General features: G+C 36.9%; 7 protein-coding genes and 1 non-coding gene across 17 annotated transcripts; 3 read left to right on the forward strand and 5 right to left on the reverse strand.

Moving 5' to 3' along the window:
* Positions 1–6,086: 6,086 nt before the first annotated feature.
* On the forward strand, positions 6,087–8,389 carry stx11a (syntaxin 11a). Of its 2 annotated transcripts, none has more exons than XM_048191046.1 (2): positions 6,087–6,243; positions 7,090–8,389. In XM_048191046.1, exon 2 carries the CDS (start codon positions 7,095–7,097, stop codon positions 7,974–7,976), a length of 882 nt encoding a protein of 293 aa, XP_048047003.1. In that variant the 5' UTR covers positions 6,087–6,243; positions 7,090–7,094; the 3' UTR covers positions 7,977–8,389. The 2 variants fall into 2 exon arrangements, with proteins under 2 accessions (XP_048047003.1, XP_048047004.1); XM_048191047.1 differs by having other exon boundaries at positions 6,091–6,243; positions 7,095–8,389.
* A 3,093-nt stretch (positions 8,390–11,482) lies between these two features.
* On the reverse strand, positions 11,483–11,565 carry trnal-uaa. The gene has a single exon. It is a non-coding gene; the product is annotated as a tRNA-Leu (tRNA).
* A 6,644-nt stretch (positions 11,566–18,209) lies between these two features.
* LOC125268670 (utrophin-like) lies at positions 18,210–59,004 on the forward strand. 9 transcript variants are annotated; one of them, XM_048191049.1, is made up of 16 exons: positions 18,253–18,408; positions 22,820–23,067; positions 28,385–28,463; positions 29,223–29,283; positions 29,838–29,899; positions 30,090–30,164; positions 30,868–31,069; positions 32,718–32,803; positions 34,061–34,218; positions 37,110–37,276; positions 45,454–45,565; positions 47,978–48,114; positions 52,946–52,984; positions 53,686–53,757; positions 55,719–55,842; positions 57,685–59,004. In XM_048191049.1, exons 1-16 carry the CDS (start codon positions 18,267–18,269, stop codon positions 57,688–57,690), a joined length of 1,770 nt encoding a protein of 589 aa, XP_048047006.1. In that variant the 5' UTR covers positions 18,253–18,266; the 3' UTR covers positions 57,691–59,004. The 9 variants fall into 9 exon arrangements, 5 of the variants coding, with proteins under 5 accessions (XP_048047008.1, XP_048047009.1, XP_048047006.1 ...); XM_048191053.1 differs by lacking the exon at positions 18,253–18,408 and adding an exon at positions 22,402–22,541; XM_048191051.1 differs by lacking the exon at positions 37,110–37,276 and having other exon boundaries at positions 18,220–18,408; positions 47,964–48,114.
* Positions 59,005–59,673: 669 nt separating this feature from the next.
* Positions 59,674–66,460, reverse strand: fbxo30a (F-box protein 30a). The gene is made up of 3 exons (XM_048191048.1): positions 66,282–66,460; positions 61,972–64,036; positions 59,674–61,873 (listed from the first exon to the last, which is right to left on the reverse strand). The coding sequence occupies exons 2-3, from the start codon at positions 63,988–63,990 to the stop codon at positions 61,670–61,672; spliced, it is 2,223 nt and encodes a 740-aa protein (XP_048047005.1). The 5' UTR covers positions 63,991–64,036; positions 66,282–66,460; the 3' UTR covers positions 59,674–61,669.
* A 1,344-nt stretch (positions 66,461–67,804) lies between these two features.
* Positions 67,805–75,697, reverse strand: si:dkeyp-110a12.4 (pancreatic secretory granule membrane major glycoprotein GP2). The gene is made up of 9 exons (XM_048191056.1): positions 74,974–75,697; positions 74,632–74,720; positions 74,430–74,534; positions 70,663–70,823; positions 70,230–70,365; positions 69,839–69,933; positions 69,189–69,354; positions 68,197–68,308; positions 67,805–68,115 (listed from the first exon to the last, which is right to left on the reverse strand). The coding sequence occupies exons 1-9, from the start codon at positions 75,047–75,049 to the stop codon at positions 67,943–67,945; spliced, it is 1,113 nt and encodes a 370-aa protein (XP_048047013.1). The 5' UTR covers positions 75,050–75,697; the 3' UTR covers positions 67,805–67,942.
* A 132-nt stretch (positions 75,698–75,829) lies between these two features.
* Positions 75,830–95,880, reverse strand: shprh (SNF2 histone linker PHD RING helicase). Its single transcript, XM_048191055.1, has 30 exons — positions 95,730–95,880; positions 94,604–95,197; positions 94,359–94,488; positions 93,480–93,698; positions 93,298–93,376; positions 93,005–93,155; positions 91,239–91,335; positions 89,870–90,126; positions 88,830–89,456; positions 87,875–88,126; positions 87,659–87,737; positions 86,323–86,486; positions 85,976–86,232; positions 85,753–85,874; positions 85,566–85,654; positions 85,376–85,468; positions 85,170–85,277; positions 84,935–85,077; positions 84,655–84,828; positions 82,637–82,699; positions 81,782–82,007; positions 81,556–81,693; positions 81,362–81,463; positions 80,010–80,081; positions 79,737–79,925; positions 79,547–79,639; positions 79,373–79,459; positions 78,378–78,556; positions 78,110–78,190; positions 75,830–76,831 (listed from the first exon to the last, which is right to left on the reverse strand). Exons 2-30 carry the CDS (start codon positions 95,186–95,188, stop codon positions 76,735–76,737), a joined length of 4,953 nt encoding a protein of 1,650 aa, XP_048047012.1. The 5' UTR covers positions 95,189–95,197; positions 95,730–95,880; the 3' UTR covers positions 75,830–76,734.
* Positions 95,881–97,232: 1,352 nt separating this feature from the next.
* Positions 97,233–103,577, reverse strand: tmem54a (transmembrane protein 54a). The gene is given in 8 exon segments (XM_048191058.1): positions 97,233–97,776; positions 98,029–98,120; positions 98,123–98,162; positions 100,490–100,681; positions 100,827–100,886; positions 101,109–101,305; positions 102,968–103,068; positions 103,377–103,577. Coding segments are annotated over 7 exon segments (756 nt in total). The 5' UTR covers positions 103,014–103,068; positions 103,377–103,577; the 3' UTR covers positions 97,233–97,647.
* A 182-nt stretch (positions 103,578–103,759) lies between these two features.
* On the forward strand, positions 103,760–106,895 carry zpcx (zona pellucida protein C). Its single transcript, XM_048191057.1, is given in 7 exon segments — positions 103,760–104,155; positions 104,229–104,400; positions 104,474–104,570; positions 104,656–104,701; positions 104,704–104,740; positions 104,859–104,941; positions 105,861–106,895. Coding segments are annotated over 7 exon segments (1,650 nt in total). The 5' UTR covers positions 103,760–103,875; the 3' UTR covers positions 106,796–106,895.
* The last annotated feature ends 2,242 nt before the right edge of the window (positions 106,896–109,137 follow it).

Raw genomic sequence — 109,137 nt, forward strand, 5'->3', positions numbered from 1 at the left:
AAAAATGAAAATTATCCCATGATTTACTCATGCCATCAAGCCATCCTAGGTGTATATGACTATCTTCTTTCAGACGAACACAATCAGAGTTAAATTAAAATATATCCTGGCTATTGCAAGCTTTGTAATGGGAGTGAAGGGGGCGTGAGATTTTGAAGCCCAAATAAATGCATCCATCCATCATAAAAAATAATCCATACAGCTCCAGGGGGTTAATAAAGGCCTTCTGAAGTGAAGTGAAGGGTTTTTGTAAGAAAAATATCCATATTTAAAACTTTATAAACAATAATAACTAGCAGACGTCCGTACGCATCGTTTTACTGTGAAAGAGTAACCTCTGACCTGACGTATGACATATGAAGAACACGGAAGCGCAGAGGACACTGGTCAAAAAGTCTAAAACAATCACTTTTAAAGAGAAATGTCAGAGGATTTTGAGATAAGAGAAGAGGAGCTTGAGTTTGTTGCACAGCCCTATTCGTTTAAACCGCGAGAGGCGTCTAAACTTACAATACTTCTACATCCTGCGTCGCGTCAGAGGTTACTCTTTTGCCGTAAATTGATGTGTATGGTCGTCTGCTGGAAGCTAGATATTATAGATAATGAAGTTTTAAATATGGATATTTTTCTTACAAAAAAAAATGCATAATTTCGCTTCAGAAGGCCTTTATTAACCCCCCTGGAGCCGTATACATTACATCTATGATGGATTGATGTGCTTTTTTGGGCTTCAAAATCTCGCACCCCCTTCACTACCATTATCAAGTTTGGAAGAGCAGGATATTTTTTAATATAACTCCGATTGTGTTTGTCTGAAAGAAGATAGTCATATACACCTAGGATGGCTTGAGGGTGAGTAAATCATGGGGTAATTTTCATTTTTTGGGTGAACTATCCCTTTAACATATTCTTTAAAAAAAAAAAAAAATCTTGTTAGAGTATATGTGTCATTGTTCATTTGAATAGACTAATCAGATTGCTGTTATTAAGAAATAACAACAAATTATCTTTGTTTTTGTTCCTTTATAAATGAAATGGACAGTAACAGCAACAGGCAATTATTGAGCCAAGAAAGATGTCTAAACACATGACAAACATGAACGTTAATTCAATCAAAGGCCCTGAAACACTGGAGCTGCTGTGGAGATTCTCATACTGAGTTAACAGGATCAGTTAATTTGAGTCACAGTCTGGCTAACCAAAACCAGCTGATGTTTTCCTCAGGCATTACACAGTTTAAAAGACCCTGGACAGGATGAAATGATGCATGTGAATACACTACAGGCGTGCATATCTCTCTCATCACGAGAGTTTGTCTGTCTGTTCATGCAACCTTGTTTTGCATCCAGTTTTGTTGTCAGTGTCCCCAATCACAGATTTAACATGTCATGTTCAAAAGCCAGACATTATATTTGCATTAGTAAAGGGAACCTGAGGACAACAAATGCAAATTACCCAGTTTGCAGGATGTTTGATTTCATAATTGCATGTTGTGGTTCCTTCCTCTGTAATGGTAAGTGAATTACTTGTCATTTAATGCAAACTTACAGAAGGGCTGAGAGCCAGAGGACCTTTAAGAAAAGGATGCATATGTATTTTATATTTTTTTAATGTGACCGATGCTGCGACCTAAAGGACTGTTTGAGGTACTACATGAACAGGAAATCAGTTGATGAATTAATATCTATAACTAAAATAAACCAAAATGGTAAAAGCAGTGCTTCCTAAGAGGAGTGCATGTTGCGTGTTATATACACAGTGTATAATGTTTGTCAGATAAACACTTATGTGGTGCCGTCTAAACTGGTTTTCATGGTCAGATCAGTTAGAAATACACAATGTAACAACTGTCATTTAAATTTCAAGCAAAATGCAAGTAAAAGCAGAATTAAAATTGTGGTTTGTTCAAAAGTTGATCAGTTAATATACAAGTGTAAATTGATGATTAGAATTGGAACATGCAAATATGATCTGCCTAATTAACTTTTTCTAATATGCTCAAATCTTAGACTGATAATGTGCCATTTCTTGCATATCTGATTAACTAACAATTGTAATTAAAACTAGATCCCCACATTTTAAAAAACTGTGTTTGCTGGTTATGAATAACTCTTAAATTACAATCATTGCATGACCTTTGCAGATAGGTCATGAACTCTATTTCTTGTCCTTTTTTCCTAAAGTGATTTAATATCCTGTAATGGGGGGGAAAAATGACATTCTGACCTTATAATTCATTTTAGAAACACTCTGTCTCTGTGTTTGCACAGCATATCATTGTTTACTATAGCAGTGACAGGTGGAACTTCAGGCAAAAGGGTGTAATTCAATTAGATGCATAAACAAATTGAGCATACAGTGAAAGTACAATAACAGAGTTATGTAACCTAAGCAGTTTAATATCATATATAGTGCACAAAACCGGTGATTCATATTAGGTGAAATTCCATTTTGAATAATGCAGCGCTATCTGAAAACGCACCCACAACATCAAGCTTCGAGAGACTCTCTATCAGTGTGATGAAATAATAAAAATAATAATGAAATAATAAAAATGCATAAATAAAAAGTGTACTTATTTTATTTTTTAACTTATTTTGGGAGATTGAAATTATGTAGCATAAACTGGCATTCCTGTAGTGTTTTAAGTTAAAAGTTAGCCAAGATTTTTTTGGATCATGGCTGTAGTAATGAGAGGAACTTATTTTTGCGATTATTTGTCAATCCTGACAGAGGGTTGAAGCTTGAGTCGAGTTGCATACTTTAAAGTGACAAAAAAGTCAGAATTTTAATATGGGTGTGTTTACTTGTATCATATCAGAAAAGAATCTCAATGAGAACCAACATATCTCTGCACTCTAATACCGGTGTACAGAGAGCTTAATAAATATTCTGACAAGGTCATCTGACTGCACTTGAGGTAACCATATTTGAATTACAACGTTTCTATGCATGTTTTTAATTAATGTCAGTAGTTGCCTCATGTGATGTCTCACTGTTGCATATAATCAGTTTGATATGCATGCTATCAATTCCAAACATCAACAGCAAAATTGTAATCAAAAAATTATCATATTACCAGGCAAATCTATTATTGCATATCAAGTATGCAGCACAAGCGCAAAGTAAAGACCTGGGACTGCCTATTACAGAAACTTCTTACAATAATTCTTGATTTAAGTTATTTTTCCTGAAAGTACAAATACCATGGTTACATGTTGTACTTGGTGAAATCACGTTCACCCTAAAGGAATAGATGCTTAATAGCCTACAGGCCCTGATGGACAAAGGTTTAAATGTAAATTTGGACGTAATTACTCGGAAAAATGTTCATCAACCACAAAGAAAAATACAAATCACTGCAATAAAACAATAAAAACGCTAACACAGTACTGACACAAATTTGACGAAGCAAAACAACAGTTCAAGATAGAATGCAACAGCACCGTTCAGGAAGTAAAAACTCATTCAATTTCTGTAAAATTGTAGCCTAAGACAGACCTACAGTGAGCTCTGAGGTTAATTGATGGTGTATGCTTCTGTGTAGATTTTTTTGTAAACATAACAGAGTGCCTCAGGGATGACGCATTTTTGTAGGCAAAACCCGGAAACGAGTTAGCATTTTAGGACTTCCGGTTCCAACGCCGTAAAGCGTTTTTGCTAATTCGCCTGAAATAAGGTCTGTGGTTAACAAAGCCTCCAAATACTTTCACGTTTTGATCTATGACATAAAACACACCAGTTATAACCCACTTGTGATTTTTTAAACTTTTACTGTGTCTTAAAATCGGCGGTTGCTAACAAATTGCTAAAAGGGACTACTTCCTTTGGCGTGGACTTTAGACGTCATCATTAAAAACGGGACATTTGGACAGCATTTCTCATGAAAAAGTGGATAAGTATTCATAACAGCACAGATCATAATCAGCGAGTATGTTTATAAAAAAAGCTGTTTTCTAAATAAAGTTTGAGGAAGCTTGGTGGTGACGACGTTGATCCGCGACCATGGTGTGCTGTAGTCTGTTTATAGCCTACTGTTAGCCTTTTATATCTGACGACTTTATTTAGGCTTCAAAATCTATAAATGTTGTGTTAACTTGTAAAGATTATCTTGATAGACAAAACGTGTAAGTGTCATAACCCTTTGTTAAACACAGAGCTTATTTTCTGCAATTTTCCAAAAGTCTATGGGAATAGTGCATAGGCTTTCAACCGAGGGAACCCGTGCGCCACTAACTTCCGGGTTGGCCTACAAAAACACGTCATCCGTAGCAGCACTACCCAGAGGATTTCGTCTATCGCTACTGTCTGTTACCATTGAACCTTGTTGCACTTTTTACAATGTTTCAGTGTAAAATCGACTAAGTTTAAATTTGACAGGATAAAACTTGACAACATTTAAATTACATTTTCATACAAGGGCAATAAGGGCATAAATAAACACAAAAACAAATAAATAATGAACACATTGATTATGCCGCAATCAGTTTTGGCCTTACTGAATGTGAGAACAGCGTACTTGATATGGCATTGGTAGCACAGCTACATAACTGCTGTAAATGACAAATCATTTTTAGGCCTACACAACCGTAATGCAAGCACAAAGTTTCAGCAAAACGCAAAAAATCCCTGAGACCCTGAGAGTAAAGAAGGAACCATGGTACAAAGAGGAAACCCACACTGATCTGGGGTGCGTTTCCCGAAGCCAACTATGGTCGTAAGTTCTTGGTCTGCCTAGATTTAAACAGCTAATGCTCAAACAAGTGTTCACAAAAACATAAAGCTCAACACCCACATAAGCAAAGATTTCAAACTTCAGTGACCGCTTCAGGAAGAAATGGGTTACAAGGTTCTGAGAATCATTCATTATTCAAGCTCTGCTGCCATCGTGCGGTGAGTGTCTGGATCAAAAGAGCCAAATCCCTTTAAATGTACTAAGATTACAGAGATAAATATCTGATTGCAAAAACACATTATGTAAAATATTTATCCTGCATATGCAGACGCCATTAGTTGGGCTATCATGTTGTGAAGACAATATTTTTACTGTTTCACTTCTGCTTTTGCACTCACATGATTACTGACTCATCTGGCTTACTATTTGTTCTAGAAGTAGTTTCAGAAGAAATATAAGCCAATCAATTGTCAGAACACCTTACCTCGCTTTTAAGAGCATGAACACATTTTTTATTCTGCTAGATGTAATTGCATATAATTTCTGATTTTCATAATTGCTAACAATTTACAAAGAATTTACTTTGGAAGTGGCTTGTATTTTGACCAGTATCTCTAAAATCCCCTCTCATCCAAACAGAATGGGAGGTGTGATTTAGTTATGATTTAACCAGGCCTATGGATTCTCTCTAAAAGGGACAATTGTTATAGGCCCACCCATAAATTGCCTAACCTCATAAGCCTACCTCAGAGGACCGGTTTGGGTATCTTGTTTCCAGAGAAACCGTCAAAATATTAAGAATGAATGGGTAGACTATATAAAGAAATTCATTAAACAGTTTGTCTTATTCAGTAGGTTGTCAGTCAAGGTATAAGACAAGAACAAAGCAGCATTAAATGACAGAATTGTAGGGCTACTGTTTAAAATAATAAGATTTTATTGATAAGTTAGGCTCCAGCACTGACACAATTGTAAATGGATTGTTTTTGTCAAGAGCCCTTTGGTAAAAATAGAAGTGATCGATTTTGCACTAGGGAATCAGTCAATGGATTTGTAAGTGAACACTGAAAACATAAAAAAATGTTGATAAGGGATTTAAAACATCCATGTGGTAATGGGAGGAATGTGTGGCATTTTAGGGTTTAAAAAGTGTCAGTGAAGACAAATGAAAGGGTAAAGCACTGCAGTAAAGCAAATGACATCTGCCATGTTGCACCACATTAACCTAAGAATTGAATGAAAATAGTGACATAAGAAATGAGAGAAATAAGAGAATTGTAAATAAATTATGATGAGCTTTTACCAAATACCAAACGTTACTACAGTGAAACTCTACAGTAGGATATGGTAAATATATATAAGGGAATTCTTTATTTTAAACTTGAGTAAACAAGTAAATTTTCGTGTTTCGACTTGTCGGAAACTCCCACCAGTCAGTCAGGCAGGCAGGCTGGCTTTCGACTGCAACGTTATTTCCTGCAGCAATGTGACATGAGGCGATGCGCGTTAGGAAACGTTAAAAGCTCGTGTTTATAGCGTTTGAATTGAACGAAAGGACATGAAATAAGGTAACGTGACAGTTTATATATCATTTAAACTTATTTCAATTTGATTTAAACAAAAAAAAGTTGTTTAGCGGAATGTCAAATCAAGCGTTTAATCTGAATTAAACAAGTAACCTAAATTGAGTCTATTGTCCTTCTGTTGTTTCTAACTACTATTTTTTTGGTTATTTTTAAGAGATCTTGCTTAGATTTTTTTGAGGAATTCAAAATGAAGATGCTTAGATATTTATCAACTGAATTAAGAGACTGAACAATATAGTGGACAGTCAATACTTATTTTTTGTCTGCACTTCCCTATTAAGTTTTATATACATTGATATATTTCATTAGTGCACAATGTTGATTTTACATCCGGGAATAGACTGGATGGTCTCAGATAAGACTATTGTTCTGTTCACATGTGTATCTATTGCTTGGAGTTTAAGTTCATAATGAGACAATAACGAGTTTACTTCAGGATTTTAGATTTAAGCACTTAAGTCACTTATTTGCTCTTATTGTCTCATAGTGCTCAACAGAAGACTAAAGGGAAGTCCCCACCCTTTTTTATTCTCTAACCTATATGGGGTGGGAAATTTGCAGCCTCATGGTTGCCACTGCGGTGACTAACTATATGACAGACACTTCTGGTCTTATAAATAGTTTAACTTTATGATAAATTGTTGCCTCTGTACTAAAACCATTTACGAGAGGCCAAAACACACACTTTCATGCTTGTGTTGTGAACAGTGTCTGATTTTCATACGGGACAATGAAGTACTCATACATGTTTGTAGAGTCAAAGCTTGTCGTGTGGGTCATGAAGTCTAAGAATCTGAATTTCCCTCTGATTTAATGTGTATTTCCCAGGAAAGATGAGAGACAGGCTGGCTGAACTGGGAGGTGTTGCCACCAAAGCCCAAAGAGAGGAAGAGCAAGTGGATAGCGGAGAAGATGTGGACAGTGGTGAATTTGAACAGCATGCGGTGGTGTTCGAGGGCGAGGACATCATGGAGGACACCTTCAGAGAAGCCCAATCCATCCAGAAAGAAATCGCCCTACTCAGGATGGATGTGAAGAGACTGGGTAAACAGAACACACGTTTTCTCACCTCTGTGAGACGCATTAGCAGCATCAAACGTGACTCGAACACGATTGCACGCAGCATCAAAACGAAAGGTGAGAACCTGTATGCTCGGATAAAGAAGCTAGATGCGCTTTGTAAAGAGTTAGAAGAGAAACACGGAGCCCATTCAGCTTTGGTGCGCATGATACACGGCCAGTTCGTCTCTATAACAGGTTCTTTTCATGAGGCTATGAATGAATACAACAACGCCGAAATGGCACAGAGGGACAACTGCAAGACTCGTATCCAAAGGCAAGCAGAGATCATGGGTAAAGAAGTGAGCGGAGATCAAGTCGAAGAAATGATCGAGACCGGCAAGTGGAACGTTTTTTCCGATGATTTGCTCACAGATGGGCGAACCGCTCGCTCAGCACTCACTGAGATCGAGAATCGCCACAAGGAGCTTTTAGAGTTGGAAAGTCGCATCCGAGACATCCACGATCTGTTTTTCCAGTTGGCTTTGCTGGTGGAGGAACAAGGGCCCATGGTGGACAACATTGAGGCAAATGTATATGCCACCCAAGACTTTGTAGCCAAAGCTACAACTCAGATAAAGAAGGCTGTCAAATACAAGAAGCAAAACCCTTGTCGGCAGCTCTTCTGTTGCTGTTTTCCATGTTGCAATAAATGATCTTAAAGCCTTCCAAATTCACATAATCCATAGCGTATTAAACGAACAACAGTGTTTCATTCTAGTGTTAACCATGTCATGTGATTTACTTTGTAGAGAACAACCCATGCCCAGTGCCTGTTTGATGGTTGTCATTGCAAAAAACTGTGTTTTCTTGTAAACCACAGGAGCTGCATTGCAATTGAGCTAAAGTGATACTGCAGTCTCACTGCTAACCTTCTGTGAGTGTCACAGGACATTCATTTGATGTGTAAAAGATATTAAAAAGGAAACCGCAAGTGTTTTACGCCCATGTACAGTGCAAGCAAACACAGAAACATGTTTTATTGATATATCTACTGCTTTATTTTAAGGTACATTTGTGTGTGTGTGATTTGTTGTATTAATTTAATAAATATTATTTTATCTTTGAATGCCTTTGTTATGTTTGTTTGATCACCATATAGAGTTTATCATTAGAACATTTATGCAATACATATTGCATCAGTGTAGGTTTCCCAAGTATGAAACTCACTTCTGCAATGTGACTTGCAAAAGGCATTGTGTAAAAGTGTTAAGTCCAGCAATTCCATTCATTTTAACAAACACTGAGAAGAATCAAATCCATATGTTCTCTCTTTAGATTGTTGCATTTGCATCTGAATCAGTTTGAGAAATCTGTCAGCTTCTTTTTGAGAAATGAAGCTCTAGCGCAAGTTCTGCCGGGAAGACTCAAATGTTAGGTCACTTATTAATTCAGATCTAACCAATCATTTTCTGACACTTTTAAAAGATCGGTACTTACACATGTCTGAGTTTGCAGATGCTGACGCCAACCTTTACCTCCATCTTCCCCACCACCACCAGGATGGTCCCTGTCCATACTTCCTGGGGGTCGGCTACGGCCCTGCCTTCATCTTCAGGCAGGAAACGCTCAGGATGTGAGCTACGGGCGGTGCCTAAGCCAAAGAACCTTATCTTGTGATATTTTACTTGCTGATTGGTATTAAATATCATTTTATGTTTCGTTATCTTGCCTCCTGAGTCTTTCTGGTAGAACCATGTTTACTTTCAATGTAGCCTCACAGTGCATCCATTTAAAACTCTTGTGAATCCACCAGGAGTGGGGTTAAAACCCACAAGGCCTTAACCACTCAGCCATCCTGCTCACTGTAGAGTTCAAGAGAGCTCAAACTGAGGAAATGGATTCTGTTGTTTCTGTGTTGACCACATACCCACAGAGCAGCTTTCTTTTTAAAAAGAAAATGCATCACATTAAACTAGGTAGTATGACGTGTTTCAGTTTTGATTGTAGTTGTGTATTTGAGGTAACAAGTTGTGAATTTTGCTGTAATGAGGCCTACAGACAATCTGATGTTGTAATTCACTTTTTAACTGCAGTTGGCAATGCATGAATGTATTGGCATTTATGAATGCCTTTGTAATGTCTTTCTCAGCAAGCACGCACTTGAATTGTCTGTCATACTCAAAGCGTTTTAGGACTGTTATGAGTTTAAAGGTTAGTTTTGTGCACATTTCTGTTAATCAAGAGCAGGCAACACATACTGCTACTCTAAATAGTTTTCTAATAATAAAGTAAATAGAAAGGAATATTTATTTATATTTGAAGTCACATTTTCCCCATCAGGTTTAAGTGTTCTTAAAAACACTGTGCTGCCATGTTACACCGTTAGATGTCAGTATTGAACTTTTTAGGTCTCAACTGAGTCTCGTGTCTGTTAAATGAAGTTCAGTTACTGGAGTAAATTAATACAATGTATATTGACTATAAGCAGCTGAATAAATTATTAGGTGTAGGATATGGTAATAAACTATTTGTGTGTATTTAATTGAACATTATGTAGTTGCTTTCTATAGCTAATAAAACACTTTAGACCAGCCGCGGCTCGTCTGTCAGGGCAGCCCCACCAAAATATTAATCAAAAACATAGACCCAAATAAACCGAATCAATAATAAATTGTAAATGTGTTCAGCATTCTGCAACAAATATTCTTCGGGGTTACTAGACTATTTTAAGTTGTAAAGTGAGCAGGATATAGGCTATTAAAATTTAACGTATGGCAGGTGTGCGCAGAGGGTGCCTGAGTCCTTCCCAGCTCTACAGCGCCCCATAATTTTCAAATATAAATCTGTGGTGTAAAATGGAACTGCAGCCTTTGTTGGGGCAGATTTCAGACCGCCCTTATTTTCACGTTACTTGCGTCCCAGTTCAGAGGCTGCATCCTTCGAATGACGCGGGCTTCAAAGGCCACGAAGATCAGAACGTGCTGGTTAAGTGCTGGTCCTAAACTGGTCCATGCTTCAAAACATATCTAACCAGCATATGCTGTTTTTTTGTTTTTTTTCAACAGGGTAGCCTACAGAAAATTATTCTTGTCGTCTAGCAACTGTGACAGCTGCCGTTGATGAGTGACAGTAACGTTTGTAACGTTTGACTTTATTCTAAAGTTATATTAAACTGTCTGAAAACAAAGCAGGGTTCACAAACTGTGATATGTTCACCATGGTCCATTTCTGCATAATAAAGAGTATAAACTATATATAATCATGTCTTAGTAAGATATAAGTCAACATTTTAACCGATTTAAAGTTTTTTTTTTAATTATTTTTACTTTTGTATCATTAAGTAAGTTTAAGTAATATTTAAGTTGAAATCCACTACTTCTGGGGCAGGCAAGGCCGCAAAGGATCCGTCTGTTGTTGACACATTTGGAGGCCACATTTGAAGGAGCTTTCAAATTGGGACCGCCTTCGAAATGCTGCGGTAATGCAATCGACCTTTGAATCCGGCCTTCGAAGGATGCAGCCTCTGAATTGGGACGCAGCTCTAGTTAAGTGATGTCACTTTGTAAAGAAACTACACGCCTATCATGCGCATGACGTCACCTTTTTTTACAAATTCACCTTTTTTGTAGTTTACACTGAGATGACAGCGATGTACTAAAAACAGAGCCGTTTTCTTTGCATTATTGTGTGTACAGACAATAAAGTTGTAAAAAATGATCCCTGAAAGCAACTAAAAACTTTGTGTTACGCATACCAGGCACTCCAGTAGTTGGCGATGTCACTTTGTAAAGAAAAGCTATGTTGTTGTGTAAATGCCGCCTTAAAATGATGAAGAAAATTGAAGTCAATGAAGAGAAAATCTCTATAATTTAGGGGCCTGAAAATGTAAACTTTTGAAAACAGGTTTCAAAGTGCAAGTTTTTTTATTACATGTTCAGTCTATAGGCATGTAGCATTTCTTTACAAAGTGACCGCCAACTACTGGCCTGGCATGCATAATACAGCGTTTTAAGTAATTTTTGCAGATCCATGTGAATGGGGGTCATTTTGACAACTCTGTATGCGAAAACAAAAGTTTTTTTTTTTTAATACATTGTTGTTGTATAGACATACCCTTAGTCTGCTTGTTGGTTTCAGGACCACTTCTCAGAAACTTGTATACTGACAGAAACATGCACCTATAAACATCAAAGTAGCCCAATTAAAGGTATAACACCTCTACCAGGAGTGGGGTTCGAACCCACGTGGGCATTTGCCCATTGGATCTTAAGTCCAACGCCTTAACCACTCGGCCATCCTGGTCACAGAACAATTTGTTCACTGCTTTATTTTGTGATGTCTGTATCTGGGGTGACAGTTTTGGGGCTTTTTGGTAATTCTGACAAAAAATTACACATTTATAAAGCCTTAACAGAACAATGCTATTGCAAATTAAATCTAATAATGAATATACAGGTGAAAAATATTGAGTAAGGAACATTAAGCAAAAATCAAACTCTCTTGCAGAACAGTTGTGTGGGGTTAAACTGATAAAGTTCCTATAAATGTATTAATCACCTAAATGCGTTATTGATTTACCAGGTACTTAAGAGCTACTTCGTCATACCACATTTACCCCCAAAGTACAATTAATATATTAGATTTAATGATTTGGAGATTATATTAGGAGTTCAAACGCACAAAAATCTTACGGTCAATTCAGTCATCTTTTAGAATTTTTTTTTTAGTGTGGTTCTATATAGAACACTAGAGTTCTTGAATCAATTTTAAAGAACCCCTTATGCCAAAGAGACGTGTCTTAAATGATTATTATTTCAATTTTATCACCAGAAAAAAAATGAAATAACCCATTAAACATGAAAGAATTAAGTTTCATGTTTAATGGGTTATTTCAATTTTTCTGGTGATAAAGTATGTTTATGAGCTATTTAATTCATTAACATTACAAATTTATTAAAACTAAATCCATAAAATGATCCCATGTTGGGGATGGTTCTATATACAACCTTTTCTTCTAAGATTGTCCAGTTCAGATTTATTTAATACAACTGTTGATTGTGTACTCTCCAATAGTGAAATATGCCTGTAATTCATAATCATAACTACAGAAGCCAAGACATTTTTCTAGGTCACTTTATCAAATTGACTTTGATCATGTGACTCTTTGTACAGACAGTCAGATGTTATTGCTTCGAGTGAAGCTCAAGATGAATCATTCTCATTCTGTATAAGGAGACAAATCAAATATGACATTCTGAAATGTATTTAATATAATTTACAATGAAAAAATATTTCATTTTGATTGTATAAGACTGTATCATGCAGTCTTGTAGTGTACATACTGTGTGCTCTCTCTCTTTCTCTCTGCCACTCACTCAGACTCTGGTTCTCTCGCTCAGCATCATCTCATCCACAGAGGGTGTTTTTGCTGACAAGGAAACAAGCTTTTGCACCGTAGCTCAACTTTCAATTTTCATGGTTCTGAATCACTCCTCTCTTCATTGTTCAGTATCCCTTTGAAGATTAAAGTACAAGCCTGAAGACAGGACATCTCTTGGGTCGGATCTTTGTGCTAGCTTTGTTTGCTGCTTTGGAGAGCCAATTTCTCTACTTCACACTTGCAAATGACCTTTTAAGTTGCTGGACATGCTGTAGGAGTATTTGGATGCACTTTCAAAGCCTAGATGATGTGCTAATTGTGCAAACATTAGGAGTGGCAATCCTTTAGGATGAGAATCTTACACAAGCCCAGCAGTCTGAAGATAATGGCTATGGTGAGATCTTCACTGCAGAAAGTGATGCTTTTTCTACAGCACTTCCAAAGAATGGCTGTCACGTCACCAGGTTATCAGAAACTCTGCAAGGTAAAAGAGCATTTTGTGTGAAATTACTTTGTTTAGACTGGAGTTGCATTTTATTCAGATATATTTGTGATGTGTATTTGGGGGCGCAGATTTTCAGTGATGTTTTGGGAGGTTCGTTTTTTAAAAGCTTTTTAAAAACACAGGTCATTACCAGGTGTGGGGTTCGAACCCATAAGGACAATGTCTTAACCACTCGGTCATCCGGGTGGCAAATGACCTCAAATTGAGGAAATAGATTTTGTTGTTTCTTTGTTTCTAATGACCACATCTGCCTACAGAGCACCTTTCTTTTTAATTAAAATGCATCACTTTAAACTAGGTTGTATGACTCTCAATTTTGATTGTAGTTTATTTGAGGTAAAAAGTTTTACTTTTGTGTCTTGAAGCTTTTTGATAGTTCTGAAAAATGCATTTATAAGCACATTCTTAAAGTTTAAACAGTACAACAACACTACAAATGAAATGTAATGATGCGTATACTTTTGAAACCTTTGAGTTATATGCAGGTGCTTTTGGTATAAAGTGACACAAATTACAGTTTAAGAATCCTATCAATGTATTAACTAAGAGTAAGTTTACACGACAACAATGTATTAGAAATGGAAAAGTTTTTCTTTTGCATTTTTCGAGTACAGACGACAATGTTGTCAAAACAATCCCTGTTCACACGGATCCTTGAAAACGACTAAAAACACTGTGTGTTATGCATGCCAAGTCGGTGATGTCACTTTGTAAAGAAACACTTAAATATCGCCTATAGACTGAACATGTAATACACATGAGTGGGAAATCACTGTTTTCACAAATTTACACAAAGATAATAACAGTATCGTTTTCAAAATCGTGCACTTTGAAACCCATTATCAAAAGTTTGCTTTTTAGGCCCCCAAAACGCCATTGTCGTGTAAACGAATGGCCAAAAACATCAAAAGTTTTCCATTTTTATTTGAAAACGGTGTTGTGTAAACTTCCAATAAGGGCATGAAAACACAAACTTTCGAAAACAGGTTTAAAGTACAAGTTTTTGAAAAGAAAAAAAACCTTTATCATTTCTGTGTAAACTACAAAAAAGAGAATTTATGAAAACTGTGACGTCATTACGCATACAGTTTTATGAAAACTGTATGCGTAGTACATGTTCAGTCTAGTGTTTCTTTACAAAGTGACATCTCCAACTACTGGCCTGGCAGCATAATATAGCATTTTTAGTCGTTCTCGCAGAACCGTGTGAACGGGCTCATTTTTACAACGCTGTCGTCTGTATGCAAAACTTTTCAAAAATGTAAAGAAAAAAGTTCTCGCTTTTAGTACATCAATGTCATGTAAATGTACCCTAAGCTTTTTATTGATTTACTAAACAAAGTTTACTTTGTCATTTGCTTATCTACCAAAGTGGAACATTACTGTAATGTTTAAAGTTATGAAGTTCTACCAGGAGTGGGGTTTGAACCCACGAGGACATTTTGTCCATTGGATCTTAAGTCCAACGCCTTAACCACTCAGCCATCCTGGTCACAACTAAAGTTCTGATATTTCTCAACAAGATGCAAGGCCACAGTTTGGATTGTATCTACGAGATGCCAGAAATATTAATGCACTGACATTTATGAACTTCTTGATGTCTTAAAACAATATGCCAATCTCTGATTTTCCAAAAACAAACACAGTTTCACTGCTTTTCTGAAAGATATTCTAAGCCTAGTTTCGCCTAGTTTTTTTGCTTGAAACACTAATATTAAAAGATAAAAAGAGCAATAAAAGTATGCAATATTTTTAGGCATTTTTCCTTATGTATTTCACACATGCAAAGACCCTTATCAATTACATTTGCCTACTCAGATGCACTTTGATCCAGTAGGCCCTCACTGCAGAACACTCGAGATCCAGGGGGTGGAGACGGGTAGGTTAAGGGATATGTAAGTGGGAGGAGTTGGATCCAGATCCAGGGGGTGGAGACGGGTAGGTTAAGGGATATGTAAGTGGGAGGAGTTGGATCCAGATCCAGGGGGTAGAGACGGGTAGGTTTAGATCCAGGGGGCAGAGACGGGTAAAGCGGGAGGAGTTGGATCTAGATCAAAAACTGCAGCTGGCACCAAGAACATTAATGCATTGACATTTAAAAACCTCTTCTTAATGTCTTCCTCACCACAAGTGTGCAATCTGGGAATTCTCAGATTAAAATCAAGCAAATTTACTGCTTATATCAAAGATGGCAAGTTTCACAATTCTTTTGATATACTTAGTAAGGGCCATATTAGATTTATAAGGCTCTAAAAGGCACTTTCAACAATTTACTTGCACAAACACTTTAATTGAGACTTACAGTCATTCGCCTGGACCGACGGAAGAATAGAGGCTGCACATTGATCAGCAAACATAAAGAAGCTTAACCGTACTTGCTCGACGAGCGAGAATTAACCTCATTGGTTTGAGCTTCTGTTTACCATATCTGATGTGTGCGTTGATGAATATTTATGTGAATAAAAGCCTAAACTAAATCTGTTCATCATATAAAGCAACCGTGTCTCTTCAAAAATTTGGAATAAACCACTCGATTCATATGGATTAGTTTTACAATGTCTTTATATGAACTTTTTCAAGCGACAAAGTGGTAGTTGTATGGACTGTCAGTGGAGGGACAGAAATCTCTCAGATTTCATTAAAAGATCTTCATTTGTGTTTCAAAGATGAACGAAAGTCTTAAGGGTTTTGTAATGATATGAGGGTAAGTAAATGATGACAGAATTTTCATTTTTGGGTGAACTAACCCTTTAATGCTGGTATAGAGTGTTTGGATTATTAATAAAGCCTGTTTTGTTTTTGAATCATTCGTATTAAACTGTACGACTTAGCTAAGTAAACGTTTCAATTAAATTGCAATTTACATCATTTTTTTTAAGTTCTATTAACTTAATTTTGGCATTTGTTAACTTAAATTTGAGGCAAATTTTTAGTGTTTACAGTGTTTTTATCCACGTAGGCCACAGTATGTCATACGGTATTTGAGTTTATTGTAAAAGACTATGCTTTGTTCCATGCTCAGACAGTGTGATTAGAGCAGGCTGCTGACATTGCTCAGTTTCACATTCTTCATTTGCTGTGTCATTGTTGGCCTATACATATAAATAATTAGGTGAATGCTCCAATGTGAAAATGTTGATGATTTAGTTATGTTAAACTGTTGAATTGCAGTGTATCCAGCAGCCCACACTTCTGAATAATTAATTTTTTTACACCTGTGCAAATTTGTACTACAACCTCATTATAATGCGTGCAATGAAGATTGTGATAATTTTTTAAACATCTCTGGCAGTAATAATGATGGCAAATGTCATTTTGTTTAGTCTTTTCCAGCTCTACTTATTAGGAGAATACATAACGCTATTGGCACTTTAATGGCTTCCAGCATAATAAGCTAAGATTGTCTGTTATGTCTCTGTTTGATGTCTTTCTTTGGTTGTACATCATCCCTGCAGCCCTAAACTAGAGAGCTACATTTCCTCTGATATAAACCAACCAGTCATTATATGTCTGTGGAGGCTTTAAGGTGACTGCCACCATAAATGAAAGTTTTAGAGGTAGGAATTACTGCTGAAGGCAGGTGAGATGTCTGCTGTTTGAGGTAATACTTTATTTTTCAAGTGTTCTGTCAACCACAGATGTTTTGGATAAACTGATTGCTTGTCGCTTATTTTCCAGATTTTGTTTTCCTGCATTAGTCTCATTAAACAGCTATTGAAGCAGTGCTATTTCTGCTTCACTTTAATTCTATTTATAGGGGACAGAACAAGGAGAAGATCACTTAATCAGAGTCCATTGAGGTTTGTTTGAATTGGTGCAATGTTAGCTTCTGCATGCTGTCTCCTCAGGACATCCAAACAGATGTTGATACCCAGACTGATCTTTCTAAAAGGGCTTTGAGAGGTCAGATCCCAAATACCAAGGCGCAAGAGCTTGATAAGTTCAGAGATGTGGACAACATTCATATAGCCTCCAGAAGGTCTGTGCAATATATCCAGCAATGTAAACAAACAGATTTCTCGAAAATAGAACATAATGTCCTGAACTTTCTTTTAAATTGTCATGTGCTCACAGAGAGTGTTTGGAGGCCGGTGCGGAGAAGTGGACCGGACTTATAGCCATCCTTGAAGAGCTTTGGCTTTGGGTAAAGCTGAAAGATGAGGAGCTGACACGGCAAAGGCCGGTGGGAGAGGATGTACATACTTTACTGCAGCAGCAAGTCTCGCTGTGTGCATGTTCACAGGTTAAACCAAATAAAACAGACGCTTGAAGGCATTTCTGATTGTAAGGACCATTAAATTTCAGTAGGAGGAGAATTAAATATTTACAGTCCATTATAAGTGATGTTGTATTCTTTTTTATACTTATGTTTTATAATTTACCACTTTGTACCAGCACCTCCTACCCACATTCACTGATTACGCTGCCTTCTTAAACAGGCGTCTTGCAGTCCTTAGATATTATAGATGTCACTAGTTTAATCAAAAAGATACAATACAAAATAATTAGACCTCTTGATTACTTTTCCCCTCAAGCATAAGCTGTGAAATGATTTGATTGTTATTGCACTGCTGAATTATTGATGTCCTAGATGTACAGCACTATTTTATCATTGCAGTTTATTGCATTTACTGCATTAAAACATTGCATTATTTACATCAGTTGCAATAAGACTGTCTTCACAAACAGACCTCAGATAAATTTGGCTGTAAACAACATTAAGAAGTATTCTTTTAAATGTAATGGTGATTGAGTTAATCAGTATTTTACTGAAAAAAACAACAACAAAAGTCAGTCCTGCACCTCATTTCTCATTTTTATCTCATTATTATAGTCGGTGGCTCATTATTACATGTGATTTGGTGATATTATCTTGCTTTATCAGTAAAAACCACACCGAATTAATCAAAAGTTTTCCTTCTGATATCGACCACAACCTGGTTCAACGATTTTGTTCCTCGATTTGTCACTTTCAGCTAAGCTAATGTTTGGGTTTATGCATTGTTTTCTGATTGCTTTTCGAGTAATTATATCTCCAATTTCACCGCCTCTAATGTGTCTGGAATGAGATGTAATGAATGTCTACTTTAGTTTAAATGTCACATCTCTGCATCTTTAATGTGCTGTTCAACACAGGCCTTGCACAAAGAGTTGATTGGACAGAGGCAGGATGTAGACGGCACTCTGAATCAAGTGTGTCTATCTCTGGCTGTCCAACCTGCGACAATGGAGGTCCAGAGCAGTACAGAGACGGCTGCAGGTGAGAGACTGTTTTTGAATGTTTTTCATCCTCCCAGAGGAACACTTTATTTATTTTTTTTGAGGTTTTTCTTTTATAGCACAGAAGTTCTTAGTTATGTATCATATCAACTTACACATTATTGTGGATAAAAGAGCTAAGATCATTTGGTCTTGGGAAAATTTTATAAGAAATGCCATATAGAAGAGTTCAAATTGAAATCTTTTGATTGCAGGGCATTGTTGAGATCCTCTCTGAAACTCTGGAGGGGGTAGATGTGAAATTTATGGGGGTATGGGGGTTTCAGAAACACTGAAATACAGTGTAACTAGTGGCTGTAATGAAGCGTACGATGGAAACAGAGAGAAAAATAGTCTTTAATTTAATCCGCAAAAGAAAACTGAGGCGATCACAGGAGAAATGTACACAACCTTGCTCAATTTAGGGTACGTTTACACGACAGCGATGTACTAAAAATGGAAATGTTTTTTCTTTGTACAGATGACAACGTTATCAAAACTGTCCCCTTTCACACGGATCTGCGAAAATGATTAAAAACTCTATATAACACATGACAGACAATTCGTTGACGATGTCACTTTGTAGAGATTACACGCCTGCGCATACACATTCTTATACAGAGCACTCTCGCCAAACGCACATGGCTATCCACCTTATTTTTATAGTTTACTGCACTTTGATAGGATATTCTTCTCATTATTTCCCTATAGCGGCTAATAAATCGGAAGTCTTGCACATTCACAGAAATACCTTAAAGGAACACTCCACTTTTTTTGAAAATAGGCTCATTTTCCAACTCTCCTAGAGTTAAACAGTTGAGTTTTACCACTTTCGAATCCATTCAGCCGATCTCCGGGTCTGGCGGTACCACTTTTAGCATAGCTTAGCATAGTTCATTGAATCTGATTAGACTGTTAGCATCTCACTCAAAAATGACCAAAGAGTTTCTATATTTTTCCTATTTAAAACTTGACTCTTCTGTAGTTACATCGTGTATTATGACCGACGGAAAATGAAAAGTTGCTATTTTCTAGGCCGATATGGCTAGGAACTATACTCTCATGCCGGCGTAACAATCAAGGAACTTTGCTGCCGTACCATGGGTGCAGCAGGTGCAATGATATTACGCAGTTCCTGTGACCCCCTGCTTGCACAGGGAGCGTGCCTTGCAACCATGGAGACATTTGTGAGAGACGCTGCGTAATATCATTGTGCCTGCTGCACCCATGGTACGGCAGCAAAGTTCCTTGATTGTTACGCCAGAATGAGAATATAGTTCCTAGCCATATCGGCCAAGAAAATCGCAACTTTTCATTTTCCGTTTGTCTGAGTACACGATGTAACTACAGAAGAGTCAAGTTTTAAATAGGAAAAATATCGAAACTCTTTGGTTATTTATGAGCGCAATGCTAACGGTCTAATCAGATTCAATGAACTATGCTAAGCTATGCTAAAAGTGGTACCGCCAGACCCGGAGATCGGCTGAATGGATTAGAAAACGGTAAAACTCAACTGTTTAACTCTAGGGGAGTTGGAAAATGAGCCTATTTTCAAAAAAAGTGGAGTGTTCCTTTAATTCCGTGTTGACAAATAAGGTAAACACGTAATACGCATGTGCATGCAGTCACCGTTTTCACAGATTCACGCTTTTTCAGTTTACACAGAGATGACAACGGTATCGTTTTCAAAAACTTGCACTTTGAAACCAATTTTCAAAAGTTCACGTTTTCAGGCCACCAAATCGCTGCTGTGTAAATGAACGGCCAAAACGCATAAAAAGTTTTTCATTTTTAGTTGAGAACAGTGTTGTGTAAACAGCCCTTAGGCTTAGACGATACCGGACAAAGTAACAGAATGAAGCTTGTGGCATAAATACAATGGGAACATAATCAAACGGAACAGTCCTAGGTGTGAGAGACTAGTTAAAGGTGCAGTATGTAAGAATTCTGTCCGCTAGAGGTTGCTAGAGGCCTATTGAAAACAAAGGCGTAGCTTGATGATGCCAAGTTTGAGCGCGGAATCTTGGGACATGTGGTCTTCACTTCAACAGACAGTGCAAAAGAATAGGGATAGGACACGGGAAGAAATCATGTTCATGGATGCGATTATTAACGTTACTGTAGTTTGAAGCAGTGCAGGACTGAGTGTTGTGGGAGCTGAACAAGGCCACTGGAGCGATTGTGCAACACACGCCTCACGAGCAGAGAAACTTTTATTATGCCACAGTCGCCGGCGCCGCTTCCGCATTTTCGTTCATGAGTATGAGGTAACGCAGCTCTGTTTATCATATTAGATACATTTGAGTGTATTGAAAATGATGTTATAATGTTACTCTGTGCATTCGCTCGGCGGCTGCTGTGAGACACTGTTGCACACTGCAGTAAGATAGATCGATTTTAGAATATCATATTAAATATTGGATGGCTTGTGTTGATAAATGGCATGCAATTAATTTTACACTGTATTGTATGATGGAGAAAACTCTGTATTATTGTTACTAAAAATAAAGCTGCATCTGATTATGCTATGTTAGCTACTTGATAAAATAGTGTTTTTCTCTGAGGCATGATAAAGCATGGTACTCACAAAAAAAGTTAAGAAAATTTGATTTATTTTAAACAATAAGACTAAACGTGTTGAGCTATATAACAACAAGTAGTTTTCTGTCTATAAATGTATCAAAATAGTTGTTCCCTTGTCTATTAAAATGTGTAATATATTAAAGCGTCTTTGGCGTTTCCATGGTTTCTGCAAAATAAAAACGGAAACCAAGGGTAACGCAGGTATGAAGCAATTGACAGGCGACTCCTCACACGTCCCGGAGGTTTGGTTAAAATTGCAGTTTTCTCATGATTTACAAATAGTTGGAAACATTTGGGATATTGTAAGTACTCAACTGAACAAAAATGTATTCTTCAACAAATGTATTCTTCAACAAATGTAGACTTCAACAAAAAATGTATTTACTCACATTGCTGTGTGCAAAGCCATTACTCCAGTCTTCAGTGTCACATGATCCTTCAGAAAGCATTCTAATATGCTGATATTCTGCTTAAGAAACATGTCTTATTGTTATCTATGTATCACCCATACTGTTAACTACACTTTATTGCAGTGATAGATTTCACCTAGCAGTCTTGTCTTGTCCTCAATTGTCTGTTTCTATTAAAGATGCCACAAAGTGTCAAATTTTATGTGTATTGTCTTTCTGATGTAAATGGTCGTCTCCTGGATTCAAACACTAATGTTTTATCACACTTTTCATTTCTGGAGGTCATAGTTTTAGTCTATAGCGTCGTTGCTGCTTGATTTATGTGTCTCTGTAATGGCTCAGTGGAGACAATAAACCTTATAGGACACAAAGTGAAAAGTGAGAGAGTGCTGAAGGGTACGGATGTAAATCTGATCACAAAGGAAAGATTAGATTCCTCAGTAATAACACACGGTATATTCAGGTCCACAGTAATATGGTTAAGACTAATCTTTGTGTCTTATGAACTACTAAAATGTTCAGTCCAGGAAAACCCTATATGCCTCTGACATGGTTAACAAATAAATATGAGCAGGTACTCCTTCTTACGAAAATTACTAGTACATTAACTACTTAAGGGGGCAATATTGCCAAATAATTTAACTAACTTATGAATTATATAATTTATAATATAATCAGAACTATTGTTTTCTAACATAAATCAATAAACAATTCCAGTTAGTATAATCTTGAACATTTATATAATAAAGACATAATAAACTAAATTGTCGAAATAAAGTTGAAATGCCACATTGGGATTCGAATAGGTGCATTTCTTTGGTATATGTTCGTTTACAAGAACCGTTTTAACGAACCGAATTTATGGAAAGAATCAAATTTTCCAAAGCAGAGAGAGGAGCGATTAGGACAAACCGATTCTTTTAGACTGAATCAGACTTTCGAAAGCTATATATGAGATGACTAGTTGGGACGAATAAGTATCACGACTAGACTGAATCAGACCTTCCAAAGCTATTTAAAGAGAGAGAATCATTTAGAATGAATTGGACTTTCAAAAGCTTCATAAGAGAGAGAACCGTTTAGGACGAACCGATTCACTGCAATGAATCGAAATTTCCGAAGCCAAAAGAAATAACGCTTGGTTAGTTTACCCCAGGTTGCAGTTACATACTATACAAATGTGACATGAAAACAATGATTAGTTTGAGGCGTAGCTTGAATGAACTTAAGAGGCTGGAGAGTGTCACATAATAAAAAAGCGCCACATTCATATAGCTATCATGTTATGCAGAAACTCTTTATCCACAGACCTCAAAACTTTGTTATTGTTACTGTGGAAGAAATAATCGCTTTAAATGATGATTATAGAACATCACGTTTGAAGTCATTTGACTGAAAACTGCTTTTAACTTCCAACAGAGACAGCCCAGGAAGAGAAGATCCGTCAGCTGGCTCAAGCGGTTCAGGATCAGGCCTTTGAGGTTCAGCAGCACTGGGAACGGTTCAGTGCTCAGGCCGCCAGCTGGCAGCACCAGGTTGACTGGGCTCTGGGGAAACTTCAGGACCTCCAGGATGCCATGAACCAACTGGAGCTCGGTCTGCTTGAGATGGAGAATGAGAACTGGCATTCTGAGGAACGCAGCATGGTCAGCTGTGTGCTGGAGAACGTGAGTTCAAATAGATACATTACAGTAATAATGTACAATAAGGCCCAATAAATGCAATAAATAAAATAACTAACAATGAGCAATTCATTTGTTACAGTATTTATTAATCTTTGTTGACGTTACTAATAAAATACTATTCAAAGATCATATCCATTAAATATCATTAACAGATAAAACTGTTGATTATAATAATGTATTAGTAAATGCTGAAAGTAATATTAACTAAGATTAATAAATGCTTAAGAATTATTTATGTTAACTAGTTAGTTCTAAAACAGTAGCATGTACGTTTTCTATTCCAGGTTTCAGAATTGTTTCAAAATGTTCTCAAAATTATTTTAAATTCAGCCTATAAAATTCTAGATTAAATTTGTTTTAAACACATGAAAAACAGTGGTGATTTATATTATTGACCAGCTTGATGGTTTATTTACCATAATGTAAAATTATCACATTTTGGTATGAGCCAGAATTTGCATTATCTTTCTTATCAGTCTCTATTAAAAACTCTTCTTATAAACTCTGTTATTAATTTATTATATAAATTAATAACAGAGTTTTATTATATATGATTTTTTTATGATTTAATATTCAAGGTGTCTTTTATTTAGGATTGAAATCAGTCTATGGTATGTGTCAATTAGAGATATTATTATCAGTGTTTATTGAGAGAAGAGGGAAAATTTACTCTACAACAGATGTCACTGTGTTCACTCTCTGGTCTTCAGTTTATTCCAGTTTGACCTCCATAGCTTCAGAACTCTATTATACACTCAGATATGTCACAGGTAGCTCATCCCTCATGTCTCATATTTCATGTGATGACCAAATATGAAATATTTGTTGTAAGGTTAGCCTTGAATGGGATAAGGCAGAAATTAGACAGAGATTTGACTGCTCAAGGACATTTCAATAAATAATGAAGCAAGACCTCTCATGTGAGTAAATGTATCTGTTTGATGAAACTATTCTGCCAAGGAAGATTAGGTAGAGGTATTGGGTATGCACAAGGCCATCAGACCACAACAAGATGGACTTATATTGGTCAAATGCTGAGATGTGCAGTAATGAGCACAACACTGTCTAAAATACAATGCTTTAAAGAGGACCAATTATGCTTTTTTACATTTTCTTTAAAGTGTGTAATGTTGCTGTTTAAAGGTGCCCTAGAATCAGAATTTGAATTTACCTCGGCATAGTTGAATAACAAGAGTTCAGTACATGGAAAAGATATACATTGAGTTTCAAACCCCATTGTTTCCTCCTTTTTATGTAAATCTCATTTGTTTAAAAGACTTCCGGAAAACACTCGGATCTCAACATAACACCGACTGTTACGTAACAGTCGGGATCATATGTATGACCCCAATATTTGCATAATGCCAGCCCATTCGACGCATTAGACAAGGAAAGGCAGTATTAACTGCTGAATCTGTGCATAGACAAGGTAAGCAAGCAAGAACAACAGCGAAAAATGGCAGATGGAGCAATAATAACTGACATGATCCATGATATCATGATATTTTTAGTGATATTTGTAAATTGTCTTTCTAAATGTTTCATTAGCATGTTGCTAATATACTGTTATGAGCATGTTGCTAATATACTGTTATGCTATATATATGTTATCTGTTACTGTAATGAGGTTAAAGTTACCATCGTTTCTTACTGTATTCACGGAGACGAGAGTCGTTGCTATTTTCATTTTTAAACACGTGCAGTCTGTATAATGCATAAACACAACTTCATTCTTTATAAATCTCTCCAACAGTGTGTAATGTTAGCTTTAGCCACAGAGCATAGCCTCAAACTCACACAGAATCAAACGTAACCATCTAAATAAATACCTTACTCACATAATTCGAAGCATGCATACAGCATGCATGACGAACATCTTGTAAAGATCCATTTGAGGGTTATATTAGCTGTGTGAACTTTGTTTATGCGATGTATATATAGTCGAGAGCTCGTGGGGCAGAGGGAGCACATCTCTTAAAGGGGCCGTGCTGAAAAAATCAGTGCATAGTTAATGATGCCCCAAAATAGGCAGTTAAAAAAATGTATTTAAAAAAATCTATGGGGTATTTTGAGCTGAAACTTCACAGACACATTCAGGGGACACCTTAGACTTATATTACATTTTGTAAAAAAACAATCTAGGGCACCTTTAAAGGGTTAGTTTACCCATAAATGTAAATTATGTCATTTATTACTCACCCTCATGTCGTTCTACACCTGTAAGACCTTTGTTCGTCTTCGGAACACAAATTAAGATTTTTTTGATGAAGTCCGATGGCTCAGTGAGGCCTCTACAGATACCCAGAAATGTACTAAAACATATTTAAAACAGTTCATGTGAGTACAGTGGATAAACCTTAATATTATAAAGCGATGAGAATACTTTTTGTGCACCAAAAAAACAAAACAACGATTTTTCAACAATATATAGTGATGGCTGATTTCAAAACACTGCTTCGAAGCTTTACGAATCTTTTGTTTCGAATCAGTGATTCAGAGCGCCAAAGACACGTGATTTCAGTAAACGTAATCGTTACGTCGTGTTTCGAAATTTCAATAGTTCACGTGACTTTGGCAGTTTGATACGCGCTCCGAACCACTAATTCGTGAGTAATAAATTACAGAATTTTCTTTTTTGTGTGAACAAACCCTTTAAGCATGTAAATGGTCTGCAAAGTTACTAAGCACAAAGTCACTCCAAAGGGAGTCATTCTCTGCTGTTTCTGATCTCCCTGAAACACCTTGATTGCAGATTTATATTGTAGAGTTTTCTTCCAGGAACGAACATGTTTCAACGTCTGTTATGGTTAACGTCGGTTATGGTAAGGGATGAGAGTCTCATTTCCCAAACACGCTCAATCACTACACTGATCCGGCCGACCAATTAGAAATCAAAGGCAGCTGACTTAACGAAACAGAGAGCACTTTGGTGATGACAAATTGAATATTTAATTACTACAATACTAACTTCTCACTAGAAATGTCATCAAAAGTAGGGAAAGTTGGTCAAAATTTTACACAAAAACTGACCACCAACCTAAAATTTTAGATGCCATCTTTATTTTTTAGCTGAACAGTCAGGGAGTGGAACATGCAGGATTGTGGGATATCAAAGATTGATCAAAAATCAATCAGATGAAGGCATCTTAGGAGACAGAATGTGGCACAGTCATTGGATTTGGACATGCCTTGTTACCTTCCTACTTCCTTTATTCTGCCTGCGGAGGCAGCATTTTTCAGTTTTCGACGCAGCCATCGGGCCCTATAATACACCCGGCGCAATGCGACGCAAGGCGCAGGGCAAGTGTGTTTGCTAGTTTGCGTCCGGCGCCGTTCGCGTTTTCCCGTTCAGCGCCACGTCCTTAAATTAGTAAATGCATTTGCGCCAGTTGTGCGCCCATGGGCGTGCTGGTCTAAAAAAAGAGGTGTGTTCAGGCGCATTGACCGCGCATTGCTATTTTAAGGAGCTGAAAATAGACTGCGCCATAGACCAACTCAAACCTGGTCTAAAGTCTAAAGTCAATGGCGCAATATTTTTTTGTTAGAGCGCGTTGGTAGAAACTGCACCTCTGGGCGCGTCCACAGTGCGCGTTGACTTTGCTTATTACACACAGGGATGCGCATCACACAAACATGCCAAATATTAAAAACAAAAGGATTACAGTGTAAAAGAATATTATTGTGTAGGCTACATAAATATAAAAATGTAATGATGAATAGTCATTGCGTGTATTAGAATTAGGCTACCTATTTTCAATTCAGCCTATTACTACTTATAATGATGAACAAAATTGGCTAATTAATTGAACAATCGTGCCAATACACACACATATATATTAACTGACTTTAACTTCGCGCACGAGCAGATCGGTTTCTTCGCTTGAAAAGCGTTCAGCTTTTCCACCAACAAATTCCGCCATGTAAATAGCAATCCGCAATGGCGCGAGCGCATCTCGCTCTTAAAGGGAATGGGAGATGACACTCTGATTGGTTTATTGAACTTTACGCCCATTACTCGTTAAGAGAATAGGGACAATCCATTTCAAAAATGCGCCCCGGCGCACGGACCGTTTTTCCGTCGTTAAAATAGCAAAAGTGGATTTGGACACGCCCTGAGTGCACCTGCGCCGTGCGCTTTACACTTTGCGTTTAGATCGTTAAAATAGGGCCCATCGTGTTACTGACAGACTGAGAATAGAGGTGCTGCAACAATGAAAAAAATGTGAAAAATATTGTGTTTTTTGAACATTCTAGCATGAAAACCAATTCTAATATTACTCCAAAAACAAAATCAAGTCTTTGTAAAAGGCATAAAATGGTCTCTTTAAGCTGTATGGATCCATTGTCATGCTAAATTTAAATAAATGCACTCACGTGAGACGTCTGGTTTTATCTCAGTCATTTGCACATTGAAAATTTTAGATTATTTTAGACTTCAGGTATAGAATACATAATACCCATATAATAGTTATAAAGATGCCAGTCCCTCAATGACCTGTTCATAAGATGCATTCAAACCCCAGCACTGACCTTGAAGAATCGATCATTTTTAATCTCGCATTAGGATCACTCAGACCACACGGAGTCCAGTTTGTTTTTGCTCCTTTATCCCGCGGCTTGACGAGTGTGTGACTGTCATGTTGTTTTGAGGATCCTGTGGGCAGAAATATTGACCTTCCATATCGACCTGGGCAGCTGGAGAACATAGATAATTAATCTAACCTTGTTTCATCAATGCCCCCCCATCAAACCACAGTCAGGCAGCTGCAAGCTAACTCATTTTTGGAGCTCAAACAACTATATTTGTCACCCCAAGTGAGTATCTTGGGATTTCATGTAATAGTTATATTAGTGTAACTGAAAGAGTTGCGCCGTTTGTGCTTTTGGGATGTGGCACTGTGGCATCACACAAGATGAAAAGGGCACTCATTATATTTTGGCAGAGATGTGTCTCCACAGGCTCTTGAAGACAGGCATGTTGGATAATGAGCGTCTGGTCATTTCAGAAGTGAAGTACCAGAGACTTCTTTCTCATATTCCCTGAACAATGTCTTTATTTTTCTCCAGCCTACCCCCTGCTTAGTCTTCTCTTTGGATGAAAAAGTCTTTAAAGCCCTGTAATTTCCCTCTGATCTGAGCTACCATTGTGTCTCGTTGGGGAGGTCTATTCTATCAGTGCATTATGGTCTGGTAGCACAGTTAGATGTTAGGCATCATTTTTTATCTTGCCATCTGTTGTAGTCATAATCTTTCAATCTTGATTGTTTGAGAACATTTTTCTTTTTCAAAATCTTGTCAGGGGACTATAGGTAATTTGCACCGGCAGTTGCAATGCTCTCATACGGATAAGAGACATTTGTCCCACGACTTCTTGTCTGGTAAGTTGGGTGGAATGTTTTTTTAAACATTTTTCAGCATTCCCATAATCATGGAAAACAGTTTGAAATTGTGCGAATTAATAAAAAGTCATTTCTAAAGTGAATATACTGTACACTACAAATTAAAAAGTTTGGGGTCAGACTTAAGAAAGAATTTTACAGTGTCAAAGCTGTTCTTTTGAACTTTCTATTCATCAAAGAATCCTGAAAAAAAATACATATCACAGTTTCCACAAAACAAAATTAAGCAGCACAACTGTTTTCAACATTGATGATAATAAGAAATGTTTCTTGAGCATCAAATCAGCATAAGAATGATTTCTGAAGGATCCTTTGACACTGAAGACTGTAGTAATGATGCTGAAAATTCAGCTTTGCATAACAGGAAAAGTTATATAAAAATTGTGATAAAATGTCACAATATTACTGCTTTTACTGTATTTTTGGTCAAAATAAAAGCATGTCTTGATGAACGTAAGAGATTCTTTCAAAAACATCTTACTGAACTCAAACATTCGAATGGTAGTGTACAATTGTTTAGTTATGCTCAACTCTTGCTCTTGTGAAACACAATCCCTATAAATATTTAAAAAAAAATATAAAGTCAACTTGAACCATCTGATCAAGCCATAAATTAGTCAAAAAGTGGGGAAACCCCAATTTGTATCAAATAATTTTTTTCTTTTTCCCCATTATATAATAAAAACTGCTTTGCTTGAAAGTTATTCAAGTGTCATGACTTTCTGTCTCTTCAACCAGTTTCCGTTCAGTTCCCATGGCAGAGAGCTGTTTTTCATAATGGCGTCCCTTATTATATCAAGTGAGTTTTGATTCATACATTCTCATTTCCACTATGGCACTTAATATGATTTCCCATGTGTTCAATTTTGCATCAGAATAAAGTTATTTCACAAATTTAAATCTAATTGCACAGTCACTCTTACTAAAATGTATTACAATAACCATAGGTCTCCCAAATACTTGCACCATTCAAAGGTTTGGGTTTGGTAAGGTTTTTTTAAAGATGTTTTTGAAAGAAGTCTCTTTGTTATTGCAGTTTAAAATATTGGTTTTCTTTTTGAATTTATTTTAAAATGTAATTTGTTCCTGTGATGGCAAAGCTGAATTTTCAGCATCATTACTCCAGTTTTCAGTGTCACATGATCCTTCAGAAATCATTAGTATAAAAAAAAAATCTTACTGACCCAAAACTTTTGAATGATAGTAATTCCACACAGTATTCATTAACAAATGAATGTTTAAATTAGTGTGATCTTCAAATAAGTGGGAGAAACATTCCAAATCTTTTCATGCTTTGATTTGACAGAATCCAAATCAGGGAATTGATGTTGATGATTATTAATTATGTTTCAGTCATGAGCAGCAGACCACCTCATGGGATCATCCAAAGATGACACAACTATTTCAGTCAATGGGTCTGTCTTTTTACCTGTCAATCAGTGTCAAGTGTTCTGTCAATCTCTCTGTGCAGTTCACTACTTTATATAAACGTTCAGTATTCAGATTTCTCATAGATAGTGTTTTGCTCAGGATTTGTTTGAAAATAAAGCATATCTAGAACTTTCTTTATTCCTAATTCACCCTAATGTTTTCCACTCTGTGCAGCTGATCTGAGTCGAGTGCGTTTCTCCGCTTACCGCACAGCTATGAAGAGCCGCCGGCTACAGAAGGCCCTCTGCTGTGAGTGATACCTTATCATTTGTCTTATACTTCTTACTTGACTAACAAAGTTATGGTACTTCTGCGGGGGATTTTGTACCATTGCAATATCATATTTTTTTTGACATTTATCATTGCTTGGCAAATTACTGTCCGTGTGAACTCCCCTCTTCACCGCTCACTTGAAATGACTAGAGGAAATACAAAGGAAATAAACAATACTGCATAAAACAAAGACCATTTTAAACATGAAATCTTGAGCTCTCTCTGCTAATTTTGTCAGGCACTTTTGGGACATTTATGGTACACTAACTATGAGTCTTTGATCTTCGAAATTGCAGTAGGAATTTTGAAAGCATTGGAGCCAGCAAGCAACTTGCTGATAACATTAGCACAGTACAAGCTGTGCGGAAATAGCCTGCAGTCAGGTTAGTTGGATGGTGTTTTTGGTTACAGACAGCAGCCGCTTTTTTCTTTATATCTTTGGATGTGGGTAATGTTGAGAAAGGGTAGTTGTTGAAACGTATAATTGGTTGCAAATCAGATGAATGCCGATAAGAAATATAATTTTTTGCTGCCTTTTCACTAGGGAATTTTCATTACACGCCAATGGATGAGTTACGCTCTGGTGACTTTCATTAAAATGCACTGAATGGAATTCATTGTGGAGCCAGAAATGAGTGGAGATGAAATCGTACATATGAATACCGTCTGTCTGTTTCAGTGGACCTTTTGGAGCTCAGCAGAGCCCAGAGCGTCTTTGATCAACACAAACTCACGCATAATGAGCAGCTACTGGAGATACCATGCATCATAAACTGTCTCTGCACAATCTACCATGAACTTCAGCAGGTGCATCCGGATCTGGTTAACATCCCTCTGTGTGTGGATCTGTGTCTCAACTGGCTTCTAAAAGTCTATGACAGGTCTGTATGGGTCTTATCTTCAATACAATGGTCCTAAACGTATTTAGTTACACTTAAGATGTATGAATGTTGCATTAAATAACAAAATATATGGCATTTCACAAGTTCACACTTACAAATAATTCAGGTAAATAAATTGGTAAACGTATTTGGCGTGCTGTCCGGGGAGAGGGCTCCGAACTCGGTAATCGTTTTTTTTTTGGTTTATTTGGTTTGATAAAACAGTAGATAAACGGTTTAAAATAAGGGTTAAAAAAGTGATACTTTGCAGTTGTGTCCATAGTCCTGAAAAAAAAGCTTTCCTTTTGGTTTAATATTTTTATCTAAGAGTGCAATATTTATAATTTTGTTTAAGTCTGACTAAATTGACCGAATACATTTTAGTGCCACTGTAAATATTCTCATAAAAATAAAATAATCTCATGACCTCTAAACTATTGCAGACAATCTCCTCTGTAATGGTGGCTCTCATACATATTTGATGTAATGTTTTATGTTAATTTCATCTGCTGTCCTACAGCAATGTTTCTATTTTTGTCAAGAAGACAAGCTGACACAAAACTGTTTAGTAAAGACAACCATTGCTTATTATTCACTAAGATATTTACCGGACATAGAAGATAATGGGCCCTATTTTAACTATCTAAGCGCATGATCTGAAGTGCATGGCGCAGATGTACTTAGGGCTTGTCCGAATCCACTTTTGCTAGTTTAACGACAGAAAAAATGGTTGGTGCGCCAGGCGGATGGTCCAAAAGGGTTGTACCTAGTCTCTTAATGAGTCATGGGTGTGTTTTGGGTGTAACGTGCAAAAAAAACCAATCAGAGTGTCATCTCCCATTCCCTTTAAAAGCCAGGTAGGCTTGCACCATGGCGAATTGTTATTTACATGGTGGAATATAGATACCTCAACCTGACAAGTCAGTTTAAATACATGTGCGTATTGCCACAATTGGTCAAATAATTAGCCAATTTCATTTATCATTACTGCAAATAGGTCATTCTGATACATGGAATGAATATCCATTATGACATATAGGCATTTTTATCTTGATGTACACAATAACAATCTTTTACATTGTAATCCTTTTATTTTTAATAATTGGTATGTTTTTGTGAGAGGTTTTGTCAGAGTGTACTTGTACCCGCCTGTGCCATTGACTTTAGACCATGCTTTTCTTGGTCAATGGCACAGTCATTTTCAATTGCCTCAAAATAGCAACACGACAACAATGCACCTGAACACACCTCGTTTTCAGACCAGCATGCCCATGGGCGAACAGATGGGCGTGAGTGCATTTGCTATTTAAACAATATGGGCGCTGGAAGTGAAAATTATTACTGCATCAGGCTGAAACTACCAAAAAACACTTGCATTGCGCCTGCCGTCGCATTGCGCCGCGTGTATGATAGGGCCCAATAAGTGCGTTAATATCTGTAGCACATCAATGCAACTCTAGCCAGAATTGTGCTGTTAAAACTAAGAGCAGTGTTTTGATTGGCCCACTGAACCACAATTTTTTTTTTACAAATAATTTTTACAAATAGTAAAGTAACTGGGGTATAAGTATTTTAATATCAGAAACATAAAAAAATCACCATTGAGATCGACCATTAACCTCTCACTGTCTCTGTTTCCTTTTAATAGCGGAAGAAGCGGAAAAGTTCAAGTATTGTCCATGAAGATAGGCTTGTTTTCTCTTTCAAAAGGACCCATAAAGGACAAGTACAAATGCAAGTATTTTTATATTAAATATGTGGCATAAAGATATTTGATTCCTTTTTGTTAATTCTCAATTTATAAAGATAAATTAAAGGTGCCGTAGAACGTCCTTTTAAAAGATGTAATATAAGTCTAAGGTGTCCCCTGAATGTGTCTGTGAAGTTTCAGCTCAAAATACCTCATAGATTTTTTTTTATTAATTTTTTTAACTGCCTATTTTGGGGCATCATAAAATATGAGCTGATTTAGGCTGCGGCCCCTTTAAATGCTCACGCTCCCCGCCCATGGAGCTTGCACTTGCCTTTAACAGCATAAACAAAGTTCACACAGCTAATATAACCCTCAAAATGGATCTTTACAAAGTGTTCATCATGCAGCATGTCTAATCGCGTAAGTATAGTATTTATTTGGATGTTTACATTTGATTCTGAATGAGTTTGATAGTGCTCCGTGGCTAAAGCTAACATTACACACTGTTGGAGAGATTTATAAAGAATGAAGTTGTGTTTATGAATTATACAGACTGCAAGTGTATAAAAAATAATGACAGTCTTGTCTCCGTGAATACAGTAAGAAACAATGGTAACTTTAACCACATTTAACAGTACATTAGCAACATGCTAATGAAACATTTAGAAAGACAATTTACAAATATCACTAAAAATATCATGATATCATGGATCATGTCAGTTATTATCGCTCCATCTGCCATTTTTCGCTATTGTTCTTGCTTGCTTACCTAGTCTGATGATTCAGCTGTGCACAGATCTAGAAGTTAATACTGCCTGCCCTTGTGTAATGCCTTGAACATGAGCTGGCATATGCAAATATTGGGGGCGTACACCCCGACTGTTACGTAACAGTCGGTGTTATGTTGAGATTCGCCTGTTCTTCTGAGGTCTTTTAAACAAATGAGATTTATAGAAGAAGGAGGAAACAACGGTGTTTGAGACTCACTGTATGTCATTTCCATGTACTCTTGTTATTTAACTATGCCAAGATAAATTCAATTTTTAATTCTAGGGCACCTTTAAGTTATTTGTGAGACTCTGGCTACTTTCCTACATTTTAAAATGTGTGCACAATTTCACTGCAAACTTTGAGTCTTTAAAAGTCTCTGGGAATGGATTTGGAATGCAACACTGTCCTTGCTGTGATCCTCACAAGGACATTTATAAATTGGATCTTAAGTCTAAAATCTTCCCCACTCACTCTCCCAGTCTGATAATGTGATGTTCTTTGAGTTTTGCTCCTGCTGTTCTCCAAAGATCTGTTCGCTCAGGTGGCCAGCGCTGCAGGGCTCTGTAACCAGAGGCAGCTGGCTTTACTGCTACACAACGGCATCCAAATCCCACATCAGTTCGGGGAGGCGGCCGCGTTCGGAGGGAGTAACATGGAGCCTAGTGTCCGTAGCTGCTTTCAATATGTAAGTTAACACTGTAAGTTAATCTCTCTTCAAATCAGTTGTTTAGACAGCAATGAGATTAAATCAAGGTGAAATGGAGACTTGTGTGTCAGATTTTATCCTGAGAACCAATGTTACATTAGTCAGTTATTCATATACTATCATAGTTTTATTAAAGTGTTCCTATTATGCTGTTTTAAAGGTTCCTAATTTCCTTAATTTCGAGGTCTCTTACAATAGGTTTACATGCATCCAAAAAAAAAAAAAACACTTTAATTTTCTCTTTTTCTAATTTTTAATGACCTCTTTTCTCAGTGTTTGAAACGGTTTAATAAAGGATTCAGTCTCTCTAAACTAGGGATGTGCGACAAATTTCATAAACGTTTAAATGGATATTTTGCAACCGACTAGATGTCCAAACCATGATTCTCATGTATGAAAAGTATCTGTACACATGATGGGCGGCAAAATCACAAGAAAAGCTTGACGTGTACTGACAGCTATACATTATTTAAGCATACTCTCTTTGTTAGGATGTTAATATAGCAACTGTTCAACTGTAAAGTAAGTTTCATTCACAATGTTTCTCCTAATCCGATACAAAATTTTGTACTGTCCCTCATAACCGGTAATATAACAAGCCCATAAGCAAGCTTAATTGCTTATACTAGTTTGGCATGACATAGAAGAAAATGGAAATGTTTTGTGTAGACTGTCAAAATCCCTCACCTTGCTCATCTTCCGAGTGGACATTTCTCTGCCACAAGTGCCACAGAGAAAACCAACACATGCAAAATCTGAGGTAAACTGAAATGATTTTGTTTTCTGATCCAGATTTTCAAAACAATGTATTAATTTTAAAACGTAACATTAACATGACTGTAATTTTAAACATAGCCTTTGTAAAAATATAAAGCAAAACATGTGAACGACTAGTATTTGCAAGACGACTAGCAGCAGGAGTATCGTTTAATCAAATAGTAGTCGAATAGTCTCGCACATCCCTACTCTAAACACCTCCTTTCTGAGAGCCTGCTCTGCTCTGATTGGTTAGATGGTCTGTTGTGATTGGTCGACCGCTTACAGCACGTGTCGGAAATGAAACGCCTGTTACATAACTTCAGCTCCGGATGCTTCCTAAACACTTGTTACACAGTAATACAAACAGTAACAATGGTGTCTGTTTTACCGTATCAATGCAATAAAGACCATATGGGCTGGCATTATGTGTTACAGTTTCAAACCTTTGTTGGTTTGTGCAGGAAGTATAGACGAATTACTGTCGACTCATTTCAGGCTGTTCAGAATCATTTTTTTTTTCTTTTGGAAAACTATAACTCATTCTGTTATGCACTTTAATTTTTAAAACTTCTCAGACCTTTTACAGTTATATTACACTACACAAAAGATAATACCCGAAAAAACACAATAGGGGCACTTTAATATTTTGAATTAGCTTTTATTTTTTGTTTTTAGTTTAATTTTTGCTTTTGTAATATTTATTATTTTATTTAATTATCAATATTTTGAATTCATTTATTTTTATTTCAGTTTTAGTTTTGGATATGTTTTAGTTTTTAGTTATTTCCAGAAGTTATTTCAATAATTTAATTTCTTATTTTCTTTTAGAAGTTTTTCATCTAATATTTGTATTTTATTTTATTTCAGTTTTGTCAATTATGAATTTTTTTTTTTAATAGATTTAGTTAATAAAAAAAGAATTTTTGAGGAGATATCAACAATGTTTCAAACTCAGATTTGCCAAAACACCAAAGTCTGCTCTTGAAAATCAGAGATCTCAAAATGAACTCAAATATTTCTCATCAAATTCTTCTAAGACCAAATGATCTACATTCAGCCGCATTTGTTTTAGACTTAAATGGGTTGCCTGTAACCAGTGAATTAGTGTTAAGGAAGCAGATAAACAAACATATTTTCAGTACAAATCTGTGAGAAACATCTGAGAAATTTGATGTTCCTCTGGATGATGTCCATCATTTGGTCAAATTTGTTCTGTTGAACCTCATTACATAACCATAAAAAAAAACTTTATTTACTGAGGAAGTGAAACAACATACACATACATTAATAAATGACAATCTTTAACAAAAAGGTTAACTGACATGTAAATCAAATCAAAAGATGATACATAATTCAGGTGTGTGAGACATTATATATTCCTAAAGGGAGCTGCTGAACGGATGCTCAGACTTGTTTATGTGGGGATAGGGGCTCATCATTACACATCAGTGAGTTTTGACATATAAATAAATGATGAGCTCAGTTATAAGAGTGGCAGACCTGCCAGGGGATTTACATCGCCACTTTCCGACGGTTAGCGGTTCGTATGACAGCTGATGCACAATCTACCAAGAGATATTTAAATGAAATCCACTTGATTTGTGTGCATGCATTCCCATAATATCACAAGATGGAGTGCTTTTATGATGTGAACCACATCCGCCGGCATAATGGAGTATTTATAAATCCATTCAGCTCTCCTGAAAGTCGCCCTGGACGGAGCCTCCAATACTTTACTGTTTTACTTGGGTCACAGTGGAGCTCTTTTCATTTAATGTTGCATGTAATGAAAGACTGCCTTGATAGCCCTGCCTTAACTGGCCTGCTGTAATTGATTCATAACAGTAGTAGCAGTTTTAATGCCATGGGGGAGACACAAATGACCACAATTGGCCCCATTTGCTTCACTTCAAAATTACTAATGGATCCCTTGCCCTCGGGCTAATAAGGTTGTGATGGGATATTATAGTTTTTGGGTTGTAGATGAATACACTTCTGAAATGATAAATAGACCATCAGAGTGCTTTTAGACTCAGACAGCTCCATTATAGTGTGTCATGCAGTGCACTTCAGTAATGAATGAGGGGTTTGTCTGTGCTGGCGGGTTTCAGGTGGGCCGTGATGATGTCATTGAGCTGCAACAGTTTGTGGACTGGATGCATTTGGAGCCACAGTCCATGGTGTGGTTGCCTGTACTTCATAGAGTCGTCTCTGCAGAAACGGCCAAACACCAGGCCAGATGTAACATCTGTAAAGAGTGTCCCATGGTGGGCTTCAGGTAAAACAAAAGTGAATAATGGTGAAATTTATGTCACTGCTGTGGACAAAATTGGGCTGGAAATTCTTAAAATTCAAGTTTCTTTTTCTTATTCAGCAAAGGAGGTGCATAACCTTTAGACAGTATTGTTTGTCCACATTAGGAGGTCAAACTAAATATTATTTTAGCTATATTAGATATTAAATTATATATATATATATATATATATATATATATATATATATATATATATATATATATATATATATATATATATATATATATATATATATATATATATATATATATATATATATTTATTTTTTGAGATTTTAGATTTTTGTAATATCTTTATGGAATTTGAACAAAAAAATACAGTTTAAAACCCAGATATTTGTGATTTTATTATTTTTAGCATTAAACATTAAAGGGTTAGTTCACCCAAAATGAAAATTCTGTCATTAATTCACTTACCCTCATGTTGTTCAACACCTGTAAGAACCTTTGTTCATCTTCGGAACACAAATTAAGATATTTTTGATAAAATCCCATGGCTCAGTGAGGCCTGCATTGCCAGCAACATAATTAACACTTTCAGTGCCCATAAATTTACTAAAGATGTATTTAAAACAGTTCATGTGACTACAGTAGTTCAACCTTAATGTTATGAAGTGACGAGAATACTTTTTGTGCGCCAAAAAAACTAAATAAGGACTTTATTTAACAATATCTAGTGATGGGCGATTTCAAATCCCTTCTACATGAAGCTTCGAAGCTTAATGAATCTTGTTTCGAATCAGTGGTTCGGAGCGTGTATCAAACTGCCAAAGTCATGTGATTTAAGTAAACAAGGCTTATGTAATGTAAAATGTAAAGTAATGTAAAATAATAAGTAATGGTTCACAAGTGTTGGCGCAGCCATTTGCGAGAATGATAACCTATAACTTGAATAAATTATACAGAGGAAAAAAAACACACACACCACTCGGTTTTCCTATCGAAACAGGACCTTTTTTTATTTTGCATATATCCATTTATGGATAACAGGTCACATATACGTGATCAGTATGAGGGCACACCCATTACAAACGTTAACAACCCCACTTGCTCTCATACTGTACAATACTGTTTGCAACAACAAACATAACATGAACACAGTCCTGTACCTCTTCCATGCTAAATCCACATGCCAAACATGAACCTCTTGAATTCCTCCAACTCAAAGTTTTGTCACTGGTTTAGTCATAACATCAGCCACCATTTCTTCTGTGGAGCAATATTCATTTGTCACTTTGCCATCACTGAGTGCTGATCAAATGAAATGATGCCTCAACATGTTTGCATCCTTGTCGACACACTGGGTTCTTTCTTTATTTCTCTTTTTTTCTGTTTGCTGTACACACAGTGATCAGCTGAATTCTGCATGAAATCATTCTCACTGAGGTAGTCATTTAACATTTTGTTCCAGTTTTAAAACATACAGTGACTTGTTTAGCTTACAAACAAATTTTTCACCTATGTCTGACTTCATTTCAAATCCTTCTGGCTGTTCCATATAGATCTCTCAGTCAATTGGAACATGCAAATAAGCAGTTTTCACATCCATCTGACTGGAGGTCAAGATCATATTGTGCTGGCATTTGCATCAAGGCACGTACTGAAGTGATATTTGCTGTTGGGAAGAAAGTCTCTTTGTAATCTACACCCATCACTTGACTATATACTTTAGCGACATCTCTGGCCTTGTATGTCTGAGTCTCTTCTCATTATTTTTGATTGCATAGACCCATCTACCCCCCACTGCATATTAACCTTCTGGTAGCGTAGTTATGTGTCATTTTCCTTAAGGGACCTATTTCCTCTTTCATGGCCTTAGCCCACATCTGTGACTCACTTGAACTCATAGCTTCCCTGAATGACTGTGGTACATCACACATTCAGTAACAGTAGTCAACATTGATTAGAATCTGGTCATCACACTCAACATCAGGGGCCGTATTCACAAAACATCTTCAGGCTAAAAGTAGCTCCTAACTTGCCGATTTAGGAGAAACTCTTAAAAATAATGGGCGTGTCAGTCCTAATTTTAGGAGTCCTAAGTTTTTGCTCTAAGAGTATTTCACAAAGCATTTTAGCACTAAAAGTAGCTCCTAAATCTGTGAAACGTTAGGAGTGGTCAAGAGGACTGCTAAATCACTAAGACCAAATCACAAACAGTCCTAATCCACCCAAAGACACTGTACACCATTGAGGCAATAGCGATAGAGCCTTAGTTGCTGAACTTTTTCTTCATAAATGCAGTACATTTTTATTTATAGATTTGAATCTACGATGAGATGCCAAAAAAAAAAAAATATTAAAAAAAAAAATATTGTCTGATTATCTGTGGCAATGGTTTTCATGAGTTCACACTTACAAATGATTGAATAGAGTAAAAATATATATATATAATAATATAATATAATTTGTCGCTTGAATTCTGCATTCTCTTGAGATGAAGACATCTAAGAGGTGGACAATTAACTGTATATGCTAGTTTAATTAGTGACACTTAGCCTACATTTTAAAACCTTTATGGCAACAATATGGCAACATTTTATTTTGACTATGGCAACATTTTTATTAAAAAATATTTATTTGAATAATGCAACATTTGTATTTTAAAACCTTTATTTTAATTTGGAAACATGACACCTGTCACGAATCCAGTCAGTTCCGGACTCCATTTCCCATCATCCTCCCTGCCAGTCACATGCACACTCCACACTAATCACCACACCCAGCTGTAGCTCATTACCTGGACTATAGAGGGTATGCACGTGATGTCACCATCGACCGTTACAACTGCGCTCACGCCCACTGAGTGGCAAAAGACTGAGCGGCAGCATTGGTTTTCAGCGCGAATGTCGCGAAAAACACACAAAACACATCCAAAACGGGAAAGAGCTTTGTGTCTGACTGTACAAATAGCTTTGACACAAACCCTGAGGCATATATTTAAAAACTGCAGAAAGCAACAGGGAAAAAAGCAAATGGATCACTGCAATTCACAAAAAACAGCTAGACTCCAGCAGAGAAACATGGATTTGCAGTTATCATTTTGTGTCAAATTGTTGGATTTTGAGGTAAAATCATACCGTATATATTGTATTGTTATATATTATGTTGACAACTCATCAATTAAATATTTTCCATCTTATATTCTGCATAATTGTGTGTTTTTCAATAAACAACACGGACAAAAACTATACTATAAAACTATATATGTTTTAGGGCTGGACAATATGACGAAATAACATTGATATAAGTGATTACGCGGATTTAAACCTACCTATATTGTAGTAATATAAAATATTCACAGGCAGATTTGCTTTATGTGTCTCCCTGCCGTCGAAATCAGGCTCATATAAATGTCGGGAAACACGATTCCTGGCTGCATGTTAATGTACATTGATTAGGTTCACTTGACAAATTGTAAGGAACACATTCAGTTCCAACCTTTAGTGTAATTCGTTAGTTTTACTCGCGTTTTCGCAGTTTCCCCTGTTAAATCCAGTCACGCAGGAGGTTCTTTTGCCACTCAGTCCAACTGAGGGAGCGCGCTTTCGGCGGGAAAGTGACGTCGATGCATACCCTCTATTTAGGACGCACACACACACCACCTCATTGCGAGGTCTTGTTAACAGTTGTTACATTTCTGAGTGTTTATTATCCTGTGTTCCTGCCTGTTACCCGTTATCGACCCGTTGCTGCCTGTCTTGACCCTTGCCTTGTCTGCTGTTCTGTGAATGCTATCTGCCTGCCTCGATCCACTGCCTGTACCCTGACTACGATTCTGCCTGTCCCTTGCTATTCCTGTTTGCTCCTGTTTGACCCTGCCTGTACGTCCACGCTTACTTCTGTAATAAAGCTTGCAAATGGATCTTACCTTGAGTCCCGCTTCATTACAACACCTCATTCTACAATATTTCTATGATTAAATCGCTGACTCCTCCCCCATCAGCCAATCACTGTGTGTATACTCCATAGCAACGAGATCAACCCCGCCCTTACTCTTAGCTTAAGACTTCAGTCTATTCCTTAGTAAAAGTTGGTCTCAGCAGCTTTGTGAATAGGTTTTAAGAGAAAACTCTTAGCTAAGAACTTTTACTGCTATTTAGGAGAACTCTTAGTGGTAAGATAAAATGTTTTGTGAATACGGCCCCAGAAGCATAATCTTTCAAATATTGGGGAGCTCTCCTATTTCTCGTAGGTTAACGTGTACTGTGATCAACTCACTCTGTCTGAGCACTAGCCAGATTTTTGGCCTCATTTTGAGGTTCATGAGTCTCTTCTGGGGTTTGATCAGTCACATTCTCTTTTGACTGGGAGCATACATATCTTCGGTATGGGGTTTGCTGTATTCTGCCATTGTAGAACCTGTTGTGAATTACTGCGGCAGTCATTACAGCATAGGTCCACAACATCTTAGGTACCTTGCTCTCTAGGAGCATACATCTTGGCATCTCAAACAGGGTTGTCCAATTTCTATCAGCAGTCTCATTTTAATGGGGTGAATATATGGTGCTGAGGTCTCATGTCTAATAGCCTACAATTCTTGCTTAGCAGTGACTGAAACTCTTTTGCCATGAATTCAGTGCTGTTATTTAACACAATTTATGGTCCCATGAGGGGCTGTCAGCAATGAACTTTTCAGTAGCTTTCACAGTGTCACTCTTTGCCTTTAGAAAGTACACAAACACCTGCTGTCCCTTGTTGTCAATCAGACACACCTCTGTGTCACCTCTTCTCAGAGCCACTCCACTCACTCTGGTCCTGTCTACCAACTCAATGTAGTGTTTCTCCAGCTGGAATTTGTCATCAAACCTTTTCCAGTGTCCGTAATAATATGCGATGTCTCACCCGTGTCCACCATCAGTCCTTTTCGTTGCACTCTGTAGAACTGTAGAACTTAAAAATAAATGCGTGTTTGTTTTTGTCCTCTTTATCAGTGGCTTGTTTAACGTTGTCTCTCTTTTTGCATCTGTAGTTCGCATCTTTGTGCATCGAGCTTTTGCAGTAATTACACCACAGTCTTTTGCAATGTTCGTTCAGGCAAGCACAGGCTTTATGCCCCTTTTGTCCGGGACTGAGGCAATCACTATCATCACATTATCATCACTCGTTCTGGTGTGAAACTTTTGTACTTTCAAAACCTTTCTGCAAACATTATGTTTTAAATTAGTCAAAATCATCGCAATTAACAATCTATCACTGAGACTCTCTTCGGCATTTCTCAGTGCTGTTTCGGCTCTGATAATATAATCCTTGACGCTCTCGTTTTGCCACTTTCTGCAGTGACGTTAACTCTGTGTACAGGCTAATTATTCGTGGTTTTCCTTTACCAGCATAACAGTCTCTCAAAATCTGTAGAGCTTTCCTACCGTCGTCCGCTGCATCTCTCATTACAAGAGACAAACTTTTGTCATCCAGGTACTGAATCAGCTCAGCATATGCTTCCCCTGTTTTTATCGGCAGCATCTTCATCATCTTTCTCATCACGTGCGGAAGGCTCTGATAAAATCGTGTCCTTTAGGCCTAGCAAACACAGGTGGCCTAGAAATATTTTCTGTCATAAGTTCTTTTCATCTCCGTCGAAATACAATCTACTCCATTGGTTACCTGCTTTTCTCCTGGGCACATAACCTGTTGGTGCAGCCATTTTTGTGAACGATAACCGGTAACTTTAATAAATTATATGGAGGAAAACCACTTGGTTTTTCTGTCCAACTGGAACCTTTTTTTAATTTTGCATATATCCATTTATGGATAACAGGTCACATACGTGATCAGTATGAGGGCACACCCATTACAAACGTTATTTGTGTGGGCTGTGCCATATAAGTCAAGTCACATTTATTTATAGCACTTTATACAATACAGATTGTTTCCGAGAAGTTTTACAGTAATAAACAGGAATAAAAGTATTAATGTTGCAAAATTCTTCAATTATGAAACAAATTCATTTTCAGCTGTAGACAATTCAGCTCAGCTTTAGTTCAGTGTTGATTCGATTTAGTAACAGTGTCAGTGTTGCAAATTTAATTAGTTATAAAACAAACTCAATTCAACTTTAAAGCAGCTCTACAGAAGTCAGTTCACTGTTGATTCAATTTAGTTGAATAACAGGAAAAAAAATAGTGTCATTATCCAATTCACTTTTCCAATTCAGTTTTGTTCTCATCTGACAGTGTCAGTCAACAGGCATGGTGGCATATCTGAATCTTCTTAACAAAACATTGCACAGGGGTGGTTTTAGACCCTTTTTAGGGGGGCTTCAGCACCGCTGTCTGTCGTCTCACTTGTTTTTAAGTCTTGTCAGTGTAAACATTCAAGTGATTTTAAGACGCTGTGAAAGAGAACTCAATGCAGTACTCGTGTCCTGTGATAGATTGTTTCTGTGCGCACACACACTAGAAGTGCCGAGTTGAGTTCACTTTTGTGTCTTCTTGAGCAAAAACACACAAAATTATGTCAAAATGTCCGTCTTGATGAGTATCCCTTTAAACACAGTCTTAAGTGAATGTAAGCAGTTAAGAAAATAACAGATGTGTGTCAGTATCCATGCATTAGGTCTTAAAGTGACAGCAGCCTCATATACCTTCTGTTTCCTGTGTTAATAATGTTATTTAAACAACAAAAGAAAAAGAGAGAATTACTCACTGCTCTTAATTAAGCAACTTATGTAGCTTTAATGGGTATCTCATTATATTTAGTTCATAAAGTAATACAATTTTCACAAGCACTGTATACTGTTTATTTAATTTGTTTCTATGTTCTCTTGTATTTATTTGTGCTATTGCTTGTAATTTGTTTATTCATTCTTATTTCATTATTGACCATTTACTTGTCTTTAAAGGATTAGTCCACTTTTAAATACACTTTTCCTGATAAATTTACTCACCCCCATGTCATCCAAGATGTTCATGTCTTTCTTTTGTCAGTCGAAAAGAAATGAAGGTTTTTGAGGAAACATTCCAGGATTTTTCTCCTTACAGTGGATTTCAATGGCTACCAACAGATTGAAGGTCAAAATTACAGTTTCAGTGCAGCTTCAAGGGCTTTAAACGATACCAGATGAGGAATAAGGGTCTTATCTAGCGAATCGATCGGTCATTTAAAAAAAAAATACAACCGTTTATGCTTTATAAACAAAATATCGCCTTGAACGTACTTTCCACTTCCGCATTCTTCATAACGCTTACGCTGAATGTCTTACATTCTTACTACTTACTACATACTACTTACGGAACGAACGCGGCGCCAGTTTCGTTTTTTTCCGTAAGTAGAATAGGGAAGGCGTAGGACATTCAGCGTAAGCGTTATGAAGAATGCGGAAGCGGAAAGTACGTTCAAGGCGATATTTTGTTTATAAAGCATAAACGGTTGTATTTTTTTCGAAAATGACCGATCGATTCGCTAGATAAGACCCGTATTACTCATCTGGTATCGTTTAAAGCCCTTGAAGCTGCACTGAAACTGTAATTTTGACCTTCAACCTGTTGGTAGCCATTGAAATCCACTGTAAGGAGAAAAATCCTGGAATGTTTTCCTCAAAAACCTTAATTTCTTTTCGACTGACGAAAGAAAGACATGAACATCTTGGATGACATGGGGGTGAGTAAATTTATCAGGAAAAGTGTATTTAAAAGTGGACTAATCCTTTAATGTTTGAACTTTATATTAGGTAGGCAATATTAGTTTTTGCTGTGGAAATTTCATTGGTATCTAAAATGTTGGTATTGTAAGGTTACATAGGTCAAAAACAACAAAAGCAATCACTTTATTTATTTAGTATGGGCCAGTAAATGTTTTGGCAGGCCAAGTAAATATCTGATCTAAAAAAATCCTTAGCGTTGAGCCCTGAGTCAGTATTTTTGGCTATTTTTAGCTAGTTAACAGTAATACTTGTTTATAATAATGATATGATGACAATTTTCTGTTAGTCAAACAGTAGCCTACAGGTGTGAAGTGTACTGCAGAAAGACTGGTATACCTATATCAATGGTACCATTTCAAGAGGCACCACTTAGGCAATGGTCTCTTGCTACACATTCTCACTGAGGGCTAAACCCCCCCGAGAATGAAATCCTATAACTGCCCTTGGCAATAACAGATCATATAACTGTTACAGTGTGAAACATCTGTTTGTCCTTTAGGTATCGAAGTCTAAAGCACTTCAACTACAACGTGTGTCAGACATGTTTTTTCTCGGGAAGGATTACCAAGGACCATCATCTCAGCTACCCCATGGTGGAGTACTGCACCCCTGTGAGCATCTCGATCTCTTCCTGCTTTTATTTCAGAAAAAAGTATGGTTGTGTTTTCATATAGTTCACTGTGGCCGCAAAATTTAGGGGCGGAAAAAGGGCGGGTGTTGCACCACCCTGAAATTACAATTTAAAATAACTGTTTTCTATTTTAATATATTTTAAAATGTAGGCCTAATTTATTCCTGTGTTGGCAAAACTGAAATAGAAAGCTTTTGTAAACTTATATCATACACTGCCCTTCAAAAGTTTGGGGTCAGTCAGATTTTTTTTTTTGGAAAGAAATTAAATTAATACTTTTATTCAGCAAGGGTGCATTAAATTGATCAAAAGTGACAGTAAAGACATTTATAATGTTACAAAAGATTCTATTTCAAATAAATTCTATTCATCAAAGAAAAAAAATTGAACACAACTGTTCAACATTGATAGTTAAAATTAATGTTTTTTGAGCATCATCATATTAGAATGATTTCTGAAGGATCATGTGACTCTGAATACTGTACTAATTATGCTGAAAATTCAGCTTTGCCATCACAGGAATAAATTACATTTTAAAACATATTTTCAAATAGAAAACAGTTATTTTAAATTATAATAATATTTCACAATATTACTGTTTTTTTTTGTTTTTTGTTTTTTTTAAATCAAATAAATGCAGCCTCGGTGAGCATAAGAGAGATCCCGAACTTTTGAATTGCAGTATATGTTACAACTAAAGGAACAGATGTAAAGATAAATTGAAAATAATTGAAGAATTAAATTAAAATTGAAGAATTTAAGTAAACTAAATTATTTAAACATTTCAGAGTCCCTGTCCTAGCACTATTCAACAAAACACAATTTTGCAAATCAACCATAAAGACTTATTTAGGGAACATAGAAAAACAGTAACAAAGAAACTAAAGATCTTTAAATGGAAGCAACAATTATCTTCAGGAGATGGCAATGCCAACTTAACAAACAAAAGAAGTCTGTTTTAGTAAACTAAATAACCTAAGCACAAAATAAACAGGCAAACAAAAGACATAGAACTAAACCTAACTTCCTCTCTAACTCAATATAAACTGGAGAAAAATATATACAAAATAAATGGCACCCTTCCTTAAATTAAGATATAAACCATTAAAGGTGCCCAAAAATGCTTTTTCACAAGATGTAATATAAGTCTATAAGGTGTCCCCTGAATGTGTCTGTGAAGTTTCAGCTCAAAATACCCCATAGATTTTTTTAAATTAATTTTTATAACTGCCTATTTTGGGGCATCATTAACTATGCACTGATTTTTTCAGCGCGCCACCCCTTTAATTCGCGTGCTTCCTGCCACACGAGCTCTCGATTATATTACAGCACATTTACAAAGTTCGCACAGCTAATAAAACCCTCAAATGGATCTTTACAAGATGTTTGTCATGCATGCTGTATGCATGCTTTGAATTATGTGTGTAAAGTATTTATTTTGATGTTTATATTTGATTCTCTATGAGTTGGAGGCTGTGCTCCATGGCTAACGGCTAATGCTACACTGTTGGAGAGATTTATAAAGAATGAAGTTGTGTTTATGAATTATACAGACTGCAAGTGTTTAAAAATGAAAATAGCGACGACTCTTGTCTCCGTGAATTCAGTAAGAAACGATGGTAACTTTAACCTCATTTAACAGTACATTAGCAACATGCTAACAAAACATTTAGAAAGACAATTTACAAATATCACTAAAAATATCATGCTATCATGGATCATGTCAGTTATTATTGCTCCATCTGCCATTTTCGCTGTTGTTCTTGCTTACCTAGTCTGTTGATTCACCTGTGCAGATCCAGACATTACTGGCTGACCTTGTCTAATGCCTTTCATAATGTTGGGAACATGGGCTGGCATATGCAAATATTGGGGGCGTTCACCCCGACTGTTACGTGACAGTCGGTGTTATGTTGAGATTCACCTGTTCTTCGGAGGTCTTTTAAACAAATGAGATTTATATAAGAAGGAGGAAACAATGGAGTTTGAGACTCACTGTATGTCTTTTCCATGTACTAAACTCTTGTTATTCAACTATGCCAAGGTAAATTCAAATTTTGAATCTAGGGCACCTTTAAATAAATAATGAAGTAAGAAAATACAACTTGCCCTGCACTCAGCGAATAAAAGTGGAAAAATCCATTAACAATTAGTGGACCAGAATCTCCCATACAATTATTTAGCACACAACTAAAATACCTTACGGTACACAAAACATGGGGATAAAATGAGCAAATGTCTGAAACAGGAGAAAGGGACTCTCCGGGACTCTCATATGTATATTTCTTTTTTATTTTCTTTCATGGTTTTTCCAAACCTAAACGCACTCCAGACCAGCCACTGTAATTCTTCATGCACAACAGAACATTTCCCTACAGCCTCTCTGTTACAGACGACCTCTGGAGAAGATGTGCGTGACTTCACCAAGGTGCTGAAAAACAAGTTCCGCTCAAAGAAGTACTTCACCAAACACCCTCGGCTCGGCTACCTGCCCGTGCAGACCATCCTAGAGGAAGAGCATTTGGAGACGTGAGTTTTCCTAGTGGAAATATTCAAGATGCATCTTTCTGGATAAGATCTTATTGAGATTTTTATTTGTCTATGATTCTTGTTTGAACAGTGTATAAGCAGTATCATAATTTGACCATAAGATGCCATATCTCTGTCGACTGAAGTAAAGACTTCCTGTCATCACTCAGCCTCATGGGAAACATGCTTCTGTTTTTCTGAGTTCCTAAATTACTGAAGGTCTATTCATGTGCCATTTTTTGTGCAGGAACAAATTAGAGGCCGTTCATTCATGTCATTTCAAAGCTGCCACTTTAACATCAACACACAAATGCTGCTTCCCTCTTGTGGATGTGAATTTAATTACAAAAGCAATCAGGTGTCTGTTTAGTGTGATCGTGGGGGAAATGAAAAGACAGGACATTTATCATGTTCACGGCAGTCTTTAATATTGAAATAAACCAGCTGTTCTCACTGGCTGTTGTAATGTCGGAGCACGGACAATCATACCAGGTTTGAGTTCATTTTCATTATTAGGTTTTCCTGATTCATTATATGAGAAACTGAGTGACTATTTGGGTGTTTTGTCAAATACAGCTGCTTTTGTCTCCATTTCAACATTTTTCTTTTAAAACTCTAATTAAAAGTTGTAATTAACTTTTTTTCTTTCATAATTTATTTTTGCTACTTTTTAGGTCATTTTTATTCTTATTTTTTTGCAATAATTTTATTGTCCCAGCTTTTATTGTCCCATTTCATATATATATATATATATATATATATTATATAATTTAACATATATTTTTATATAATATATAATATATATATATATATAGAGAGAGAGAGAGAGTTCTCTGATGGTGCAGGCTGATGGGTCTTAACGCAAGCTGAGGATAATTACAGCATTAACTACTGGCACAAGCTGATTGGTCCATGTCACATCTGCAGCCAATGAGCTTGTTGCTCACACATAGCAGTTTGGAGCGCGCTTCAGAGTTCCTCTAAAACCCTCCACCTTCCCCGGCTCCACCTGTTTAGATCTGCTAGGGGTTACTGATATATGCTATTTGTGCAGCAGCACTATGTCTTACTCACAGAAGCGTATCGGCGTATGTATTGGCAGTAGCAAGTTCCTGTACTTGCTCTGCAGCAGCAGCAATAATCTACAGCAGCAGCAATTCAGCAGCAGCAAAGCAGATCTTTTCCGTCAAGACCAAATACATTAACATTGTCATATCCATTACCATGCTAACAATCTTCCGAGTTATCCGAGTTATGATAGAAATATACACAGATCAGGCATAACATTATGACCACCTTCCTAATATTGTGTTGGTCCCCCTTTTGCTGCCAAAACAGCCCTGGGCTGGGAATACCGTTTCCATGAAAGGGTGTACATGGTCTGCAACAATGCTTATGTAGGTGGTACGTGTCAAAGTATCATCTACATGGATAGCAAGACCCAAGGTTTCCCAGCAGAACATTGCCCAAAGCATCACACTGCCTCCGCCGGCTTGCCTTCTTCCCATAATGCATCCTGGTGACATGTGTTCCCCAGGTAAGCGACACACACCTGGCCATCCTCGTGATGTAAAAGAAAATGGGATTCATCAGACCAGGCCACCTTCTTCCATTGCTCCGTGTCCAGTTCTGATGTTCACGTGCCCACTGTTGGCGCTTTCGGTGGTGGACAGGGGTCAGCATGGGCACCCTGACTGGTCTGCGGCTATGCAGCTCCATACGCATCAAACTGTGAAGTACTGTGTATTCTGACACCTTTCTATCAGAACCAGCATTAACTTCTTGAGCAATTTGAGCTACAGTAGCTTGTCTGTTGGATCAGACCACATGGGCCAGCCTTCGCTCTCCACGTGCATCAATGAGCCTTGGCCACCCATGACCCTGTCGCCGGTTCACCACTTTTCCTTCCTTGGACCACTTTTGATAGATCCTGACCACTGCAGACCGGGAACACCCCACAAGAGCTGCAGTTTTGGAGATGCTCTGACCTAGTCGTCTAGCCATCACAATTTGGCCCTTGTCAAACTCACTCAAATCCTTATGCTTGCCCATTTTTCCTGCTTTTAACACATCAACTTTGAGGACAAAATTTTCACTTGCTGCCTAATATATCCCACCCACTAACAGGTGCCGTGATGAAGAGATAATCAGTGTTATTCACTTCACCTGTCAGTGCTCATAATGTTATAATTATATATACTTTATTTGTCATACAACCTGAAATCAAAATTCATTCCAAAAAAAAAAAAACTTTGCCAGCTTTATTTACAAATTTTGAAAGAAAGAAGAAAGAAAGAAAAATGCAACAGTTCCGAAAATGTATCTGCAAAATCTGAAAAACTAGAATAACAGGGTTGGAAAGGTCATCAGTCCTCTGATTTAATATGACGTAGAGCCACCTTTTGCTTTAATTACAGCCATTAATCTTTTTGGATATGTCTGTACTAATTTTGCACACCTAGATTTGGGAATATTTGTAGAACTGCTCAAGTTTAGTCAAATTCTGTGGTAAGCGGCATTGGACTGCTCTATTCAAGTCCATCTACAGATTTTCTATTGGATTTAAGTCAAGGCTCTGACTTGGACACTCAAGAACATTCACTTTCCTATCCTTAAGCCATTGCATTTTTCTTTTGGCAGTATGTTTAGGATCATAGTCATGTTGGAAGGTGAATGACCTGCCCATCTTCAGCTAGCAGAGGGATGCAGGTTTGCAAGTACAAGAATTTAGATGTACTTGGCAGCATCCATTTCCCTTTCAATCCTAATCAATCGCCCAGTCCTGGCTGAAGAGAAACACCCCCACAACATAATGCTGCCAACACCATGCTTGCCAGTAGGTATGGTGTGGTTTGCTGTGTTTGTTTTTGCCAAACATAGCGCTGAAAGAAAGAAGCCTTTTCTGAAAAAGTGCCACACTCAGTCTTGTTTATGCTATGCGAAAACACAACTGGAAGACTCTGATGCCATCTCAAAAGGTGCTATGGTCTGATAAGACCAAAATTGACCTTTTTGGACTGTACTCCAAGCACTATGTTTGCAAAACAGCTGAATATGTGCAGTTCATTCACCTTCCACCACGACTATGATCCTACACATGCCGCCAATTTTTCTTATGATTTTACTTTATTTTATTTTTTAAAATGACCACTATCCATCAGTTATGGTGTCATTTCCACCACAATCAACAATTTTGCCAATAATAAAGTTCTTCAAAAAAAAACTAGTGTACTTGTGTACAATGAGACATCTGTGAAACTGAGGAGCTTGAGATGAAACATGAGACTTCATGTGTGGAAAAGAAAAAAAATCAATGGAAATATCGCATGTGAGCAGAAAGCAATAACTTTTTTTGTGTTTGTGGTAATATTATTTATATAAAAAGAGTTGTCTAGAAAAGTTTAACATCAATTCTACCACACAATGAATATTGATTTACTTTAATATTTATAAGGACAATACAAAATAATTAAAATTTCTGTAAATGTGCCAGTATTAGCCAACTGGCTAATTTCCAAGGGTAGTTCTTTGGGCAGATGTTAAAAGAACCATAAAAATTTAATGGGTTAGTTCACCCAAAAATGAAAATTCTGTCATTAATTACTCACCCTCATGTCGTTCCACACCCGTAAGACCTTCGTTCGTCTTCAGAACACAAATTAAGATATTTTATATAAAATCCGATGGTTCAGAGAGGCCTGCATTGACAGCAAGACAATTAACACTTCAATGCCCAGAAAGCTACTAAAGACGTATTTAAAACAGTTCATGTGACTACAGTGGTTCAACCTTAATGTTATGAAGCGACGTGACTTTAGCAGTTTGATACACGCTCCGAACCACTGATTCGAAACAAATGATTTGTAAAGCTTTGAAGCTTCATGAAGCAGTGTGCTGAAATCATCCATCACTAGATATTGTTGAATAAGGTCATTATTTAGTTTTTTTGGCACACAAAAAGTATTCTCGTCACTTAAAGCGGAACTCAGTAAGATTTGCGAAGCTCCCCCTACAGGTTCCTTCAGTGAATCACACTGTCGTAAATACTCCAAGCGCAGCTCTGGACTACAATGACTACAACGCTCACCAGCGCAGTAGTTTTGCAAATACAGTACAAGAAACTCGATGGAGGTGGGTAATTTTCGAAATTGTCTTATAAAGTCATAATATATACATTGTTTTTGAATTACCATAAAGCATTTTGTCACTCTCGCGTGAACGTGAACATGAGGCGAGATTGTGTCGGGTCGGTGCAGCTCAAGTGCTGTATTCTGGCGTAGACGTGCCAGAGGGGGTTGGTGTACACCTCAAGCACACCACTACAAGTCAATTAACCATCGTAAGGACTTAGAAAACTATTTATGAAGGTAAAAAAAAGTTACTTAGTTCTGCTTTAATAACATTAAGGTTGAACCACTGTAGTCAAATGAACTGTTTTAAATGCGTCTTTAGTAGCTTTCTGGGCATTGAAAGTGTTAATTGTCTCGCTGGCAATGGAGGCCTCACTGAGCCATCGAATTTTATGAAAAATATCTTAATTTGTGTTCCAAAGATAAACAAAGGTGTTGAACAACTTGAGGGTGAGTAATTAATGACAGAATTTTCATTTTTGGGTGAACTTACCCTTTAATACAGACAAAATTTGAGATGTTTAGCAAATTGTATTAATTTATTAAAACAAAATGCGAGTTATTCCTTGTGATGTGTACATAAAGTTTTATTTTTAAAAGTTCACAAAAGTTGAAGAAATGCCCATGTGTGGTTAACACTCACCAGGTCTTCTTGTTGACAGCTATGATATTTTCTTACTCGACTGTCTGTATTTTTGCAGCCCAGTTGGATTTCTAAGTATGTGTCCAGAGGAGTATGAGTGAGTATCTACAGCCTCTCCTCGCGTTCTGTGATCTTGTTTGAATCTCCTCTCCTCCTCCACCCACCCTTCATCTACTTCAGAACCATTAAATGACCTCAGGGAATTCAAGCTGTGTATTTACTCTTAGTATGCAGTGGCCACAGTTAAAATGTAGAAATTTTGTTGTATTAAAATATCACACCAATTAGCAGCTTTACTCAAATGCTGCACTGGTTTTGCTGAAATGCTCTCTTTTTTTCATTTTCCCCCCCAAAAAGGTTTGTTTATACTATTTTTCTTTTAAATAAATGCCACTTTTGGTTTAATATTTTAACTAATGCAATGACATTTCATAATGCATGGTGTCTGGATTCATGTTGACCCACTATATATGCTGAAACAGTGTATTCACACAGCAGGAAAGGTTTTCTTAATTGGCAACATTGAAAAGGTTTCCATAGCAGTCTGCATCCACTAATGAGCAGACTTTTTAAAATGAAGCATCTCTTTTTTTCATCCTATTACAAGTGTCCGAAGATGGCTTAAAATGTTGTGCTTTAAGCTGAAATTTGATTGTTTCCTTAACAAGCTGTTTTGCTATGTTGAAAATTTCACTTTGACAACTGCAGAGAAAAAAAAACCTCTTCAGACATTTTCACATTATTTTACAGTTGGATACCTGCATCACACACTGAACTTTCTTTCACACATCTGTCCAGGTCGACACAAAGAGATGGAGAATCTAGTGCCATCTTACCTGTACCAGAATCTCAACTGTCAACAGGAAAAATGTAAGTCGCACCTGATAGTTTCACTCATGTGCACAATGGTTTGTCATTCTGTCACTCGCTGTGACACCTGACAACTAACAGACTGATGAGTGATCATTTGATTTGACCTCACTGTGAGGTCAAATCACAAATAAATCCATTTCATCCATCAGGACTAATTCATACAGGCACATAATGGCAGTATGCTCATGTTTAATCATAGTGATCCTGAGAATAATTATGCAAAATTTGTACAAGTGTTGTCATAGATCTGTGCAGCAGTGTTATTTTAGTATCACTGAGATACTGAAAAATAATATATAGTTTTCATTTTAATTTCAGCTAAAGTTTTAGTAATGTTGCCACATTTGTCATTTTTAAATGTCTAGTTAATTTTTTTTTTATTTCAGTTTTAGATATTTTAGTACATCAAGTTCAACTAAGTGAATGAGAGGATATAAGTTTTTAATATTTTATTTCAGTTAAAGTTTATTTCTAGTAACTGAATTTTTTTCTCTGGTTTTAGTTTTGGATTAAGTTAACTGTAATATCCCTGCTGTGCCATTAATGACTGAATTACATGGACAGATTTTAAGTAATCATTTAATCGCTGACCTTTTCTTAATTTGGCATTTTTATACACAATATTTTGTTGTCTGTTCCCATGCATGCCACTGATCAGTCACCATACAAGTAATTTTTTTCTGCATAAATGTTTAATAAATAAATATGATGTTCCTGAAAACTTAATCTCTATACTAAACTTAAACTACAGAAGAATGGGCTAAACAAATTAGCTTTAAAGTCAAATTTAAAAATGTGTGTCAATTAAAGGTGCCCTCGAATGAAAAATTGAATTTATCTTGGCATAGTTAAATAACAAGAGTTCAGTACATGGAAAAGACATACAGTGAGTCTCAAACTCCATTGTTTCCTCCTTCTTATATAAATCTCATTTGTTTAAAAGACCTCCGAAGAACAGGCGAATCTCAACATAACACCAACTGTTACGTAACAGTCGGGGTGTACGCCCCCAATATTTGCATATGCCAGCCCACGGTCCCAGCATTATCATTATGAAAGGCATTAGACAAGGGCAAAACGTCTGGATCAACGTCTGAATCAACAGACTAGGTAAGCAAGCAAGAACAACAGCGAAAAATGGCAGATGGAGCAATAATAACTGACATGATCCATGATATCATGATATTTTTAGTGATATTTGTAAATTGTCTTTCTAAATGTTTCGTTAGCATGTTGCTAATGTACTGTTAAATGTGGTTAAAGTTACCATCGTTTCTTACTGTATTCACGGAGACAAGAGCCGTCATTTTCATTATTAAACACTTGCAGTCTGTATAATTCATAAACACAACTTCATTCTTTATAAATCTCTCCAACAGTGTGTAATGTTTGCTTTAGCCACGCAGCACAGCCTCAAACTCATTCAGAATCAATGTAAACAATATAACAGTATACAATACTCACATAATCCGACGCATGCATGCCGCATACATGACGAACACTTTGTAAAGATCCATTTTGAGGGTTATATTAGCTGTGTAAACTTTGTTACGGCACTGTTTAAGGCAAGCGCGAGCTCTGTGGGCGGAGAGCACGGGATTTAAAGGGGCCACAGCATAAATCGGTGCGTTTATAATGATGCCCCAAAATAGGCAGTTAAAAAAATTAATTAAAAAAAATCTATGGGGTATTTTGAGCTGAAACTTCACAGACACATTCAGGGGACACCTTAGACTTATATTACATCTTTTAAAAACATAATCTAGGGCACCTTTAATAAAGCTGATCTATAAAGGGTTTCTTGGAATCCTTACCCATAAATATGAGAAATAAAAATATTGATGCTTTCCTTTGAGAACACAGATAATTAATTAGACATCATCTGTGAGGCAAAATGCAGTATTATGCAAAAGAGTATGCTAAATGATCTGTGTCATCATGGTCATCTTTAATGGCAGGAGTGAAGACCAAATCCACACTCAGATTCACGAGAGACCAGCTATACATGCTCATCAGAGCACATCCGACACTGAGATGATGATGAACGAGCTGGAATGTTCTCTGCAGTCTGGAGGCGGACAGGTACCTGTATTGTGTCACCTGATACATGCTGAGGAGCACTGATGTGTTTCTGATGCCTCTGGGGGCCTGATGCCTTATGAATGCTAACAAAACATCTTCATATAGCCTACTATTATATGGCTGCATCCACAATCACATACCTACTATATAGTAGGTGAAAAAACATGTAGTGTGTCCAAATTCACAGTTTTCATAAAACAAAAAATACCTAATATTTCCAATCAGATTATGAAGTGTGCATCCAATGGACACTTTATTATCCCATGAGGCCACGACCAAGGATTTTTGAATAACTGATATGGACTCTGGTAGATCACATGACAAGTACCCAAAAAGTATCATGAAAAGTACCCGGATGACCTACTATTTTCGGCGAGATTCTGAAGTTCACATTTGATGGACACTTTACTATCCCATTAGGCCACGGGAGAGGATTTATGAATGGCAGTGAAGCGACGGAACTGATGCCGTAGGTCACATGATAATGATAACATGGAGGATGTAGTACGTCCGAATTTCATTCATACTACACACCTTCATACTATATAGAACAGGAGATCAATACATTTTTGATATAGTCATATACACTGCCCTCCAAAAGTTTGGAAACACCCCTGGCAAAGATATCAGCATAAATCCTTTTCATTTTTTTGTGCAAATACATTAAAGTAACTTGACATTATCATTGAAGACCAGCAATAATAATTTTCATTTTGATTACATAATAATGCAATATATACATGCCAAAGTCAGACATGCCCCTTTGCCAGCTGTGATGCCTGATTACTCGTTTAAACTTGGCCCAGGTTTGTAAAAGATTTTGGGGTCAGCACACCTTAATAGCTTCAACAATTGATTGCCAATTAAGTTTAGAATACAATGAACCAATCAGAACCGAGTTTAGGTCAGATAGCTGCTAATGGTGGATATTTTGATGAGTTTTTTCTATGTATAAACTGTTTATATAATAAAATATGTTTTCGTAGTTTGTGTTGTCCCTTATCAGTGCAAAATTATCACAAAATAAAAAGGATTCATGCCAATATTGTCCAAAACCCCACTTTTCTAGGGCGTTTCCAAACTTTTGGAGGGCAGTGTATATTTCCAGGTTAACAGTAGTACTTTGTTAAAGAAAAAGAAAAAAACTAAACAGTCAAAATAGTCATAAATGATAAGGATATTGGGTCCAGAAAGCCAAAGTTAAGCCCAAATGGATATGAATATTACAAGGTAAGATCAGATGTTTTATCAGGTTAAATACATATGGAAGGCGACTGATAAAGAACGCTTTAAAAGATAAAGGGTGGACCATTTTTATATTTTGCTTAACACACAAATAATTTACCCAATTGTTAAAATGAAATGCTCTTAACATGCTGATTAAATAGGCCTATTGCTAAATGTAGATAAAAATGTTGGATTGAACAGTTGGAGTCGACATATACTATATGTAACATTGCTGTCTTCTTGTTTTCTGAAAGTATCAAATATTTTTTGCTTCTCACTTGTTTCTGATACTGTTGTTAAAATAACCGCGTCAACTGCAGCTCCTGTAGCGCTTTATGTCTTTACTTTTGAGAAGTTTATTAGTAGTTCAAATGAAAATTGTTTCAACCCCAAAATTTTTTTCAGAGTAGAACATACTTATTTTAATGGTCACAAAGTAATTACTTATTCAGAAGAAGTACATAGAGAGTATTTGATTTAGGATACAGTATGGCAAATGTTTCCATGCAAGGAGCTTTTTTTCTTTTACATTTGTTAAAACATTTATACATCAAAATAACATTTTTAAGTCTTCAAACTTAAGTTTTAATCTATTATCTACCCTCTTTCCTTAAGGTCTGAGGATGTTTTTCGTGACTTCACATGAGACTCTGCCGTCAATCATATGAGATAGCGGAGGCCTGGGATCTGAAGTTTGAGTTCTTTGCATACGATTTCATCTCGCACCACACGCCAAGATGACTGATGCAGTTTTAGACTTTCATCATCACTGTCTTCTGCTTCTCAAAATGATAAGATCTGTAGTCGACCGCAGTGCAGATGTGTTTGTTTATCCATGAGCTGTTCGTTAGAGGATGACTGTACAGATCAGACCCCACGCGACTTCCTCCCACAGAGACTACCGTCATGCTTTAATGCCACTGATAAAAATTTACACAAACATGACAATCGGCTCTGAGCAATGCAAAGTCTGCTTTAATGTGTACTGTGGAAGGAATACGATTTTTGCAGCTAGGGCAAAAGCAACAAGAATTTGAAAAATAACCACACAAGTGGAGTGTCTCTTCCAATTTCATTGAGATATGTAATAGATGTTTCCCATCTTTGTTCCTTAATATGATGACTGAAACAATATAATGTTATACATTTGTTTACTTGATTTTGATGCTATATTTCTATGCATCTTGTGGTGTCGCAACAAATCTTTACAATTATATTGGAAATGCACTTGTTTGATATTGGTCCTACTGTGAAAAGCTTCTGTCACCATTAAACTTAATTGGATTTGACTGGACAACTTCATCGTAATGGATATAGTTGTCTCAGATGTTCCTGCTGTATTTTCAATCACATTTTAATCATTTAAAATCACATTCAGGCCTCATTTAATTAAAAGATTACTCATAAACAAACTCTGAATATCAATAGTACATGATTAATTAAGGATGTTTTGAACTGGAGGATTCATATCCTTTTGTTTGATTATTGTCACTGATGTTTTTCTTGTTTTTATGCAGACTGCCAGTTACAAAGCAGTTTCTAAAATCAGGATGCTATTAAGGCTGCTCAGACACAAAGTTAACATTTAATGTTCTATTTTGTTTTAGGAGACAATGGAAACTTTTTAATGCCTGTTTAATGGGCTAATGGTTCAAGGAGCTCTCCTCATGATTCATTATGTAATTGGTAATTACTGTATTACATAACGGGCAAATTATAATGCAAAGCAGATGTTGCTAACAAAAAGGATCACTACTTTAAGGATTAAACAGCTTTAAAAGCTCAAACACTGGAGTTTTGTCAAATAGGGCCTACATTAATACTCTCTCTAAAGATGGATTTTAAAAGAACGCATCATTTATTGAAGAACATGGTTGCTTCCAAAATATTACATGCTTCTTTGTTTAGCTAAACAAAGAAACCTGCTGATGTTGTGGTATTACCTGTCTGCCAAACACCTCCTGAAATCTTTGCTGTAAAAGCCAATTTCCATTCGGTTACTGAAGCAGATGAGCCCCTCGGCCTTGGATCCGGTCAGGACATTTATCAATAGTGTGGTTTTTTCTTCCTTTTTTTTTTTCACCAGCTGTTTATGTTTCGATGCAGAGTATTTTATAGAGATATGGCCTAGTGAATGGTGATATATAACCTATTCAGAAGCAACTTTAATGAACATTAAGTATAGTCTTAGGTAGCGAGTTCAATATTTCATTAACCAACTGGGAATTTCTCTCAGGAAACGTGCCGTGAAAAAGAACTGCGGTTTTTGATTCTCAATTGCAGCAGCACCACCTAGTGGTGAAACAGCTTAAAAAAGAAAAATAGATTTTATTACAAATGATATAATCTGTAAAATCAGCTCCACATAATGCACTTAAATGATAAATGTGGACCCATTACTTATTAGTTTACTTTTAATATATCAATGGTTAAAAAAAATACAAAGTAATTAGCAAAGAAAAGGATTATCTACCCATTACATGATTGATGTCAAGCTGGAAAAATTCATTTCTCTGCCAGCTTTGCTTAATGATTTTTAAAAAAAATCTTTGACACTTTGTTGGCTGCATATCTGAAGCTTAATAAAACAACACACCGGCAACCTGGATTTCTTCACACTTTATTAAATAATATTTAAAAAATGCAAATGATGATACATATGAAGTTAACCGAGACGGACAAAGTTTTTGATTATTTACAATAGAAAATGGGGGGGGGGGGGTTGAGACATGCATGAGGTCATATGAAACCATAAAGATCACAAATATGAAAACTGTTTTACAAAAGTGACGGTTTGGAGATGAAAGTGAACTGACTGTACACTAACTTTCAAAATAAAAATACAATGAAACCACATAGTAAATAAGCCAACCAAATCTTTTCCACAACTCTTCTTTAAATACCTGAGTCCCCTCATACAATGGTATATATGGCTGGAAAACCTCGAGTAAATATATTTAAATAAATGCAAACAATTCTTCAAAAACAAAAATTGTCTTCCCACTGTTTACACAATATATGAATGCATTTTGTTCCTTTTGGGGAAAAGATAATTTTAGAAAAAACTAACAACATGGTGCACATCAACTGATGTCAACTCTGATAAATTCTTTAAAAATAAGCATTTTATGTCTCTTCAGTTTTTCAAAGATGCTAGAAGTAGATTATTTCGAGAATTATGCTCTATTTTCATCACTCAACACAAATATAAGGACCGTCATACTCAAGATTTGTAGAAAGCACATGAAGTAAAACATCACACAGCTAATTCCTTAAAAAATCTCAGCTTAACCTAAAAACAAGGTTGAGATAATTGCTCTCTCTCCAGATGAAAATATTGCAACATTTCAGAATGTTAACAAACTAAAACATTGTAACTGCACACCTGAAAAGATACAGTAAAACTGAACTGTAAACTCTGTCTTGACTTTGTCAACAAATAAAAGTGGAAGAATCACAAGCTAATATCAAGTTTCTCACAGATAAACTGTCTATAATGGCATATGCTTGATGTTAAACCCCTGAGACACAAAAAAGTACATCTGCACATGCACTGTGTGCAACCAAAGAATCCTGACAGGCTACAACTGCAGTCTTGTACCTGTCCTGCAGGTTTTGTGCAGCGACTCACAATCAGGAAGATTATAAAATGTAATTTGTCAATCAGCACATGCCATCAACATAGATCAAGCACATTTACATGTGTTTTACTTTTCAAAAGACACAGAGGATGACCACTGGAAGTGTCATGTGTGACGGTATCAAAAACTTGATACCATAAATGGTTCTAAGAGAAATTACTGTAATGTGTTAGTTCTGCCAGACTGACTAAAAGGAAAAATGTCTAAGACTGTCATTATAGACTTCTGAATGTATGAGAGAGAAATTAGGAGATTAAAGATTAAAGTTCTCAACTGGTGGTTTGCAGATCTGTTCGGTGACAGCAGTGGAAAAAAATGCTTATAATCAAATGCAACTAACCATATAGTCAAGCACAGGTAGAATGGTGAAATAAATAGACTTATAAAGGGAGAATGCTTCCCATATCTTATGCTTGCTATCCAAACAAACTGTATTTTGGAGCAAATTCATCTGTCAAATTAAATGCCAAAATGGACGGTTTGCTTGAAATTCAAGGCAACAGTAAATATGGGATATGCCTGATATTGTGTACAGTCAACATTTCATGTACAATATAAATCTGGGTCCAAAATAAAACCAGTTGAGAATCACTGATCTACATGATAGAAACACATGAATCCTGCATTCTTGCTTTACAGAAATGCACACAATGGTTTTCCATTTGGTCATCACCATTTAACAATTCAGTGTTTCTGGTTTGCAGCTACATATCTCAACAAAAGCAATGAATTTGTAAAAAAAAAAAAGAAAAAGAAAAAAAGACTGAATATATTGTATCAAAAACACAAGACAGCACAACCATCATCAATACAACAGGTAGATATTGTTAAAAAATTCATCACTTCCAAAAGTGGTTTATTAAGTTGAGGCTCGTTTTAATGATTATGTTGCTGTTCACCAAAACACATAAGGCTTGTTGTATTATAAAATGAAATCCTCTTCTGCATTTGACTACAGTCTATATCACCGGTTTAAGCACTGAACGTAGAGAGCGTCCCTCTTTAGTAAGTTCTCTTGTGAAACTCATGCATGGGAGTGGGACTGCTTCTTCCCTCCGTGCTATCGTGTTATACTTGCACGTCTTGAGGTGGTCGGCCATGCTGGAAATGTTGGCAAACTTCCACTCGTTCACAGTGTCAAACGCAGTACTGAACCGCCACACCTAAAACCAAAAAAACACATCAACGGCTTAGATAGTAAAAACAATTTTTATGCTTGGTGTTTTAAGAAATATTGACAAGGTGAATACTCTCCGATTACCTTGTCTTGTATCTGCCAGGATGAGGTTCCATCAGCTCGCTTTGTCTTCCCCCAAAGCAGGACCACCATGCCACGGGATTTAAGAAGACTGGCACACACTTCCCTCATACTGCAAGACACTCTGGAGAGTTGGCACAGGCTAAAGCCGTCCAGGAAGCTTGCAATGTGCTGGAGTAACTCAAAGGGCAGGTCACTAAGGTGGTCACAGTTGGACCTAAACTGACAGGTTTTAATTCTGGATAGAGGCTCATCAGGACAAGCTGCTAACCCAGGTTGCACTCCAAATGAGCCCAGGTGTCGGTCATGGATTATTCTGAAACCCTGTACTGAAGGGCAGAACCTTCTTTGCGAGTAGGTGCATCCATAGTAAGCCAACGGGCACCTTTGCTCCATCCAACCATTAAGGCCAGCATGGATGTCCCCATGGACATTCTTAAAATGTGAAGAAAACTCATCCCTGCGAAACAGCTGTCCGCAAACAAAGGTGAACATTGAGCGCTGTTTGGTCTGATAGCGAGCCACACACTCCAGAACAAGGTCTAATCTGAGGGTGTGGAATGGACTGGGATTGGAGAGTTGCGGACTGGCGTGGTCGCAGGCAGATGCTGAGGCAATGTCCCCTACCATGGTGCTGGTAGCCAGTATGGCAGAAGGGAAGGAGAAGGTCTGTGTGCCAAAGTCAATGCGATACCTGTCTACAAAGCGGCTGTCCGAGATGCCCCTACCTCCGGGTGAGTCCCCCAAACAAAAGAGCAAGGCAGCAGTGATGAGGTCAATGCCGTGGAGACCCATTGGATCATCTGTCAAGTCAAGGTCCGACGTGTCCACCGCCTTGTCCTCCATCTTGGCTTTGAATAAATAGGGGTTGGATAACAGAGCCCTTCGACCGTTGACTGTAAACAAATTCATGCCCCTGAGTACCTGGAGATTCTCCAACTTGCGTTCCAGCCATCGGTCCTCAATTCTGAAAGGCAAATGGTGCAGAACATTGTTGTGCATCAGGTTAGGCAGAGGGATGGGCAAAGGAAGAGGTAGCTGGGGCAAGTGAGCCATTTCTGGATCCTCTGCTAAAACAGGTATGGAATGATCAGGTAAAACCTGCCTAACATTTGAAGAACCATTGACCCTTTCAAGTCTGACCGGGTTGTCACCATCCCCTTCATCATGAAGTCCACTGAGTTCTATCCCACCATTCACCTCGCTTTCTTCTTCAGAAGATTCACCGCATCCACTGTTCTCCAACCAATCATCTCCTTCGTCTTCAGGGTCTACTGGAAAAGGACAATCAGCACCACCTACTGCTCCCAGATCGGAATCTGAATCAGTGTCACTTTCTTTCGTTGGATCATTCCTAAAGTCTCCATCGCCATTTCTGACACCATTGCAAGCTCCAATCGGTTCCTCCCCATTGGGATCGTTCACAATCAAGTCAATATTCTTTCCACTACGGAGAATGTCCAAAGTGGCAGCAAAGCTTCTACTGTTTTCCACTGAAGCTGTGTAAGGTCCATCATATGATTCCTCGTTCATTTCAATCAATTCATTTTCGGGGTCCTGGGGACTGGAATTGTCCTGATTTTGCTCTTCCAGAGCTTTTGTCACAGTGGTCACCACTTTAAGTGACTCCAGCAACATTCGCTGATCCTGGAGGGCCAAAGCCACATCAAGCTGCTCCACGTCAAAAACCTCCTTACTCAAGTTCTCATACGACTTGTGATCTGTGTAACTCACTGGCCATCGATTCCATTCCATAGTGCAACACACAACACTGGCTGGGCATGTTTCAAGGTGCTGTGCCATTTTGACCCTGGCAAGGGTAAATGGACATCCGAATCCACGGTTCAGACATGGGACTCTTTCGTACGGACACAGTAAGCGGTGTTCATTCAGTTTGCATGAATGGAAAACAGCCCCACACACAAGAGGGCATCCCATGAGGTCACAGGAAATGCTGGCCTCCGGTCTTGTCATACATCGGCGGTTGACACATTTCAGGCAATGGATATGAAGCTCCTCCATTGAAAATGTTAGTGAGTCGCTTAACTCAGATAGGCTACGACAAACACTGTGGAAGAAAAGAAAACAGACTGTTAGACCTGATCTTATTTTGGATACACATGTGGGGTGTCTTTGTATACAACATCACATGGCTTAACATCTATGCATGCCATTCATGTGGAAAGTCCCACTGTCTCTTAAAAGGGATAAGTGTAAATCAGAACCAGTTGCCCTCTAGCAGTGTGTTTACTAAACCATTGCACTGCCATTTCACAACTCTCCTTATGTTGCACGGTCACGCCGGTTCTTCGAGGACTGAGAAGGAACATGACCCCTTGTTTCTGAACGGCATGTTACAGGAATCAGGCATGGCTTCCAAAAGAAACACTTCCATAAAAATCTTGCAATGTCATTTAAGAAGCTTCTCTCTCTCTCCAACATGACAAGGCTTGGCTGGACGTACGCAGTTAGACTCAGCCGGCATGACCTAAATGCAAACTGTCTGAGTCAGTTGGGGTAAGTAAGGGGGGGGGGGGGGGGGGGGGGTCCTGTCATACTGTGGTGTAAGCTTTGAACTATCGAGCTGACTTTCAACATAGTCCTCGTAATACCAGCTGGGCATAAACATTGTGAAACGTTTGTGTACAATGCCGGCGTGTCATACTGCCACATGTCTTGTGATGGCTTCTTTTGAAACAGCAAAAAACATCTGAGGATGTTTTTTTGAACACTAGGTGTTTGGTATCTAGTGCTCATGTGCAATATAACAGTTGCACAAGTAATCGCTCTTAAGTACTTAAAACAAACAGCATGCTACAGCATGTCAAAATGATCCCAAACATGACATGACTTGAGGATTTCAGTCTCAAAGATGTGCAATACAGAAGTAGGCTACATTTTTGTGCAAGAACCTATGGGTTCATTCAAACTTGCACTACTGACAGTTATTAGACATTTGTGTTTATTAACAGATATTTGTTGTTTAAAAAAACCTATCACAATTCAATCTGATAGTCCGCAGATGTATATTGATGCATATATGAAACAGGCTCATTTGGTTGCATTTTATTTTGTGCTGGAACAGAAAGCAGATGATATACCTATTCATGTAAAGCACAAAATAAATTCAATCCCGTTAAAATTGTAATAGGTTCATTTTAAACATGTTGCTAATAATAAACAAAAATGGATAAGTAATTGTCAAATAGAGCGCACATAGCAATGCTTATTCTAATAATACTAGGCTATATATAATAATATAATAATTTTCAAATGACAGGTAATGTGAAAATTCATGAGCTACACACAGAAACTCCAGAAGTTTTCCAAAAAAGACTTATGCTTAAATTAACCACCTTACTGCAAGAAATGAAAGAAAATATGACAGAAATGTATAACTCTTACATAATAATAATATAAAATAATAATACATTTTATTCTTAATATATAAAATTCGGATGGGATGCAGAATGATGGAGCCTTATCAAAACCAAAGTGGAGAAAGGAGAAATATTTATTTATTTTAAAAATATTTTAATCTTATTACTTAAAATATTTAGAATTTAAATTGTTATTTAGAATTTAGAAACTGTTTTTTTTTTTTTTTTTTTTTTGCTTAAGGTGTACGCTATGTGCTATGTATTGAACTTATACTGTAACTGACATGGAAAAACAGATCATTAAATAGTTAAATCTCATTATTTTTATGAAAACTACTCATTTGCCAAAAAGCGATAGCTGACAGCTCAAAGGTCTAAAACCTGTGGCTCTTACAACTCCTAAACATGACGACCCCAAATATGACATGAAATGATAATAATGATATGATTCAAAACACGAAATGTTTCCCAAATATGACATGATGCCAATCACGTTTACAAATGCACTATGACTGAACTCAATCCAGTCAAACTCCCGATGAAACCTGATGCAGCTTTTGTTCTTGCTTCTAAACTTAAGTATAACCACTGACAACATGAACCTGACAGTACCATGATCACCTATAGATCAATAATCAACGATTTAACGCAAATGAACCATCCTCACAGTATTTACAGTATGACAGGTCAATGTTTTCATTCGTTTAACTGACAAACACAAAGCCTTTTAGCATTAGCTGGTTAGCTGCGAACTGCAGGATAAAATAATAAACGACACACATACGCAATTAATAAAAGTCGTAGACTGACAAACATATATCATGTTAAAAAAGGGGGGAAATACGTATTTTGCTATTTTAACAACGACCGGGTCTATTTGGTTGAAGCCGGTGAGGAAACTAATCAAAGTAAATAGACATGAAAGTATCTTACCGTCAAATCTGTGACGAGTCTTCAGTAGTTTGATATTGGACAATGATGTGTTTAATTACTTATTAATATTTCATCGAGTTAAATGACAGAGATGATGTTTTCACTGCTGTCTGTCCGTGTTTCTGTTGAAATCTGTTGTCTCACTTTACTTAAGTGAACTGAGGCCCTAGATGGGCGGAGACTAAACAGACATACCCACACAAACAAAAAGTGCCATGATAATACCATGCTGTTTAGATACCATAGTTTTCAATATTTTGGAGTACCATGTAAATGGCATCATATGGTATAAGCACCCCAGTACCATATGATGCCATTAACTGTACCAATATGTCCTTCTATTGTTTTTTTTGTTTTGTTTTACAATTCAGTCTCTTAACCCACTGACTTCAGAAGCGATGTTATCCTAGACACAATGGTTTTCATACTTATTTGAAATAATTATGTGTACTTTACTCTAGCCCTAACCCTCACAGACACCTGTGGATATCAGTAGGTTTAAGACAAAATATGATTTGGCTGATTTTTAGTGAGGATCACTTCAAATGTCCTCAGAAGTTGTTTTCAACATGTTTCAGTATATTTGGAAATTAACACCTATTTCTTTTCATTTATCGAGCGTTGGGGAGAGATTTTAAGACCTGTCCTAGTCATTCATTTATGCAACAATGGCCATACAACAGATTGCATTACAAATACAATAGATTGCTTTGTTAAAACCATTAGATTGATCTACCTAATAAACTAATTTATTACCAATATTAATGTATAAAATATTAAACAAGCATTATTATACAAATATCAACAAACTTTTGGTTTCTAAGAACTATAGTCAAAATAATACTTCATGTTGTACAGTGACCCTCAGTACTTGTCACACTTAAAATTGCACAAATATCATTGCATTAGATAACTAAATATCAAACTAACTGCATCCAAAATCGCATACTTCCCTACTATATACTAGCCAAAAAAACAGTATGTGACAAAAAGAAGTATGTCCGAATTCACAGTAGGCTACTCATAAAAGATGTAGGCAAAAAGTTCCCGGATGACCTGCTACTTCCGGCGAGATTCTGAAGTGTGTACGATGGACACTTTACTATCCCATGAGGCCGCAGGAATGGCAGCGAAGCGATGGAACTGACGCTGGAAGGTCACATGATAACGATAGCATGGCGAATGTAGTATGTCTGGATTTGGATTACATTCATACTACACACACTCATATGATATACAGTATAGAACATACTTTTTTTTTAGAGGCCGTGAAGTAATTACTTATAAGCACCTACTCAAGAGAGTATGCGATGCTGGACAAAGCTAAAGATCTAGAGATTTTCTCTTAACTGACTTTTCTTCAACATTTTTGCTCAACATCTTTGAATCAGCTGGTGATGTTTAGATGTATGAAGTCAGTTCTCATCAAGTTCACACAGGTGTCTCAGCAGACAATCATATTACCTATGAGTTCCACTGATGTTTCAAAACCACAAAATATATTTGTAGAAAGTAAGCTGTTAGAAATTCAAAAAGCATTTTATTTATTTCACAATAAAAGACAAAAATAACAACTACTATAAAATGCACTACAGGTTAGCAGACAACACTTCCAAATTGAACATATTTCATTCAACACTGTGTGTACATGAGATCCCAGGTTAGCTGGCCACCTCTGAGATATGGTGGATGTTGGAGAGGGTGAGTTGGGCCTCTTGGGTCGGATACGAGTTTCTGCTCTGCAGCCAGAGTTTCCCAAAAACTCCTGTGATGACAATCAGGATGAACAGCAGACCACCCAACACAAAAGTTTCGACAGAGGGCATATCTGAACCTGAAAGAGGAGATGTTCAAATAGACATTAAATATAGGTCTGAGCACATTGATAAGTATGGTGAGTGTTTATAAGACTTACTCAGACTAGTGTTCTCCAAGTTAGCTTTGAGCCTTCTGATTGGTCCATATGAGACTGTGTGAGATGCAACATCCCTGCGTGTCCGTATTGATACATTTTCAGCATGGCAGTTCTGTGGTCCAAGGGTTTAAAGTTACTAAGATGCAAACAATGTTTCTCAACTTCTACATTTCTAAAGGCAAAGTTCACCAAAACAAGAAAACTGCCATTATTTTTTCACCCTCATGTTGCATTTGCATGTTTTTTTCCCCCTATGGAATATAAAAGGAGATTTTTAGGTTGGCGATTCAAATTGGCAAGGCCTAAAAAGGATCCAAAGTTCAGGATATCAGAATTTAGAAGATTTGGGATATGTACACAAGTCATATGGACTTCTTTTATGGTATAGTACTTTAAAAGTGTTTTTGTGTATTTTATTTACCTTGACAGATTCATAACCATAATGCCACAGAATAACTTTGGATAAGCATTAGGTTCTTTACTGTTCAGGTCAGTAAGATTAATAAATCTATTTTACAAGGATGCATTAAATTAATCAAAAGTGACAGTACAGTTCTTTACATTGTTACAAAAAAATGTGAATTTTAGATAAACTTTTTTTTGTTTAACTTTCTATTCATCACAGAATCCTGAAAAAAAATGTCTTAGTTTCCACAAAAATATTAAGCATAACAACTGTTTACAAAATTGATGATAATAATAAGAAAAGTTTCTTGTGCAGCAAATTAGAAGGATTTCTGAAGGATCATGTGACACTGAAGCAATGATGCTGAAAATTCAACTTTGCATCACAGGAATAAATTACATTTAAAAAAACAATATTGCAATAGAAAACAGTGATTTTAAATTGTAATAATATTTCAAAATATTACTGTTTTTACTGTATTTTTAAATTAAATTAATGCTGCCTTGATGAGCAGAAGAGACTTCTTTCAAAAACATTAGGGACCCCAAAACATGTGAATGGTAAATAGGTGTCAGTGAGGTCTTACAGGCTGGCACACTCCTCCTGTGTTATGACAGATCTGGACATTGCAGTGCAGGAAAACTGTGTAGGAGCTGCCAACAAACTTGAACATTTGTATCCTGAACAGAGCTTCTGGTCCTTGACCGTTCTTCATCACAGCTAAAGTCTGGTCATTCCATAACACTGGACAGCTGATGTGAAGAGAAATGTTGTCAATATGATATCTGTACTCAAGAAATGATATTTAAATTGGACATGTTTTCTCTATTGTTCCCATAAATTACATGCTTCATAGATTTTCCCTGGTGCAGAATCTCTCTGGGTAGTCAAGGATAAGCACAGCTGTTAAACTGAAATGCATACGGCCGGGCGCAGACTGTTGTCACATGACATACTTTGTTTAGTCACCCGCTCCTTTAGCAACGGTTTGAACAGCATGTCTCAACAACATCCTTTTACACCACTGGTGATAATTATGACCGAATGAAGCACTTAAAACACGAGCAAAGGAGTAATGAAGCTGTGAAGGAGGGCATTTTACAGAGGACAATAGAAGGGAGTTAATGAACAAAATGTTTTTAAATCACTAAAATGTAATGCCTGAATCACAAAAGCTCATGTCAAACATATTAAAAATTAATGGCTGCATTAAAAAATGTCGATTATGTCACAGACCTGTCCTTAATAAAGGTGTGCTGAATATTGCTGTAAGGGTCGTTGGTTGGTGTGGCCCAACATCTCTCCACTCTCAGAAAAAGAGTCGCTGGAATCTGCAAGATAAAAGTCCAGAAAAGCTTCATTAGCACATTTAAAGATGTGAACTCCATTAGAAAATAATTAAGGGAATTTTGTTTGGCATGTTTAATTTGTGATTCAAAGTAGTAATGATGGATGGATGGATGTTTTAACACAAACAACATGACTAATGAAACAAAGCTTTGTTCATCTGAAAACAAAAAGCTAAATATAGTTCTCCGCTGCAGCATAAAGAAAATGCACCGCAGCTTTCATGAGAGCCCTTAGTAGCTTGTAGTTTGTAATGTCACCTATTCTGCTCAACACACACCATGTAAACCTTGACGTAGATGTTTTCCTCAAGTGTGAGAGAAGGAACAGTGGTCCATTTATCCTGAAACTTTTCATCTTTATAGAGCAGCATAGAAACCGAGAAATTTCCATCCTCCGTGTTTAGAGTGATTGTCCTGTGGGGCAGAGAATGTTAAAAGGCTCATTGAACAGGCTGAAAGGTTCGCTTAATGAATATTGAAGGAAACACTTGAGCTAGACCCCAGGGCAGTCTTTTGTTCCCATTAGCTTCCTTTATTGTGTTTACATACAAAAACAATTAGCGAGGGGCTCAGCCTTTTTTAAGCTTGGAAAAACAGCGATAATTACAGCCACTACTACATATAGAGTGCTGGAGTCCCAGACATACTGAGCTTTGAAACAAATGTTGCAGACTTAATTAACTGGTGATGTCATGACTAGAAGAAGCTCACCGGACATCCACTCTGATCAAATTTTCCCCGTTTTGCTGCTGGACCATGTAGTTTATGGGGTATCGGCACCCAAATGTGATGTTGATGTAGCTTCTGGTGATGACATCTGTTTCATTGTTACGGATCGTGTTGGTGAACATGATGTGAGTATCATCTGATACCTGGGAGAATTAAAACAGAAATAAAAAAATACTTTAATGATTGAGTAAATCTATCTGAAAATCAATCAATCAATCAATCTATCTGAAAATCAAGCTATCATCTATCTATCTATCTATCAGAAAATCAATCTATCGGAAAAATAAATCTATCAGAAAATCAATCAATCAATCAATCTATCTATCGGAAAATCAATCTATCGGAAAAATCAATCTATCTATATGAAAATCTATCTATCAGAAAATCAATCAATCAATCAATCTATCTATCGGAAAATCAATCTATCGGAAAAATCAATCTATCTATATGAAAATCTATCTATCAGAAAATCAATCAATCAATCAATCTATCTATCGGGAAATCAATCTATCGGAAAAATCAATCTATCTATATGAAAATCTATCTATCAGAAAATCAATCAATCAATCAATCAATCAATCTATCTATCGGAAAATCAATCTATCGGAAAAATCAATCTATCTATATGAAAATCTATCTATCAGAAAATCAATCAATCAATCAATCTATCTGAAAATCAATCTATCATCTATCGGAAATCTATCAGAAAATCTATCGGAAAATCAATCAATCTATCCATCCATCCATCCATCCATCCATCCATCCATCTATCTATCTATCTATCTATCTATCTATCTATCTATCTATCTATCTATCTATCTATCTATCAGAAAATCTATCTATCAGAAAATCAATCAATCTATCTGAAAATCAGTCTATCTGAAAATCAATCTATCATCTATCTGTCTATCGGAAAATCAATCTATTGGAGAATCAATATATCGCAAAATCAATCAATCAATATATCTGAAAATCAGTCTATCTGAAAATCAATCTATCATCTACCTATCGGAAAATCAATCTATCAGAAAATCTATCTATCTATCTAAAAATCTATCATCTATCTGAAAATCTATCTATCTGAAAATCTATCTATCATCTATCTGAAAATCTATCTATCATCTATCTATCTGAAAATCAATCTATCGGAAAATCAATCTATCATCTATCTATCGGAAATCTATCAGAAAATCTATCGGAAAATCAATTAATCCATCCATCCATCCATCCATCCATCCATCCATCCATCCATCTATCTATCAGAAAATCTATCTATCAGAAAATCAATCAATCTATCTGAAAATCAGTCTATTGGAGAATCAATCTATCACAAAATCAATCAATCAATATATCTGAAAATCAGTCTATCTGAAAATCAATCTATCATCTACCTATCGGAAAATCAATCTATCAGAAAATCTATCTATCTATCTATCTATCTATCTATCTATCTGAAAATCTATCTATCATCTATCTGAAAATCTATCTATCATCTATCTGAAAATCTATCTATCTATCTATCTATCTATCTATCTATCTATCTATCTATCTATCTATCTATCTATCGGAAAATCAATCTATCATCTATCTATCGGAAATCTATCAGAAAATCTATCGGAAAATCCATCCATCCATCAATCCATCCATCCATCCATCCATCTATCAGAAAATCTATCTATCAGAAAATCAATCAATCTATCTGAAAATCAATCTATCATCTATCTGTCGGAAATCTATCAGAAAATCTATCGGAAAATCTATCTATCCATCCATCCATCCATCCATCCATCCATCCATCCATCCATCTATCTATCAGAAAATCTATCTATCAGAAAATCCATCTATCTATCAGAAAATCTATCTATCAGAAAATCAATCAATCTATCAGAAAATCAATCTATCATCTATCTGTCTATCGGAAAATCAATCTATTGGAGAATCAATCTATCGCAAAATCAATCAATCAATATATCTGAAAATCAGTCTATCTGAAAATCAATCTATCATCTACCTATCGGAAAATCAATCTATCAGAAAATCTATCTATCTATCTATCTATCTATCTATCTATCTATCTGAAAATCTATCTATCATCTATCTGAAAATCTATCTATCTGAAAATCTATCTATCATCTATCTGAAAATCTATCTATCTATCTATCTGAAAATCTATCTATCGGAAAATCAATCTATCAGAAAATCTATCTATCAGAAAATCAATCTATCAATCTATCTATCTGAAAATCAATCAATCAATCAATGTATCTGAAAATCAATCAATTGGAAAATCTATCCATCCATCCATCCATCCATCCATAACAAGGCATATATTAACTTTTCAGAGTTTAAATAAGTCTCAAACTTCAAATTTTCTTTAAACTGTCCAAGTATTCATATTACATATGGGTTAAATAACCATCAGACATCAAACTATTCTTCATACGACTGTACCTTACAGACTACACTAACATTCAAAATTTATCTTGACACGTTCCTTTTGTAGTTTATGTTGAAATTCTTGTGATACATTTTGTCTTGTCTAACTTCAAATTGCAAAACAACTCTTGAGATTAATAACGTCTGAGTGACATTCACAGGCCAATAAAATGTGATAAGTTAAAGGGCAACAAGAGAAAACAACGTGCTATTGAAACTGCCCCCTACCAAGTCCGGTAAAACAAACTATAATGCCCTTTTATTTCCCTGACTATTACAAACGCGCCTCCTGATTCAGTAAACAATCATCTTCTTGATACTATCTATCAGCAAATGTTTGTGTTATTTTCTTCACATTTTTTAGTTTAAATAAAAAGATGCACTGGGAGCAGAAAACTGCCACTCTAGATCCAATTCTCAAAAGCTGCTGATTTAATAAACCAAGGATTTAATTTTTCTAATCCAACAACGCCCTACATTAACCAGCAAGTTTAAACAAAGCTTGTAAAACTACTAAAGGGGGAAAAGGGGGAATTTGTCCCCTCTCAAAGCCACGTTAACCTTTTACTGGCTTTACAAGAAATAGTCTGGTGAATCCTGAGAGAGGCTCTCAATGATACTCGTGGTCTCAAGTACAGATTTATGCCGTGCCCGAGTGAAGCTTGTCCTCTGGGTTGTGGTAGCGCTGTTTGAGGCTGGCTGTAAGGCAGAATAAAAGGACGACTATAAAGTACGACACTGAATTATGGCCGGCTTATTCACCACGGCTGAAAACACAGTAATCATTTCCATATAAATCAGGATAATTTAGAGCCGCATGGCTGTTTGCCCTCCCCTCTGAGCTCTGAAAGGACTAGCCAGCCAATTTGGAGGGAAACGAACAACACTCTGCATTTGCATAGTGAAAAATAATTAAATAAATAAAATTATTCCTAAAAAGGAAATCAAACCATTACGGTTGTCACTTATTACAATGCACATAATTATGAACATGGTTGAGATGTATAACATTTTATTATTAGAATTTTTTTTTTTTGAAGGTTTATTCTATGAATAAATCACATGGTCACCTTTCAGCCTATGAAGAGATTGTAAAATAGGGAAATTTACTGTTTGCATTTTTAGGTTTAACAGCCAAACAGACACCCGATTTGTAGTTTGTCTTAATACAACAAGTGTTTACAACCTTTTTAAGAGTCTTTAATGTTGTGACATCAATTTGTAATTGGCTAAGGACATTCCCCAGTCACTGAAATCGTCTGAAGTGGTTTTATGATTATACACAATGCCTTGGTGACACTAATGAGGATTACCATAATAGTGCCACAGTCTGTGAGGTTTGTCTTGATGCTGAAGACATAGTCGTTCCCAACCTCAACACCTCGACAGTCAGGATCATTCAGCTGTAAATCCCAAACCTGAGTAGACATAACAGTGGAAACAGTTTAATTCAAGTTCAAGCATGTTTTATTGCAATCGATTGAATTATTTGTGATATAAATGGCATGAACGTACATAAACAGGCGGCTCCTTCTTGAGAAAAAACACACTAGGAATGATAACTTGCATCTGATCATTGGTGCAAATGACTGTCTCATTGAGTTCTAGAATAAAATAATAAAATAGAAGGAAAGAATGTTTAATATCCATAATATTTTGTTTAAATATCCAAATATTATCCAAATATATATATATATATATATATATATATATATATATATATATATATATATATATATATATATATATACACACACACATACATATATATCCCCAAACCCAAACCTATTTATATCTATGTAATAATAAAATTATGCATTTGAATATTTCTGTATGCATGTGTTGAATTAGACTTACCTTCATCAATCTGCACAGAAGTTACTGTCCATATTGAGAGCAAAGACCACGTCAGAACCAGAGTAACAGGTGTCATCCTTAAAGCAGATTCTTTCTGGTTTCTTCTCCCCGGAAATTCAGTTCCGTCTTCGGCCTTTTCCACCAAATCTTCTCTGTGATCACCTCGACTAGCTGTCAGAGCCAGACGTAGTGCTTGCACTCTCTCCAGCCCTCCAAAACACAGCTCTAATGAAGTGGGAACCTCCAGTTACTTTGGAACACAGGCTTGAATGATGTCCAGACCAACAATAAGATTCCACACATGAATAGGACAAGCTGGGGGAGACCAAGGTAACACCAGCCAACTAGATTTCAGGCAAAAGCAGAACAAAAAAAAAATACTACCGACAACCCACTTAGCAGACACCGCACTACATGTCTCAGTGCGTTGGTCGACAAGGAGTTTGTTTGTCATGCAAAGGGAATGGAGGTACAGGGGCAGTGTCTTGTTTTATCTCACTCTTTTGTCTGTGTAGGTTTTTAAAGGGCATGGCAAACGCTTTACAGTGTCGGGAACCCCAACAACTCGCTTGAAAAGAAATCCCATCAGACTGAGTCAAGGGCAGTTCAGTGACATCTTTGCAATGGGGTTAATGTCTTCAAGACTGTTTGGACAGACAAAGAGGTCAGTCATTCAACCTTGTGAGGGAGACTTTCAAATTTTAGATGGTAAAATGCAATACGATTGCATTGCGATCGATGCCTGAAGTGAATTTTCAGGGGTTATTCAATAAAATGATCAGTCTGCTAAGCATATTTCCCTGAGAGAGAAAATTACATTGGAAAACTGCACAATGGAAAAATGCAATAAAAATGCTTTTTTTTTTGTAAACAGGAAATTTATTGGTTAATTTTGTTCCATTTGAAAATGTGCAAGACTGTATTTTGGTTATCACAAACTGATGTGAAAGATGTTATAAAGTTTTTCAGTACAGCTCTTTGTCTTTGTACATGGTAATTCCAAGACAAAGAAAGTCTCTTTTTTCCTTTTACATTCTGTTTTTACTTTTTACTAGGGCTCTTTATTGGATGAGTTTTACAGACATTGAATCACGTGTCTTTTGTCTTGCAAATAGCACCAGATAAATGTTCAAAATGGTCTTCTACAACTTTCCACAGACAATCCACTAAATGGAGCGTCTGAACGGAAGAAACTCCGACAAAGATTAGTGCTGTAAAGTCAAACGATTTCCTTCTTAGACAATGGAAAAAACCATAAAATGCATTTAGATTAAAATAAAACAAGTGCATATTTCCAATAAAATGTCACATGTTGCGTTTTTATCAACTTTACAGCACAGATTGACAGACTGTGATTACGGTGGGCTTCTTATAAAATGTTTGTTCGATTAATCACAAATACATGAGTGCTAATGATAAAACTAATCCACTGTACAGCATGTTTAACATTAGAAATGTATTCTAATTTAAATACGGATCATTAATCATTATTAAAAAACATTTATTTATGCACAACAAGACATTAATAAAAATTGCACCCACTATCAATCAATCTAGAAAACAGATACAAGACTGATACATTAAATCATTTCCACATTGAGTATAATGAATAAATTACACCATGAGACAGACCGTATAGAAAGGGGAATGTGCAAAGCAAAAATATTGGAGTGCTGGAGAGCAGTGGGCAGCTCGTCTCCTGGCTGGTGTTAGTGTAGTGTTCACATTACTGGCCTCTGGACTGACGGTCTAAAGAGACATTTACTCAAGAGCCTCGCTATCCTCTGTGAACAGCTCGGCCAGATCTGCCACTGTAAATACGGAGGCCTCCGAATGCTTCATGGACGTGGAGCTATGACTGAAGATGTTGATTTGAGACAGATTAGTCAAGGTCATTTTCAGTAAACAAAGCAAAAAAAAAAACAATGCAAATGTACAGAAGACTTGAAGGATATTTCACCCTAAAATGAAAATTAAGTCGTCATTTACTCACCCTGGTGCATTTCTAATGCTGTACAGCCTTCTTTCTTTTATGGACCACAAAAGGGGAAAAAGAAAGAAACAAAAAAAACCTGTCCCTCTTGTGCTCGCCCATTTAATAAAATAGCGACCAAAATCAAGCTTTTTCAAGAAGACACAAAATTATCACAGAATGATTCCATGTGACGTGTCATATATTCCAAGTGTTCTGGGGGTATACAATAGGGTTTGGCGAAGTGCGCGTTCATGTAACTCTATTAGCACCGCAGTTCACTCAATATCACAGAGAAAAGGCACACAAGTTTTGAGAAATCAAGATTAACAAAAACACGTCATGAAACAACGCCTAGAAATCCCAAAAATGCGATAACTTGATAACTTATGACGAATAAAACGGATATATTCACCTCGGAGAAGGTACATGGGTTGAATTTCATGTCATGTTTTTGTTAATCTTGATGTCTCACAACTTGTGTGCTTTTTCTGTGAGACACGGAGTGAACTGCGGTGCTAACAGAGACTTACGTGCACATTGTACAGGCGTGCAGAGAAGGCCAACGGCCAAGTTCATTACATAATATTAATTAAATAATACATTAAATTTTGGTTTGTTTTTCACCAAACCCTATTGTATACCCCCAGAACACTTGGAATATATGGCAAGTGTCACATGGGACCATTCTGTGATAGTTTTGCATCTTTTTTAAAAAAGTTTGATGTTGGTCGCTATTCACTGCCATTGTATGGACAAGCATGAGCGGGACATTTTTTATAAATTCTCCTTTTGTGGTCCATAAAAGATAGAGGAGTATATGGCATTAGAACAATACCAGGGTGAGTAAATGATTACTTCATTTTAGGGTGAACTATCCCTTTAAGAGTACAATTACTCTTAGATCTATTTAAAGTGGCTTGACAAATGCAGTTTTCCTTATTGTGTTATTCCTTATTGAGTTTTCCTTATTGTGTCCTTATTGTATTTCCTTTTCAACCAAAAAACTGGAATGGGACATAATTAAAAAGGTGGAACTTCTAGCAGTGCACTTGTATGAGGATGGTTATAGAGGGTTAAATATGCATAGATTAAAAAGGCACTAAAATTTGGATTTCAAGGACTATTTATTTAAAATACCCTCCTCGTGTGTCAGGGACTCACCTCTTTTCTGCTGTTTTTAGCATGGCTTGCATTCGCTCCTCAATGGTGGACTTGATCAGAAACCGATGAACAAATGTGGGTCTGTAAAATGTATTAAAAAAATTAATAATTTGATAACATCACAAAGGCCTCATTGTTAAAATATGCAAAAACCTTTTTGGAATTTTTGCCATTTTATTGATACAAGAGAAATGCTGTGATTCAAACTCATGTGAGCAACATGTATTGGAGCATGCTGAACACTTTGTGTGACTGGGTTGATGCCTACTTGGTCTGGCCAATCCGATGCACTCTTCCGATGGCCTGCAGCTCATGGGCGGGGTTTAGGATGGGCTCCACCAGCAGCACATGTGTGGCTTCGATGATGTTCAGCCCGTTTGAGCCCGTGTGCAGTGGCAACAGCAAGATGTTGATCTTATCCTCGTATTTAAAAGCACTCAAGTTCTCCTAAAAAATGAATGCCCCAATCATCATTTTATATGTATATGAGGAGACAGCTTTGTGGTTAAAGAAGTGCAGTGGTTACTACGGATAATCAACCAGTCCGATTATTTGGATAAAATTTGTCCATTTTAAGTTTATTGTCATCAACCATTAACTGTACTCAACTATCTAAATAACAGTACTTTTCATCGGTTTCAAAATCGATTCATTTAATTTCCAGAGTTTTGTTTTTCTCATCTGAAATAAATGCATAAATTAATAAGAAAATAAATAAATAAAAGTATATTAGGACAAAATTATTTTTCAAAAACAATATTTCCAAAATCAATATTTTTTTGTTTGAAATCAATCAATTAAATTAATAGCATATATATATATATATATATATATGACATTTTCAAAAAACAGTTGATTCATTTAATTTCCAGAGTTTTGCATCTTTAATTAATTAATTAATTAATTAATTAATTAATTCATTCATTCATTCATTCATTCATTCATTCATTCAAATAAACAGATATTTAAAAAAAAAAAAAAACATTTTCAACAACCAGGAGGAATTAAAATTGACTCATTTAATTTCTAGAGTTTTGCACCTCATTTATAAGCAAACAAACGAACACACAAATAAAAATCAATAAACACTGGGTAATTGAAGGCAACAGAAAGGATTACATTCATCAAACATGGCTCATTTTAGTGTTGGATCTACCCCGTTTTATAATGAGATATTTTAGTAATTACAAAAAGTAAGGGAAAAAAGTTCTTCATAAAAGACTAATGTTTTATTGTTACATTGTCATCATATTCAACACAAACCTGAAATTTGTGAATTCCGTTGATCTGTGCAAACTCCATGTTGTTGTCGAAAAGGGCTTTTGCAATGATATCCAGGACGCCCTGCCACTGAGAGATGATGCGTAAATGTAAGGTCAAAGGTTAAGAGCAGTAGTCTGCTTTTTGAAGTAGTAATTCATTTAATGAGAGCGTTACCGTGGAGAACACAAGAGACTTGGCTCCCGGGTTGGTCATCTGGATTTTCTTTAGGACTCGAACCACAGCCTCGACCTTCGTGGAGTGGCTACCCTACAGGGTAAAGAGATTACAGTGTTTCATTGCAGTACTTCATTTTGAAAAAAAAAAACATTTTAAAAGCCTAAATATAGCTGGAATTGCCTCTGACCTTCACAGGGATGTCCTGCCCCTGGTGGGCACTCTGAGTGGTGAACACATATGAAATCTCTGAATGTGAAGTGGTTTGTCGGCATATGGCGCACTTTATGGCTCTCCGTCGATTGCCAACGCTGTACTGCTCCACGATGATGGCGATGCAACCGTTACAGAAACAGTGTCCACAGGTCAGTACGGCCCACTATCAAATAAAAACACATGTTCAGAGTATATATATATATATATACATATACACTTGACAAATTCATTTTTGTTTTTATTTTACCTCCTGACCCAACGGTCGAGCACAGATTGGGCATGGTTCTGGATTCAGACCGCCAGTGGACTTATCCTGAGACTGAATCAATCAATACATGAATTACTACATCATCAAATTACTTCAATTATCTATACAGTACTACAAGTACACCGGGTCTTAAAGAGGATATACGTATTATGCAAAACAGGATTTTTCCTGCTCTTTTAAAGGTCCCGTTTTTCGTGGTTTTTTGAAACTTTGATTGTGTTTATAGTGTGCAATATAACATGTGTTCATGTTTCGCGTGTAAAAAAACACAGTATTTTTCACATAATTTACTTATCTGTATACCGCTGTTTCCACTGTCGTAAAAACGGGCTGATGACTTCCTTGTTCTATGAAGTCCCTCCTTCAGAAATACGTAACAAGTTCTGATTGTGTCAGCGGTTCCTGTGTTGTGATTCGACAGCTCTGAGCGCACCGTGCCCGGAAGAGTCACGCCTCTTACCATAACGTGGAGATGCACGCGCTCAGTGTTATTGTAAACATGTCTTTAATTTTACCCTATCAGTTTGAGCCGGAATCAGACCCGGTGATTGGACTGCGGGATGAAAATAACAGCGTTTCGACGACATGGCGACAAACACACTCTACAAACGCAACTCTTGTGTATTCCTGTGGGCGGAGGTTAGTCAAAAAACTGTTTTAGTGACGTCATTAAAGAAGGAAGTAGAGGGATGTAGTCCAAACTGGCCGTTCGATGTAGGCAACTTCTGTTAAATAAAATATCTCGCTTGGCATTGAACTTTGAGCTTTAAAATTTTACAGATTTTATTTATACTCTAACAACAACATTACACACTAACTAAAGTTTGAAACATGGGATCACGAAGAACGGGACCTTTAAAAGTTTGAATCTAGACTGTGAAAACAGGCTCGCTTTCACAACGTAAAGTAAAATATCATCCCTAATCTGCCAGGAACTTTTGTAGAAGCTAATCTAGAGACATTTCTACTCATTTCACATGCAAAAAGTTCAGCCATTCATCATGACAGAGGTTTTGTACTGTATCTTTAAGACAGGACACTGCAGGTGAATAGGGGAACTGATAGGTATCACCAAACTTTCACCAGACAATTGTTTTGTATTACAAATTACCTGAAAAATCAAATATACTGCCAACAGCCAGGAAAAAAGGCCTTTAAATATATGCATTATAATTTAAATCTACAGATGCAAATAGATAGAGTGTAATAAAAATCAAAACTAAAATGTGTATTTTTGATGTTTTTATTTTACTAGTCTGAAAGAAGACATGTTACGGAAGCAAGCCTCAAAATTGAACAGAGTTTCCTTTCAAGTTAGAAAGATCTTTTACCTTCTCCAGGTTTGTGAGATAGAGAAACTGCCCAAGCTTTTTTTGCAGTTGTGATTTGGCCACTGCCCTATCATTAAGCAGCTTTATCCTGTTCTGCTCCACCTGTTCACATGTAAATAGAGACAAACTAATGGTTCTTACTTTTCTTAAACCACATTTAGCATGACAGATGGAATTCTTTTTGTCATCATCACCTCGTGAGGTTCTATGATATGCAGCACTTTGGGTTTGGGCTCATCAGGTAACCGCACACGCATCCTTTCGGTGGCCATGCCCAGCTCATCTATGGCCGACACATGATCCCGCAGTGACATCCAGTACTCATGCAGCAGCTAGAAGAGCACAAGATGGTCTGTGAGTTGGGCATTTTGATGAAGACATTGAAATGCTGCATCGTTCATCATAAAAATGATCACAAACCTTATATTCTTTCTTCCAGGACTCAAAGAGCTCCATGAAGGAGTTTCCCTCCTCTATAAGGCCAGACTCTATGCGGCGGACTTTGGCGAAGGACAGGATAGCTTTAAGGGCCCGTTCTGTCTCACTGACAGCCCACAACCCTCGACTGGTTGTGGGGAGTCTGTCATCTACCAGACCATCCTCATCTTCAATCATCTCCTCAAAGATGGCTGTCTGCCCCTTTACTCTGCCCAGAATGCATTAAAAAATAACACTTTACAATAAGGTCTCACTTGTTAACAATATTTAATGCATTATTTTACATGAACTAACTATGAGCAATATATTTTTTACAGCATTTGTTAACCTTTGTTAATGTTAGTTAATAAAAATAATATTGTTCGTGGTTTCTTTATGTTAGTTCACAGTGAATGTAGAAATTAACATTAACTAAGATTAATAAATACTGTAGAAGTATTGTTCATTGTTAGTTCATGTTCACGAATGTAGTTAATGTTAACAAATGAAACCTTATTGTAAAGAGTTTCCAAAAAATGATTACGGACTATACTTTATGCATATAGTATTTTAAAAGAACAGTTTACCCAAATGTCTTTAGAAACCCATATGACTTTCTTTTATTGGTTTAGATGAATTGGAATATAGTGCATTCTGTCATATGATACTTTTATTGTGCTTTTTTGAAAGCATTCTGCTACACATCTCCTTTGTGTTCAACAAAAGAAAGAAAACTCATGCAGGTTTGGAACGACATGAGGGTAAATGGTGATGGAACTTTAATTTCTTGGAGAAATATCATAAATTGCACATTCAATATCTAATGATCTATTGATTTAACATGATATTATAACTTACGTGTGAGAGAACAGTTTTGATTCATAGTCCGTAAAAAGTTCATCAGCTTTGCAAAACACACAGCTATGGAACAAATAATAAAAGAACAAATTTTAAATTCAAGGTGAACAATTACAAAATATTCAAATAGGACATTTAAGGTGAAATGTGTAATTTCCTAAACACTAGAAGCTCCAAACCAAAAAATGCAAAAAACTGACAATTATAAAACATATGTAACTTAGAGGCAATGCATTATTGTTATATAAATGTACAATGAAAAATTTAGTACATTCAATTTAACCATTTTCACAAGTGGATTTTTGAATCACACTGTTTGGTAACAGTTTTTTTTTTTTTTTTTCAATTCAGTTTGGTCCTGGTACTGTAATATAAAGCAGGGTTTCTGCAGGTTTCATTAAATCTAATTAAATGCTTTTTAATGCCAATATATATATATATATATATATATATATATATATATATATATATATATATATATATATATATATATATATATATATATATATCTATCTCGCTAAATGTCGATAGATGACGTCATGTGGCAATTTGTTTGCTTCTCTGCTGCTACACTTTTTGCTCAAAATATATTTTAATAAAGCCAAATTCCCAATAAAATTGTTTCATCTATATATTTTTCTGTTTTTGCTGTCAGGCAATATGAAATGATGACTGAAACGCGGCCCATTAAGACTTCATACAGGGCTCGACATAAAGCCTTGTCATTCACTTGTATGAGTAAAACAGTTACTTGTCCGGAAAAAAATAGGATTTTTTTGTGGTGTAAATATAAATTTAAAATTTCTGAAGCAATATCCTTTCAGAATATTACAGCTTTGACATATTTAAATCTGCATATTTGTAATAGATTTGTTAAATCTCTAACTCAAAATGCTTCAAATTACTGAATCATTCAGTAACGAAAACAAGGCTGAGCCTGCATCTCAATGAACATTCAATCCATCCTAAATAGTATGTAACATTATTAATATTCAATACTATTTAGGGCGGATAGGGTGGATAGTATGCACATTGGGATGTAGGCTGAGTGTTGCGCTATGGTTCTGCTGTGATCTTTGTTTGAAGCTATTCTCGCTGCTAAAATAGAACAAAAACAGTCAATGTTCCTTCTAAAATGAAAGTGACTTAATATTAAATATTTGTTAACTGAACTGTTGTATGAAATCAGTGTCACGTTTTTAATCGTGATGGGAGCCTATTTAGGAAAACAGCATTCTTGGTTGTGTGATATTGCTTAACTGTATCAAGTTATAAAAACTCCACATTTTGAATTTTTACCGCAGTATGTTTAACGCTGTCTGACAAAATCACAATACACATAAGATGAAGACATTTGCAGTGATTTTGGCTAATGTTATATGTACATGTAAAATGATTATTCAGGTTAGAAGCAATAGTATCTATTTTATTTGTTCTCTGACAGAGCGCACATTCTCAACTGAATGCGCTGCTGAACCAGAGAGGTATGCCTGCAGCAGCGTCAGGAAAGCAAGACCTTGCGTTCGTGCGGAAGTACCAGGGGGTCTTGGAAGCTGGATCATGTTAACAAGTCGCTATATTCATCACAACGTGCTTTCTTAGAAAAGTCACAAAAGGGGCCTGAAAAGATGCCAAGTTGGCAACACTGATTCAACCTTCAGTCTCCAGGACAGGTCCCAGCCAGCCGCTGTCCAAAACGGCGTTACGGCAATTTTGTACCGGCCGGAGGCAATTACCAAACTGGTTCCGTGTGTGTATCACACCAATGTACATATTTTGCGACAGCAAATCAAAGTTTTTAATTATTTAGGCTTTATTCAAAATAAACTGGTAGAATTATTTTTCTTCAAAACTACCTAAAAAATTTAATACCTGTAGAAATAAAATGTAATGCTTTTTAATGCCATTTAAGACCTTGATTTTCGCAAAATCCATTTAATGACTTTTAATGCTTTTTAATGCCCCGCGGATACCCTGTAAAGTATGCACTTCACCTATAAACATTAAAAAGATTTTACTTGTTCAGTGGCAGACGAACAGGTCGCAGGTGGCAAAGTGTCGCTTCCTCGATGACTTGCTGAGATGGCGGCCCCTCCAGCTTCTTTACAGCATCCTGGACCGTTTTCTGTGATTTCATCAAATCATCCATTTGAGTGCTGAGCAGAAACTGAAGACCACGAGCATCTCGAAACCTATGAATAAGACGTTTTTGTTAAATTTTTTATGCATCAAAAAAAAAAATGTCTCTAAAAAAAAATAAAAAGGACTAATCTGTCAAGTGAATAGACACTAGATTACTTGTCTGCCATTGAAAGTTTGTTGGCTTGTTGTTTATAGCTGCAAGTGAGCTCATTTTGGATGCGACCCACCAGGTCGTCATCCATGGAGTACTGAATGGCCTGCTGTATGACATCCAGCCACCAAGGAGAGCGAAGGTTCACCTAGGGCAAATCACACAATTATCAATTATTAAACTGCATAAATAAAACTCAAAAAAAAAAAAAAAAAAGCTCAACAATAACTGAGCTTTTACCTTGCGTTTTAGCTCTTTAATGTGCTGAAGAACAGGTTGCAGGTTCTGATGTGCTTCAGAAACCTCAGAATTCACCTTTGCCATGTAATGCTGCTTCAGCTGCTCAGACTGGGATGAAAACACACGGAACTAGAAATGATAGCAAACTGAACTAATTGTCTTAATAAAAAATATATTATATTTAAACCTATGATCGATTACCCAACCTCTTCTTTGAGACTGTCATCTCTCAGGGTTGGAGGAATCCCAGGATGCTTTGCATTTAGAAGCTCCATCAGATTATGGGTTGCATGAAGCCTCTGTATTTGAGACAAAAAAAAAAAAAATGTTAAGAAGCAACAACAAATTGCATGGATGGATGGATGGATGGATGGATGTTGAATTGGAATGATTTACCTGAAGGGAATCAGTTTTCAGTCTTGCTTTATGTTCTTCAGATGATCGCAACACTTCCCTGTACATCTCCGCTGCATCTGCAAACTCTCCTGATAAGGACAGGAAACCGTTCAGTGATGTCTACAGCAGTCGAGGCAGATACAGGTACATAAATACTGTAGATGTTCAGAAACGAGGCTCACAATACCTCTAATGATGTGGATGCCAGCCAGACCATTTAGAGCACACACCAGCTGCCTGTGGGCTTCTTCACACTCCACCCGACATTTCTTCTGCAGTGACTTCAACAATTCCTCCATTGTCATTGTGCTTAAACAGGAAATTAAACAAATCAATGTGGACGAAATTAACCAGATCACTTCATCACCAAAAAAAACGATCAATTGCATCTAAAATCTTTTTCTAAGAACCTCTTCTGGAGGGGCAGAAATTCTCCTCTGACAGCTTGCGGGTGGCAGCAGGCCTGACGTAGACGCAGGAGAGGGTATAATATGGTAGAGACGGTACGTCGGTCCAAACTACCCAGCTTTAGTGACCAGTCAGAGATCTTCCTTAGCTTTACAAGAGCATCCTGGGAGCAAACCTCATGCTGACGGTGGTAAAAGTGTCCTTCTACTGGGGAGAAGTTAAGCCAGTGGATCTCTTCTGTTTGAGGGGGGATTTGGATCTGAAAATGAAGTATATATCACCAATTTAATGCACAGATGAGATGTTGGTTAAGATTAGATTATTAAAGTCAAAAAGTTAACCTGCTAACCTGATCAATGACATCTTTTTTGGCAGATCGCCACAGTAATTGACCAATGACATTGTAGAGTGGGCCTGTATTGCCGTGGCGGTACGGGCGATAGAGTAACTGGTCCCACCAGTACTTCACCCAATAGGGATCAACTCCCAAAAACAGGACAAGACCATACAAGTCTAAAAGATGACATATAAACCAAAAACAATTATCATCAAATAATAAAACTGTCTAAAAATTTCCATTTTAGGTAATCAATTCAAAACATGGACTCAATGATTAAAGGTGCTCTAGAACTTTTTTTAAAAAAATGTAATATAAGTCTAAGGTGTCTCCTGAATGTGTCTGTGAAGTTTCAGCTCAAAATACCCCATAGATTTTTTTTATTAATTTTTTTAACTGCCTATTTTGGGGCATCATTAAAAATGAGCCGATTCAGGGTGTGTGGCCCTTTAAATCTCGTGCTCCACGCCCCAAAAGCTCGTACTTGCCTTAAATAACAAAAAAAGTTCACACAGCTAATATAACCCTCAAAATGGATCTTTACAAAGTGTTCGTCATGCAGCATGTCTAATCGCGTAAGTACAGCGTTTATTTTGATGTTTACATTGATTCTGAATGAGTTTGAGGCTATGCTCCGTGGCTAACGGCTAATGCTACACTGTTGGAGAGATTTATAAAGAATGAAGTTGTGTTTATGAATTATACAGACTGCAAGTGTTTAAAAATGAAAATAGCGACGCCTCTTGTCTCTGTGAATACAGTAAGAAACGATGGTAACTTTAACCACATTTAACAGTACATTAGCAACATGCAAACGAAACATTTAGAAAGACAATTTACAATTATCACTAAAAATATCATGATATCATGGATCATGTCAGTTATTATTGCTCTATCTGCCATTTTTTGCTATTGTTCTTGCTTGCTTACCTAGTCTGTTTATTCAGCTGTGCACATCCAGACGTTCTGCCCTTGTCTAATGCCTTTAATAATGTTGGGAACATGGGCTGGCATATGCAAATATTGGGGGCGTACACCCCGACTGTTACGTAACAGTCAGTGTTATGTTGAGATTCGCCTGTTCTTCGGAGGTCTTTTAAACAAATTAGATTTATATAAGAAGGAGGAAACAATGGTGTTTGAGACTCACTGTATGTCATTTCCATGTACTGAACTCTTGTTATTTAACTATGCCTAGGTAAATTCAATTTTTGAATCTAGGGCACCTTTAATTTGTACTATTACTCTGGAAATTTAAAGAAGTACCACAACTGTTTTTCTGAACGGTAGTGTGTCTGTATATATACACATCAAGATATTTTTTGAATGAAATATTAATTCTGCTCACCTTCCAAACCTCTCTGCACAGGTGTTCCACTGACACACCAACGATTAACAGATGTGAGACGCAAAGCCATCTCTGCTGCCTGAATAGATACAATTTTTTATAAAAATGAACATCCTTGCCTTTCCAAATGAAGCTGTTCTCTGATTATGCTGTCTCTAAGATTAAAAATGAACAGGATTAATATCAGTAATATTAATGTGACATTGATGTGATCACCTTAGCTGTGGTGCACTCCACCATCTGAGCTTCATCCAAGCAGACACGCCACCACTCCACGGCCACTAGAGGGCTCGGTATGGCCATGTATCGCTTCTGGTTGCGGAATCGACGGCCGTCTTTGCTGTTGCTGTGGGGGATGTCGACGTAATTGAGTTCAGTGCGCAGCACGTCGTAAGTAGTGATGACCACATCCTGCTCAGCCAGAATGTGGGGCTGGATGAAACCATGTCTCTTCACACCCTGATACACCTAAAAACAAGTTAAGTCACCATTAATTTAAAATAGACAATTCTTGTTTTTTTGTTTTTTAAGGAATACTGCATTATTAAATATAAATGATTTATGCACTACATTTTTTCTTGTTCAGGAAACCATTTCACTCAGATATACATGTCAGAATAGAGAAGAAAAGACTATCACAGCTTCCCTTTCATGCCACATTTAACAAAAGATAAAGGCCCGTTCACACCAAGGACGATAACTGTAATGATAACTATAAAGTTTGAATGACAGTTCGAGTTTTATGATACTATAATGATATAAAGGAACAATATCGTTGGAATAATTTCAGAACATTTTTTTCCAGCTGATGAGCAATAATCAGAATCCACTCGACTTTAAAGAGAAAGTGGCAGATGACGAAACTGCAGCGTGTGCTTATAATAAACACATAGTTATTATAGTTATCTTTATAACTTATCGTTCTTGGTTAGAACAGGCCTTAAAGGGAGAGTTCACCCAGAAATAAATATGGGTAACCAGCAGAAGAAAGAAATTCATACAGCTTTGGAACAACTTGAGGGTGAGTAAATGATGACAGAATTTTTATCTTTGGGTAAACTATCCCTTTAAGTCTTTTAAATAAACAATGTGATCAAAAAAGAATCAAGGTCCCCACTACTGGTTAAACTAACTAAATAGTAGTGGTAGTAGCTCTCTAGTTGGTCCTTACCAGCACTCTAAGGGAGGAAGTATGAATGTGCCGGTTAATTTCATCCACCCATTGGTGACAAATGGAGCTGGGTGAGATGATAAGAGTGGCTCCAGTAGACACAGGTGTCATTGCCACCAGGCAATGAGGGCAATAAAAAGGAGTGGTTTCTAGGTTCTCCTCTTTGTAGTTGACACACTCTGCATGCTGCCACAGCAGACAATTGAGGCACTGAACCCGAGGCTTATAGTCCACCAACCCAAGCTCTCCACAGATGCACTCGAAGCGGTAATCTGAAGTATTAAACGGGATCACAGACGCTCTAGTTGGGGTTTCGAGTTCAGGCTTTAAGTTTTGTGTAAGATCTGATTCAGTACTCTCGATATGGATGTTTTTTGTCATTTCATGTTGGGGTTTGTCTGCGGTTTCTTTATCATCTTCATCTGTGATGTCTACTGACGTTTTCTGTTGTGGATTCTCTGCGTCCAGAAGGGAATCTGGCTCACGCTTCAGTTCCTCTGTCAGGAGAGGAGGTTCAACACTGTCTTCAGAATCTGAAGCTGTGGTATAAGAGGTCAGCGATGCCTCTTTATCCTGAGTAGAAACTCGACGAGATGTTCTCCTCGGAGTGGCCTTGTCAAAAGATTTCTGCAAAAATGGCACAAAACATGAAAAAAGTGCATGCTCCATTCCACACATTTGATTTATAAAATTTATACTACAAAATAAAATTACAAAAAATAATAAAATACAAAACATACATGAACAATAAGATTAGTAGCTGCTATCAACTTTTCCAATCAGATTTTAAAAATGTAACTACTCATTTAATACTACTATATTTGTATAATTAAATATATATTTAATTTTATGATTATGAATTTAAGCTACAGTATATGAAGCTATACAGTCTGGTGGTGTATCTGAGACACTTTAAATCCTGTAAAAGATATTTTTACTGGTTAAATAACAGTTATAATAATAAGAATGAATAAAAAATGAAAATTTTAATACACCAAATAAAAATGTAAAACTCTATAGAAGAAGTGAAAATTACACACAGTTCGATGAGCGACGGGCTTCTTCTTCTTTTCTTTGTAGTTCTTGCCCAGTTTGAAGGATCCTGCTAGCCCTCGTCCTTTGATCTGTTCCACAATGTTCTCACTAATGAGTTTGGTCAAGATTTTCTTTATGTGGTTACGGTTCTTTAGGGTGTCGTACTTGTACATGGTCCGTAAATATGCAAAAATGGCATTGATTGACGCTCCTTTCCCAACCTTCATTTCCTTGATCGCAGTCAACAGCATCTCACGAACAGCTGAAAAGAGCGAGGAAGTGAATGCAATAACTTATTTATGCAAATAGATGTTGTTCTTGGATCAACAACCTTAGCTGGTACTTGAATAACATTATCTAACCTATGACATGTTAAAGAATTAGTTCACTTCAGAATTAAAATTTCCTGATAATTTACTCACCCCCATGTCATCCAAGATGTTTATGTCTTTCTTTCTTCAGTCAAAAAGAAATTAAGGTTTCTGAGGAAAACATTCTAGAAATTCTCCATATAGTGGACTTCAATGGGTAGCAACAGGTTGAAGGTCCCAAATGCAATTTCAGTGCAGCTTCAAAGGGCTCTACACAATCCCAGCCGAGAAATAAGGGTCTTGTCTAGCAAAACGATCGGTCATTTGCTAATGTTTTAACCACAAATGCTCATCTTGCACTGCTCTGCAATGCGCCACGCATTACGTAATTATGTGGCAAAGGTCACGCGTGACGTAGGCGGAAGTACCGCGGTAGGGTGAAGATTTCCATCTTTTTCTCCTCTAATTTCAAAATTGTCCGACATAGTTGTTTTACCTTTTTTTTTTTGTAAAGGCCATTTGACTTAGTCTTTGCACGTTCGCTTTGTAAACACGTGTACTTCCGTCTACGTCACACGTGACCTTTCCAACATGATTACGTAATGCGTGGCGCATTGCAGAGTTAGTGAAAGATGAGCATTTGTGTATAAAAAGAATATATATTTTTATTTTTTTTTAGAAAATGATTGATCGTTTCGCTAGATAAGACCCTTATTCCTCATCTGGTATCATGTAGAGCCCTTTGAAGCTGCACTGAAACTGTAATTTGGACCTTCAACCCACTGGTAGCCATTGAAGTCCTCTATATGGAGAAAAATCCTGGAATGTTTCTTTTCTTTTCGACTGAAGAAAGAAAGACATAAATATCTTGGATGACATGGGGGTGAGTAATTTTTAATTTTGAAGTGAACTAATCCTAATTGAAAATATTTTTCCCTACTCCAAAAATAGCATTAGTTGATATGAATGCTGTTGCAGGACTAATCAGGATGTTGATCCAGGAACTTGTCCTATTTGGTTAAATCAAATTTGCTAAAATGAAACGTTTCTAAAAACATTTTACCTGGATAAATGATCTTCTCCTTGGGTCTCACCTCGTGTTTAATGGTTCGTTGTCTCTCTAATGGTGGAGGAGGGACAAAGTAATTCACAGATCGTCCCTGGAGAGGACAGAGACACACAAAAAAATAAATTTCTGGAAAGCCAAAGAAATATTTCATTGTCCGTTGCCATTTATTAGAAAATTCTGGGAACACTTTACAAAAAGGTTTCATTTGTTAACATAATTTAGTGGTTCTCAAACTTTTTCAGTCACCTTTATTTAAAAAACAAAAAATCTGTCTTTCTATTGCGAGGAACTTCTACGTCAGGCTTGTTTAGATGGCTAGTTCAGAAGTCAGCGATCTGAAGAAGAACAATTCAGTGGACAGCATCAACCGCTATTCACGCACTAGAACAATGTTGCAATTTCCATTTTACCCCCCTGCAGTACCTGTGCGCCCCCTATAATAGTTAACATGAACTAACAATGAAAAATATTTCTAAAGCATTTATTAGTTTTAGTTCATGTTAATTTCTAATGTAAATATACTAATACATTATTAAAATCAAAAGTTGTATATGTTAATATTATTTAATGGACATGAGCTAACATGAACTAACAAAGAACAGTTGCATTTTTTATAGTTAACAAAGATGAATAAATGCTGTAACAAATGTATTGCTCATTTTCAGTTAATGTTAGTTAATGCATCAAATACTGGAACCTTATTGTAAAGAGTTAAAGGTGCCCTACATTCAAAATTTGAATTTACCTTGGCATAGTTGAATAACAAGAGTTCAGTACATGGAAAAGACATACATTGAGTTTCAAACTCCATTGCTTTCTCTTTCTTATGTAAATCTCATTTGTTTAAAAGACTTCCGGAAAACACGTGGATCTCAACATAACACCGACTGTTACGTAACAGTCGGGGTGTACGCCCCCAATATTTGCATATGCCAGCCCATGTTCCCAACATTATAAAAGGCATTAGACAAGGGCAGCCAGTAACGACTGGATCTGCACAGGTGAATCAACAGACTAGATAAGCAAGAACAACAGCGAAAAATGGCAGATGGAGCAATAATAACTGACATGATCCATGATAACATGATATTTTTAGTGATATTTGTAAATTGTTTTTCTAAATGTTTCGTTAACATGTTGCTAATGTACTGTTAAATGTGGTTAAAGTTACCATCGTTTCTTACTATTCACGGAGACAAGAGCCGTCGCTATTTTCATTTTTAAACACTTGCAGTCTGTATAATTCATAAACACAACTTCATTCTTTATAAATCTCTCCAACAGTAAAGCATTAGCCGTTAGCCACGGAGCATAGCCTCAAACTCATAGAGAGTCAAATATAAACATCAAAATAAATACTTTACTCACATAATTCGAAGCATGCATACAGCATGCATGACGAACATCTTGTAAAGATCCATTTGAGGGTTATATTAGCTGTGTGAACTTTGTAAATGTGCTGTAATATAATCGAGAGCTCGTGTGGCAGGGAGCATGCAAATTAAAGGGGCGGCGCGCTGAAAAAAATCAGTGCATAGTTAATGATGCCCCAAAATAGGCAGTTAAAAAAATTAATTTAAAAAAATCTATGGGGTATTTTGAGCTGAAACTTCACAGACACATTCAGGGGACACCTTAGACTTATATTACATCTTGTGAAAAAGCATTCTTGGGCACCTTTAATGAAATTACAATACTACAGAGCTTTTTCTGTAAACTAATTTGCACGCACTTAAGGGCACATGTAATTGTAAACTGACCACAGGTAAAGTGAGAACCCCATGCTCCAGGTTTTGCCGGGTGTTACACAGAATAAGGGCCAGTACTTCCACTGTTTTCCCAAGTCCCATCTCATCAGCAAGGATCCCACCAGGCCAGTCCACTCCAGCAAGAGGAAACTCTCGGATCAAGCTGTGATTGAGGTCAGGGTAATTAGAACAATGACTTGCATGACTGTTCTACAAAAATAATTGATATATTATTGGATATTTCATGCACATCTGTTTTAACTACAGTTTCAGTATATTTTGCTCCAAGTAGAAAATACTCTTACCATCCGGTGTAGGGATTGTAAAAGAGTTTTTTGCCACAAATCGTGACCATTTCCCTCCAAAGAAAATGCAACCTTTGCTCTGTGCAAGGAATACAAACACTGTAAATTAGCACTGAATTCTTCTCATGCGCTGACATTCAGCAAAGATGATGATGATAAACCTTTGAAAAACACATCTGGACCTTGAGTGGTGCTGCTTTTGTACTTCTCTCTCCTCAGCATCCAGCTGACCGCCTGACTCTGATAGGGTCTCAGCACAGGTATGAGGCCGGGGTGCTGGACGTCGAAGCTCTGCTCCACTGCCTCGGTCTGGTGGAGGTGTCTGACATGATCGTACAGCTCCTCAACGTTCTGACGCTCCAGATCAGTGTCACACTCCTCCTCTTCATTCTCCATCACTTCTACCATTGACCCAAAAAAAGAAATCACAATGGAATAAAGTCAAATCATAAAAGAATATTACAGGATATTTTTTCTAATTAATGTCTATGCACAGAATCTGCATCATATGTTGCCAGTTGGCAATCATTTCAGCTTGTCTCACAGTTATTAAAAACAATTGAGTTCAACAGGCGAGATTAAAAGGCATCTATATAGTTTCCTGCATAAAGGCATATTTAAATTCTATTAAGTTATGTTATTACATTTTTTTTCTTAATCTAATGTTCATTTATTTGTATTTGATCGAATCAAATATTTGAAAATATTTATTTATATTCATCTTTTTTTTTTGCAATCTTTTACAGACCTCCTAAAATTCCCTTTCTGCCCCAAATTTGAAAACTTTGCTCAAGTGGATACTTTTTAAGCTGGTTGTGATTTTTGCATTTGCACTTGTGTAAATGACATCAAACTATTGCTCAGTGGGTCCTGTGGTGCAGCTCTACTTTTGGGCTTAGTGGGCCTTAGAGTGCAGCTCCACCTCCAGGCTCAAGTGTATTACTGTAATTGCGTTTCCTATTTGTTTTTACAAAATAACAAAGAATGTGCTTTTGATGCGACCGCTACACTTTTTGCTGAGAATCTAATTGGTGGCATATTAAAATGATATTTAAGATTACCGGGGATGACGAAGTCATGAAACAATTCCATTAATTTCTGCAGAAGCTGATTGGCTTTTTTAATGCGCCCATTTCCTTCACTGAGGAATTCTGGTCTGCCCAACCCTGATTCGAGAAGAAGAATTTTCAGCTGTTCAAAAAAGCAAATGGAGAGAAAACACAGTGATTTGTTAATGTTTTAATAATTAGAGTATTGAATCCATAGTCACAATCCCGCTTAATTCTTATGATTTTGAAATACACACCTTCACTGATTCATCTCCTGAAGCATGGCACAATTTAATGACCTTTCTCTTCTGTAGCCAATCCAGATCCTCCAACAATTTTCCACCAAAGGAACATTCAATTGGCACAGGACAGACAAGATCACTTCTGCCCGTCTCAACCTCCAATTCATCACTATTCAGTCTCAAAGTTAGTGCGTCACCTGTTTGCTGCAGGCAGAAGGAATCGTTTCCAAGCACAAAAGGAATCTTTGGATACAGGTTAAACTCTCCAATCAGCGCATTCCATCCCTGATCGAGAGCAGAAAGAGGCATCACATTCAGTTCTATGGTATCAGGAAGAGAATCCTTTATGGAGCAGCTTGGATGCTCTTCTGATGGTCCTTCTTCTGTGCCTGCAGAAGATATAAAACACCGGCTTTCCTCTTCCTGGCTGCTCTCAAGCACCGGTCCAGGTTGACAGCTGTCTGATGGTGGTAGGATTGACTCCTGAATGTCTTCACAATCTCCTTCAATTCTCCGATCTTCAAGCATATTCCACTCCACTCTCCTCTTGGCCTCCTCGTCCATGCGCACCGGCGGCGCGCGTTTCCTCCTGCTGCTCATAGTGGAAACCTGCAGAGATGCAATGACACAAAGTTTAATTATCCTATTTATTTGCCATTTTGAATTAAAATGCTTCAAATTAAATGAGTAGCAAGCATGAGCAGATTTATATATCACTTTAATTTGAAGCAGAAATATATGGGTATTGTGTCAATTCTTAAAACACAGTGCAAATAAATACACGAATCTACAGATGTTTAAACAAAACCTTACCGTTACAAAACTACACAGTCTCCCCTTTACAGAATCACGTATTCTGCACTATATTACACTGCAATAGATCAGACTGTAGCTATAAATCTATTTATATTATGCACACAACCAATTGTGGTAACAGATTGATGTTACTGCACTAATCTACTTACTTGGTAAATACACAAATGCATGATTTTTATATTAAAAAAGGTCAAGTGAAAACACCTCCGTAGAATGTCAGTGTAAATAAACAATATCAAAATTGAAATGATATATTCCATTTATTAAGTCAAACGATGCAATTACAGACTATCAATATACTGCTTCATCAGCAGTCGAAATGTACCTTTGTTTTGCTTTGGGATGTGTTCTTGTCAGCCGCAAATAAATGTCATAAAATAACTTTTATAAGCACCAAAACCAGCGGGACATTTTCATGCGTTTATCCGCCATATTTAAAATACAGGAAGCGACGTCAGTCTGAACCAAAACAATGCCACTGCACTGTAATATCTCAAACACTAGATGGCGCTAAACAGCATTTTACAGCGAGTCTTCTTAATCATATTTCATATACGTTTAGGTAGATATGCTATATTTGGTTTGGAAAAAAATGGGTCACGTGGAAGTTGAATTATTATAATCCGTAGGCTAATTATGATGGATGTAGTGCTTCTGCAGATATGTATTCACGCCTTGTTGGATATTTTGCTAAATTGTTTACTCAGTAAACTGCAGTATGTAAGTTTTTTCCTAACAAAATTAAAATGAAAATTCAAATGCTTAAAAAGATCAAATAATAAATCAAAGTTTCAAAACAGCTGCTCAAATGATAAATCAAATGCTCAAATGCAGTTTCATTTCCTCATTTGGGGAAGCATGAACTGTATCAAAAATCAAATTAAAATTAATTTGTATTTGATTTTTAATTTTCATTATCAACCCAGTATAAACCTGTCATAATTAAATCTATAATTCAATGCTCAATCATAAATCAAATGCTCAAACTGATACTGCAGATGATAAATCAAATTCAAATGAGGCGTGTCAATCAAGTGACGTGTGGGCGGAGTTTTGAGGCGGAAGAGGAGACTTTCTTGCTTGCAGTTTTGGGCAGAGAGTGAAGTTTAAAGGATTAGTCCACTTTTAAATGAACTTTTCCTGATAATTTACTCACCCCCATGTCATCCAAGATGTTCATGTCTTTCTTTCTTCAGTCGAAAAGAAATTAAGGTTTTTGATGAAAACATTCCAGGATTATTCTCCTTATAGTGGACTTCACTGGCCTCCAAACGGTTGAAGGTCAAAATTACAGTTTCAGCGCAGCTTCAAAGGGCTTTAAATGATACCAGACGAGGAATAAGGGTCTTATCTAGCGCAACTATCAGTCATTTTTTTAAAAAAAATGTAAATGTATATGCTTTATATAAACAAATGTTCGCCTTCTAAGTGCTTCCGCCAAAACCGCATTTCCATATTCTCCAAAAAGTTTACGCTGTATGTCCTACGCCTTCCCTATTCTACTTACGGAACTAATGCTGCGCCAGTTAAATTTTTTTTTTTCTGATTATATGCAAGCGTGAACTCATGAAATCTAGAGTGGGTCAAGATCAAGCATCAACAACCCAACAATTCTTACCAAGCCAAAAATTAAGCTAAGGAACATCACTTCCCAGGCATTGCCAATTATATCCCTATTAAACAATCCACAGACTTTGAAAAGAAGAAGAAGAAAAAAAAAAAAAGAAAAAAAATCAGACCTTGCATAAGTATTTAACAAAAATTATAGGGACAGTGTCCAAGCACATGTGAGGAATAAAATGACTAGAAAAGAGGACAATAGACAGGATTATTATAGAGATATCTATTTGACCCGTAATTCTTATTAGGAGCAATTTTAGAAATTCTGTTACGAAGAGAAAAACATTTTATATAAATGTAACAAGGAATCCCATCAAGTAGAAAACATGTAACAAAACACACACAACATGTTCATGATGTAAATATATAAAACATTGTGCACTTTACATGGTGAAGCCAATAGTACTTGGCTTAGTCGCACAGTCTGACCCTTTAAGACTGAAGAATAACACTCATCATCACGGCTTCATTAGATGTCAGAGCACCGCCTCGCTTCACCTTCTAACCACTTCAGTGGGCAGCACTTTTACTTTTTATGTGCATTGATACTTGGCATTTCTTGGTCCACCGTCATGCAGCAGTTATGAAAAGCATCGATTGTTCATATGATTTATATTTTTGAATTATAGCCAATCACTAGTCTCCACAGCAACAGTGTCTTTGTCAAGTAGGTCACGCTGTTCTGCTGGTTCCTCCTCATTTGAATCAAATTCTGGTGGCAGTGCGGTTTCTTCTGGCAGCTGGACACGCACCTAAACCCAAACATTTACATTGCATTCAGAGAATACCAAGGTTTATCAAGTTTAATGTGGAGCTGGCATGCAAAATTGCCCTTAAAACATAATCTATAACCCAAAATGATTCCATATTGAATTCTGATTTGCGTCTTGAGTGCACTCAATTCAGACACAAGTAAACTTTTAACGCTACTTCTATGCTGCTGTGCAAGTATTAGTATATCCTTCAGAAAAGTGCATATAATTATTGCATGCAGTTCTATTTACCCTCCTAGTGACAGTTGTTCTCCACGGGCAGCGCATCCGGAGGAAAGAAGTGCAGGCCAAGAAACAGCGACAGGAGAATACAACCTCCACCCTGACATCAGAATCAATGGAAACCATAGGATTAATGTAGTACCCTGGAGAGAGAAATATATAAATACACACACACAGACACACACAGGTGCATCTCAATAAATTGGAATATCATGAAAAAGATTTTAATTCAAAAAGTAAAACTTAAACATATTCTAGATTTATTAGACAAAGTAAAATATTTCCAGACTTTTTTTGTTTTCATTTTGATGATTACAGCTCATCAAAAAAATAAAAATAATAATAATCGGCATCTCAAATTATTAGAATTTTTAATTTCAAATTCTATTAAATTACCATTCTCAGGGTATAAATACTGGTTTTAGGTCAGTAATCCCAACAGCAGTCATGGGGAAGTTTGCTGACTTGACAGTTGTCCAGAAGATGATCATCAAGACCCTCTACAATGAGGGTAAGCCACAGAGGGTCATTGCTGAAAGAGCTGGCTGTTCACAGAGTGCTGTGCCAAAGCATATTCATGGAAAGTTGACTGGAAGGAAAAAGTGTGGTAGGAAAAGGTGTACAAGTGAAAGGAATCACCGCAGCTTAGTGGTCCAAAGTCATCTTTTCAGATGAAAGTAAATTTTGCATTTCATTTGGAAATCAAGGTCCAGAGTCTGGAGGAAGAGGCACAGAAACCATGCTGCTTGCGGTCCAGTGTAACGTTTCCACAGTCAGTGATGATTTGGGGTGCCATGTCATTCTGCTGGTGTTGGTCCACTGTGTTTTCTGAAGTCCACAGTCAACGCAGCCATCTACTTGGACATTTTAGAGCACTTCATGCTTCCTTCTGCTGACAAGCTTTATGGAGATGCTGATTTCATTTTCCAGCAGGATTTGGCACCTGCCCACACTGCCAAAGGTACCAAAAGCTGGTTCAATGACCATGGTGTTATTGTGTTTGATTGGCCAGCAAACTCACCTGACCATAGATTCTCTATGGGGTATTGTCAAGAGGAAGATGAGACACCAGACCCAACAATGCAGATGACCTGAAGGCCGGTATCAAAGCAACCTGAGCTTCCAGGTCCCTGAGCAGTGCCACAGGCTGATTGCCTCCATGCCACGCCACGCCACATTGATGCAGTAATTCATGCAAAAGGAGGCCCAACCAAGTATTGAGTGCATAAAAATGAACATACTTTTCAGAAGCCTGAAATTTCTGTTTAAAATATTCTTTTTTTATTGATCTTATGAAGTATTTTAATTTATTGAGACACCAGTAGGGGCTTTATGGCAGAGTGGCCCGACGGAAGCCTCTACTCAGTGCAAGACACATGAAAGCCCGCATGGAGTTTGCCAAGATGGTGAGAAATAAGATTCTCTGGTCTGATGAGACCAAGATAGAACTTTTTGGCCTTAATTCTAAGCGGTATGTGTGGAGAAAACCAGGCACTGCTCATCACCTGTCCAATACAGTCCCAACAGTGAAGCATGGTGGTGGCAGCATCATGCTGTGGGGGTGTTTTTCAGCTGCAGGGACAGGACGATTGGTTGCAAGGGAAAGATGAATGCGGCCAAGTACAGGGATATCCTGCACGAAAACCTTCTCCAGAGTGCTCAGGACCTCAGACTGGGCCAAAGGTTTACCTTCCAACAAGACAATGACCCTAAGCACACAGCTAAAATAACGAATGAGTGGCTTCACAACATCTCCGTGACTGTTCTTGAATGGCCCAGCCAGAGCCCTGACTTAAACCCAATTGAGCATCTCTGGAGAGACCTAAAAATGGCTGTCCACCAACGTTTACCATCCAACCTGACCAAACTGGAGAGGATCTGCAAGGAGGAATGGCAGAGGATCCCCAAATCCAGGTGTGAAAAACTTGTTGCATCTTTCCCAAAAAGACTCATGGCTGTATTAGATCAAAAGGGTGCTTCTACTAAATACTGAGCAAAGGGTCTAAATATTTAGGACCATGTGATATTTCAGTTGTGTATGTGTATGTTTATATTATGTAAACAAACTTGTACATATATATTATTTTAATAATATAAACAGTAATAATAATAATATATATTATATTATTAAACTTATATATTATAAGTTTACTATAAGTTCATACACATGCTCTTATGTTGGTGTACACAAGAACATTTTCACATTAGTTTTTACCTTTATAAATCCCTATTTGATCCTCACTTTTAACATTGGATAAAACCCACGGAATTTAGGATCAAATCCGATTGTATACACGAGTTTTATAAATGAGGCCCCTGGATCTAATTCAATTTGCAACAGTTTTGGTGACTCAAATGCATCTCAAAACCACTAAAGCACACTAAAACAGAAAGAACGGCATTTATGAGACACATATCAGTCAACTGAATTTTGATTACACAAGAACGTGTCAGACTGAAGATGACTCACATAGATGCGTGTGGGGTCAAATGGGCACTCATTTGTGATGCTGTAGTAGCTCATGTTGTTAGACAGGTTGCAGTGGGTAAACAGAGTGTATCCTTCCTGATGTATGGCCCTCCCTGTGGCAACACTGATCGCCACTGCAGAGGCGGCACCCAAAAGGCACCCCAGGACACTAACAATTAGTAGAAACCAACTCTGCAACAATGATAGAATGTGTTCAGAAATTAATACATGAATACTCTATTTAATCCTATAGAAAGACTTGTTTTAAACTTAAATAAACTTAATAGCAGTAACATATAAATAACAAATGCAATCATTAAAAAGTATGTCTACTCACCAGCAGCTGGTTTTTCTTGTTCTTTGAGAGAACAATAGCTGAGATTCCACCAATAATTGCCTGCAGGTTATAACATGGGCGGATGTATGAATTACAGTGTGGATTCATTCAGTGCAAGGGGCGAATTTAAAGTTTCAACTAACACACCTGGTTATTTTAACCACTATGTCTCATCTACCACATGAATGGGAACTGGATAATAATCACAAAACAAAATCCATTGTCCATAACAGAAATGTGGAGATATTAAGCAATACATTACAGTTTCAAGGACAGACATACCATGAGTCCTGCCACAAGAGCAATGACATTGGAGATAGGGTAGACGAGTTTCCGGTTCCAAGTGAACACCTTGATGTGTCGGAGCACAACTCCGTGTACCAGTGCCCCCAGCAAGAAGTTCACATGACCAACCAGCACCAGTCCCAAACCCATTTTCATCAGGATCTTGTCATCCTTCAGACTGCCACAACAAAGACCTACAGCAAACACACACACAATATCAAGCGACCATAAACATAGAAACAGGAACTATGTGCACCATGTAATCCAGATTAATTTGGGACTACATACAGTCACATACAGTAATTTTGTATGAGCCATGACTTCACTGAGAAGCAAGGGAGGTGATGAAGGACTGTCAGATGTAATGAAGGTTATCACACCTGAATTTCCATGACTTTTGCATGACCATGCATTTGTGACTACTGGATTAATTAAATATTTTAGACCTGTGAATGAATGAATGAAGGAATTAAATGTTTGTTATATAATATTATTAATATTTAATATATATTTTTTCACAATTTAAAATTCCATGTTGATAGTTTTCTATGACCGTGTTCCAACTATGGATTAATTTACTACAGATCTGGTGGTACATCTGTATTATACACCTTCATTGTACATGAATCAGTGGTTCGGAGCATGTATCAAACTGCCAAAATCACGCCCCCCCCAGTGATGAACCATTGAAATTTAGAAAGACTTAAAACGTAACAAAGCAGTTTGATACACGCTCCGAACCACTGATTTGAAGCTTCGAAGCTTCATTAAGCAGTGTTTTGAAATCGCCCATCACTAGATGAATGTTAAATAAAGTCGTTATTTTGTTTTTTGGTGCACAAAAAGTATTCTCGTCATTTCATAACATTAAGGTTGAACCACATGAACTGTTTTAAATACGTCTTTAGTAGCTTTCTGGGCACTAAAAGTGTTAATTGTCTCGCTGGCAATGGAGGCCTCAATAAGCCATGATCGGATTTCATCAAAAATCTCTTCATTTGTGTTCTGAAGATGAACGAAGGTCTAATGGGTGTGGAACGACATGAAGGTGAGTAATTAATGACAGAAATTTTCATTTGTGGATGAACTAACCCTTTAAGAGAATAAAACTATCCTCACAGAACACCCAGTGTTTTTCACAAGTAAGTTTAATTGTCATTAAACTATTTTCTTGCAAACCTGTATGACCTTTTTTTTGGAAGTCCCGCCTTAAAATGAAAATAACCAATAACCTGCTTGTTTACTCTGAATAGATAAGCAAAGATTCGATACGATAGTCAGATTTTACTGCCGATTTAAAATATGTTATTGACAAGCGGTATCGTACATTTTAGTCTTTTTTTTTAATGGTGTGTTTGCTTTCAGTTTGATGCTCGACATGAATTATACTTGCATTATCCCTTTCACACGTATTTATAATAACACATAACTTTAATTAAAACACAACATAAACATCACAAAGCAGATATCAAATCTTCCACAATAAATCCATAAACAATCTGTAAAAAGGCACCAAGTCCGAAATAAACATTTAAAAGTCCTTTAGGTTGTAGGCTATTTGTTGTGAAATACTTCCATTACATCAGTTAAAATGTTGGCCATTACTAGACTCATTACATTCAGCGAGACATTTATATGACAGAGCAGAGAGTGCTTTGATGTATTATCAAGGTAAACATGACCACACCCGGACCACATTCGCGAGCATGTTCATATACTCCCAGTCCACCCCATGAAATGAACACTTCACTTATGTAAATGATGTCCAACTCACCCGAATTCACCATCCTGAAGTCCTTCTTTCAGATTAAGTCATAATTAAGGGTTTAACATGCTCATGGATCTTCTCCTCTTACCGTGCCTCTCAGGCTGTCTTCCTTCTTCCCGTTCACCTGCGTGCATGGCCACTCCCTCTCCGCTCGCTCACCTGATCCTGACCGCCCTGCAGGGGTCGCTGCTGTATAACGAGGAAGAGGAGCCGTCAGCCTACACGGAGTTATATACCCTGCATCCCAATGTGCACACTATCCACCCTAAATAGTATTGGATATTAGCCTACTAATGTCACGTACTATTTAGGATGGATAACAGTATGGACATTTTGGGACACAGGGATAGTCTCAAATGCGAGCACTGTGTTGACATTAGATTGATGACCATCTTTTTTTTGAACACTTCTCTGGTAAATTTCAGCCTTCGATGTACTTTGTATTTTTAATCACACTTTTTTACGAAACAAAGTTTAAAATTTTTCTGTTAATATACCTTAATCTGAATTTGCCATGCAATTCTTTTGTTGTACAATTCTAAAAGCAAGGCACAAAAAAATTATGTAATTCATATATGAATAGGCCTATAAAATGAAATAAATACAATTTTGAATAATCCTGGTGGGTTTGCTGGATCTATTAACATCTATTTAAAAAAACCCAATGAAAAAAAAAGTTTATTTTTAATTTATGAATGACAAAATTGGTATTTACATTTTTAAAAGAAAAAAAAAATCAAATAAACAAAAGATGTTCAATGTATCTATTTTGTTTTGGCGGCATAATTAACAATAATTAAAAAAGCCCAATCAGTAGCCAGCATGAGTTGATGAGGTAAACCTGAACACCTGGACATGATAAGCTGAATCTCATTAATGCGTTAACCTGCACATACCTCCTCTCAGGCTGATGTTTTAGGAAGGTCTTTAAAACAAGGAAAGGTGTTGTGTAAATTATTCTGCACTGGTTTTCTCTCAGGACAAAACTGTAATAGTATGATGGCGGCAGTTTTTGTCGTCCTCTTTTGCACTCTAGCGCTGCCTGTTACATCTAACGGGAATGATTTTAATGCGCGCTTTTCAGCGTACTTACCGGGAATAATACAAGATGTCTGGCATGTTTCTGACTTTCCTGGCGCTGCTGAAGATGGACCTTTCTTAAATGGAGTTCATCTGCCTCACACTTTTGATGGCTTGGCATCTGGCTTCTTGATGCCATATGATCTACATGGTCTACTGGAGAGAAGAAACAGTTTTTCTTTAAGGATCATGAACTGTATGTCATTTAAAATACTCTAATCTATTAGATATAGTTAGTATCTTACTATCTAATATTTGTTTTGCTTTAGCATCTTGGAGTGATCCAGCAGATACTAACGTGTTCCACAAAGGAGAGCAGTTGCATCTGCAGGTGTCTGCTTCGCCTGGCCCTGGTCAACAGCTTTATGTCCAGTCTTGCCATGCTTCCTCCTCTCCAAACCCTGCTGACAAACCTGAAGTCTCCCTTATCATTAACAAAGGGTAGATCAACTCGAACACTATTTTCTGTACATTTGGTCCCTGAAATAATTTAGCCTTAACTTTTGTTTGGCAGATGTGTGGCGTCCAAAGAGTCTTTGGTGAAGTTTGTGTTGCGACAGAGTGATGCAGTCAACTTTGTTGTTCGTACGTCCAGTTTAAAGTCTTCTGAGGTGGGTGTTCATTCTCAGTTAGGATTATTACAATTCTACAAACTGACAAATAGCTTGAGCTGAGGTGTTCTCCTGTTTGCTTTAGATTTATCTTCACTGCAGAGTCTATCTTTCTGATGCGGGTCTGACCTCTGCACTAAATTCTGCAACTACAACAAGCTCAAATCAAGGTGAGCATTTGTATCAGATCTTACTCTTTATTAAATATTTGTCTGAAAGGTTTTAGCACTTTAAAAATGTTTTTTTTTTTTTTTTTTTTTTTTTTTTTTTTTTTTTTTTTTTTTTCAGATGGGTTGACCTGGGTGGCCAAAGCTCAGTATGTGACTGTTGTGGGAGAAGATGCAGAAGCTTGGAGCATGCAGAACTTCCTGGTTAGTATAGCGACATGAGCTGGACCTCAAATGAGCAACAAAGTACCCATGTCAGGGTTCAAGATTAAGCCTGCTGAGAGGGTTTTGGGCCAGTTGACCATACTATCGCTTGCCATTTTGGTACAGTTGTTTCATTGATCTTAAAATTCATTCTGAACTTTTTTCCTGACTTAATGAATTCTTGTCATCAAGACAAGCTGCTTGCTGGCTAATTCTGCTGTTGCAAAAGTTACTTGTGGGCCTTAAATAACAGTAAGTATCCAAAATGCCTTAGAACCAAGTAGCAATGTTTTTATTACTTTTACAGTAAAGGGGTTTATAAAGTTATGCTTTTTGTAAACCCAAATTGTCATTGGAACTTGAATATTTCTGTGACAATCTACAGAAGGGTTGTCCAAACTCGGTCCTGGAGGGCCACTGTCCTGCATTTTAGCTCCAACTTGCCTCAACACACCTGTCTGGAAGTTCCTAGTATGCCTAAGACCTTGATTAGCTGGTTCAGGTGTGCTTAATTGGGGTTGGAGCTAAACTTTGCAGGACAGTGGCCCTCCAGGAGCAGGACTGGACACCCCTGCTCTAGTAAGGCCTCATTTGTTGTCCTTGCATTAGCTAAAATGAACTCAATTAGCAGTGTTCATTTACAGCACTTATTAATCTTTGGTGTTAAATACAATTCTACACTTAACATTGTCACATGCATTAATGTTATGATGCAATTCATGGTTAAATCTATTGGTAAATGTTGAAACTGTTAAATTTAACATGCTTTATTCTAAAGTGTTACCAAACAAATACCAAAATTACTTGCTAAAGTGAAGTTACTCATTCACAAAGTATTAGAGCTACTGGGCCAATAGAAAAATGCTTGAGCCCTGTGTGTTTTACTTTGAAATGAACCTCCACTGTCTCTTTGTTACAGTTTCTCTAGACCTGACCGCAGTAGTAAGCACCGGCCCACTGATTATTAAGGATCAGCAATCTGCACCCCTGGCCACATCGCTGCTGCTGCCGTCAGACTACAGTGCTACCAAGTCCAGCCCTGCAGCCAAAGACTTGTCTGATAAAAGCTGGATCATGGCAGGTGCCTCTTTCTCTGGACGATCAATGCAAAACTTTGGCAATGTCTCCCCCTGGCCGTTACAGCCTGGCTTTGGAGGTGTGGTCATCGTCAGCCAGAGACTGGGAGGGGATTTATCAATGTGGTTACCAGACATTGAGCTTGTGTTCCCACCAGTGGTGCAAGTGGGAATTGGTCATCCAGAAAATCCTGCCCTTCAAAGTGATGAACCCTTTAGAAAGCTGAAACCAGATGAAAGCACCGAGACGAGTCAGGCGGTTGCTGTGGATGAAGGAAAAGCTAAAGTAGAAGCTGTAGATTCACATGATGTTGCAGTGGATGGACTGGTTAAGATTCAGGGAAAACCTGCTGTAACTAAAGTGCATCACCTAGAGCAGCCTCAAATGGATCTTGAGTCTGAGTTTGAATTTGACTTTCCTTCTAATGGCCTATTGCTTGTCAACCCTACACCAGATAAGCGCTCCGAGAGCACTGAGGATAATGTTGTTTTCAGACAGGCTGAGATGCTCTTTAAAAAAAGCGATAAAGGAGCCAAATTAATTGAGCCAGTTCTCTACTCTAAACTAAGTCTAAAACAAGCTGTAGATGGATCAAGTTCTCTCAATTATGAAGAACGGAAGAGGCCCAGCATGAGAAAGCAGGACAATGAGATTCTGCAACTGGAGAAGGATAGTGAGAAAAGACAAAAGGATGAGCGGATGGAGGATGCCTCTAAAATTAAAGGTCTGGTTTCATCCCTATTAGATCAACTGAGGTCCGTGAAATGGTGGTTGTGATTTTTATTAATGGTCTGTATGTTTCCATCATGCCTTGGTGTGAAATGATTCTAATATTTACTGAAATTTCAACCTAAATAAAAGCATTTTTTTTCCTCAAGTTCTTGTCATGTATAACTTATTTAGGGTTTTACATTGAGTAGAAAAACATTACTTGTAAATATCATGGGTGCATGGTAATGTTCAGCCTCTTTATATACAGAGGAAATGTTGTGTTTTTTTTTATTTATTTTTTTTTTTATAAAAACTACCCTAAAGCGAACACTGAAGATTAGTGTTTTTGACATTACTTGTAAAGGAGTTGAATCTTGTAACTTATTAAACTGAATTGCTTATTAAATTGTTTAAAAGTAACCTGATCCAATTTTGGTTATTGGATCAAATCTTGAAAATGTAGGTTCAAAAGGAAAGGATTCTGAAATCAGATTGGATCACAAAATCCAATCTTAGTTTTGATCTGATTCAAATCATCAGTTTGTTCACAACTTTAAGATTGGGATGCCTTCGTTACAAACAAATCATGATTATACTGATCACAGAAGGGTGGATTTCAGGAACAAATTTAACTTTTTTTTTTTTTTTTTTTATGTAACTAATGTCAGGGTAAACTTGCAGTGGTGATCAGAATTTTTGGCACCCTTGGTAAATATGATCAAAGATGACTATAAATTTGCATTGTTTATCCTTTTGATCTTTAATTCATAAAATTAGCAAAAATCGAATCTTTCATTGAAGGAAAATAATTGAAAGTGGGGGGAAAAACACATTATGAAATGTTTTTCTCCAATACATGTTGGCCACAATTATTGGCACCCCTAGAAATTCTTATTAGTAAAATATCTGAAGTATATTCCCATTCATATTTACATTTTTAGCACACCAGGGTGACTAGGAGCATGAAATTGTGCAGCCATGACTTCCTGTTCCACAGGAGTATAAGCATGAGGAAACCCAAAGGCCAAATTCCCTTAATCATTCATCACAATGAGTAAAACCAAAGAATATAGTTCTGATGTGCAGCAAAAGATTGTTGAGCTTCACACAATATAAAGTAGCTGTAAGAAAATAGCTAAAGCATTGAAAATCCCATTTCCACCATCAGGGCAATAATTAAGAAGTTCCAATCAACTAAAATGTTACAAATCTTCCTGGAAGAGGATGTGTGTCTAAATCGTCCTAATGTGCGGTGAGGAGGAAAGTTTGAGTGGCCAAAGACTCTCCAAGGATCACAGCTGGAGAATTGCAGAGATTAGTTGAGCCTTGAGTCTCAGAAAGCCTAAAAAAATAATCAAACAACACCTACATCCCCACAAGCTGTTCGGGAGGTTTTCAAGAAAAATCCTCTGCTCTCATCCAGAAACAATCTCCAGTATATTCAGTTGTCAGACAAGACTCGAACTTCAAATGGGACCGGCTTCTATGGTCAGATGAAACTAAAACAAGAGCTTTTTGGCAGCAAACCCACCAGATGGGTTTGGTGCACATGGATAAAAAGTACCCCATGTCCACGGTTAAATATACTGCTGGATCTTTAATGTTGTGGGCCTATTTCTCTGCTGGAAGTCCTGGACATTTTGTTCAGATATCATGGATTCTACCAAATATCAACAGATAAAAAATGAAAACCTGACCGCTTCTGCTAGAAATCCTACAGTATAATGAGCCGTGGTTGGATCTTCCATCAGGACAATGATCCAAAACAAACATCAAAACCAACACAACAATGTGTCACTGAGCACAAAATGAAGCTTCTGCCATGGTCTTCCCAGTTCCCTGACCTGAACCCTAAAGAAAATGAGTGGAGTGAACTGAGAAGAAGCACCAACATGGAGCTGGGAATCTGAAGGATCTGGAGAGATTCTGCATGAAGGAATGGTCTCTGATTTCTTGTCAGGTGTTCTCCAAACTCATCAGGCATTATAGGTGAAAACTCAGAGCTGTTATCTTGACAAAAGGAAGTTGCAAAAACTATTGAATAAAAGGGTGCCAATAACTGTGGCCAACATGTTTTGGATATAAACATTTATTTAATAATGTGACTTTCCCCCCCACTTTCAATTCTTTTCCTTCAATGAAAGGTTAGATTTTTGCTAAGTTTATGAATTAAAGATCAAAAGGATAAACAATGCAGATTTATTTTTACAGCCATCTTTGATCATATTTACCAAGGGTGCCAATAATTCTGATCACTACTGTACTTGGTAAACTTGATTTTCTTTTTCTGATGTGCAAATATGGCAGACCATTTCATTATTAAAATATCAGGTCAGAGAAGTATACCTTTTATGTGGGGTTTAATTTACTTTTAATATTTAATTCATTTAATTGATGTTTGCCAGTAT

The sequence above is a fragment of the Megalobrama amblycephala genome, linkage group LG5, assembly GCF_018812025.1.
Source record: "Megalobrama amblycephala isolate DHTTF-2021 linkage group LG5, ASM1881202v1, whole genome shotgun sequence".
In the NCBI taxonomy this organism is placed as follows: Eukaryota; Metazoa; Chordata; class Actinopteri; order Cypriniformes; family Xenocyprididae; genus Megalobrama; species Megalobrama amblycephala.

Coding starts and splice junctions, on each gene's coding strand:
- si:dkeyp-110a12.4 (XM_048191056.1), bottom strand. CDS start 75,049: ATGACACCTGTTACTCTGGTTCTGACGTGGTCTTTGCTCTCAATATGG. Junction 68,309..69,188: donor CAGGAGGAGTGTGCCAGCCT/GTAAGACCTCAC, acceptor CTTGGACCACAG/AACTGCCATGCTGAAAATGT. Junction 68,116..68,196: donor CTTGGAGAACACTAGTCTGA/GTAAGTCTTATA, acceptor CTCCTCTTTCAG/GTTCAGATATGCCCTCTGTC.
- stx11a (XM_048191046.1), top strand. CDS start 7,095: ATGAGAGACAGGCTGGCTGAACTGGGAGGTGTTGCCACCAAAGCCCAA.
- fbxo30a (XM_048191048.1), bottom strand. CDS start 63,990: ATGGAGGAGCTTCATATCCATTGCCTGAAATGTGTCAACCGCCGATGT. Junction 61,874..61,971: donor CCTGGCAGATACAAGACAAG/GTAATCGGAGAG, acceptor TTTTGGTTTTAG/GTGTGGCGGTTCAGTACTGC.
- LOC125268670 (XM_048191049.1), top strand. CDS start 18,267: ATGTGCTGTTCAACACAGGCCTTGCACAAAGAGTTGATTGGACAGAGG. Junction 23,068..28,384: donor TCAGCTGTGTGCTGGAGAAC/GTGAGTTCAAAT, acceptor AAATCTTGTCAG/GGGACTATAGGTAATTTGCA. Junction 31,070..32,717: donor CTTCTAAAAGTCTATGACAG/GTCTGTATGGGT, acceptor TCCTTTTAATAG/CGGAAGAAGCGGAAAAGTTC.
- shprh (XM_048191055.1), bottom strand. CDS start 95,188: ATGAGCAGCAGGAGGAAACGCGCGCCGCCGGTGCGCATGGACGAGGAG. Junction 81,694..81,781: donor CCTGGAAGAAAGAATATAAG/GTTTGTGATCAT, acceptor GTGCTCTTCTAG/CTGCTGCATGAGTACTGGAT. Junction 79,640..79,736: donor GGCAGGACATCCCTGTGAAG/GTCAGAGGCAAT, acceptor TTTACCCTGTAG/GGTAGCCACTCCACGAAGGT.